This window comes from Arachis hypogaea, chromosome 16, assembly GCF_003086295.3.
Source record: "Arachis hypogaea cultivar Tifrunner chromosome 16, arahy.Tifrunner.gnm2.J5K5, whole genome shotgun sequence".
Classification (NCBI taxonomy): Eukaryota; Viridiplantae; Streptophyta; class Magnoliopsida; order Fabales; family Fabaceae; genus Arachis; species Arachis hypogaea.
Window position 1 is genome coordinate 138,877,543 of NC_092051.1, and position 144,179 is coordinate 139,021,721.

Consider the following 144,179-nt stretch of genomic DNA (forward strand, 5'->3'; position numbering starts at 1 on the left):
CTAAAGGCACACTTTTCAAGGTTGAGTCGCATATTGTATTTTCTTAATTGATCAAAGACTTCTTTGAGGTCAGATAAGTGGTTTTCCTCGGTACTTGACTTGATGACCATATCATCCACGTATACTTCCATATTCTTGCCGATCTGTTTCTAAAAAATCTTATCCATCAGTCGTTGATAGGTTGCGCCAGCGTTTTTAAGGCCAAAAGGCATGACTTTGTAGCAAAAGTTCCCATGGTCGGTTATGAAAGCCGTTTTTTCTCATCCGAAGGGTGCATTAGTATCTGGTTGTAGCCTGAATATGCGTCCATGAAGCTTAATATCTGATAACCAGAAGTGTTGTCGACGAGCTTATCAATGCATGGCAAGGGGTATGAGTCCTTTGGGCAAGCCCGATTAAGATCTGTGAAGTCTACACACATTCTCCATTTTCCCGAATTCTTTTTTACCATTATGACATTTGCTAACAACTACGTGAAACGTATTTCTCAGATGAAACCTGCACTTAGTAATTTTTGTGTTTCCTTGATTGCTGCTTCGGTTCTTTCCTTGCCTAGTTGTCTTTTATTTTGCTTGACCAGCCGAGCTTTAGGGTCCAAGGCTAATCTGTGACATATGACTTCTGGATGTATCCCTGGCATATCGGTCGGGGTCCAAGCAAATAGATCGGCATTTTTCTGGAGCAAATTTGTTATCTGCTTCACATATGCTGCAGGTAAAGCAGAACCGATGTTAGTGTATTGACTTTTATCATTTGATAGGCTTACCTTGTTTAGGTCATCTACCGTGGTAGGTCGTTGTTCATGATTGATCCAAGGATCGAGTTCGGCAAGCTCTGGTATGTCATTGGTATTGTATACCGAGTTTATTCTCGCTGTTGATGCTTGTTTCGTTTTTAGTCCTGCATTGTAACATTGCCTTGCTTCTTTCCTATCCGAATGTACTGTTGTTATGGCCCCTTCTTGTGAACAAAACTTGATGCACAAGTGAATAGTGGAGACTATGGCTCTAAAGGCATTTAAAAATGGTCTCCCTAAGATAATATTATAAGGACTAAAATAGTCGACTATTAAATATTGGATGTCCAATGTTTTTGAGTGAGGATATTCCCCTAAGGTAGTCCTCACCCAATATAACCTGTTACGGGGACTCTTTCCCCAGAGAATCCGACTAAATCGTTGGAAGATGGTTGTAGCACCTTTTTGTTTAGTTGCATCTTTTTAAAGGTAGATAAGAACATCACGTCGACACTGTTCTCCGGGTCCAACAGGACCTTCTGGATTAGGAGGTCTCCTGTTGCTACCGAAATGACCATAGGATCATCAAGGTTTGGAGTTTTGGTCTCGAAATCCCTGCTTGTGAATGTGATATTAGGAACTCAGGGTGTATGTACTTCAGATGGTGTCTCGCCTTGTAGTTTTAACATAGTTCAGTAGCTTCTTTTTCTGGCTGAGCTTGTTTCTCCGCCGCATGCAAACCCTCCTGAGATGTAATTGATCATTTTCTTTGGTGGTTGATTATTCTGCCTCTGATCTTTTTCGTCATTTGCCTTCTGATGTTCTGCCTCTTCCGAGGTTGATCGGTCTTTTGGCATCCGGCTACTGACGTATTTGTCCAATAGTCCTTGTCGTGCCAGCCTTTCTAGCAGGTTTTTAGCTACCACACATTCATCTGTGGTATGGCCAAACTTCTGATGGAATGCGCGGTGCTTTGTTTTGTCTACATACCTTTGGTCTTGGTATGTACCTGCCTTGCTTGGCGGCTTTATGAGTTTGTTATGAAGGATCTCTTTGATTATGTCTTCCCTTTTGGTGTTGAACTTGGTGTAAGAGTCAAACTTTGGAGCAAGTTTGAAGGGTTTCTTAGGCTCCTTGCTGGTGTGAGACCTAGATTATCTTTCTTCGTCTTGGTAGAAATGTGGCTTCTCCATTCGTCGAGCCTCTCGGAGTTCTTCGATCTCCATCTAACCTGCTGCCTTTTCTCGAAATTCATCTAGCGTTTTTGGCTTGGTCACAGCAATGGTCTCTTGGAACTTCCCCAGGAAGAGGCCGCTTTTTAATGCGTGTAGATGTACTTTCGGATCGAGGTATGGGATTTCCATGGTTGCTTTGGCGAACCTCGTTATGTAGTCCTTCAGACTCTCCTGCGGACCTTGTTTGATAGTGCTGAGATAATCGGATCCGTGCACGTATATTCTCGAAGCCGCAAAATAGTCTATGAAAGACCTTGCTAAGTCTTCAAAGTAAGAGATCGAACCTGCAGGAATTTTAGAAAACCAAATTAAAGCAGAACCATCTAAATAAGTTAGAAAAGAAAGGTAGAGTATAGGATCAGAGGCACTGTTAAAGAACATCATAGATTCGAACTTCTTGATGTGTACACGGGGATCTCTGAACCCTTCGTATAGTTTAATCCTTGTGGGCAAAACGAAATTTTTTGGCATTTGGAAGCCGACAATCTTCTCCGAGAAGGGGTTGTCCATCATCAGCTTTTCTTTAGGTGGGGTGACCTCCTGGGAGCTTGAATCCAGAGGTCGTGCTCTGTTTGAGGTCGCGCTTTTAGGGTCCTCTGTGTTGGACTTTCCGTTGTTAGCTGCTTCTAGGAGGTCGGCCATTCTTCTGACCTCTGCCAAGAGGGTAGCATTCATAGCTACTAACTCATCGTTAGTAGGAGGAGGAGTTGCATATATGACTTCTTCGGCCATAATCCTGCAGAGAGAATGTAGAGCGAAATATATGTGGGGTTAAAATCGAAATAACTCGGGCCCACGATGGGCACCAAATGTTCCTGTCCCAGACTTGGCTCCGAGGTATAGGTCGGCGACAGTGGGAGGAGCACTGTTGACGTCCTTCTCCAAGTGTCTACGCTGTGAATTCCTTCCTCGTCCGAGCAATGTGGAGCACCTGCAAAAAAGACTCCAATACTTAAGTCAGTTCGTGATCAAGAAAATAATAATGCTGATTACTAGTATAGTGTTTTGTGTGTTCTCCTTAGGCTATCCGTGTAGTGCTATTTATGTTGAAGAGGTATATTAGTTGGTCCGAGATTCTTGGCCTTATATCCGAGCTAAAGCTCGGATATTTCTACTAGGACTAAGTGGCCTGATTTTGACCTAGTATAACGTGTTCTATTTGTTGGACGTGGTCATTACGAGGTATAACGTCAGGTCGGTTCTATAGGTTCGGATAAAAAAGATCATCAACTATTTAGATTTGTGAGTAGTACAATATGTTAGCGAAAATTCAAAAGCTTTTTTAAAGTTCCTTTAAAACAGTTTATGCGTAGTTATTAGTTTTTTATAAATCAGCCTCTCAGATCTTAACAAAATTTGGATCAATTGCAAAAAGGTTTTTAAAATGAGTAAATAGTCATTTTGGCATTCGAAAAATTCTGCTTCTATCAAAATGGACCCCAATATTTATTTTTAATAAAATAAACTCCAAAAAATATGTATCATTTGACAAAATGGCCTCAATATTAATTTTTCACTTTGAACATTAATGGAGATGTTTAGGTGACACGTTAAGTGCTTATCTAAAAGGTTAGAGTAATATATGTGGAGTTGATCTACATTTTAACCTGAAGAAAATCATAAATCCCAAATTCAGTAGGTGGTGGAGCAAAAATAAATAAAAAATCTTTATTGATAGAGAACAACGTTTCTATCTGCGAGAACAACTATGAGGTCTACACCAAAAGAAGGAAAAAACTATTTGATGGAACCTGCTTATGCCGTTAGAAGGCGGGGATGCTAAAATTGAATACTCGGACCAACCCTGGACGTTGGTTTTTTCACTATCCTTCTTGGCAAGTACGTCATTTTGAATGAAACCCATTCAAATAGAGCTTGTGATTCTTCTTATTTGTTGAATCTTTCTCTTTTTCCTTCCTATTTTGGTAGAAATTGAGAATGGGATGTCAGTATTTTGTTTGGGTTGATGAAGTGGAAGAAGAGGTTAAGAAAATTAAACTGAATATTGGAAGGAGCAAAAAGATGAAAAGTTTGGACAATGAGAGATTATAAGGTACATAGCTATGAGGTCATCTGTGATTGAAGAGCACATGAGGAGGATAGAGACTTTGTTGTTGGTGCTTGTAATTGGAGTAGCTTTAGTTATATTTATGAACATGTTCTCATTATTTAAGTAGTGGTAGTGTTGTTGCTGTATGATAGTAAAAATTAGTAGTAGAGAATGCTATTTTTGGGTGTGCTGAATGCTAAAATTGTATCTAAAATGAATATGTATTTTCTGAATATGTGCTAAATACAATAATAATGATTCCTTGTCAGATGAATGGAGGTCAACTGGAATGTAAAGGAGTGAAATAGGAATTTTAAGCTTAATAATCTCCCATCTAAAAAAGAACAATATTGTAATTTCACATTTAACCCTCTAGGTAAGTACTTAACATGTTACATATCTCCGTTAACATCCAGAGTGAAGAGTTAACGTCAAAGTCATTTTGTCAAACAGTACCTATTTTTTGGGGGTTTATTTTATCAAAAACAAATGTTAGGGTCCATTTTGATAAAAAAAAAATTTCGAGTGTCAAAATGGCTATTTACTCTTCTAAAATATATAGAAGATTTTAGAAAAGTGTGATGAAATAGTTTTTAAACAAAACGCTAAATAATTACTTGAAAATAAAGAAAGATATAGTTTAGAAGATTAACAGTTTAACATAAAATAAATATACTAATTTAGTTAAAATGGCTACATCTAATTCTCAAGAAATCTTAAAAGTTACTGAAGGTTATAAAAGGCTTAGAGAATGGGGATTGAATCTATGGCCTTCTTTTACTTTAATTGATTTAGCCTTTGTTACCCAACTTGAAACTTGATTTCTATTTGAATTATGAAGCAAAAAATTTAAGAGATAATTTCGTTTTGTCTGATAAATATTAGAAAATAGAACAGTAAGAGAAAGGAAGAAGTTGACACAGTCAAGGACGGATGTACGTGTGTGATTGTGCGGGCAAGCGCCCCACTACAATTTGAAATTTTTTTTAGTAGTATATGATAATAATATTTATTTGCCCCAACTAAATTATTAAATTTGACCCACAATAATTTTTTATTCAATTTTTGGTACTTCATAATCAAGTTAAAAATTTCATATTAGAAGTTATTAGAATGATCAATTCTCAATTTAAATGAAATTTATGCTTTTTTTTTTTTTAGAAATCGACTCAGAAGAGTATTATTTATCTTTTTTATATTAGTTTTAATTTTTTTCGTAACAACTGCATTAATTGAAAGAAAATTTTCAACTATGAATCTCAATAAGAGTTGACTTCTAATTGTGTGAGAAGTTAATTTCTAAGTGTGTGTGTGTTCAAGTCTTTTTATAAATTAAGTCTAACCAATTTAAACAATAAGACGTAGAATAATGCTAGTCATAATTGATTTTTGTTATCTTAAATTAATTTGGTTGGGTTTGTTTAACAAAAAAAATTTGAATGTGTAATATTATTCTATATAAAAAGAGATATTTCGATTGTATTGTTAAGAAAAAGATTACTCAATTTTTTAAAATATAAAACCTAAATAATAAAATTCTAAATTATGTGTTATTATTTAAATTATTATTTTAGTGTTTTAATTTGTAAATTAGATATTTTAAAGAATAATCATGTTATATGTACATTTTAAAGACTAATCATGAAATAAAAAATACACATTAAAAATAAATTAAACAATACATATATTTATATACAAATATATAATAATTAATGAATATTTTGATAGCTGATTTTTATGTACACATAATATTTTTATTATAAAAATTATTATTATATTATATATATTGCCCCACTATCAAAATTTTCTAGATCCGTCACTGGACATAGTCATGTATCCTGGTTCAGTTGTCTTGTACAATACAACCTACATCCAGTCTTCACCACAACAGTGGTGAAATTTTCACTATAGTCAAATTATTACATACACCAATTTTTTAGGATTCACACAATCCTATTTGGACACACAAGTTTCTTCCTAAACTTGACTTAGTTATGCTAATACCTAACTCTTTACACTAAGTGCTTACCCAACTTAACAAGGGGTACCTTACTAGTACAAGACACAAGATAGAAAATTACTACCAAAGAAAATCAGGATTTACTCTTGGCTTTTCTCTCAAGTGTTTTACTCAACCTTTTTTACTCTTGGGCTTTTTCTCAATGTCTCTCTCTCAGCCTTTTACCTCTCAAATACAATACAGAAAGATATACATTGAAACTGAGATACAAGATTGAAAAATATAACGGAGATCAATGCATAACAGCCTTTGTTGCTATAAGTTGAACCGGATTTAGCTATCTCTGATAAAGCTCTTCATCTTGGCAGAATATTCCTTTAGCTTAGAAACACTGTCCAAAACATTGAAACTCTTCACAAGGAAGCTCTCAAACAAACTCATATTCTAATTCTCTCTCCTTTTTCAAATCAGAAAAAAAAATTTCTTTTGTACCACTTTTTGGAGTCACCATTTAGATTTTTCCTAAGTCAACTCTTTGAACTCTGAGCTCCCTTTGTTTTTCATCTCACTTTCTTCATTTAACCCCTAAATTAAGGATTTCAAAGCTGGTTCTTTTTGCTTGACCGAAGACCTCAGAGCATTAGAAAAAATGTTCAGTGAGAAACCCAAATCCAAACCCTTGAGTTAGTGCTTTGTCCCGAAGAAACAATTTGAGCCTTTGATTCACAGTAGTGATTATCAGAAATCATTTTCTCCATATATCCCAAATTGGCGTGGCAGAAATTTGAAGAAGGAGTGAAGAAAGTAATATTCATGCAAATGGAAATAAATCACCTTTATCCTCAGACTTAGCTTAGCTTACTTTGATTAGGGCGATTAGACATTTGCTTTTGTGATTTACCTTTCTCTTTCTTTCTTCTCTGGTGAATGAACCAGGAAAAAGCTTTCTCTCTTTCTTCATGAGTCTGACTGAGGAAAGCCTTGTGAACGATGGCTTTGGATTGCTTCAACTTGGATGAATAACTTGGGCTTTAATTAGCTACTTTCCTTTCAGCCCAAGCGATTTCTTTGTTTCTTTCCATTTGGGCTTTGTTTGTGGATTTGGTACACTTCAACAGCTTCTGTTTCTTTTGTTCTATTTGATTTGGGCTGCTACTATCATTTGGGCATGCATCACTTAATTCAAACAATTAGAATCCAGTTAGGTGTTTAACCTAATAACATAATGTTTGTCATCATTATTTAAGTTAGTTAAGATCTTAACTCTACAATCCCCCCATTGATGACAAACATAATTTCAAAAGATAGAATTAAATAAGTGGAATTAGATAAAAATAATGCGCCTCCCTTTGAGTGATATCAATTTCTTTTGACTTGCTCCCCTTTCCTTTTTAAATATTGCTCCCCCTAAATTTGTGCTCTTCTTTTGTTTCCTGTTCACATATTCACAAAGCGAACACACTATGTACAACATACAATTGGTTATCAAGGGATGGAGCATACAACAAGAATTCCAAACCATGGTCTAAACCAAAGTAGCGCCTAACACCGAACCAGGGCATTAGAAAAAAATATCACTTCCCAGAAATATCACAAAAAAAAACATAGCATAAAAAAACAGAGCATGTCATCATCACATAAAACAAAGTAGAGAATGTATTTCTCCTCCTTTTGTCATCAAGGGAGAAAACAGGAGTAATTTCAAATCTGCAACAATCTGGTAAGGTAAAGTCCAGATAACTACATAAACCAAAAGAAAAATAAAGCAGTAGTTAATTTGAGTACAGTCATCCAAGACAAGATAAAGTGCAAAACAAACTACAATTGTTCCATGGGACCATTATCCAAAAAGAACAAAACAGAAAAGAGCAATGGAAGAGACATCCTTAAGCATCCGAACCATCCCCCTCAGAATCATCAGGTTCTTCAAGGTCAGAGGCCACATTATCATCCTCAAGGGTGTTTTCAATGAATTTCATGAGAACTGCCACCCTGTCTCTGGACTTTCTGAGGTAGTTTTCATACTTGGCAGCCAGTTTTCTCTGCTCTTTGCTTAAGGTAATCAGATGGTTGGACTGAGAGACAAATTCTTGCACCACATTCTTCACCACTCCATATAGAAGCAATTTGTGTCCAGTGGAAGTTGAAGTCCCCGAGGCAGATGGAAGATTAGATTCCTCTGGCTCATAATCATCATCATCATCATCAAGGACCACCTTTTCAGTTCGAGTTGGTCTTTTTTTCTGCTGTTTCACTGAACCACCTCATTTTAGATATGAGTGTCTATTTTCAGATGTCTCATTTGACAGGTCAACACCAAAATGTTCAAAAATACAGGTTAAAAACATGTCATAAGGAAGAGCTTTATCTTTTTCACTTCTTATGCAATCAAACATATACCTTACCATTAAATATGCAAAAAAAAATTTCAGATTTTGTGAGAATAGCATATAAAATCATAGTGTCACAAAAAGACACCTTCTGATAAAAACCACTTTGAGGAAGAATAATGTGGTTCACTATACGATGTAGCTGAGTCTGAAGATAACCAAGAGCTTTGTGAGTTGGTGTGAGACCATCAATGAGAGAGATATTTTCACATACAACAACCAGAGCATCTCTATAGGAAACACCTAACCCTTCATCCCATTTATCAGAGGTGTAAGCACAAGCCCCAACATCAGTATATTTTAGAGCGTCACTTATGGATTCCTCATTCAAAATAAGGTCACGACCTTTCACATATTAGTAAATGCTGCCCTCATGGTAGATCATATTTGGATAAAACTTTGTAACTAAGACTGGGTAGACAAGTTTTTTTATTTTGAAAAAATGGTTCCAGTCCAAAAATTGAAGATTATCAGCAAAAATAAAACCTTTCTTTTTCAGGGTTGGTAAATCAGCAAGAAAAGTAGGACATATGGTACGATGAATGACAACACCCTCGTAGAAATCATGATTCATGGCAGATCGAAAACGGTGAGAGTTGTAGTTAGAATGAAAGGCTCCTTAAACGATTTGAGAGGGAGATGAGGGTTACCTCTTTGAGAATGTTGAGGGGCTGACCTTGGTTTAGGTCGTGATGGTTTAGGCGCAGGCTCCTCAGCAGCTAGATGCTTCCCCTTCGAAGTGCTTGGTCTAGAGGGAGCACTGGGTGGAGCCGTCAGCTTGGAAGAAGAAGGATACCTTGGAGTATTGGTGCGTGCCATTGGATCGGTGCGAGGAGCAGAGGTTGGAGGAGACGGTGATGGTGTGAAGGTCTGATCTTTTGAGTGAGGAGAAGTTCTATGTTTTTCAGGAAGTTTGAGAATTTTGGCCCTTGGACTCTTTTGAATTACGGTTTTCTTCCTCATTGGTATGAACAAAAGTTTCGAACAAATAATGCACTAATGGTAGTGGGGAGAAAACGAAGAGATAGTGAAAGAAGTTATGAAGAGAGAGGTTTGGTAACTGCAACAAGAAAAGAGATTTCTTGAAAACATGCAACTGCATTACCTATGACTAGACCTTGAAAAGACTTGACATCATAAAAAGTGATTTGATTTTATAAAAAAAAACTAGGTAAAACAAAACTAAATTAAAAAAATGATATCTTTTACATTCACACATAGATAATATAACACTCATTAGGCCCAGAGATGTTAGAGTTTAAGGAAACATATTGGACCACAATAACTCTGAACTGAAAGATTGGCCCAGAAGATTCAGAACTTGCTATTGTGCCAAGCAAATAATATTCAGGATAATGGTTCTTCATTTGCCTAGAATTGTCTTATCCTAAACTGAGAGACAAAAACTTCAACAAACACATCAGCAAGGTGCAAATAATGAATCATAACTTAGAATTTCCAAATTTGTCCTAAGTTTGCAAAATCTGTCTTCAGCTAGAGGTTTGGTAAAAATATCTGTTAATTGATCTTCTGATTTAACAAATTGAATACTAATATTTTTTTTTTGAACATATTATTTTATTGAGTAAAATCTTACCTCAATATGTTTAGTTCTAGAGTGTAAAACTGGATTTTTGAAAATATTTATAGCACTCATATTGTCACACAACAAGGAAATATTTACAACATTTAATTTATAATCAGCAAGTTGAGTTTTCAACCAAATAAGCTGAGAACAACAAGAGGAGGCAGCAATATACTCAGCCTCTGCAGTGGATAATGTCACTGTAGACTGCTTCTTACTCGACCAGACATTTAAGGACTTTCCAAGAAAACAGCATATGCCTGATGTACTTCTTCTATCCACTCTATCTCCGGCAAAGTCTGCATCACAATAACCAACTACAGAAAACTCATTAGTCTTAGGATACTATATGCCAAAATTAGATGTGCCATGAACATATCTAATAATTCTTTTGACTGCAGAAATATGTGATTCTTTCGGTTTTGATTGGAATCTTGAACACATTCCAATACTTTGCACAATATCAGGTCTAGAGGAAGTTAGGTACATAAGAGATCCAATCATTCCTCTGTACCTAGTCTTATCCACATCTTTCTCAGTTTCACCCTTTTCTAACTTTGAGTTAGGGTGCATTGGTATTTCCATGGGTTTGGCATTTTCCATACCAAATTTCTTAACTAATTCCTTGGCATACTTCTCTTGATGAATAAAAATACCATTTTTAGTTTGCTTTATTTGAAGTCCAAGAAAGAAATTAAGTTCACACATCATACTCATGTCAAATTCACTTGTCATGAGTTTTCCAAAATCAGTACAAAGGGTCTCATTAGCTTATCCAAAGATAATGTCATCAACATAAATTTGGACTAAAATAAAAGAATCATCAGAAGTTTTAATAAATAGAGTAGTGTCGGTGGTACCTCTTTGAAATCCATTTTTCAAGAGAAAAGAACTAAGTTCTTTCATACCAAGCCCTAGGTACTTGTCTTAGTCCATATAGAGCTTTTGAAAGTTTGAAAACATGATTAGGAAATTCCTTATTTTCAAAACTAGGTGGTTGTACTACATACACTTCTCTATCTATTACACCATTTAAAAATACACATTTCACATCTATTTGATATCATTTGAAACCACAATGAGCAGCATAAGCAAGAAGAAGTCTTATGGCTTCCATTCGGGCAACAGGGGCAAAGGATTCATCAAAGTCTATTCCTTCCTCTTGATCGTATCCTTGTGCCACTAATCTTACTTTGTTTCTAGCAATGCTTTAATCTTCAACTAACTTGTTCCTAAAAATCCACTTGGTGCCTGTCACTTTCTTTCCAATTGGCTTTGGAACAAGTGTCCAAACTTGATTCTTTTCAAATTCACCAAGCTCTTCCTCCATAGCCTTTATCCAAGAGGGGTCCTCAAGTGCTTCCTTGATGTTTTGTAGCTCCATTTCAGAGAGAAAAGCTAGGTTTGATTCTTTATTAGCTTTTCTAGTGGAGGATCGAGTTTTGACACCTTGAGAGACGTCTCCAATGACAAATTCCTATGGATAATTCTTTAAAAATCTCCACTCACGAGGTCTAGTGGACTTAGGAGCTGATTCGGTCTCTGAAAGATCCAAGAAACTGGTATTCTCAGAAATTTTGCCTGTTTTAGGAGACAAAACAAAATTGTCTCCTACAGAATTTTGTGCAGCAGCAGTTTCAGATTTAGGTGGCCCAGAAAGTTTTTTCTCTTGATTTTGGGCTTCTCCTTCTTTTCCTTGAGCCTGATTTTCTGTATCACAATCTTCCAAAATATTTTGAACCAAGTTAGTATCACAAAAGGTAACATGTATGCACTCCTCAATGATTCTAGCATCTTGATGATAAACTCTATATGCTTTGCTAGTTGTGGAATATCCTACAAATTAGCATTCATATAACTTTGGATCAAATTTATCTAGATTTTCTTTGTTATTTAGGACAAAATATTTGCATCCAAAGATATGTAGATAATTCAAATTTGGTGGGTGACCCTTATGATTGAGTGATAAACCCAAATCCAAATCCTTGAGATAGTGCTTTGTCCCCAAGAAACAATTTGAGCCTTTTATTCACAGTAGTGATTATCAGAAATCACTTTCTCCATATATCCCAAATTGGCGTTACAGAAATTTGAAGAAGGAGTGAAGAAAGTAATTTGCGTGCAAATAGAAATAAATCACCTTTATCCTCTGACTTAGCTTAGCTTGCTTTGATTAGGGCGATTAGACATTTATTTTTATGATTTACATTTCTCTTTCTTTCCTTTCTGGTGAATGAACCAGGAAAAAACTTTCTCTCTTTCTTCATGAGTCTGACCGAGGAAAGCTTTGTGAGCAATGGCTTTAGATTGCTTCAACTTTGATGAATAACTTGGGCTTGGATTAGCTACTTTCCTTTCAGCCCAAATGATTTCTTTGTTTCTTTCCATTTGGGTTTTGTTTGTGGATTTGGTACACTTTATTCTTTTGTTCCATTTGATTTGGGCTGCTACTATCATTTGGGCCTGCATCATTTAATTCAAACAATCAGAATCCAATTGGGTGTTTAACTAATAGCACAATGTTTGTCATCATCATTTAAGTTAGTTAAGATCTTAACTCTACATTTACACTATTCGAACTAGTGTGCAAATAAATATTAGAGAAAATGACAAATAGGTCCCTAACATTTTGTTTCGCGGACATTTTTGTCCCTGACCATTGAAAAATACTTTTAAGTCCCTAACCTTCACAAAAGTTGGACGGATCAATTCCTCCGTCCAAATGTCTCCGTCAGGGACTGATCCGTCCAAGTTTTGTGAAGATCAGGAATTTAAAAGTATTTTTCAATGGTTAGGGACAAAAATGTCCGCGGGACAAAAGGTCAGGGACCTATTTGTTCTTTTCTCTAAATATTAATTCTTTAAATTTTTTCAAATTAAACATAGCTTCTGATTGGATCAAGCACTAACTCTAAAAATTTTAAATATTATTTTCTCAAATCTTTTTAATACTGTCACGTTCAGATTGCTGGGTCACACACCAAGTTAAGAACTTTGATATTATTTTTGCAAACCTTCTCGACTTTAAGAGTGGTTCAAATTGGATCAAACACAAATTTAAAAATTTAGATATTATTTTCTTAAGTTTTTGTAAGACTACAGATTACTACCAGATCAATTATAAAAAAAATTTAAAAGAATGAGTTCGAACATCCCTTTATAATTTCTGAAATCTTGTTAAAAAGTGTTATCTAATATATTTAAACTATCTAAGATTTTACAAAATATAATATGGACAAATATTTGTAGTAAAAATGTCTAGATTACAAATTATTTTGATTCTCTTTTAAGATGATAAGAGTAAAGAAAGAACACAAGAAATAAAAACTTCAGAGAATATGATCACTTTCGATTTTTGTGACATCTTATTCTTATTTTTCTTGGATTTCGGGATCTTATATTTATAGACATGAAAACATTAAAGGCTCATTAGAAATGCAACAAAGACATGTTGAAAATCTTTTTTTTTTTTTTTTTCCATCACTTGTTCCGTGATATGAGTATAAATGACGCTTGCTTTTTGAGTTGAAAATATTTTTCTTGTATATAGCAAACTAAAGTGAACTACATCTTCTCCAAAGCCTAACAAGATCCCTACACTGAGCCAAGAAGACCTTACAAACTTGAGGTCACTCATTAGCACTCTTACTAAACCTTCTAGTTCATGGCTTCATGCTCTCTAAACATACCTGCTGGTAAACACTCACATACTCATTCTGTTAATGCATCAAATACTTACACTTATAGATTTTAGGATAATAGACTCTGGTGCATCTTACTATATGACTTGCCAATATCCATAATTTTCTTCATATAACTCATCTTTGAACAACCATCATATTACTGAGGCATTCAATTCTCATACCATTGTTGCATGATTTGGTACCATTGCTCCTATTAATAATAACCTTCACCTAAAACATGTGCATCATGTTCCTAATGATTTCATAAATTTATCTCCCTTTTCCCTTAATCTTTGTTTATCTACTATATTTATGATTGATTATTAGTTAAAAAATAATAATTCTCTAACAACACCGTTTATTAATTGATAGTTACTGACAAATTGTTGGTTCCCCAATTAGATTCAATTTTCTTATATGGAAGAAAACAAGTTATAAACCCAATGAGAAAAATAGATATCACAAGCGTTATATAAATGAAAAATTGTATCATTTTATAGGAAAATAATATTGTTATTCTTATTTTTTATGAAAATAAATTCTTTTATTTTTTTTTTCAATTAACATAATAAAATATGATCTCTCATTATATACCTCTTTAAATAAAATTAAAAAAATGTGTTAAAAAAATATTAATCGATAAAAAACTACACTTAACAACATCAATTAAAAGTAAAAAACATTGAAAAGTTTTATTATTATTTTTTATAATGTCACTCCACATCATTTTTTACATTATTGTATAAATTTATAAAAAATGACATTATCAAAGTAAGAGTAAGAATATTCATTCCTCATTTTATATAATCATATGCTTCTTTCGACTAATAAGTGTGCGTTTGGATTGAGGTTTGTCAAACTGGAGTTTGAATAAAAGTGATTTTGTAGAATTAATTTTGGGTAGAAATGAGTTTATGCCAACATAATTTATGTTTGGCAATTGTTTGGATAATATTAGTTAAAATCACTTTTAGATAAATAATTAGTTAATTACTTAAAAAATATATTATTAAATTATAATATTATTTTTTAAATATATTTAATTTTTTTATACTTCTTTTAGTATTTTTTTTATATAATGTCTTTTATAATACTCTATTTTAGTATGTTATAATTTTTTACTATTATAATAAAAATTAATATTTATTTATGAAATTAAAAATAATATATAAAAATTGACAAATTTTTAAGTATTTTTTATAATAAAAATTAATATTTATTTATTAAATTAAAAATAACATATAAAATAACATATTTTAATATTTTTTTTAAATATTTTTAATAATTTTATTTTTATTATTGTTTTAGGTTCTAACTTTTTACAAGTTATATTTTTATTATTATTTATAATTAATTTTTTATTTAATTTATCATTTTTAATAGTAACAATAATACATATTATAAAAAATAGAATAATAAATAGTGCACAAGAATTACAATGATAAATTTTACAATATCAAACAAAAAAATTTCAATAATTATTTTAATACTTTCAGTATTCTTTATATTTCGTATTATTTTGAACGATAAAATTTTATTACTTATGACTCTGTTATTATGTATGATCAATTTATTTATTTATTTTGTTCTTTTTAATAAAATCAATAATTCATACTATAACAAAATTACAATAAAAAATTTAATAAAAAATCAAACTATAAAAGAAAGTATTAAAAATGATAAAAAAAATTATGGAAAAAATTATTAAAATCAATAATCACCATAACCACAGCAAAAAACCTAAAAACATGTTAGGTGAACGCAGAAGTTTTTTTTTAAAGAAAGAGCTCAACACTTAGGTGGAGCAACAAGTAAGACAAAACAAAATCATAAAAGTCGAACAACTCCTATGTCATCTCAGGCATAGCTATCAACAACATGAGTTATTTACAACACTATTCTGTGGCACATGAAAAGGATTGATCCACGCAGTCTCTAATCCCTGTTATTTTGTTGTGAAAAATGACATCATTTCTGAGTAACCATATAGTCCATATAACTGAGAAGAACCCAACTAGCCAATACTTGCGTAACTTTTTTCTCATCGGCACATATCTCCAACTCTCAAATTGCTCTTTCAAAGTATCGGGGATAATCCACTCCTGTCCAAACGCCGAGATCCAAGCACACCACACCTACCAAGAGTACTCACATGTAATAGATAGATGTATACTTTCAACATCTTTCTTACACAACATGCATATAATATCATTTAAAAACTACAATTTCTTGTTTCAAGTGAACGACATTTTTACTAAACACACCCTAAGTATTTTAGTTAGTCTACACAATTATCAAGGTCACCTCGTGTTACCCGTTCAAAACTAGAAGATAAATTTGCTTTTCTCGTGTATTATTATAGAGTACGGTTATTTTAAGAGAAATAGAAAAGGACAAATAGATCCCTGATCTTTTGTCCCGCGGACATTTTCGTCTCTGACCATTGAAAAATACTTTTAAATCTCTGACCTTCACAAAACTTGGACGGATCAGTCCCTGACGGAGGCATTTGGACGGATCAGTCCCTGATGGAAACATTTGGACGGAGGGACTGATCCGTCCAAGTTTTGTGAAGGTTAAGGACTTAAAAGTATTTTTCAATGGTCAGGGACGAAAATGTCCGCGGGACAAAAGGTCAGGGACCTATTTGTCCTTTTCTCTAAGAGAAAAGACAGAGGGACAACACTTATGTTGAACAATATAAATAATGGAATAAAAAATTAATTTTAAATTAATTTTACTATTCAGATTTTTAAAAAATTAAAAAAGGCTCTTCGTATAAAAAAAGTTTACTCTCACTATTAGTACATAATCCTTCTCTCTCATATCTTAATCCCTCTCTTCTAAACCGCCAATGCCATGCCGCCCTAGTTCTTAACAACCTGATGTGTCGTTTTTTCGCGTTGAAACCGTGTTGGGCGGCACCAACCAAATTTTCGTTGCCCTTGTCTTCGTTGTAGACCACCCCAGCCACCGCCATTGACGCAGGATCCCGCGTGAAGGACAACAACACGCCGTCACGAAGTCGCGCCATCGTTCGGCGACCACTCGCCCTTCCTCCGTGACAAAATCAAGCGCAGACACTGCTGTTCACGAACGCTCGCGTCGTCTCCGCAGCCACAACGAGGAAGAAGCTCGCGTCGTCCCCGCAGCGACTCCCCCAACCTTGACGCTGGCACCCTGCATCTCGTCACCATCCTCCCCTCCGAATCACTCACACTAACATGGTAACCACGTCGATGCAATGTCATTTTTGTGCTTTTTTCCCTTTTTTTCTTATTTTTCAGTTTTAAGAGGAATGTGATTTGAATGTGTGTTGAGTTTTGGAATGTTGTTTTGGATGTTTCGTAGCCTTGCCAACCACCGCAGCATCCTTTCCGTTGCGATTCGCAGCACCGCTACCACTGCATCGTCCTTCCACTCGCGATTCGCAGATTATCGTCGCAGCCCTCCTCCCCTCGTGATTGCATCTTTGTCTATCACTGCTGCATTCAAACGAAACAAGGTCGTCGTTTCTCCCATTTTTTTCAGAATTTTATGAAATTAGATGTTTGTTTCAATAGCTAAATGGATGTTTCTTTCTGTTTACTTCCATGACAAGAAAAACTAGTAGAATGAGTGAAAGAAGAATGTACTCGTAAAAATGTATCACTCATGGAGTTAGAATTTTCTACTGATAATGGTGGAATTAAACATAATCCAAAACTATTTTGAATTTGATGACTTGCTAGAATCAGTTTTGAAGAAGGTGTTGGTTCATTATTAGTGTTTGTTGTTATTGTTTGTGTTGCTACATATTTCTTCAAGAATTCAATGATGAAAGCTTGCCTTCAATGGCTTGTTCTTGGCTATAATTTAAGTGTTTGGATGTTTCTTTTTGTATGTTCTATACGTTTTTATTTCATAAGTTTCAGATGCTTGTTTTGAATTTTTTTTGTTATTATACATTTAGAGAGGAAAAAGCATACAAGAAGAGGAAGAAGACATTCGAAAAATAGCTTTTGAATGAGTTCTTATGAGTTGTAGTTTGTGCTTATGTTGTACAATTGAGGATTGATGTATTGAGTTTAAATTCTCAATATTTTTTATGATATACAGTTAAGTTTAGGATTAAGTGGCTCTTACTCAATATATTGTTATTTTGGATAGTGATTGCTAACAAAAAAATCATTTCAATTATAGCTTTTATACTCATGTAATTTTTTATAATGCCAATTCATTGTGGAATTTGGCTATGTAGTTTATGTTGAGTGACCTATGTAGTTTATGTTGAGTGAACTGATATCAGAACAAAATTGTGTTTTCAATGTTATCTATTTATAAGGTTCAAAACTTTAAAGTAATTTAAGAAGAAATCATGCAATTATTTTGATAATTGTAATCTTATTTAAATTTATTTTTTATTACTTTGGTTATCTTATTTTCTAAAATATTGCATGTATAGAATCAAACTTGTTATTTCATATTCAAATGGTAGTAATTTATTTCTTTTGTATAATCTGAATACGTTTTAAGTCATTAAGAAACATTGTTCTGATTTATTCACTTCTGATGAATAAACGGGTCACAATTTGGAGTTTGTGACTCTTTGAGTCCTTGTTACACAACAAATCCTGCTCTAACATTGAAAATGACCTTTTTAAAAAAAAGGCTTGTAAAGATTGGAATAAATGAAAATGCTTAAAATAAAAGAGACTTTGACCGTGTCATTGATCTTATTAATTAGTTAGTTATGAATCACACATAAAAACAAGCATTTGTATCTGATATTTATTTGTCTACTGATAATCCATGGAGTTTCAAGTGGCTGCTGTACAAAAATACATCTTGATTCCTAGCAATGACTATTACTAAGTTTAAATTAATTGTTTAATTAACTTTCAAATCACATAGGAAATCAAGCAAAGGACCAATGGTATAATCCAAACAAACATCAATTTTTTAAACGAAAAAACCATCCATATATATAGTAAAATGAACATCCATTTTAGTTCTTCAGTAACAACTAACAAATTGACTAAAATACGACACGTGCACCATGTTTAAATGGCTTAACTCAAACCCAATTTCAATTCAAGTAAATTAAACTAAATCAAATCCAAACCACATAACAAAAGAAACATGGGAAGCATGTGCATATAGAATCCAACAAATCAAGTAACAAATCAATGATATAAACCAAATAAACATCCACTTTTCATATGAAAACATACATGGTAAAATGAATATCCTCGTTAGCTCCTCAATAACAACTAACAAATTGATCAAAATACCACTCGTACACCATGTTTAAATGGCTTAACTCAAATCCAATTTCAATTCAAGCAAAATTAAACTAAATCAAATCCAAACCACATAATAAAAGAAACATGCAAAGTATGTACATGTAGAATCCAGTAAATCAAGTAACAGAACAATGGTATAAACCAAATAAACATCCACTTCTCATATGAAAGAACCATCCGCATAAATAGTAAAATGAACATCTGCCTTAGTTCTTCAGTAACAACTAACAAATTGACCAAAATACCACCCATGCACCATGTTTAAACGGCTTAACTCAAACCCAACTTCAATTCAAGCAAAATTAAACTAAATCAAATTCAAATCACATAACAAAAGAATCCTGCAGAGTATGTGCATACAGAATCAAGCAAATCAAGTAACAGAGCAATGGTATAAACCAAATAAACATCCACTTCTCATATAAAAGAACCATCTGACGGCGGGTTGGAGGCAGGGCCAGAGATGCGACAAGACAAAGACTCCAGCGCGGTTAGGTAGCAACGGCGCGAAAATTCCGGCACGGCGAGGGAGCGACGGCGCTTCGCGAGTTCAACAGAGGTGGAGATGCGACGTGTAGGAGAGAGGTATAGGTGCGTTGTTGGACAACGATGGAATAGCGTCTCCATTCTGGGCGGGGTGACGATGACGGCGTACCGTAGGTTTTTTACTGGCTACGATAGATGGCGTTTGAGAGGAGGAGGCAGTGGGAGGCTACGGTAAAAAAAGGGGTTTAGGGTTTGGTATGGGTAAAAATAAATAATGAAAAAGATAAAAGGTGAAAGTGAAATTAGGTTGGAATGTTTTTACATGGTTATTGGGCCTGAAAAAATAACTTGTTCATGTTGTTCACATCCTCTATTGTTCCTCTAGCGGAATTGTTTAAAAAAACATTTAAAAAATAAAAATATCATGTATAATGTACCTTCTTAAAAATTTAGTTATAACATTTATTTTTTATCAGCTTTATCCTCCACTAAATAAATGAAATCATAAGTTAATTATTTAGAGTTTAATTTAAATATGATATTCTATATTCAAATAAAATATACAAAAAATTTTATTGCATGTGTTATAAAATTAAATTTATTAAGTAATAATATATAAGAAAAAGATTATTTACCTTTTAATTCAGAAAAGATATTGAGTTGTTGCCAAGTTAATAAAATGGAAAACTGTACCAATTTTATTTAATCATGTGATTTGTTCCAGCAACAAGTATTATAATTAGACTACGCAATTATCAAGGTCAACAACTCTTACAAATTGCTAAATTAAATTTTCATTGAGTACATGAATAATCTCAAATTCTCAACAATGATAGTAGTACATCATAAGTTAATTAATCTAAGTTTCAAAAAATTCCAGAACATGGCATCAATTTTGAAGAAAAGATTCCATTTCACTCACCTTGAGATGAACAAAGATGCATCCACACTGCTGCTTTTTTTTTTTCCCCATTTGATTCACACATTACAGATTCACTTTGTTCTCCTTCAGTTCAATCAAAACTACACATCAGCTTCATCATTTTGATTCAAAATGTCAGCAACGGATAATCTTCTTTGATCCAAATTATTAGCACTTTCAACGTTGGGCCATTTTACCTGGACTTGACTACCAAAATCAACCACAACTTGCTGATGCTGTGAACTCTGAACAATTATTGCAACAACATCATCACTCCTCTGCTGATATTCCAAGGAATTGACACTGACAGTTGCCGGTGGCGGATGTGGAATCTGTGTCAATGCCGAGTCAGAGTGACTCGGATTGGAGTTATTATTAGAGAAAACAATATTGGAGCGGCACAAGGGACAACTAGCTTGTGATTTAAGCCAAGTATCAATACAAGGAAGATGAAAAGCGTGGTTACATTTGGGCAACAATCTCAAACTCTCATTCTCTTGAAACTCTGATAAACAAACGGAACAGTCACTTCCCTCAACCAACCCACCGTTCTTGATGTACTTACAGACGGTTATCGATTTGATCTGAGCCTCGTCCATGCCGGAAGTCGCAGCAACCTGAGAAGGTTCATTGTTATTAACAGTATCATCATTGCTATGATTTGCTTGATCGTTAACTCTTCCTCTGTTCCTGCAGAACCTTGAGATGACGGTGTAGTAAGTGACCAAGATGAAAGTACTTGCCAAGATTCCAATCACTGCGACTATAAGGGGAGAGAATTGGAAGCCGGAGGAAGAATCATCGTCATCTGAACCGTCACCGAGAACGATTGACGGTGGTGGAGGCGAGTACATGATGTAGCACCATTGAGGACAATACATGCTGCAAATCCCTTGGGAACAGTCCTTCAAAACCGAATTTGGAGCCACCCATGGATTTGTGTTACTCACAGAACCCATTAAAGCAGTAACTAAAAGCTATGTGGTCAGCCTAGAATCTTCTTTTGTAAGTCTAGTTATGTAAATGATGCGGATGTTTCTGAGCTGTTTGATTTTTCAGCCATAACTCTCAGCTGAGTTCAATGTTTTTCTTGGGATGAAGGGGAAGAGAAAAGAGAAGGAAAAGTGGGAGATTGGGTATCGGAGAGAGAGAAAGAGTAACGAATGGAGCGTAGTTGGAAAGCAAAGCGAAAGTAGGTGGTGGGAAATTGTGTGGTCACCTTATCGCCGTTCTCTTCGCTAACCTTCTCTTCTTGGTCTTATCTCTCTCTACTTTTTAAAGCTATTTTTTTTGGGTAAAGTTTACATAACTAGTCATATTAATCATCATTTGGTCACCGACAATGCCATAATTTCTCAACATGCACGAATTTAATTATGATATAGTATAATTTATTAACATAATATTACGCATAATAATTGCCTGATATTATAATCCAGGTTTTTATGCAAAATGGAAGCTTTCTTATGAGAAATGCAAAATTATATTTAATACTACCCAGCTTATATTTTAACTTTTAAGAACAAAAAATCACCATCTACTATCCAACAAGCGACAAAGCAATCCAGTTATCTCATCAATCTTCCAATCTAACATAAGAATACCACATTAACTTCTCACTTAAATACGCCTCAAAATTTACACTGATCTAAGTTTTAGAATCAACCACCATTTTCCAAAATGCCGAGGGAAAGGCACACAACATAACATTCTAACTCGTTACGTATTTCATGTCAGAATTGATTTTTACACATCTTACCTAAATATGCATGAATATAATAACCTGGAAACAGCAAAGATACAAGACAATTCTAAATTTTTCCATGTAAAACAAGTGAGGAGGATGGCAAAGTAAGGTCCCCACACAATAAACAGATGAATACTATCTTGCACTGAAAATTGGTTCTATTTCAGGTGATGGTTGTGTTCTTCGAGTATATTTCAATAGCAAACCTTCAGAAGTAAGACCTGGCACATTCAGATCCCTGAAAGTATTCCAAAGAAATAGAAATTAATTCAAATGTGAAAAAAGATTATATATTTTAATTTAAACATATAAGAGACCCAAACCTAATATAAGGCTGCAGATCTTTCCATTCCCATTTTGGCCGCTCTTTGAAAAGAATCGAGAATCGTTCAGCCGGAGTGGATGGCAACGAAGAGACACTGAATCCGCGGACCCATGTCTCGACTCCAATTCTCTCTGTCAAAACTTCTCCTTCGGCAAGATCAAAAGTTGGCTGCATTTCATCTGGAGTCCTCTGCCTCCACTCATCCATAAAACTCTCCAGCTTCATCTTGCCCCCTCTCAGGATTTCTCTCGCAAAATGAATGCAGACCCGCTTCTTGTCTAACTTCCATGCACAAGTATCCGTGCCGTCAATTACTTTCTCACCATATACGTGCAAGCAATGCCTTGCAAGTTCTGCAGGAAATCCATCAGAAACCAGCATGCTTACGACTTCATCTTCATTAAGAGCACTCAGTGACCAGTCGTTCAACACTGCATTTCTCAAAACCATTTCCAGAATCGTGTTCATGTATCTCTCGTCTACTAGTCTCCAATAGCTATTAATCTCCACAGCCGATAGTGCCTGCAGTCCGGATCTTAGTTCCTCGTCACTAGCTTGAATATTGTTTTTAAGATCCTTCCAGTTATATAATCCTGCTCTACTTTCTGGATTCACTTCTGAACTGTCAAACTCTTCAAGCCTGCAAGGGTTCTGCGAGAGGAGCAATTTAAGTTTGTCAAGTCTGGGAGCAACCTCAACAAGCTCCATATTACCAGGTACAACTTTAATCACAGGTGCAACAACCTTCTCCTTGTGATTATTTGCACCGTTTTGTGGATTTTGATCAAAAACATATTGATTTGCAGGAGGTATAAGCAAAACAGAATTTGAAGTTCCAACGAACTTCATTGCAAATGTTTTGGATTGAGTACAAAGAACTGCGTCTTCATCGGGCAGTCCTCTTATTACCACCCTATAACAGAATATAAAACATGGAAAATGTAAATCACAAATAGGAGAACCACAAAGAGGGAAAGAGCTACAAAAAGCTGAGAATTCAATACACACCTTTCATGCAGAACATCGGGAAGAAGTTTATCATCAAGCTCTAGAACGATCAGATCATCATGTGGTCCAAACAGAGGGTGGTATGCAACAGAAACCGCTGATCCAGGAGACATATGTAGAAGTGCTTCTGCTCCTACTGAAGATGTCTCTTGTGATTCCATTTCTGTCTCTCTAAAGTACGAAACGTCAGAAATAAAAATATTGAAAATTTCTCCACATAGTAAAGATGCTTGGTTCTATCATTTGATTATGTTCCTATTCATTTGTCAAGGATGCAGCATACTTCAGAACAAGATTACTATTTGATACTCAATATTGTACTACTTCCTAATAACCTCATCAACAAAGCTTTAAATAAACGTAAGTACTACTGCACCACTCATTCTATTCATAATACGTTAATAACCTAAGGTCACTACTTGTGTCTGTATTGGCTGCTACTGCATATAATCTACGAGCTAGGAGCCTAGGATGAAGGCTGCCTTCATTATATGGTGCTAATTAAGTACTTAAGAAGACTAACTTAGGGGCCAAAAGCCCAAAACCAAAATTGTTTCTTCAAATACCAGAGCTTGCCCTTGCTGACTTTTCATTGGTTATTCATTTAAAGTGTACATTAAGATATCAATCCCCATATTATTATTAACTCATCTAAATGTTATATAGTCTACCAACTGAAGAGAAGAAAACAAAACACAATCCAAGGGTGGTTTGCTTTGAAGAAGAACAAACTTGAGTATTTGCAAAGTCATCCATGACACAAGTGATTTGCAAGAGGATTGACTCATTGCTAAGGTTTTCCCTCATAAGATCCACAAGTGACAGTACCACTATCACTTGGTTCACTGCCAGTTGAGACCAATACATGGCTGGTGAGGAGTAGTAGCAAACCATGGTCTACTATAAGATAAATGCATCACTTGTCCAGTATGGGATGAGACCTCTAATCACCCATTCCCCGCCAGTATCAGCAAACTTGGCGTCAAAAAATAACAATCAAACTATTGGAGACTATACAGAACCACTAGAAGTAGAAATTAGACACCTAGATAACTAGTGGTTAGGAGGAAATCCATGCTTCTTGAAGCATGTGTCAACTGTGCGGCCATTCTTGCCACAAAAAGAGCACATCTTTTGCTGGTTCCTACCGAACATGTTCTTGCTCAAGTTCTTGTTGGCACCATAACTCGGATTAGAGTTAGTACTTCCACGACCATAGCTTGCTACCATAATCTTTGGTTCCTCATTAACTTCACTGCATAATTGCCTTTCTTGCTGAACAACCAATCCAAACACTTTATTTATTGGGGGAAGAGGATCCATTAACAAAATCTGGGATCTAACTCCAGAAAAATCTATCATTAAGCCCTTTTAAAAATTGCATGATGAAGTCTTGCTCCCTATATACTTTGCGTGCACACTGCCTTCTACACGCACATGGATGAATTGGCCTAAAATTCTCAATTTCACCCCATATCTTCTTCAATTGTGTAAAGAAATTCGTAATGGACAATGTACCTTGTCGAAGAGAATACAGCTCCTCATTCAGATCAGCAAGACGCATATGATTTCCTTGTGCAAATCTTTGCTTCAGCTCTAGCCTCTATCCATAGAGCCCTTGCTTTCTTGACAAATAGAACGCTTTGTGCAATCTCAATGCTGGTGCATCGAACAATCCAATTTCTAATGAAGGTGCTATTACGTCCCAAATTGCGCTCATTGGGTCTCCAGCTGCTGGTTCCGCCACAGAAATCCTCCAAGAATCCTATCTTGTTCTTGGATTCCAAGCCATTATCATAGCTTGTGACCAGAAATGGTAATTTGTCACATTCAGAGTTGTCGAGATGAGCATCTGCCCCGGGTTCTCGCTGGGATGCAAGAAAAACGGGCTCATCGGATTGCATATCGCTAATGCGGCTGGATCAGACGCATCGTTGCGTCTTTCTTCTTTGACCGGGCTTGGATTGTGAGTAATTGCTTCCATTTTTGCTCAGAATCGGTGACGGTGCACTTTATAATCACGCTTCTTCTTCTCAATCCCGTTGATCGAAGTCGCTACTTTGTTTGGTTGAACAAACTAAGCAGTGCTCTCATCAATCTCTGTCGTATGGGTTCGAAAGAAGTAAAAAAACGTGATTCACGGTGAACGAAGCTGATTTCTGCAGATTCTTGGCAACAAAAATCAAATCTTCATCTTCAATGATGTTATTGGATCAGCGTGACGCAGCAAAAATCAAATCCTCTGATACCATATTGGAGTATGAACTAAGAATGGAACTGAATTGGAAATGTTGGTCTCATTATCTGATAAATTGCAGTACAAGAGTGAGAGGAAGAGGAAATGAGATAGAAGGAGAAGAAGGCGGTTTGAGATCAGGTCCGGGAAGGAGAGAGAGTGAGATGGGTTTTGTTACAACTAATAGTGAGTTAGAAGAAACTAATTAGCATAGTATAATTTCTACTTCTAGTGGTTCTGTATAGTCTCCAATACAAACTAAACCTAAATAACCAAATCTGTGTTCAAACTTCAAAGTATTATTATGCAACAAAAAAAAAAACTTCAGATGAAGTGCCAAACAATCAAACAGAGGTAACGGCAACGGCCTACCTGAAGTCTAGAGATGGATGGCGAGGTAAGAACGCTGAGACTCGTGACGGCGAGGGAAGGAGGCACAGCGAGAAGCAGAGGCAAGAGGCAGAGGAGAGACGGCGCGACGGTGAGAGGCGAGGCTGAGACGGCGGAGTTCTAAGTGAGGGATGCCGCTAGCAGTGGCGGCGAGGAGGGCTGAGCGACGCCGGAGGCCACGCAGAGTTCAGACTTCCAAGCGAGAGGGTGAGAGAGCCAGAGAGGCAAGGAAGACGAAACCCGCGAAAAATTTTAGTAATTTATTTAACAATCCCAATTCACAACCGGGAATAATTTTACCCGAATTATTTTGTCACACCAAAAATGCCTTTGATTTTATTATTTTTATAACTAAATTTTAAAAAAATTAAAGACGAATTTAGTAATAATATATGATAATTATGTCTAGTTTGTTTATGTTAAAGATTATTTTTATGAAATTGTTGCTAAATTAATTATAATTTTTTTAAAAAATTAGCTATCAAAAATATATTTTATGCAAATAAAATTTTTTTTAGATAAAATTAAAATAAAATAAAATTTAAAAATATTTTTAAAATTTTTAACCAACTTTAAAAATAAAAAATATACTTTACTCTATAATATATATATATATCACTTTTAAAGTTTTAAGTTTTAACATTATCAAATAGTATAGTCTCCTTATACTCACCTAGAAATCGCGATCCACGGATTCGAATCTCACTCCTAACTTAGAAAAAACAAAAAAAAAAATTACCATATGGCTTTCCACAACCTTCTACTGTTGTCATTTATCCTAACTCTCAAACTTTAATTTTTAAATTCTAAATTTTCAAAAAAACGAAAGTTAAAATATAATGTTAAAACTAAAGCAGGTTAACTAATGGTAAAGATATGGTAAATTATGAATTATTTTAGTGATGATGAGGGCTTTGATAGTTAGTGTAGCATACTAGCATCCTATAAAAATCTGATTCTAATTGAAAGTTAGAACTTATTTGTTTTAATTAAAAAGAATATGTTTTGTCCTCATAAATAGAATCATTAAATTTAATTTGATATAAATTATGCTTAATTGCAAATTTTACTATTAGGATAAAAATAAGATTTAATTATTCTGTTAGTCTCTATAGTTTCACAAAATTTTTAATTAGGTTTCTATATTTTTTTTAATAGGGTTCCTGCACCAATTTTTTTTCAATTAGATCTCTTTTGATAATAATTGGATTAATTGTTTAGGGACCCAACTAAAAATAAATAAATTAGTGCAAAGATTCAAATAAAAGAAAAAAAAAAGTATAGAGACTCAATCAAAAAAAATTTTGTACAAGAATTCAATTAATAAAAAAATATAAAGATCTAATTAAAAATTTTACGAAACTATAAAGACCAATAGAATAATTAAACCTAAAAATAAATACATTTTGACCCATGACTTTTTAATAAATCATGAATAGGTTTGTTTGTGGTGTCATATCTAATTACTATGTGCCATGTGGAATAATAAAAGTTACTTAGATGAAAATTTAAGTTAATTTCGAGTTTGAATTCAAATTCTAATTACGAGATTGTTCATAAAAATACATGACATGACGCAAAATACACTGCGTTGGAAAAAGTGGCTTGCACACCAAGCATTTTCCAATAAAGAGAGGTTTACGCTTTGATAATTGATGATCATGATTGATTACTCGAAAGTAAGTTGGTATGTGAGTTTTGATAAACCAATTGTGAATAGATTGAGAAATGGATGAGATTGATTCTAAAATTGAGCTAAGAGAATTGTTATTGATAGAATATGATGCTATTTTTAGCTGAGGTATATATGGACTGAAATTGGATTTCGATAGGAATTAAACTTCCTAAAAGCTTTACTTGCTCGTCGATCGAGTTACTGTACGTACGTTTGTTTATCAGAAAACAGTGAACCTATGATAATGACACGAATTCTTAGGGTTAATGATGTAGAATTTTTACCTCTATTGATTGAAGCTTCACAGCTAATAGTACGCTCACAAATTTAAAAAACCGATGGATTAGTGAGTTGTAATTTTTTTTTTCTTTGATAGAAGAAAACGACAATAATTGAACTTATTATTTTATTTGCATGTAATTCTTGGATGTATAGTACTAACCAGTAACTACTATTTCCCAAACGTAACAGCAGTATTCGGTAGCAGTTGTGCAATTAATGGAAAATAGTTTGGAGTTGAACACCTTAGTCATTCAAAACTATATATATATATAAGTAGATCTTCACATACATATAATGCATTGTACATTACTACCAGACATATAGATCTCTTCACATACAAATTAAAATGGCTTCCAAACCAGGCATTCTTACTGATTGGCCTTGGAAGCCTCTTGGAAATTTCAAGGTTTATTTATTTATTATTATTGCATTGCTTCAATATATATTAGCTTAGCTAGGTTTATTTTGGTTTACCTTAATGTTTAATCTTCCTTTTCATTTATACTTTTTTTTTTCTATTGGTTCCTATAATTTTATAAAATTTTTAATTAGGTTTTTGTATTTTTTTTTTTAATTAAGTTCTTACACCAATTTTTTTAAATTTGGTCCCTATACTTTTTTTTTTCTTTTATTTAGGTCTCTGCACGAATTTTTTTTTTTAGTTGGGTCCCTATAAAATTAAGTCAATTACTACTAAGAGGGACCTAATTCAAAAAAATTAGTGCAAAAATTCAATTAAAAAAAAAAAGTATAGAAACCTAATTAAAAATTTTGCAAAACTATAAATATTAACAGAATAATTAAACTTTACATTATTATAACTCTAATGAATATATAACCTAAGTAATTTACCACATTCATGTTTTAATCTCATTAGTCTTCTCTACTGTATGATTAATTTTTTTTATTTTTATAAATTATGCTATCCCTACTTCAAAGTGAATTTATTGAAATAAATTATATATAGTTTCTCATCGAGTATTGCATGATATCTAAAAATATAACATTTTACATCAATATTTTAGCTATCAACCATGTTAGAAAATCAACATACATGGTCGTTGCTGTCAATTTTAGCCAACAACGAACAGACATTGATCTATCAAACAAATCCATTTAAATCAGTGACGGATCCATAAAATTTTAACAGTAGAAGCAAAATATATATAATATAATAATAATTTAGGTTTAGTTAATATGTGTCTTAAAGACACATGACAAGTTTAGTATTAATGAAAAGTTTTAAATTTTTTCATTTAATAACTGTAAAATAATTAAATACATTAAAAACTTAAGTTTTTTGTATTTCCAATAAAAATATTTTTAATTTGTAATCTTAATATGTACTTTTAGTATACAAGATAAATAAACTCTAATAATTTTTATAATAAAAATATTATATTGTATAAAACTTAGCTATAAAATTGTTTATTAACCATTATGTATTTGTGTATAAATATATTTATTATTTAATTCATTTTTAATATGTATTTTATATTTCAATATGTATTTTTAATATGTATTTTATATTTCAATATGTATTCTATATGGGAAGTTACTTTTTATGTACATATAGCATAATTATTGTTATAATTATATTTTGTTATTATAAAATATAATTAATCTTCAAAATATATAATTTACAAATTAAAACACTAAAATAATAATTTAAACAATAATATATAATTTATAATTCTATTTTTTAAGTTTCATATTTTAAAAACAATTGAATAATTTTTTTTAACAATACAACTGAAATGTCTCATATATATATATATATATATATATATATATATATATATATATATATAAACAATTATGTAAAAATTCACTTCTCATACAATCAAAAGTCAATTCTCAATGATATTTATAGTTAAAAAAATTCTTTTAATTAATATAGTTCTTACAGGAAAAACTAAAATTAATTTAAAAAAAAGATAAATAATATCTTTTGAATTCATTTTTAAAAAAGAATACTAATCTTATTTAAATTGAGAATTGATCATTCTAATAAACATCTAATATAAAATTCTTAAACTGACTATTAAGTACTAAAAGTTGAGTAAACAATTATTGTGGAGTCAAATTCAATAATTTAATAGAACGAATAAATATTATTATTATATACTCATTTACAATTTTTTTTTAATTATTCTTTTCCTTCTTCTCTTTTTCTCTTTTTCCTTCCACCACTTACCACTACCGTCAGCCACCGTCTCACAGACTTTGACCACGTACTGCTGTCGACCACCACTGGCCACCTGTCACCAGCAATCACATAAATTATTTATTTTAAATTCTAATTTTTAACTTTTAAACCTTAAATTTTTAAATTTTAAACTCTAAACCTAAATCCTAAATTTTAAATATTAAATTATAAATTCAATATTCTAAATTAATTTTAGGGTTAAGTACGATTTTGGTCCCTAACGTAAAGACTGAAAATTTATTTAGTCATTGCCCTTTTTTTCGCTACAAAATGGTCCCGAAGATTTCAGTTTGTTTTAAAATCGTTATTTTTACCAAATTTTTTATTTTTATTACCAAATTACTCCTAACTAAAAAATATATATAAAAAAAGAAAACGGAAAAAGGGAGAAGGGAAGGTCGCGCTTTTGGGGGATCGTTTCCAGGGAACAAGAGGGGGAAGGGGAAAGAGAAGGTAGAGAATCTCCTCGCTGCCGCCGCTGCTTCCTCGCTGCTACTCTTCACCGCCAGATCTCGCCGTTTCCTTTCTTTCTCAGTACACACTCACACTAACGGCAAGAGAGGAGAGAGCAGAGGGAGAAAGACACAGAGAAGTGGAGAGAAAGAGAAGAGAAGAACGAAAGCACTGAGGGAGACCGCATTTTTGTTTTTGTTTCTGTTTTCTGCTTTCTGCTTGCTTCTGTTTTTATTTTTGTTTCTGGTTCTGTTTTTGTTATTCTACTACTTTTGTTTTCTGCTTCAGCCTGCTTCTGTTTTTGTTTTTTCTTATGGTTCTGTTTTTATTGTTATTCTGATTTCATTATCCATTGTTATTGTTGTTGTTCTTTTAGTTGTTGTTGTTTGATCGTCGTTAATTCCGCTTTTGTTTCTGTTTTTGCTTGTGCCTCTGCACCTCTGTTTCTAGTTGATTTTGGGGAAGAAGGGGGAAGAGTATTTTCGTCTGAAGGACGATTTTAAAATTACGTTAAACTTTCGAGACTATTTTGTAGCGAAAAAAAAGTCGGAGACGAAAAAAATTTTTGATCTGTGATTTTGAATATCTTTTTAATAATCAATTGTTGACTATTCTATTGATCGAAAAAGATTTATTGTCATTGCTTTTTCCGTGTTAACCTTAAACAGAATTCATGTTGTCAATTCCACAATACAGAATGTACAAGTAACAAATTAGTGTTTATATTTTGACCCTAAATGATAAATTATTTAAGTATCATTACAAGTATAACTAATTTCAATTTTGGTGGAAACTCAGGTGCAGTCGACTTCACGTGAAGTTGATACCTGATAGTCGTTAGATGAAAATTTAGTCAAATCAGTCAAATCATTTAACGGCTCTCAAATATCAACTTCAGGTGAAGTCGACTTAACTTGAGATAAAAAAGAAAGAAAAAAAAAGATGAAAATATGGAATTTGAATCTTTATCTTTAGAAAAATTTAGAAAAAATCTACATACTGAGAGTAGGTTTAAAGATGTATCTAGGGATTTTTACCTTCAATTTTTAAGATTAACAAAAAAAAAAAAAAAAACAATAGTACATCAACACCACTATAATAGGCATCAATATATAAAGGTTAGCCCACAATCCTTATGACAGTACATTTTTGTTATATTCATAATCTAATGTTTCATTATTTATGATAACACATATAATAAGCATTCATGAGGTTTTGATGTTGACACCGTACCTATGTATCTGTTTTGAAGTTCGTGATTATAACACCATGGGTGGTGCATAGCATGTATACTCTGACAACAAAAGAAGGAGGGGACCCAGTGAACTATCTCGTATTACCATTTATAGTCATGAGAATGCTTCACAACCAGATCTGGATATCTGTCTCTCGCTACCGAACTGCCAAGGGAAACAACAGGATTGTTGATAGAGGCCTTGAGTTCGATCAAGTTGACAGAGAAACCAATTGGTTCAATCATTTACTTTTTATCTTTCTCTTCCTTTCTCCTACTATAAATACTTGTATACTTTCTCCTTATCAATTAATAAGTCTCTGCTACATTTTCCATAGGGTATATTAAAAAAAAGGAGTAAAGCTCTAAAAATTGTCGTATTAATTTTTCATGAAAAAATTTAGATTCAGCGCTTTTATTAAAATTTAACCAATATTTGATTAAAAAAAATGAATAATTATATATTATTAAATATAATTTTATATTATTAAAGATTTATATATATTGATCTATATATTTTTACTAAATTTTTAATTAAGTATTTATTTTTTAATAGTTTATTATTAAATCTCTATATTAGAGAAAAAGTTTTAATTAACTCCTTACTAATAATGTTATTTTAAAGAAAAAAATAATTCTAAAATATTTATTTTTAAAATATGAAAAATGCTAAAAGATTAGTAAAATTTTTTATTTTTCTCATCATATTTAAATATCATCCAAATTTCTTTAGTCTAACAGTTGAATAATATAGACTACATTTTTAAATATTAATACCTAAATGTTGACAACGTTTAAACATTCCTCTTAAAATATTTTAGAATCATCCTATATATATTAAATATAAAAATAAATATTTCAAAAATATTTCATACTTTGAACAAAAACACAGTTAGTAATTAAGGAGCTAATTGAAATTTATTATTTATTATTATAAAAATACAAATACAAATTTTGAAAATATAAAAGTTAAATATATATCTAGCAAATAATTAAAGGTTATTTATAAAGTAATTAATAAAGTTATACTATAGTATTTAATTATTTTTAGAGTGTGATTGTGTGGGGGATGAAATATATTTTGCAGGGATGACCAAATATTATTCACAGCAATCCTATTCTATATAGGGTACATGATATTTCCATTTGCATCAAACCTGCCATGGTGGAAAACAAAAGGTGTAATAATGACAGCAATATTGCATGCTGGACCAGTGGAGTTCATATACTATGGTTTCACAGAGCACTTCATCACCACTTTCTCTACACTCGATATCACTCTCATCATCATTCTTCCATTGTCACTCAACCCATCACATGTATGCTATTTTCTTTACTTTCCCATGCCATGCATGCATATTACATACCAATTAAAATACTACCTATTGTGTGCAAGCAAAACAATAACGGTCACAGGTATTTTTAATTATTTTCATATAATAACATTTATTATCTTGTAATGATGTCATATGAGCAGAAATTGTCAAGGATATTTTATTTAGAATAAGTAAACAAAATTAATTTTTAATTAATTAATATTAGTATTTTTAGAAAATTTAAGTTTAAGGTTTAAAATTTAAAATTCAAAATTTAAGATTAAAATTTGACTGATATTATTTGAAAAAGAAATTTAATTGAATTTGCCCACCAAAATATAATTGTTTTGATTTTTTTTTCAAATTATATACTTTATACGCCAAGCTTAAATAACGTTTTAGTCATTTAAAATAGGTGAATTTTGTTTTAGTTTCTATAATAAATTTTCTTTAGATTTTAATCTTAGAAAATAAAAAAATTTGGTTTAGCAGATGCTATTAATTTACTTTGATAATTATTACTTAGCTTCTGTATTAATTAATTGCTAAATTCCTTTATATATTCATTTAAGAATATTAACAAAGTTGGATCCACTAATGCTCTTTCTCCTTGAAGATACACACATATTGTTAAAGTTTGAACGTACGAGAGTAAGTGTGTAAATTTATATTAAAAGGGTGCCTATACGAAAGAATTTCTTCACATAAAGGTCAGGTAATAGAGAAATAATAATAATATTGAAGAATTAATAATATATTAAGAGTAGTTAGTTGGTGATTTTTAATGGTTTTGGCAGCGGTTACGCATCCATTTGCTGAGCACTTAGCATATTTCACGCTATTCGCAATACCAATGATGACAACGTTGATCACAAGAACATCCTCCATTGCTGCGCTTTATGGCTACATCGTATACATCGATTTCATGAACAATCTTGGTCATTGCAACTTTGAGTTCTTTCCCAAGATACTCTTCTCCCTCTTTCCTCTCTTAAAGTATTTCTCTTACACGCCAGCGTAAGTTTCTATATCTTCTAGTAACAATATATTATATGTGCACCAAAATGATAACATGGAAGTTTTTGTGAAGATATTTGATAGTGTTTTTTATGGTTAAGTAATGGAACAAAATACAAAAATGGCTAGTTTTCTAGATTTTTCTTAAAATATATATTAAAATATAAATATATATTAAAAATAAATTAAATCACGTATATTTATATATAAATATATTGGTGACTTATTTTATTAATTAATTTTGACGTACGAATAATTTTTTTGTTTTTTGTTTTTTTCAATATCACAATTTCATTTACTATTATTAGTCACTAGTTACTATTATCTATCCATCGCTTATTATGTATTCTAATTTTTGAATTTGAAATCCAAATTTTAAACTCTAAATTATAATAATTTTAAATTTTAAATCCTTAATTTTAAATTATAAATTTTAAATGTTATATTGTAAATTAACTTTTTTTTGTGTGTTATTTTCAAATGTACTTGTTATTTTGTTGGTTGATTTAATTTGTTGGTTTTATTTCCCAAGACTCTTTCTAGTCAATAAATAATGACAGTTATTATTAGTTACTTTACTAATGGAATGTTGAAGCTGAATAACCTTACATCCCTACAAATTGTTAATGAATATGGTTATGTTACCAAAAATACAATATGCTAGAAAAATCAAACCAATTAGTTTAAAGTTTTAGTATATTCTAAGAGTTTAATTTTGATACGTAGACAGTGTAAAGTATTTTACACAGTTGTATAATCACATCTGTTTTTTTTATAATTATTCACACGGTTAACATAAAAAGTAATTATTTTTACTGATGTAACGTTACGTAATTGATGAATGTATGTACGTAGTCCATCAAAATTAAATTCATATTCTAAACTGTGTGAAGTTGAATAGGATTAGGTCAAGTAACGACTAATGATTCTATCATGTAGCCACATTTTGAATGTTAAAAAAATAGTTTAATTTATATATAATTTATATTATGACCTAACTCAATCTATCAATTGTTTAAATGACATTGGAGCTCTACATGTGCTAGGTATACCACAAATTCATCATAATTATTTTAATTTGATTTCTTCTTATTAAATCTAACTAACTAAGAAGAGATGGATTCATTATTCAATAATGGTGGTTCCACAGGTTTCACTCGCTGCATCACACCAAATTCAGAACAAATTACTCACTTTTCATGCCAATATATGACTACATTTATGGTACTGTGGATACATCGACGGAAACAATATACGAAACATGTCTAAAGAAACCAATGGAGGTTGCGGATGTGGTGCACTTAACACACTTAACAACACTTGATTCCATTTATCAGCTGCGGTTAGGGGTTGCTTCCTTAGCCTCCAACCCTCAAGCATCAAAATGGTACCTCCATTTGATGTGGCCCTTCACATTCTGTTCTATGCTAATCACTACTTGCCTCCATGGTCGTGCCTTTCTCTTAGAAACCAACAACTTTCAAAATCTCAAGTTGCAATCCTGGGTTATACCCAGATTTAAAATACAAGTAAGATTGTTTCTCGCTTTTGGGATATTCAATTTACTACCAAAAAAAATTGTTGGATGACAATTTATTTAGAAGAAAACTTAGGGACTAATAATTTTATTTATATTATATTAGCCAACAATCTTAGTTAGCATATACATTTTACTAGTATATTTGAACTTTTTTCTTAACATCAACAATATGATGACTAAGTGCTGAACAAAAAGAATAAATTGTATTACCTTATAGCACTACTGATTTATTTAGCTTCAAATCTGTCACTAATAAGATAAGTGACCAATTTATAGTTCAATTGGTTCGTTTTTAGATTTTTAATAATTGCTAAAATAAGTTGGCAATCGATAAATTTTTGGATTTTTTCTTAATGCAACAAGTGAATAAACTTTTTTGTTCAAACAATTAAAAACATATATAATTTTCTTTGTAGTCAACAAAAATAAAGAGAGAAGGGCAAAATTTGCATAATATTGGTTTTTTTTTAAATTAAATAACTTTCTAAACTTTTTCTTTTGCAATTATCCAAGTGATTGCATGTGACACATGACCTGTGTTGTAGTATTTCCTAAGATGGCAAAGTGGAACATTGAACAACTTAATTGAAGAGGCAATAATGGAAGCTGAGTTAGGTGGTGCGAAGGTAATAAGTCTAGGACTTCTAAATCAGGTTAGTTCATTTCCTCCTTTTATTTTAAAAATTAGTTCTATTTATATAGCCTAAATATGCTTTTATTTCTGAAACAAATGTTAATTTTAATTTTGTCTCTGCCAAAGATTATTTTGTTTTAACTTTTTTGTTGTTAGAACTTTCTGAAAAGAGATAGAAAATAATAGTAAAAATAATAAAATTCTATTTTTTATTTTTATTTCTTATTTTTTATTTTTTCTATGAAATTTTAAAAATAAAAAAGAAAAAAAATACAAATCAAATAAGCTTTTACTTTTTAGGTTTGGATCCAATCTCTTAATTTTTAAACTATTTTATTGATTTTACCAATACTTGTTGTTTTTTCGTCCCTGTACCGAACTAATATTTTTTTTCTTTAAATCTCTAAATCTTATGATAATTTGGTTTTTAAAACCCATTAAAATGATAGTTTATGGTCCTTTAAAATTAAATATTAATAAGAAATAATTAGAAGTATACTAAAATAAACTTTTATAGGAATGAAAATCAAATACTTTTAAAACTAAATATTGAACTAACCAATCAAAAATATTGGTAAATAAGTACATTGAAACAACATGCTTTTAATTTAAGCATTCGGCTATTTCAATATGATTTCAATAGAAATTCCGTACATTAGTGTATTTATAAAATACATAATTTTATTTTAGATCATGAAAAACAAATAAACAATATTATCTGGATTGCAATTTTATTTTGATGCATGCAGAGAGAAGAACTTAATGCACATGGTGAACTTTATATAAGAAAATTCCCAAAGTTGAAGATAAAGATTGTTGATGGTAGTAGCTTAGCTGCTGCAATTGTTCTCAACAGCATTCCCAAAGGGACAAATCAAGTTTTACTTCGTGGCAACTTTAACAAGGTTTCATTTGCCATTGCCAATGCTCTATGCCGAAGAAATATTCAGGTATATTATTCAAACTAAAGTTTTATTATATATTCTCATGAAATATGAAAATTATTTCGGATACTTTAATTAACCGTTCTTAAATTCACTTGAAATGTTCCTATAATTTCATCACTAATGATGGACCGAATTGCAAGCAGGTAGCTTTATTGCATAAGGAAGAGCTGAAGATGCTTCAACAGAGAGTCACAAAATCCAAAGGACGCTTTACTCTTTCACCAATCAATACTCCAAAGGTTTATTTATCCATATATATTTCATAATAATAAAATCATAAAAGCTTTTGCTAACTAATTTCAATTATTTTCCGTAAAATAATACTCCATGCACCAAGTAGTAGTTAGTTAATAGTCTTGTACTCTTGTTGATAAAATTCGTATATTAAAGGATAATCACCTAAATAAATTGTTTAGGATAAAATTTTACATGAATATTTTGATTTTAATTGGGCTATATTTTGGTTTTTTTTTTCTTTTTTTTTTTTAACATATAAATCGTTGTTGGATAATACCATTTACAATTTTCATGTAAATCGTTGTACCCTACATAGGGGGTATCATTTTAGAGTAAATTGAATCGTCACAACTTTTTGTGATTTAGCAGAGAAATATGTTAAATGGCTTTCTCATATTAAATTATTGTAATTCACAAATTTTTTTGTTTGGGTATTATTAAGTTGTCGAAAACATTTTTTTTAAATAAAAAAATCCTTTTCATCTTTTAGTGTATTTGTCAAATTTTTAATAATAAAAATAAAATATTAAAAAAATAAAAAATTTTTATTAGAAGTTATAATTAATTTTTAAAAAAAAATTTACTTAAAAAAATATTTTTGACACAATAAATAAAAAAAAATATTTTTATGTTGTTGTACATAAACATAATTGATAAATAAAAAAATATTTTTATATGAGATATTCAAATATAAAATTATTTTACTTTGTTAAAAGATATTATAAAAAAATCAAAATTAAAAAAAATCACCCAAACGAACTCTTAATATGACAAAGCACACAAGTGATAATTTGTTAGAGGTTTCAACGATTTATCATGTGATATAATCGTTATATACCGTGTTGGACTCTCACTTTAGTTAAAAAAAAATAGGAGCATATAAGTAATACGCTGCATTTTTATAAAATTTAAAATTTTATTTTATAAATTATGGACAAGTAAATAACCTTAATAAAAATGGTTACAATAGTTATAAAAAATTTTAGTTGAAATTTTTAATCTTTACATGCTTTGTGTATTTTTCACACACAAATTTTTAATAATTACTTTCAACAATATTTTTAGAACAAGTCAAATTCGTATATTTTCACCTTAAAATAAATGGTTAGTTCTCATATATTAGATATACTATAACTAATAATAACGTTATGAATGAATAATATTAAAATAATATTTTGAACCAAACAAGCGACTTATATTTTGGACAAATTAAAATTGTAGACTGAAAAAATAACTTACTTCATATATAGGAAAGAAAGAATATAATAATAATATATCCCATTAAATAATTAATTTGAATGAAGTGATATGATGATGAAATTTCATTATTGTGTAGATATGGATCGTTGGAGATGGATGGGATGAAGATGAGCAAATGAGTGCATCAAAAGGATCATTATTCATTCCTTTTTCTCATTTCCCTCCAAAGAAATTCCGAAAAGATTGCTACTTCCATTTTACACCAGCAATGACTGTTCCTCCTAAATTCATGAATTTGCACTCTTGCGAGGTTGGTACAATAATACTCCATTATTCACATTTTTTTGGCGTGCGTGTGTATAAAATAGTTAATTAGATCATTATTTTGTGCGTGTATAATAGATAAAGAGGAGTGTTAGGGGCCAGTAGATTTTGGGAGTTGTAGCCATCAATTAGTTATCAATAGTATATTTAATGGTGTGAGATTTTATCTAATGGTGGAGAATCACTCATTTTCCTTTTGTTGGCTAAGTGCGGGCCAAATTTTAATAAATCTGTCATTTTTCCATAGATAAATTCAAAAGTTATATTTATTGACTTATTTTATTTTTTCCCATATTTATGCACAATTTTAACAATTTTGGAGAAAAGCAATTAGTTAGACTACATATAAAATTTTCTTTATTTGATGAACAAATTAATTATTAATGTTTTAAGTCACATTAATATATTCTAAAAATAGATTAATGTGTTACGTTGCAGAATTGGCTTCCAAGAAGAGTACTAAGTGCTTGGCGTATAGGTGGAATAGTTCATGCCTTAGAAGGATGGGATGTTGACGAATGTGGATACACCATACTTGGTATTAAGAAAGTGTGGCAAGCAAGTTTATTCCATGGTTTTCAACCTCTCAAGATTCCCCACTCACCATGATCAACACTACTAAGTTTATTACGGCTTGAATAATTCATCGAAAACCTGAGAAATTCAGAGAATTGCAAGGAGATCAAGGGAGGAGAATTGAGATGTTTCTGGATTTCATCATGTATTATTGGAATAAGCAAGAATATTATTAGTTGTTTACATACATATATGTATGGTTTGTTGCGTTGTAATTAAATAAGGTAATGCTAGGTAATCTAATATGTTGTCTTTGATTTGCAGCATTAAATAAAAACAAAAAAGGGTGGAAAAAGAGAAATTTAAGATTAGTTCAAGATGGAAAGTAATTTGTGTAAGATATATTTTCTAAAAACAATCTAATAAGAAGAGTTTGAAATTTTTAACTATCACGTGATTGAGACATAAATTATAATCGGTAATGCCTCATAATTTATTTTATTTAATATTTATTAATTATTATAATAATTAATGATAAATATTAAATAAAATAAATTTTGACTATTTTTTATTATTTTTTTTGTTATTAAACATTTTCGAATTATAACATACTAAATGTTAACTTAACATTATTTTATATTAAATTTCGATGATTAATAAATTTATACATAATTAGAAAACAAGAAAGACGTTGAATACCGTTGAACTTAATATTGGACTTTATCAACAGATTTAGCGTCGGTTTTATCGACGGTTTCGAATGAGAAATTCGTCTTTCAAAAATATTACCATCGGATTATAAATTTCCTCCCTAAATCCTACTGTAAGGTGTGACATGAAATTTTATTTTATTTGTACCAATTTTACCGTGGGATTTTTCGACAAAATTTTTCGATGATAACAGGTTTTAGTGAAATGCGTTGTTTAAATAACGACGAATGTCATTGATAAATCTAACGGTAAAATTTGGATAAAATTCAAACGTAAAACCTTTTCCCATCACTTCTACGAAATCTCTCTCTCTCTCTCTCTCTCTCTCTCTCTCTCTTCTTTTTCTCTCTCTTCTATCCGCTGCTCCATTGAAGCTGTTGCCACCGCCACCACCTAGAGTTGCCGCTGTTGCCACCACTGGATGTTGTTGTCATTGCTGCTGAAGTTGTCGCTGCTGCCGTCGCTGTTGGTGTCCCTTTCCGTCGAAGGTTCTCACCATGTCACCGTCACTGCCACCTCCTGTCATCACTACATTTCTACGATCTTGCCACCACCATCTGAAGTAATTTTTTTATAATTGTTTTTATGTTTTCATATTTTTTATTTGTAAGTTTAGGGTTTTGTTAGGTATTTTATTGAATTATTGATTAATTTTATTTAATGAAGCATGTGATTATGATTTGTTATGTTAATTTAGTGTGGTTATAAATTATATAATGTTAATGTAGGTTGTGGTACGGTAAAATTAAGAGTTCTTGATCTGTTGAAAGATTTTATTTGAGTATTAACAGTGCTTGAGCTAATCGAAGATTTTATTATTTGAGCTTAGTGAATGAATTTTTTCCAATTACATTCAATTTATATCTTTTTTGTTATGCGTGTTATTAACTTGGTGAAATTAAAATTATGTTTTAATTAATTGCAAAATAGTTTTTGATGTAGTCTTTACTTTGTAAACCTAATAAGTTGTTCTTTTTATTATTAGGATGGTGCTATTTTACCTGAGATCAATTGGAGTTTACTTTTTTATTAGTCTGTGCAGTCGTATTCCAAGTTAGTTTTCTATCTCTAAATTTATTGAATTGTTGAAGTTTTATGCTAGACTTATTTTTTCTATAATAGAGTTTTAGGATCGAAGTGGGAAAAGGTTGTGTAGTGATTCCTTCTCGAAATCCTTGTTGGCTGAAAAATTATGGAGTTATAAGGGGTTCCACACTAGAATGACTAAGATTTGATATTTTATTAAATGCGTATTTGTTCTAGTATATGCTTGCAGCTGTTTTCTCTGCCGAAGTTTCATTTACATTCTTTAAAATATGCTTGGTGAGAAAATGATAATCGGATTTGGTGAGAGATTCTAATTTTAGAAAAAATTGTACCGAATTTTCTAAAAATTTTAATAAGTTGCGTTGTTGGTTGAATTCTAGAATTTTTATTGCAAAATGATTCTCATCCATCATCTGTGGATGTATGATAAAAAACCCTATATAAGGTTAATTTTTTAAGTCTTCGTAAATATTGCAATTAGTCAGATAATAACTTCTTCATCTAAGCAAAACTTCAGTACATTGAAATTTCATTATTTATCATATTGTATCATAGGTTATTTCAGAAAACAAATCCTGATATATCACTGAACAATTTTTTACATTAATTTTGAGAATATGCCAGTATCTTTATATCTGACATAACAGATTAGAAACTAGTTACACTTAGTTGTTGCCCAATGAATAAGGGCACAAGCTATATCGGTTCCATTCTTTACAACGGTCGATGGAAAAGAAAATAGATAACACCGGACTTTGGATTTGTAGGAATGCAAGTAGTGGTCATTTTGATTGGTATGGTATGTTGCACAATATAATTCAATTAGAGTATTTTTGTCACACTTTGTACAAGGTATGCGTGTTTAAATATGAATGGTATGATCCAAGTTTGTGACAGGAAACACAAAAGCACAATGACTACAATATCACTGAAGTAAATGTAACCAGAAAATATAGGCACTACAATCCTTATATTTACCTCAAAATACATGACATGTATACTATTTGTCTTATCTGGATTGTCATGCAAGTCTAGTTTGGTTGTTGTGGTTAAGACTAAGTCAAGAGATCGCATAGAGTCTGATGGGACAGAGGGTCAGCAACTTTACCAAATTGATGACCCAACTCCTTCGAAAATATAATGGTGGTTGATACAGATGATCCAATCACCTTTAGGTCAGCTGTTATGAATGATGATATCATTGAACTTAGGAAAAATGACAACACACTACCACTAGAGGACGATAATCTTAAAGAAGAAGAAGAAGAAGAGGAGGTCGATAGAGACAAAAGAAGAAGACGAGTTTGATGATCAGGAAATTACCTCAGAAAAGGAGGATGATGAACTAGATAAAGAAGATGGTGATTCTGAATAAGGTTAACCTAAATATAGTTTAACTAGCTTGTTGTATGTTTAAACTTTATTATAGTTAGATCATATAATTACAATGCATGCTAGCCTTAGTTCTATCTTATGGTTTTTTTTTATTTCTTTCGTGTATTTTTATACTGTATGTTTGATCTTTTACATCATATATAAATTACTTTATTCAGATAAATTATTAATTTATACTTTACTTATTGGGAGTTAACTATCGATTATTAATTTTCGGGGTTGATGGTAATCAGTGGCTAAGAGAAGGGGGTTGAATCTTAGCCCCTTTTTTGCTGAGTATTACTTTCTGCCCTTTAAGATAGCTTCAGGAGATATTTCTGTTTTTGTCTCGTAACTAGTCAAGAGACATTTTCTTTTTGTCTCGTAACCGGTTAGGAGATATTTTTCAATTTTATCTCCTACGCAACAGAATCAGAAATGGAGTAGAAGAGAACGAGAGAATCACACCCAGAAGTATCTTGGTTCAGCTGCTAAGTGCAATGCAGCCTACATCCAGTCTCCATCACAACAGTGACGGAATTTCACTATAATCAACAAATTACATACACCAATTCCTCCCTAGGAACTACCAATTCCTATATGGGACAAGTCTAGAGTCTATCCCCAAAATTGAACTTGACTTTATCACCTACCAAGTTTTCAACCGCAAAGTGCTAACCCAACTTGCAAGGGAATCCCCACAGGATCATGAAACACAACACAGATGTACAAAGGAACTCTCAGACATCTATGGCTTTTTCTTTAATTTTGTACTCTCTGTCTTTTTTCTCTCACTGACTTTTTCTTACAAACCTCACTCTGTTTGTCTTTTACCATGAGACTCAGACAGACAAAACTAAAGAAAAGAATACAAAATAAAACCCATTGAAGGAGAAGAACTCTGTAAGCTTAGGGTAGTTATGAGAACTCTGTGTTTTCTCTCATTGCTTCAACCCTTGGCTGTTCACCCTTATTATAGAAGGGGAAGCTTCCAAGGTTGAAACCGGTTCAACCAAGCCACCAACATCTTCTCCATCACAAGGCCGGTTCGGACAGAGAGAAGAGAGAGGAAAAATCGAAAGCAAATCAACATGCAAGTACCTCTCTCTCACCCCTTCTCATCAAGCTTCATCAATCTGAGCCTTCTATCTTGACTTTATCTCCAAGAAAGATTTCTGACCCTTGATGAACTCTTGATCCTTGAAAGCTCCATCTGTTCCATTTTTGCTTCTTCCTCCACGTAGCTACAATAGCTACCTTCTGTGATGGATGAACAAAAATGGAAACGAGTTTCATCTCAGAGATCTTCATCTCTGACCGAGCCGATTGCTTCTACATTTGGTATGAAGAATTTGAAGCTTCTTCTTCACACCTTTCCTTTTATGGCAAAAATCTCAGCCACAGTCATGCTTTAGATCTTCTTTTCTCAAGGCCATCATCATCCTAGCCTCTTCCTTCTTCATAGCTTTACTGTTACTAAACTTCTCTTCTGATAACTTACTCTTCCTTCTTTCCTATTGATATGACCGAATGCAAAGAGAAAGAGGAGAGAGAAGAGAGAAAAAGCTTTGGATGCAATGAATGGAATTAAAACAAATTAAATCCCATTTCTTTTTTCCTATGCATAGTAATGTGTGGACTCATTGAAAGCAATCAAATCACTTTTAATTTTCTCTTTCTTGTTACCAATGCATGTAATTAAATCAATTTAATTTTGAATTCCATTCTACAAAGGAAGTAGGTAACTGAACTCATCATGCTCCAATTCCTTTCTTTCTTTTTTCAATTCGAACCAACCAATTTGTTAGACCAAGAGGGATTTATTTTGGGCTTCATATTAATTTCCTGGCCCAATTATCATTTGCAATACAAGAATAATTCAACCACAATGTTTGAAACATTTTTGTACCAAAGGCCGAATATTTCCTTAACATTTTGGGCTTATGTTACTTGTGCCCAATAACAAAATCTGCACATTAACAAAATTATTAATCAACCAATTGGAATAAAAAATCAAATTAATAATTTTGTAATGAATATTTTTAATAATGTTTGATCATCACAATAATTTCAAGTTTTTCAAACTCATCATACCCAATATACAATGTTAATAGATATCGGTTCCATTCTTTACAACGATCGATGGAAAAGAAAATAGATAACACCGGAGTCTGGGTTTGTAGGAATGGTGGTCATTCTGATTGGTATGGTATGTTGCACAATATAATTCAATTAGAGTATTTTTGTCACACTTCGTACAAGGTATGCGTATTTATATATGAATGGTATGATCCAAGTTTGTAACAGGAAACACGAAAGCACAAGGACTACAATATCACTAAAATAAATGTAACTAGAAAATATATGCACTACGATCCTTATATTCTACCTCAAAATACACGACATGTATACTATTTGTCTTATCCGGAGTCATGCAAGTCTAGTTTGGTTGTTGTGGTTAAGACTAAGTCAAGAGATCGCATAGAGTCTGATGGGACAGAGGGTCAGCAACCTTACCAAATTGATGACCCAACTCCTTCGAAAATATAATGGTGGTTGATACGGATGATCCGATCACCCTTAGGTCAGCTGTTATGAATGATGATATCATTGACCTTAGGAAAAATGACGACACACTACCACTAGAGGACGATAATTTTGAAGAAGAAGAAGAAGAAGAAGAAGAAGAAGAAGAAGAAGAGTTTGATGATTAGGAAATTACCTCAGAAAAGGAGGATGATGAACTAGATAAAAAAGATGGTGATTTTGAATAAGGTTAACCTAAATATAGTTTAACTAGCTTGTTGTATATTTAAACTTTATTATAGTTAGATCATATAATTACAACGTATGCTAGCCTTAGTTCTATCTTATGTATTTTTTTTATTTCTTTCGTGTTTTTTTATACTGTATGTATGATCTTTCACATAATATATAAATTACTCTATTCAGATAAATTATTAATTTATATTTTATTTATTGGGAGTTAACTATAGATTATTAATTTTCGGGGTCTATTATAGATTGAAAATAAAAAATAGAAAAAAAATTGCCATTGTCATCGAATTTACCATTAGAATTTTTCTGATGGGTAATAATTTTTTATTTTTTTAAAAAATAAAAAATTGGAGCTACTGTCAATTTTACCGTCAGAAAAATTCAATGATAATCAGACGCAAAGTTTTCACGTTTGGCGCCACAGTTAACGTCAAAAAAATTTCGACAGTAAATGACATCAAGTTACCGTTATGTAAATTTTGAATTCCGTCAATATTTTTGTTGCAAGTTTTTATTAGACAAAAAAATTCACCAATAAATATTTTTAATGGCAAAGTCTATACTATCAAAAATAACAAAAATCTTAATTTACAAGATTAGCATAAAATAATAAAGAGGCAGATTAAGAAAACTAAATTGATGAATAAAATGTGAAAATATATATATATATATATATATATATATATATATATATATATATATATATGTTTCATTTTGTTTAGAGACAAATTATCTACACAAACTAAAAATTCTAGTTGTCCATCTCTATTTCTAACATTAATTTAATTGTAAATGCTTACCAGCTCATACCTGTATAACTTTAGCAATAATTGAAGTAGTCAATAGCCATGGTAGCTTGACTTAACACTAATTACAAACATTTTAGTATAACAGGAGAGAGTGCTCGCTATGAAGGGACAAAATCGCAAAAGATCAGAGAAACACATTGACCATTCACCAATAACTACGATTTTGGTATCTAAAATATAAAATATAAGTTAAAATTTTTTATTTTTCATCTTTTTTATATACAAAATTATCTTTAAAATTAAATTTAAAATCAAAATTTAAAATTATCTTTTTTATTTAAATATTAAAATTTTAGACTAAATTATTATTCATAACAAAAAAATTATAAAATAAAAAAAAGGAGAAAAAGAATATTTTTGCTCTTCCTACAAAAGGAGAAGAGGAAAAGAAAGAAGAAAAAAGAAGAAAAAAAAGTTATCTACGATCCATTTTTGTCTTTGTTTTTGTCGTAACTTCTGTACGATTTTTATTCCTAAGGCAAGGACGATTTTAAACCAAGTTAAATCTTAGAAACGATTTTACATGCAAAACGGTTCAAAATGAAAAAAATTTTCGACCTATATCTTAGAGATCAAAATCGTACTTAGTCCATAAAATAACTATCAAATAAAATTTAATCAAATCTAGTTGTGTTACTTTGTCATTACCTTCACGTCCAGTGCTGCAACTCTTCTGGCGAACCTAAGCCGAATCTTATTTAAGGCGATTTTCTTTAATACAGCGATAATACAGTGATAATAGCTCTTTAACAATTTCTTTTTTTTCTTATTTTAGTTTTTACTAGACAGATTAATTTTTAATAAAAAAAACAAGTTATTTAATTAAAATATTTGACAACCATAATTAGCAGAATATAACTTTTGAATATTGCAGACATAAATACAACATTTATATTACTATAAAAACCGCGAGAGAGTAAGGTGATTTCTGGATTACACGTAAACTATTACAAAATGTAACGATTTATGTTGGAACGCATGTCAAGAAAAACTGCTACACTCTGTAACGGTTTCTAAAAGAATTTGACAATAAAAAAATCGCGACACCCCTATAGCAGTTTCTTCACAAATGGCCAGCCTAGAAAATTGTGTGGGCCTATAGTGGTTTCTTCATATAAGAAATGCATATAAATACCAAACAGGAGACAATAGTGTAGTAGTAGATTGTCATTTTTACAAATTCACAAATGGATAGTGAAGAGAATTTTTTAGCTCTATTCCATTGTTTTGGAAAAATTTAGAAAAGCAAAAGATACGTCATTAAGTTTATTGATAGAGAACCAATGAGTGTTTTTATTCGTTCATCAAATACGTTGTCAGAACTAAAAACGAGTATATTACAAAAGGCGGGGGGTGTGCGGGACAAAATAGGTGAAGAAGTTGTTTTACAAGATTTCTGTTGCGGTTGTGTCAACTGGTGTGAAGTAAGAAATATTTGTGATAGGGTCGAACAAATATATGCAGGTTTTGTTTCATTGTCGGTAAAATTTTGCGGAAGTAAGAATACACGAGCTGTATGCCAAGTTGGAAGATGGCGTCGACAGTTCTAGGGCATTAGCGCCGAATCCTCAGTCAACTACAATGGGGGGTGCTTTACCTTGATGCCTGTCGTTGCATCTACTTGCCAACAGATCCTCCATCTGTTGCAGTTGAGATAGCTAGGTCACCCCATATGATTTCGGATATTTCAGGGGAGAGTGAACCGAATCGGGTTGAAAATGCAATGCAAGAGGATGATTCAGATGAAGAGCCTGCTCACATCGTGGGGTACAGTGATGAGGATACTCCAAGGAACCCAACTACACATCAGGGGCCATCAAGTTTTGGAACACAGCAATATCCTCCGCATTTTTCAACGCTAAACTTGGAAGCCGTCAGCCAGCAACCAGACATAGATCCTACCTTTGGGGGTCAAGGATTGCATGAGGAAAATCTTGCTATGAAATTTTAGATTGACTAATCTTTTCAAACTAAGAAGGAAGCTATGTTGGGGGTCAAGGGTTGCATGAGAAAAATCTTGCTATGAAATTTTAGATTGACTAAGGATTATAGCGTCCATTGTGGAGTTGAGTACAGAGTGATAGAGTCAGATTATCTCAAGTATCATGGGATATACAAGCAGTTCGATAAAGATTACACGTGGTTGATTCGCATCACACTTCGGCAACGAAAGAGTACTTGGGACGTTAGAAGGTACAACGGATCTCACACTTGCTTGGCTACATCGATTTCGAGCGATCACCGACAGCTTGATTATCATGTCATTTGTGCGAGGATCTTTCCTTTGATTAGAGCCGATGTAGCGGTTACGATAAAAGTGCACGTGCATATATGCATACGATATCCTCACTCGCATTTGCTGGTAACACCCTGAACTTCTCATGGAACCATGTGAAGTGGACTGTGAACTGCTTGAACTTATCCGGTGGCAGCAGCTTGCCGAATAACTCCTGAAACCACTCCCAAGCCGGTTTACCATCCTCCGTAAACTGGTCGAAGTCTGTGAGGCACCCAGATACAGCCTTCCCGTCAACGGACAATCCTAGCTGATATGCCAGATCTTGCAGTGTGATGGTGACTCTTCGAACGGCATATGAAAGGTGTGCATCTCAGGACGCCACCTCTCAATGAATGCACTGACTAGGGGTTCATCCAACCAGAACCAATGCGTGTTCTGCCTAGGCAAGTGGTACAAACTAACCCTCTCCAAACTTTCTACATTTAAAATTTTAAATTCTTAATTTTAAATTTTAAATCTTAAATTTCAAATACTAAACTACAAACCTTAAATTCTGTATTCTAATTCATGCACCCTAAATACTACATATTATGTTATAAAATTTAATACTTAAAAGAAAACAAACTTACCTCTTCATTGATGTCGCCGACAACGTGAGCAACGCCGTTGAGTCGGTATAAGCTGCCTTCGTCTGCCTTGGTTCCGCTTAAAAATGGCGCCTCTAAGAATCTCAAGTGGCCAAATTCTCTCCAAGTCTTTTTCTCCTTCTCTCAATCCACAACTCTCTCTCTCTTTCTTTCTCTCTCTCTAAAAAACCTACTTCTCTCTCTAAAACTTTTGGTTTCAATTTAATGAAGAATTCGCTACTGGATTCGACAGATTTATAGGCACATGTAAACTGCTATACGGGTATCGCGGTTTCTGCAATGCGCCGTTTGTGAAGAAACTGTTATAGGGGTGTCGCGGTTTTTTCATTGTCGAATTCCTTCGGAAACTGCTGCTACAGGGTGTAGCGATTTCTCTTGACACGCGTTCCAACGTAAACCGCTATACCTTGTAGGTTACGTGCAATCCAGAAACCACCATACCCTCTCGCGATTTCAATAGTAATGTAAATATTGTATTTGCGTCTGCAATGTACAAAAATTATATTCTAGTAATTATGGTTGCCAAACAATTTAAATGAGTAACTTATCCTAAAAAAAATTATAAATTTATTTTAAAATATTAGACCATTAGTTTTTGACAAAATAAAAGAATAAATTAATTTCTTATTTTCTACAATATTAGATAATTTAATCTCTCAAGCATATACAATTTATCATTATTATTTAAAAATATTACAAATTAATTTATCATTTTGTTTTATTATTAACTAATTTTATGTAATATTATAAAATATAAAATAACCAAGTTAACAAATTTTATTATTTAAAATAATTTATTAATAAAAATTATTAAAAATAAAAAATCAATTTTCATTCTTGAATAAAAAAATTTAGATATTTTAGTTTGATAATTTTTTGTTGTAAAGAGTAAAATGGAATAAAAACAATAAAATTTTCACAAAATTTGTAAAAGGAATATATTGTACATATTTTATAATCTTTTCTATTTAAAAAGAATCGATAATAGCATAGTGCTAGTGAGATAATAATAATAAAAAAATTAATTTAGCTTAACATTTATAAATTTATGTATATAAGATTTATAATTATATATTTATTATATCTAATATTATTCAATTAATAATTATAAAAAAATAAACAATAATTAAATAATACAAAATAAAATAATTTTAACTTGTTTAAAATTATTTTTTGTTATTTTCAAATATTTTGAAAAAGAATAATCTCTATCATTCGTTAAAAAGGTATAAAGTACATGCTATGATAGTTGACTATAATATCTTAAAAAATTTACTTAAAATTAAGTAATATTTTTTTATTATTTTACAGTATCTTTTAATTAAAAAATAATTAAAATACAAAATATAACTTTAATTTTAGTTGTTATCATTGACTATTGATCAAGATAAAAAAAATTAAGATTTTATATGGAATTAAAAACGTAAATTAACTACATAAAATATAAAATTAATTAATTTATTTAAAATTATAATATTAAAAAATTTTAAGAATTAAAATCGATTATCATGATAAAAGGGACACAAAAATAGAAGACTCTAGCAAAGTATAATGTAACTAATTTTTTTGCATATGATGGAAGGTTTGGTGTAACACTTGTTTATGAAGCTTATAGGTGTTTAACAGGGGTGTGACGGCAGTTAGATGATGGCGAAAAATCGAACAGTCCGATTTTTCGCAGGTGTGAGGGGCACAAATCAGACCGTCCGATTTGTGGGTGGTGATGTTGCGTGCAAAGAAGTCGGACCATGCGATTTGTAGCATGGGAAGGTTTTTTTTTTTTTGCCTAACCAAATCGGACCCAGGTGTGCCAGGCATGCCGATTCCCAACTGAACTGTATGATCCCGGCAAAGTTATGGAGTAACGACAGAAACTTTCAGTGCACCCCTGCTCCAAACTTATCTCCAAACATAACGGTCCCAAACAATAACATTATGTGGCACTTCACATACCTCTGAATCTGGATATCATCAACCAATACTAATCGATCTTTCAATACTCGAAACCACGTCAACTTGATGAAACTTCTCCTACAGTCTGCCTTCCTAGGTGCAACACCAAACTGATCCAAGCATTCAGCCTCTAACGCCTCATAACTACTCAGTGTCGGTCTCGTAACCGGCAAACCATTCGTCGGAAGACCAAGAATTAATGCCACATCCTCCAGTATCACGGCACACTCACCAACCGGAAAATGGAATGTGTGAGTCTCGGGGCGCCATCTCTCGATCAGAGCATTAACCAATGCCGACTGACATTGGACAACTCCAATCTGTGAAACATGATAAAAGCCGGTGTCCCGTAAATACCCCTTCACTATTGGATTGTACCGATCCGACGGCATGTAATGGTCACATTGCAACATTCTAGAACCCTAAACACAAACCATAATATTAATTAATTAACAAATTAAATTTAAAAGAATCAAATTTTCATTATCAAATAATCAGTAACACATATCCAGAATCAATAAAAATAATAATAATAACAATACTTTATACAAATAACTATTATATTATCTACTAATACTCAAATAACTAACGACTCTATTTTATTCTATTCTAACAACAAACATACAATAATAAATCAATCATTAACCCTTTATTAAATATTTATATTAAACTTATAACATAAATAATTAATTCAATAATTTTTAATTCATAATATTTATTTACGAACGACTAATACATTATTACTACAAAAAAATTATTTATTATTAACAATTCAAACTAATTAACTTATTTAATTTCACACGTACAGATCAGAACAGAACAATATTAGTACTACTATATTCTAATGATAATTAAACTATTACCTACTAGCAGTAATAATTATTATTACAATAAATTCATTAATAACAATTAATATTAGTTATTCTATTTATCATATATCCAATTTTTTTAATAACCGGAGTTATTATTATTATTAAGAATATTATTATTGCAATTATTCTATTAATAACAATAATTAATTTATTATTATAATGTAACATAATTCTTTCTTCCGAACAATATTAATACCCTAGATCTTACCATCATAATTTATTATTAATAATCTCTAAAATTATTTTAATTAAACTCAAATATTTAAAAATTATTACTCCACTAATTTTTAACATTATTACTATAATAAACTATTATTAATCTCTAACATTATAATTATTATTTTAACTAAAATAAAATTTTTTGAAATAAAAATTTACATAATTAGGATGATCAAGATAATTAGCAATGTGAAACTCCGGACGATTGACATCTTTTATTCTTCTTCTTCTAGGCATAGTTTTTGTGTGGTCCAATTTTTTTTAACTTAAAGCTTCATCAATAAAGAATGAATGAAGTTGGTGGTGAGGTTTATTGGAGAGGAGAATTGAACAAAAGTGAAAGAAAAAGTGAAAGTGAATGAAGGGAGCTTCGCGACTTAAAAATGTATACTTAGAACTGATCCAACTGCATGCGTGACATGTGGCTGGGGGCACAAATTGGATAGTCCGATTTGTGTACCTGCCCAGTCAGTAATCGAACCATCCGATTACTGTTTCTTAAATTAGTCCGTCCGATTTATTAATCCTGACAGTCACACTCCTGTCAAACACCCTGCACCACCATAATGAAAGTATACACCATCACTCACCCAATATCAAAAATAAAAAAGTGGTATAATGCAGTATGAATGAATGTATGATACTATTCCCTTTTGTTGTGTGCGACGAACAGATGGCAAGTTGACCAATAAACGTCCAAAAAGAGATAAGGAAGGATGACTTGAAGACATTTGAATTTACTTGTCAGTTGAATTGGATTCATTTCAACACTGAGAAAGAGACGCTTCATGTTTCGTTGAAAGCAAGACGTAACCGGGGCAGCCATCTCTCACCTTTCTTAGGTGACGGTCAACTACACCAATCAAACATCAATTAAATAACCTCCTCTTTTCTCTTCTGCTTCTCGTGACACTCATAAACTTCAACGCCTCTGCCAAATACGCGTCCACCTTCTTCTTCTATTCACCAACTCCTCCTTCTATATTATGTTGCTATGCATTTACTTTTCTTTTCTTTCTTTTAAATTCATATTTCATATTTCTCTTCTGCTGGAACGACACTTTTTCGCTCTTATATCTTTGCCTCAGCCCTCAGCAAATTCTTCTTATTTGCAAAGGTTTGTTTTGTTCCATTGTATTGCATGGTTAGTTAGTTGCTTTCTCATCAAATGTTGTGAGTAATTTATTCTGGAGTGTTGAATCTTGACATTGATGGATTGCATTTTTTATTTTATTTTCCCTTTCTGTTTGCTTAGGTGGTGATATTGGTAATCTCTTCATGTTCTGAAAGACTTTGTTGATATTGAATCATATCTATATATGCTATGAGTTGCTTTCTCTACTTCAAAGACAAATCTAGGAAATGGAAGCGTAGATCAGCACCTGAATTGAAAAAACAAGAGAAATCCAAGCTCAATGCTTTTGAAAGAGTCACAAAGTCTTCAGGATCTTCGTCCTCACCTCGTGGTATACCGGAATTGTATGAGGAGAAAGCTCATAATTTGAGGGTTTTCTCCTACGACGAGCTCCGGCACGCCACCAATGATTTCAGTAGTGTTTTTAAGATAGGAGAAGGTGGATTTGGGAGTGTATATAAAGGTTCAATCAAACCTGTCATTGCAAATGCTGATCCTGTTTCAGTTGCCATCAAAAGGCTTAACCAGAATGGTTTGCAGGTAACACATTCAACATGTTCCGGCTTATTGTCATGTAATTTGAGTAAATTGCACTGGAAAATATTTGTTGTTATGTCATTTATTTTCTGGCTATTGTGTTTGCTAGCCTAGGTTAAGGAAATTTAGGGCCTATTTTGTTTGTGATTTCAAAGCGGAGTTTTGGAGCAACAGTTGAGTTGTCTTCATCTGATCTTGAGGTCACGGGTTCAAGCCATGGAAATAGCCACTAATGTGATTATTAGATTAGACTGCATATATTACACTCTTTTGGTGCGGCCCAAGGATAATAAGAAGGGACGCAAATTTTCTTCCATGTCCTATATTTTATATTTGAATCGATATTCTTGCTCCTCAATGGACTTGCAACTCTGTTCTTCACTGCCAATCATTTACATAAAATTCCTTGTTACGTTAGAATTTAGAGTTAGGTCTATAGTTGAGATGGGTTGACTTTCCTTTGTTTGTGTTCTTTTACTTTGGGACGCAGGTTCAGAGAAAAACAATTGTTAAAAGATATTTTGCTGATATATTTGTAGTCTATTTTCTTCGAAAATTTATTATAGGTTGAATTGAGTGTCTCATATGTAAAGTTGTGTTCTTACAAAGTCAGAAACATCTAGAACATTTTCATCTGACCCCATCTTAATGGGTTTCTTGATACAGATATTTCACTTACTATTACTTAAAACTGTGAAGGGATTGTGACCTAGATCTTAATGGGTTTCTTGATACAGATATTTCACTTACTATTACTTTTGTTTTCCTCCCCACTAATCTACCCAACCTGACCTAGAATTTTTTGATACATAAATTGACACTTACTATTTTTTGTTCATAGGATAAGATATGTGTTATGGTTTACATTATTTGATTATGTGATTTTTTCTTTTACCCTTGTGCTTTGTTGTTATTCTTCTGAGAATTCAACTTGGCCTTGTTAGGATACATCTCTGTTTATTAAGCAAGTTTGAATTTTTGCTTCCTTCATGTAGGGCCATAAGCAATGGTTAGCTGAAGTGCAGTTTCTTGGCGTTGTGGAGCACCAAAATCTTGTCAAACTAATAGGGTATTGTTCTGTGGATGGAGAAAGAGGAATTCAAAGACTGCTTGTATACGAATATATGTCGAATAAAAGCTTAGAATCTCATCTTTTCAATAAAGCGTATGATCCTCTTCCTTGGAAAACAAGACTTGAGATAGCACTTGGAGCAGCTCAAGGGTTAGCATATCTGCATGAAGAATCAGAAATTCAGGTTTTAGTTAAAGCATTACCATCTTATATTAGTAGTTTTTAACATACATGAACTTCTAATGATATCTATATTTTTGTTTAGACACATTTCGCATCCAATTTTCCCAACAAACTAATCTTTTTCTTTTAAAATGTTTTTGACCGAAGGTGATATATCGGGATTTTAAATGCTCAAATATACTACTGGATGAAAATTTTAGGCCAAAACTTTCAGATTTTGGACTCGCTAGGGAGGGACCGGAAGCTGGACATACTCATGTTTCAACTGCTGTAAGTGATGAAGACTTTCATGCTCGATTATTCCAAGTATCGAATTGTTGTTTTTAGTAGGGAATCTCTTAGCGTGACTACTACTATTAATGAATCTAATAGAAAGATAGTGAAATTAGAAAGGTGAAAGTTTCAAAAAATTGTTTGGTTAATTTGATCCATTAAATAACATGGCTGGATAAGGTTTTTCATTATAAGTATCCTAACTAGTTAGTTTAGAATGTTTACATTAGTGTTGGTGTTATAGCTTCTAATGCACAGTGCATACATATTTTCTTAACTTTTTCTTGATTGTAAGCTATTAAATACCTGGAAAATGATGCATTCTGAAACATATATCTTTGCAAATACAAGGAGTATTTGAATGATGATAAAGATTATGCAGTCCTCATGTAGAATATTCTATGTCAGGTGATGGGAACAAATGGTTATGCTGCTCCAGATTATATTCAGACAGGCCATCTCACTACCAAGAGCGACGTGTGGAGTTTCGGCGTGGTGCTTTACGAGTTACTTACAGGAAGGCGTTCATTGGAGCGAAGCCGGCCCAAAACTGAGCAGAAACTTTTGGAATGGGTGAAACAATACCCTGCCGAGACCAAAAGGTTTGTCCTAATAATGGATCCAAGACTTGAAGGCCAGTATTCAATTCACGGAGCGCGAAAGCTTGCAAAGCTTGCAGATCATTGTCTGAGTAGAAGCGCAAAAGAACGACCGTTGATGAGTCAAGTGGTAGGGATACTGAAGCAGATAATCCAAACTTCTGATGATGAAAAATCTGCAGAGGAGGGTACTGTAATATCAGATGATGATCTAACCAAGACTGAAGAGAAGTCGACACAATCGGCTCCCTCGGAATTATGGAGAAAGAGGATGGACCATCTTGCAAAACTTGGTGAGCATGTGGAGAGTGCTAGTAGAAGAAGATTTATGATCCTACAGAGAGGAAAAGTTCCTTAAATAGCTTCACTCTCTCAAATCCATTCAGGGTAAAATGGTCCACGAAATTGGAGACAAGAGCATGGTAATTGAATATCTCATACATAGAATTGTAAGCAGAAATACAATGTAAACAAGCTTATTGTCATTGATGAGCACTTATTTTCAATCCATGCATGGAAGGCACAAACAGAGAAGTAATTCACACATCAGGTTATGTAATTTCATATCTTTTGAAAAATAATATCTAATCGAGAAAATTTTGAGTGGATTGCTTCAATTATTTGCATTGAGAATCCTTTCTCCTCCAATTGCAATTGTATTCTATTAACCTGTATCTTCATCTTATCTATTTTCATTGGACTTTGAAAAAAGGAACTCAAAAAGTGGAGTTTATTACACACTAAAGTACTCAACGCGTTAGTATCTAGTTCCATCTCGATCCTTGTTCTAAATGTATGAACCTACATAAATCTATTATTGTTGACACGAGGAAAGATGAGTTTATCATTTCACAACAACAACAACCAATAGTTCAATACTTTTATAGCAGTAAGAACAGAATTCCCAACAAGAATTTCAGGAGAAATAAATAACTAGAAGCAAACAATAGACTGTTACATACATAAACACTTTAAGCATTTAAAAGAACAAAAAGAAAGCAAGAAAGTTTATTTGAGATGCAAAAGCTTGGAACTAATAAGGGGAAGTCCTTGCAGAGTTGTGTGATCATAGATGGCGATCACTTGCACTTCGTCCTTCCATTGCAGCAGCAGAGGGTGCAGTTTCTGCAGCTGTAAAGTAGCGGTCACTTTTTGTTTCAGCAAGAGCAGGAGGAGCCGGGCAAGGGTCGCTGATTTCTGGTGATCCCAATGTGCCAGCATTAGAGCGGTTGCTGATTCCTCCATCAAATGCTGGTGGAGCACCATCGTCCATACCACTCATGTCCATGGGATTGGACTTGTTAGCTTGGTGCTTTGATATTTCTTTCTCTGCTATCTCGCTTGCCTTCGCCACATGCCTGTCCATTTCTGCTTCGGCTTCTTTCGCAAGCCTCGCCTCGTGAGCTATATCCATTCTGGCTTTTGCAAGTTCTTTCTCTGCCTGCATCACAACAATTTAGTACATATTCAATGTTTCCAATCCTTATAAATCAAAAGTAGAATAACCATCCTATCTTTACACTAAAAATATATGTTTAACAATAGAGGGGGAAAGCCTTTGAAGAAAAAGAGTCTAAAGCATATAAATATAGTTTAGTTTCATTCAGTGAACACCTTGCTTTTAGAACAAAATTTGTTTTGTAATTTATGATAATGATGCAGTTAAAGAATGATTATAAATTACGTAATTAAAACATGTACCTTTTCTTCAGCCTTTAGTTCGGCCTTGGCCTTGCGCGATTCTTTTATATCTTGAATCTTTTCCTTTATAGCCTGCATTTTTGCCAATTGTTTTTTGTTTTACAATCTTACTTTTCTATTTCACAGTAAAAGCGTAACAGAAACTAGTTTTTATGCTCTCTGTATGTGAGGTATATATATATATATATACACAGAGAGAAATAATACTAGCTATATTATTAAAGGTTCTGATTTCTTCCATTTCTTTCTCATTGTTGTGGCTCCTTTCCAAAGCAAGTATCGCCTATAAACACGTTAGGACTATTTTGTGGATAATACCGAATTGAAATTAGAGCTATTTTGGTGGATCACACCACCTTGTGAATAATATAGTAAACGAACTTCAACTCAATGTTCATATTTAGAGAAAATGTTTCAAATCCTTTGATATCGGTAGTTTACCCGACACTTACTATATTATATCTATTATGCGAATTATTTACATGAAAATTAAGATGGTTAGAGTAATTTTTATTTAGAGATGATATTTAAATATCGTTAGATAATTTAACATATTTAATTAAATTATTTGACATATATTATATGCCCATATCTTAACTATTATTTTTATATGATAAAGAAAGATTATTTTAACCATTTTTATATATATTTATAGCAACGCAATGATAGAATATAAGAATACATTTTAAAAAAGTTCTATTAATAAATATATCTATTCTAACTTCTAAGTGCATATTTTTATTTTTGACAAGTAAAAAAAAATCTGTATTCATAAGTAAGTCTAAAGACACGTATTTATTGAAAAGAAACACAGATAAAATTCGATTAAAGATAAAGGCACTATATATTATGGATTAAGTAATAATTTGCAGTTATAAATAATTTTGGATGTATTCTATTTGTGTCCTATCCTTTGTAAAAAGTTTTAAAATGGTCTCTATCAAAAAAAAAAAAAAGTATATTTGATGCATGGTCCATCTAGTGTACAGATGGGCATATACAGATTTTTGTCTTTTGTGGTTGAAAAGCGTGTCACTAAAAGTGTTATTTAAAGAGAAAGTATTACCCTTAATCGTTAACTTGGCTCTCATACCAATTTTTTACATTCGACTTTTCTTTTAATTTCTTTTTCGAAATTAATTCTTCATATTTTACTTCAAATAAGTTTATAATTTGTATAGATTCAATTGGTGGTGCTTTATTTAAATAATTTGCAAATTTATAATCTAAAGTATTGACCATTTCTACTATTTTTCTTGTATGATTATTTATTATTAGTCCTTGATTTATAATTCTGATTTTTATAGTTTTTCAATCTTGTTTTAGTTTATAATATTCTTTTTTGCATCGATTATTGTATATAAAATCTTTTATCTGTTTATCTTTTTCTTTAATATAATTTCTCAAATCCTCAAAAACTTCTTTTATTTCTACACTTTCTGTTGTTTCTAAATATTTTCTTAATTTTTCAACTTCATTCTCCATTTTTTCTTTCAACAGTCTTAATTCTTTTAAGTCATAATATGGTTTTCCAGGCATTTATAAATTTTTTAAGTTTAATTCCAATTTGTTTATATTTATTCTTATTTCTATCCTTTTTATTATAAGGTCATCAATTTCGATCTGAAGATTATTTAATTCCCTTTTATATTCCTTTATTTTACTTTTTAATTTTTCCGCCCTTTTTCTTTTTATTTTATTTTCTGGTTTTTCAATCTTTTTATGTTTCATTATTTATTTTAAAATTTCTGCAAACTCTATCATCGATTCATCACTATTTTCCAGAGATTCTATTAATTTTTCTAGCTCTTCAACTTCTCTTTTCAACTTGTCATAAATTATTTTTAGAGCTTCAAATGCCCTTTGATTTATTCCAGAAAACTGTAAATAATTTAAACGATTTTCTCTTTCAAAGAGCTCTTGTTTCTTGTCTTGATAAGTTACATATATTTCTTCTTTATTTATTGTCATAATTTAGTGTTTAGGGTTTCATTTAACTTTTCGGCCTTTTTTGTTAATTATTTTATTTCAGAATTTTCTTCTTTAATTTTTAACTTAAATAAACTTAAAGGGCTATTAATTTTAGATTCTCTTATTTGAAAATTCGATGAAATTAATTTTCCTGATGGTTCTTTTAATAATAGAACTGGGTTTTCAATAGCCTTATATTTTAGTATTTCTGTTTTTACAATTTTCTGAAATAATTCATCGACATAAATTCTTTCTCTGTTTTTAAATATTATACTATGATGACTATTTGTTAAAGCATAATTTATAGCATATGTAATTGAAAATGGTTCATCATCTTGTTCCATTAGATTCTTTCTGTGAAATTTATAAGCCAAACTTATAGATCTTCCAAGATTTTCAGTTGATAAAGGTATAGCATATCCAAGATGGGCATTAAATTTAACATTTACGTTTGCCAAGTTTCCATGAACAATTCCAATTATTTGATCTATTGGGTCATCAGTAATTCTTTTGTCACAAATTGCTAAGCTTATTGGTGAATTAATTCCTTTCATATATGTAGATTTGATTAAGACTTGTATAATACTAATATGAATCCATCCAATTTTAGATCTTTTTTGTTGATCCTTAATTTTCTCAATCTGTTTACTCAATTCTTCATCATTTATCAAAGCTATTTCAAGTTCTCCATTGGCGGATTTTATCTTTATAGGGGCTTCTAGTTGAATTTTTCCATAGTATATTATATTTTTTCTATTAAAAACTTCTTTTAAGAGATTTTTTGTTTATTAAAGTTTTCATTTGATTTGAGATTTAATTCTATTTTTAGAACAGCCTGTTTTTCATTATCTAATAAAGCAGTTAATCTATAATAATCAGATTCTTCTGTTAATTCTAAACTTTCTAAATAATTCATAATTTAAAGACTAAGATGAAGATGTACCTTTTTGGAGAAAAACTTCCTTTATTTAGTATATTTTACATAAGGTGTTTTTATCTCCAGAGGGGAGATTGTAGATGCTAACTCCAGAGGGGAGTTTAGAATTATTTTTTCCTAAGGGAATTCTTCTTCAAACTATAGAATCGCCTTGGCAGCTTCCTCCTTGCTCTCCTAGCATATGAGTACTCTTAGCCTCCTGCTTTCTATTGTCTGATGCTTCTACAATTGCCTAAGCAACCTATTTATAATAGTTGGGTTTGATGGACAATTCCCATCCTTACCCTTCTTATGACGTCATTGCTTACGTCATTGTTTGTTCTTTTACACCAGCTACATTGTTGGTGCTCTATGACCTAAGTGCTTACGTCACTATGCAATAATGTTGAGAGATGCTTCAGATGCACTGTCCTCCTCTTTTATCATGTGACCCTCAGATGCATTGTCTCCTTCCTTCATCATGTGAGTTGATTCCGTTTCATTATTGCTTTCTTCAGATATCTCTGAGGCACATAGCTGGCACTTGTGGTCTTCTCTGTCTTTTATTAAATAGCAGAGATTCCTCTTTATCCCTTCAGGGAGCTTTTCTAAAAGTCCAGATAAGTTGTAGAATGCTGATTCAAATTCCACCAAGAGTCTCATCTCTCTTTCTTCAATTTCATTTCTTTTACTGGACACAAGCAGAGTATTTCTACTTTTATAATTAATCCTTGTGTGAGATTCCTTCGTTATTTTTTGAGTTCTTTCAAAGACCCTTGCTAATGTGCTAGCTAACCTTCCTTCATGACTGTAAATCGTTAAATCTTGAATCTGATCAATTGGTTGAAAATTTCCTGGGAAGACGGACATGAATATTACTTGGTATGCTGGAACTAAGCATTCTTCTTCTTCATTAAAAATAGGTTGACTGTTTGTAAATTTTAGGGATATATCCCTTGGATTTACATTGTCAATCATATTTTTAAATCTCTTTACTGCATCAACGAATCCTGCAGGAAACTCACTAATAATTTTTAGATCATTAAAAATTAAAATTGTATCAATTAATCCATATTGGAAAAACTGATAGGTGTCAGATGGGGAAGCATCTGGGAATATAACCAGCTTTGTTAGCTGTTTTTTGGCAATAGGATAATATCCCAAAATTGCCCTTTTTTCTTCAGTCCAATTCAGGACTATGTTAAGGGTTTCTCTGAGATTTGATCTACAGACCCTTTTCTTTTCCTTGATTTCAGCCCTTGTAGGAATATTTCTTATTATCCCTGTTCTCTGGGTTTGAATTGGAGCTTTATCTGCTCTTTTTAAGGTTTGCTCTGGATGGAGAGCTTCATATTCCCTGAAGGATTCCTTTGCCTCTTCCAGTGTTAGAAACCCTCCTTTATGAATTATCCTTGATTGATGTGTGAATGGTGCTGCTTTTTCCCAAGCATCATATACTCCTTTCATGGGACCATTATAAATTACATAATATTTTTTTATCTTGGGTGGATTTTTTAATGATTTCAGCAATTGTTTTATTTTCTGAAATTTTTTCTTCACCTGATTTGTCCACCACGCTTAGCTAGCTGAACTCTGATGATTTTGCTTGTTGTGTTGATTTCATTGCTTCGATGGCCTTCTTGAGAGATTGGATTTGTGTCCTTATTTGTTGACAATGCTTGCATTTTTCGAGTTCTTGCTCATATTTTTGAATTTCTTGATCTAATGCGTTGTAGACAAACTCCATTCTCTTGTTAATGTATCTGCAATAACATTTTTGTTACCCTTAATATATTCAATTTTTATTGGATATTGTAACAAAAATAATTGTCATCTTACCAATCGTCCATGATTATAATCAACTTTTAAATTATATCGTATGAAACCTGTTAGGTAACTTGAATCTGTACTTAATGTAAATTCTCTGGGTAGTAAATCATTTTTTCATTTCTTAAGAGATTTAATTGTTGCTAGAGTTTCCTTTTCATGAGTGGTATATCTCTGTTCTATTGGAGTAAAAGTCCCTGAAATATACCTGCAAAATAATTCCTTTGGGAAATCTTTAGAATCTAGTGATTCTTTTTCTTGTTCCAAACTTTTTATAGCTTTCTTAGCTTTTAGACATCCTGACCAGGTTATGTCTGAAGCATCTGTTTCTACTATTAAGTAGTCATTTTCTTCTGGAATATAAAGTTCTGAAAGTTTTTCACATAATTCTTTAATCCTTTGAATTTGCATACTATCTTTTTCATCCCATTTCCATTCTTTTTTAGTACTTATTTTTGGAAATAAGCTTTTAGTGTATTCTGTTATATTCTTTAAAAATCCTTGATCAGAAATATAATTTATACACCCTAAAAATCTTTGTAATTGTTTTCTATCTTCTATTTTATTAGGAAATAAATTTACCTTTTCTAGGATATTTGGCTGAAGTTTTAGCTTTCCTTGAGTGGATAGAATTAATCCAAGAAACTCTATTTCTTGTTTTGCTATTCTTGCTTTCTTTTTGCTAAGAACTAATCCTTTTTCTTTACATCTTTCTAAAACTATTAATAATTTTTGAAGATGATCTTCTCTATCCTGTTTTGTAAAAATTAGTATATCATCAATGTACACTAAAACAAATTCATTTAACTATTTTAGATTTTCTTCCATAAATCTTTGATAAATACCTGGGGCTTGTTTTAATCCGAATGGTAATACATTCCATTCATAGAGCAACACACTTGATGATTCTTTTGTTGGGCAAGTAAAAGCAGTTAATTTCTTTGTTTCTTCGTCTAAACGAAGTTGCCAATATCCTGATTTTGCATCAAGAAATGAAAACCAAGTTGCTCCTTTGATTTTTTCTAAAATAGAATCTTTTCTTGGAAGTTTATGAGCATCACCAATAGTTGCTTCATTCATCTTCTTATAGTTAATAACCATTCTTCGTTTTCCCCTTTTAATCTCATTATTGTTTTCGACATAAAAGGCTGGAGCCGCATGAGGACTTTTACTTAATCTTATAATTCCTTTTTCCAAAAGATCTCTACATTCTAGTGAAAACTCTTCTCTATCTCTTGCGGAATAAGGAATTTTATTTGGAACATTTATCTCTTTTGTAGGATCTTTTAATTTAATACTTACTAATTCGTTATTTGTATTTTTAATATCTAAAGGATTTTCATCACAAATTTCATCCAAAAGTTCTTCTATCTTTATTTCAAGATTATTTTTTGGGATATTTATCTGAAAGTATAAATTTAAATAACATGTCTCTAATATAGAAAATATTTTAAATTTTAAGATCTTATCTATAGTAGTAGTCGGTATTTTTATACGTTTTGATTTTTGATTTATTGAAGAATCGTGTGGAGCTTTTAAAACTATATATGTTAATTCTTGAATGAATGGATGATATAGTTTTAAAAAATTATTTCCTATGATAAAATCCATTCCAGAATCTAACATATATATAGATGGAACAATGAACCTATAATTTTGAATAAAAATTTCAACCATCTCTGCTTTTTGGTCAATTTTATGTATTGATTTGTCAGCTATTCTAACTCTTAATGGTTTCTTTAATTTTTTCCAATCAAGTTTTGTATTTGAACTAGCAAAGCATTGTGTTGCTCCAGAATCTATGAAAGCATTTATAAACTTTTCTGTTATTTTTATAGTAATAAATGTAGCATTATTACTCAGTCTCTGAGTCTGTTTCCGAGACATATTCAAAAATATAGTCTAAGTTATCATCAGATTCCTCTAAAGGTTCCATGAAACAAGACTTAGTAATTTCTATTTGTTTAGTAAGATCCTTTTTATCCTTCTTTTTCGGACATTCATTTGCATATTATCCTTCTTCTTGGCAATACCAACATTTACAATTTTCTTTTTTATTCGGGCAATAGTTATTTCTTTGTCTTTTGTTTTTATTATTATTTTCCTATCTAAAATATCTCTTTTTTCTCCAGTTTGGATAATATTTTCTTTTTCTAAATTGATATTTTCTTTTTCTTTGAAAATTTTTATTAAGACCATATTTTTGAGGTATCTCTTCATTATCTTGACAGCAAATTCTAATTATATTTGCAAATCTTTTTTGAGTTGCTTCTTGCATACAACGTTCTTTTATTTCCTCTCTTATTGCAGAGGTTGCTCCACCAAAGTTATTTTCAATTGTTCCTCTATTTATTTCTCTTATAAATCTTCCCATTATAAATTCATTAACAGGATATGGAAGTTTTGTTATATACATACTAAGATAATGATTTTTATCTTCTTCTTTTAATTTGTAATAATGTATTCTATATTCACATATATAAGACTCCACATTACATAGATCATATATCTGAATATTAGCTAAATGGTTTTTTGCTTCTTGATATTCTTTATTATAAACTTCTTGTCTATGATCTATAATATTTTTTCCAAAAAATTCTTTATATAGAATCATCATTATATATAATATCTTATCATAAGCTGTAGTTTTTGTTGCTAATTCTTCTATTATTTGGTTTTCTATTGATGTCATATAATCTCTTATAGTTCCTTTAGTATGAAACCTATGTAATTCCAAATATCTCTTCCAGACAATTCACTAAGTTTTGGATTAGTAAAGGCTTCTAATAAAAAGGAATTCAACCAATTTTCGAAAATTTCTTTTTCGTTCTTTTTGCAGTCTAAATCGAGCATTCTTTCTCCTTCCATTTCCTGGATTTTAGGAACATATTTTGATGGTATTTTTGTATATTTTGAATCTTTATTTGTAAACCCTTTTTTAAAAGCATAATTATCAAAACCTGTTTCCATTTAAATTGAAATTGATTATCCTTAGATGTTCCAGCTTCATTTTTTACTTGTATTGGAATTGCTGGTTCTTCGTCACTTGAATAATCTAGAATGTGTTCTTCATTTTCTATATTTTCAGAATTTACTAATTCTTCTATTTGAAAACCATGTTCCATAATATTATTTTCTTGAGCCATTTTTAATTGTTTAAAAAGCATTGTAACTTCTTCTAATTTTTCTTCAATATTCATAATTTCAATGGTGGTTTTACTTTTAAGTCTGTTATGTTGATTATATTTTGGAATTTTTCTTCTTTGGGATTCTCTTTTTTCTTATTTCTTTGAAATTTTATGGATATTAATATTTCTTCAAGCATATCTACTATAGAATTTAATTGTGGGTTAAAAGTATGATAAAGATGTGGGGAATTATTTCCATGGTAGCATTTTTTAGAAGTTCCGTGTGAAAAATAAGTTTTTTCAGGTTTTTGAAGTCCTTCAATAAAACTTATAGTAAAATAAAGATTTAGAGAAAAATCGTTTTGTATTGATTTTAAGAATTCGGTGTCATTACAATTAACATTGGTTAAAATCATTAATTTTTGATCTATTAATTTTGATAATTTAATTATTTCTTCTCTTAAATCTTCTAATTTACTTTTTTCCATTAGGTGACGCTTTTCTTTGTAAAGAGTTACGGTTTTAAGTAAAAAGTGTGGCTTTAGAATGTATGGTTTATATTTTGTCACGTAGCATATCTTTAAATTTTGATTTGTACCTTATATTTTACCTTAATGCATTTGTTTAAAATAATTTTGGATATATCTATTCATCATCTGAAATAATAAACAATAACTAAAAAATATGGCAGGCGTACCCACGAACTAAAGATGGCCAACCTCCCCTCTCCAAAGAAACCACAATTACATTGAAACACCAAGAAATAAAAGAGAAGAAAAAAAAAGAGCGCTAGGGTTGACTTTCCTATTAAGTTAGGTTATAAGAGTTGGCAAAGTATTTGATTGAACTCTGGTATGGACTATGGAGTTCCATTCAATGGAGTTGCTAGGAAGAATATTTATATATTTATTCCGTCTTTTTATTTTATATTTACTCATTGTCAATAATTATTTTTTATATTTTTAAAACACACCGAAACTTTAGAAGAGTCAAAATATCATAGAGCCATCGCCCAGTCCCAGTAATTACAAGAAGGTGCCTATGAATTGAGAGAAAAAAAATTATTATTTGTACATTAAAATTAGCCACTAAAATCAGCCATTATATAATTATGTATAAATTTATGTGTTATTTAAATTATTTTTAATATATATTTTATATTTTAATATGTATTTTATATTAATGACTGATTTTAATGTATATGTAGAATATGATTGTTATAATTGATAAATAATAGTCTCAAATTTCATATATAATGGTAACTGGTAAGGGTAAGACACTTACACTCTTTCCGGTGATGCGGCATTGTGCTGCATCCCTACACAGTTCGTTATCAAAGTCAAATCCCCAATCTATGTTTCATGACTGAGAGTTTAAATTGATTAATTGCATTCTTGTTAATAATTACTTCCGGGCGATTTTTCCAACAAGATGATTAAAGTTTGCTTGTGTTAAGGTGCTTGGTCATTCTTCTTTTTTTATTTTCCTCCAATTTCTTCCATTAGAAAGTTACTAATTTCTATCTCCTGGACATGTTCCTGTTGATTCCCAGGTTGAATTTGCCCAACAAAAAATAAAATAAAGCAACCTTATTTTTCTTTCTATTAATTTTTGCGTGCATATAACCTACTGAATTCTATTTTTATTTATGATTTTTTCTTCTTATCCTTTTCTAAGCACGTGATTGCACTTTTGCTGCCAGTAAAATCGTAGTAGTGGCGGCTATAAATAACACAATCTTATTCGGGAGTTAAATCTCAATTTTGCCCCTAAAATTTAGCCCGATACTCAGAATGACCTTCACAATTTCGTTGGCCCCATTTAGAACTTTCAAATTTGTAATTTGTGACTCCAACTTGCCCCTGCGATTATCTCCGTTACCAGAATGCTGATTTGATGCAATTGCATGACACGGTAGACACTACTTAAATGACGGCGCATCAGTTTTTTTTTGTTAAAACTCTCTTTCTTTTCACTACGACGATCATAAGTTGCCGAACATCAAGAAAACCCTTACACTACGTGGTTTCCAAAGGGTTTGCGCGCAAAACCAATGCGCCGTTGTTTAAGTAGTGTCCACCATGTCATGCAATTGCGCTAGATCAGCATTCCGGTGACGGAGATAATCGCAGGGGCAAGCTGAAGCCACAATTATAAAGTTGGGGGTTCTAATTAGGGCCAACGAAATTGTGGGAGTCATTCTGAGCATCAGGCCAAATTTCAAGAGCCAAATTGAGATTTAACTCCCCACTCAGTTCCTCCGGAATATCACTCCAGTAACTGCACAATCAATGTAATTCATGATTTCATTCTTTGTGCCAACAAAATTATACTTAAATATTTAAAACGGTAAAAATTTGAAAATCGATTTAATTGAGTAATTAATTAATTTATTTTATTTAAATAAAAAAAAGTCATCCAAAGTATCTAAATTAGGGCTGACAATGGTTAGGATAGGATAGGGTTTGGACACTACTCTAACCCTACCTGCGAGTTGAAAACTTTTTTAAAACTCTACCCTATCCTATCCGCAAGATAAGAATCTCTTAACTCTAACTCTACCAGCACCCTAAAGTTTTAAACCCTACCCTACCTGATCCTATTTACAGAAAAATAAAAAATTTCCAAACAAATATAAAATTCAATCAATTTAGTCCCTAAACTTTTCAAATTTTAATCACGCTAGCTCCTGCACTGATTTTCTTCATAGAGTCAATTGAAAAGTTTAGGGACTAAATTGAAACAATTGAAACTTTAAAGACTAAATTGATGTTTGAGTATAACGGACTAACTTGAGTATTTTCTCGTTTGACCTATATATTGCAATCGTGTATTTTCATTTTTGATCCAGAGGAACTACATTTGAGCACTTTGGTCTCTAACTATAAACCTAACATGGACTCAAAATGATTGTAAGGATATGAATCCACTTAGATTGAATGTAATTAAATTACTGATATTTGTTGAAAGAAAAGAATACCAGGTTTGTCTCTTTTCTATAAAAATACTCAACATAAAAATGATAAAATATCATTTGTTTCTTTCCAGGATGGCTCAGCAAATGTCAATACGTAACAGAACTCAACATGAATATGAATATGAATATGAATACATGATTTTCGCCATTGAAGCTAAGCTTCCTAGTGACTCTGCAATTTAGGAGACTCCGGATAAGAAGAGTAGGTTGCGAAACATATCAAAGATGCTCCAATTAACCAAGTAGAGTTCCATTTCCGTCTATATATCTCTATATATGCATCTCCAGACCTCACAAGAGTGTCTACTTCCGATGATTCATATATTTTTATTAATAGGTGATTCAAATTTTGAAGCATACAAAATATCTTGGGAGTTACTTTACAATTTGTTCATTACAACAAACAGATATTTCATTCAAGAAGCCCAAGAAGCTAAAGCAAGCAGAAAAATAGTTGACTGTATCATATTATACAAGGATAATAAAAACTACCTGAAAATACGTGTGCCGCAGCTAACCCCTCTCATTTCCGGGTTTACCAAAGATCAATGGAAATTCATCATCATATTCAGAGAAACTGTGATCTTTTGCCATACTCTTCAAGGAATTATAAACCTCGAACATAGACAACCTCTCCTTAGGGTGAGGAACTACACAACTAGACGCTATTTTCATGAACTTGAGTATCTCCTCGTCATGTCCCCTTCCAAATATAGCTTTATCAATGCAATCCTTTGCTCTACCTGAACTAGAAAGCTTGTTCACCCAATCCACCAAATTACCCTTAAATTCTTCCTCTACATTGTTGACATCGAGAGGTTTTCGACCGGTCGCCAACTCCAGAAGCACAATTCCAAAACCATAAACATCCCCTTTTAAAGAAGCAACCATTGTACTCGGATACTCCGGCGCAACGTAGCCAAGTTCTCCCAGATCCCCATTAACAAAACTACTCTCATTAGTATCAGATGTCAACAGCCTGGCAAGCCCAAAGTCCATTATCCGCGCATCAAAATCTTCATCGACAAGAATCACATTGGAGCAGATATTCTGCTGTATAATTGGAGGATGACACCCGTGGTGTAGCCATGCGAGGCCCCTTGCTGCGCCCAATCCAATTCTGAACCTCATCTCCCAATCCAACACACCACGATTCTTATGCAACAAGCTATAGAGAGTCCCATTTGACATGTGCTTATAAACCAAAAGCTTCTCATCTTCCACCACACAGAAACCCAACAGGGGAGCCAAATTCGGGTGCCTAACCTCGCCTAACCTATTCATCTCCATCCGAAACTGCTTCTCCCCAATCTTACACTTACTAAGCCGCTTCACCGCGAGCGTGGACCCATCACGAAGATCCGCCTTATAAGTAGTCCCCGTCCTCGTCGCCATAAGAACATTCTCAGCACTAAAGTTATTAGTTGCAGCCATCAAATCCCCTAACTTAACCTTCACAATAGGCTTCTGAAACAGAGTAACCTGAACAAGCTTGTGACCCCTCAAACTCAAAGCCCAATTATCACCACCATCGGTAGTGCTTCCAATCCCATACCCTCTCTTATCCCTACTCGATCCCAAATGGTACCACCACCACAACCCAAAAGCTAACAACAACGAAACCGCAGCACCAAACACCCCAGCAGCAATAATAATGGCAAGATTCTTCTTGCTCAATCCACCACACTTGGAACACAGCCCACTATTCCCATCAAAGGCTTCCTTCCCAAACCGCAAAAGAGAGCCAGGGATCGCGCCGGTGAGATGATTGTTAGCAACCGAGAACTTATTCAGCCTCACCAAGCTCCCAATTTCAGCGGGAATTGGACCCGAAAGGTCGTTATCGGATATCTCTAACTCGTTCAAGTAAGAACAATTCTCTAACGCAGCCGGAATAGGACCAGAAAGATCGTTGCTAGAAAGGTCCAGTGTGACCAAATACGGCAACCAATCACAGATCTTGGGAGGAATCGAACCTGAGAGCGAGTTGGATCCAAGTACGAGCTTCTGAAGATTCTTACTGCAGTACTTGATGGACTCCGGAATCTTACCGGATAGATTCATCCCACTAAGATCAAGACCAATAATACGATTCTCCTGCGGGTTCCAGCATGACACACCTTCGTAGTTGCAGACGAAACCGGCTGTCTTGTTTTCCAAATTCCACTTGGCGAGTCTCTGTTGAGGGTCACTCAAAGAGTCCTTGAAGCCTTTCAGGCAACTCACGTCGTCTTCAACCTGCGAACAACCACAAACCAAGAAGCTCGTCAACAAGAGTAGCAAGAAGCAGTTCTTCAGATCCATTGAAACCTTAGTTTTTTTTTTTTTTTTGGTGGTGTGAAAACTAAGGGAAGGGAAAGTCAGGGAGACCGAGATGCCATTAGCTTTTTGCGACGCGTTTGGTGGCAAAGGAAAAGTAAGAGGAAATAACAAAAAGAAAGGAGGAGAGAGTGGTTTAGTTTTAGAGCAGAAAGTGCGGATGGGAATGGGATGGGACTGTTTGTTTTCAACGTTTTGCTCTTTTTCTTTTCTGATTTTTTGGATTAGGAATAGTAACTGACAAGGATATCTAACAAACAGCTTATTTTGACTCCAATTGTTTAATTGGAGAGTGTGTTTGACCCGCTTCGTTTATTCTGCTCCGCTCACCATGAATTGGTTAGTATTTATTGGACACTCTCGTTGTTTTGTTCCTCAAGCTAGTTCTGCCCATAACTGGGGTCAGTCTTGTGCATTGGAAAGGAACAAAGAAACAATTTTCTTCATTCCAAGAATAATTAATTAATTACTCATTATATCATTATTATTATATCTTATAGACTAAACCACAAAAAATAATAATGAAAGATTGATTTGTTGACAAAAGTATATTATAAAAGATCATAACATCTCATATGTTCATAATTAATTAGTTCTGTTTGTCAAAAATAGTCAATAGACGATTGCTCCAATAGACTATAGAGAGAGAAATGTTAACATGGCCATGAAGGTTGAGAAGAAGATTAAAGATGAAATCAAAGCTATAAGAGTATGACTTGTGTACATGGTTATTTTTGTCAAACAGATCTAATCATTTGTGGGCATATGAGGAGTTATGATCTTTTATGGTTATTTTTATCAACGAATCAATCTTTTATGGTTACTTTTGGTGGTTTAGTCTATCTTTATGATACATAAGATTCTACTAGACACATGTAGATATAGGTCGAGTCTGGGTAAACAACTTAATTAAGTTACTTTTGAAGAAATAGTTTAAACAATAAATGCTTATATTAAAAATAGTTTATTAACAAGTTATTTTTTTTGGGACTTATTAATAAGTTATTTTGTGTTTGATTTTTTAGTTCTAAAAGTGCTTATTTTAAGAGAAAAGTGATAAAAAGCTTTTTATTACGAGAGAAGTCATTTTTTTTAACTTCTCCTTAAGCACCAAAATAGCTTTTTAGAAAGTTACAATTTTGTTTTGAAAATTGTACCAGATATTAATACTACACATTTTCATAAGCTAAAAGTTAAAAAAAAGTCACTTATGAACCTATCCAAACAGGCCTGTAGTCCATTATGATACAAGTCGTCTTATTTATCTCTAATACGATATGATATTATTAAAAGAAAATATAAATTGTTAAATCTGACATTTTTTATCAAATTAATACTGTCTTTTGCAATTCTTTGTCATTTTATATTATTTTTATTTGAATCTTTTCAATACATTTTTCATAATTTGGTCTGTAATTTAATTCTGAAAACAAAACGAATAACATTTTATACTTAAGAACTTCTATACATAGGAGTCTTAGCTCTAATGCTACAAGTCTAAAACAACTGGCTAACAACAAACGAATACCCGAGTACTGCTATAAAATTGCAGATTCTATATTATAGTTCCCTAGCAAATGCAATCAACAGAGAAACAATATAAAACGGAACCATCAGAATAATGTGTTCTAAAATTTTCTTTCGCATATGTGTACAAGAAACGGAAAAAGAAAATGGGAAAAAGGGGAAAGAAAAAAAGGAAGTACTTCATTTGGCTTAGTCACAACGCAAGGTTCAATTTTACCAAGTGCAACGCAAACAAAGTTCAGCATGATTGCATTTGCAGCGGGATGATAACACTTCCAGGTGTTTGGTCAAGAATTAGAAAACCTAAAAGACATCACTTATCCTCATCTGGCAGAAGAAGTGCACTAATAGCTTCCAAATTGTCCATATGGCAACTAGGACAAATGCATCTTCTTTGAAGTTCCTCGACAAGTGTGTTGTATGTAGCTTCTAAGGTTGAAGTCTGCTTGTGTTCAATTAAGGACACAAGAATTTGTTCTATTGGAATATTATATCACCATGAATAATAATACTGAGATCACAACAACCAGCACATTGTATTGAATAAATTAGGGGCAGATGAGGTAGAAAGAACTGAACATACTACTCTGTTCTAATAAATTTACTAAATTTGATTCTATTTTATTTCTCTTCTTACTTTTCTTTTTTATTTTTTATTTTTGGGAGAAATTTACAAAACGTAAAAGAATCTAGATGGGGAAAATCTCAATTTCTAGCTAATACCCTTCATAGTTTCTCTGGTTCAATTCAACATGACATATTCAAACTATAGCTAATAAGAGTAGAGAAGGCCGATCAGTGAAAGAGAATTTATATGATTAACCATAAACCATAAACCACAAACCATAACCATTAATCTGACAGATGGCGCATACATCTTCAACGGAATTTATATAGTATGTACTGTGTAACCTGCGCAGCAGAGAGTAAAAAAGCAACTATATGACTTGAATATTCATAAGGATATATGGTTAGATCCTGCAATGCTCTTGTTTCTGTGACTATCGTGTTCAATAAAGACACCTTTGTTTCACAATCAAGCAGTTCCTGCTGAACCTGCACGTTGTACTTACCTTAAGAAACCGTGAAATAGCAGTAAATAAAGACATGATATTGATAAGGAAGGAACCTGGATTTTCCAACAGGTGATTCTCAACTTACTTTCTCATGAGTTTCGATTTCTGCTCGGTATTCCTCATCCTCTTTAGTTGTTTGAGATAGTATATCCGAAAGCATACTTTCAAGAGCAACAATTTCATCATCATTCTCATTCTCTTTCATATTCACTTGTGGTGCATCTAAAACGAAGTAAATGCAGCCTCAGTTTCTAGACACACGCATTTGAATTAGACCGTTTGTACATCAATATACTCCATATTGAGTAACCATTCCAAACATATTTCCAATAATCATTTCAGCAAGTTCTGATACACAGATAGTAGATTGATTTGGTAATGAAACTGAGGGAAACTGAAAGTAAAAATAAACGACCTAGTAAGTTAATATGAATAAAAACGCAAGTAGGTAATTATCAGGATGAATAAGCTTGAGCCTCTTGACGAAATTCCCCTCCCTAGACCAAGTACAGATTGTTCATTGCCACATTAGTACCTTTCTGTTCCTTTACATCTAAACAATGACCCTCCCCCCCCCCCCCCCCCAAACCCCCAAAAAAAAAAAAAACAAATTGCGCTCACCATGATTGTTTTTATCTCACTTGCATCCAAAACCCTGCTTGCTACTAATAGGTTGCTTTCTCTCCAGCTTGCTTCCAATGGTTACCTATTCCTCACTCGCAACTATCCCTTCTTTAGGCCTGATATCGTCTCCCAGCGTAATCCTCTACCCCCTCCCAATTCTTACTTTTGTACAGCCAGTCAGCCACATGTGAAGTGTGTGCGTAGAAGAGATGTGTTAATACTAAATTATTAGTAAATGAAATTAGTGGTTGAGGTATTGAAATCAACGACGGAAAAGACTATTTAATCATGGGTAGACAAATTTATTCAGTTTGCCAGAAGGAATGGAAACAGTATAAGTAATCTCTTTTCTTTCATAAAAGTTATCACCTAATTCTTCTCATCTCCTATATAGGCCAACAGTTATCAACTCTAGCAGTTAAAAGAATCATTGAACCTGTATAAGCTTCACAATCTACTGCTTCAATATCACAATTAATGATGCTCTCATGAAATCTCCTGCATTTGATATAAGTGACTGGATGTAAGAGACATAGCTGGGACTTTTCAGATCAAAGATTGACTCATGTCTTATTGAGTTTTTGATCCGGCAAAATTCAATATATTCTTAACCATGCATCTGAAGGTATTATTGTTATTATTTGGAAATGTGGGGGGTGCCTAAGAGGAATTTGATGCCTTTTTGGCATTTAAGGAAAAATATTTGTGTCGCAGATACATGCACCCATTTTGTTATAGATACTAAATGGCCAAAGGATTGGACAACTGTTATAATGTTATGAGCATACAATAATTCACAATATAATCTTATTTCAAAATTTATAAGAGCTAATAACACTTATAACCATATCATATATTTCACAAGCAACGTCACCAAAGATCAGCAGCATTAAGGTCAGAAGGTAGTCAAAAATTCTAGCAAACATTTTGAAGGACACAGAATGGAACAAAATCACTAGGATACATTTTCCCCAACTCCCATAATGATTTTAACTGATGCATAATAGTTTCATCATCCAGACAGACCTTATCTTGGCATTCAGATCAAGCATGCTGTGGATGAATTGCTCACTGCACAATCAGGTAAGAGAACAAGCCTGAAAAACTTGTAAACCTATCAAATCAACCTTTCCATTTCCAAAATGATTGAAATGAGTAGTGAAGCATGACAAATTCCTTACCGTAAAGCTGCTTCTTCCATCTTCCATAACAGAAGGCACAATTTCCAGAAGACATGGATTCAATTCAATTCAATGAGATTAACCTTAGACACAAGAACACGTAACATGAACAATAGATTAAGTTCTAAGTACCTTGAGAGTTTCCACTTCAGATCTCAGAGCAGAGATTTCATATTGAATTCGAGATATCCTTGCCTATCATCACAATTTCGAGTTCAATTTACAAATATAACGACAAATCCCACCAAAAGCGACAATAAAACACGGAGAAGTAACTAACCTCGAGCGTTTGAGCTGAAGCTTCACTCATGGAAAATTGAACTTCAAAACCTATAATCTCCTGCTCAGTGAGTTCTTTGCATCGCTTAGCATCTTCAAGCTCCACGTTAACAACGCTCAAATCAGAAGTGAGCTTCTCGATTTGCTTTCTCAGAGTAACTACCCTTCGTTCTTCACCATTCAATTAACGGAAAGATTCAAATGATAAATGTTGTTCGGCACTCGTTCAGGAGAAGCGTCTCGGGAAACAAACAAGGAAAGTAGAAATGGAAGCGAGATACCTCCTTGAGATTTCTCGGAGGCAAAATTGCGGATGAGGCTCAAGAGTTGCTTCTGTGGATGATCCCTTTCCGTTCCCGCCATGGACATTGCTTTTCTTCGGTAAGTTTTCTAACCCTTATGCTAGATATGAAAATTTCAAACTTCTTATATGCGCTAGCGGATTTTAAATTAATCTTTTTAATTAATTTATTAGGACTAACAATGGGCAGCATCAAAGTAAGTTTTGGACTCTACCAAACTCTTTATTTTTTTTTTTTAAATTTAACCATATTTTATCTTAATTATATCTGTATTTTAAAATTCTAAAATCCTATTCTATCATCTCTACCATGCCCACACAAAAAATAATTTTTTAAACAAATATAAAATTTAGTCACTTTACATTTTATTCAAATTAATAAAATAAAAATTAAAAAATTATGTTCAAATTAAAATTAAAAATAATACTATTTGGTCACATATGATAATATAGGTGACATGCTAACATAGGCGGTTAAGCCACGTATCATAATACTATTAAGTTAAGACTCAAAGTGGTCCCTGAAGTTACACTCGAACCTCATAGTAGTCCCTGAACTTAATAGTTATCCATATTCATCCCTAAAGTTACACTTCAGGACTCAGACTCGGCCTTCCGACACATTCCATCCATCTGACGCTACCGAAAAGCTGAGTTGGACTCTTTCGTGACACGCTGTCAAAGAAACGGCTAGCTGACGTAGCGGAGTAAACTGTTTTGATTCAATTTGGTTCCTAAATTGAAGTTAAAAACCATAATCCCAATTTTGAAGAACCATCGCTACAATGTTCACTCTCTTCTCTTCTCTTCGCTTCTCTTGTCTTGTCTTTTCCATCTTCAAAGCCACATGGTTATGGCTAGCGCGAGCAACGCAACTGGGAGCTCGAACAACCCACGATCATTTGGAAGCATTATGAGGAGAATGAATAGAAACATAGATTCGTGTTTGCCAGAATGGTGTGGGTGCGAGTTGACACCAGTGTTGCGATGGTTAGGGACAGATTCTAATTCAGGGAGACCATTCCTGCGTTACTCAAACTACAATGTAAGTGATTGTTGTTGTTGTTTGCTATATTTCTGGATATAAACTTGGCTTATTCACTTTCTTAGGTGCAGACTGTAGGTAAGAGGTGGTGTGGGTTATTTGTGTGGGTAGATAATATTTTGGAAGAAGATGTTATAGCATGTGATGGTAGAATAAGCCCTTCAATTGACAATGAAAAATGGAAGATGAAGATTGCTTGAAAACTTGGGAGGCTAGAGGCTGAAGTTAGGGTTCTAAAATTTGGGGGGAGGGGGGGAGGGAGGGGGGATTTTGGGGTTTGTATTTATGCTACTACTGATTATAGTAGCTGTTCTTCTCTTAAAATTGGATAGGCAACATGATCAATTGTATCTAGCAAAAAACAAATGACATATTATATGCATATGTTGTTCCCGTATTTGTACCTGTCCTTTTATTTGAAAAAAATACAAATTAAAGTATTTGATATCACTATGCAACAATATTTGAAAATTGGAGAAACAATATGTTATATGCATATATTTGTTCCTGCACTACTAATCCATTCATCCATAATATAATTCTTGTCAAAGTATTCATAATATATGCCTTACATAATCATATGATCCTAATTTCTGGTTTGTAATGAAATGAAAATGGACATGGTTTGAAATTACTCTTAATTGCATATCAGAGGACAAAATAGAACAAAAAATCTGACACAGCTCAATTTAAAAAAGTCATAATTCATATTCATAACATAGAAAATACATCCAAAAAAGGAATTATAGAGCAAGAACAATAGTCACCAAGTATATCAAAGTTGTCAAAATATTGACCTCATAAGTTTATAACACTAAAATCTCCAACACTATGATCCTAATTAAGAAAGCATACAAAATAAATAACTTCATTAAAACAGATAAACAAAGACACTATCTGTCCCTAAACATAATAATCTTAATATTCATTTTTTAAATCTGGGTGGTCTGAATCCAGGGTTGGGCACATACTTCATGAAGTTTGCAAGCCTTGTAGCAGTGTCCTATGTTACACCTTGCATAGGATTAGGTGGATGATTCCTTGCTGATTGACTGCTTGCCGATGGGGTGACAGCAGGTGGGGTGGTTGCTGATAGATTGCTGCTTTCTAAAGTTGATTTTTTTTGTTTGGACAACTTTCTTTTGGGAGGAAATTTTAGTGGCCTAACAGAAGAAGGTGAAACTTATCAGTGGAAACATGTAAAATAGTTACTAAACTAGATAAGAATATGTATTTAATAAAATGAATGTCATCTAATTTTGTGAACCTATTGAGAGTCATCAGTTTTTGACAAGGGTGGTTGACTGAGTTCAAGTTGAATTTCAGTTGGGGGTTGTGGGACAGGGGTGGCTTTACCACCATTTACCGGTCCAACTAGAGCAGAGTTGACCTGACCTTCACCACCATTAGTAGCAGTGGGTTGTGCAGCAGCAGCCTCTTCATCAACAGCTTTCTTTGCACAGTTTCTTTTGGTATGTCCTGCTTCACAACAATAACGACAACAACTTTTTTTATAAATTCTTTTCGTCTTGGTCCTCTGCTTCTTACTCCCACTTGGCTCCTCATCTGTATCCTTTCTTCTTTTTTTCTTAAGTGGTCCTGGCTTCTTTCTAAACTTTGGTGCTTGTGGTCTGTTATATGGTGACTTTTTTTTATAGAGTTTGACCTGGAATTGAATTGATATGGAAGGCATATGTGTTATTATATGCTTCCATGGTCAGCCACTTATGACAAAACTCATCCGATCTTTTACCAGCCCTTGCCAATGTAGCACAAACATGCACACATGGCATCCCTAAACAACATTAATACAACAACAAAGACAATAATAATAAGCCAACTATAATCTCATATAATAATAATAAGATAACAATAAACAAATAAAAAAATATTACCACTCAATTGCCAGAAACCACATGTGCAGGGCCTCTTTTTCAAGTCCACAACCATGTTAGTTGGCCAGCTATGAACTTTGAATTTTTCATAGTTTGTGTCACCAGACCACATCGGGACCCAACTTTTTGATTCCTTCCTTATCTTTTCTAACCTGTTGTGCTGTATATGAGGTAGAATTCCAATGTTTGAATTAATCTTGACTTTGTTCCTAACTATGGACCTCATTGCATACATCCCGACTTCTTCCAAGAGTGGGATAATAGGCTTGGCTCTAGCTTCTTTGATCCTAGAGTCAAAGACTTCACAAGCATTGTTATAGATGTTGTCTATTTTAAGTGTATTACTGAAGAATGTCCGATTCTAAGAGTCTCTAGGCCACTTGTTCAAATACTCCCAAACATTCTTATTAACCCTCTCAATCTTTTTGATAATTTCAAGAAATTCATCTTGGCTAGTACACCTTGCACAATCTCATAGTAGCCTTTTAAACTGGAGATCCTTCCATTGCTTATTGAAGTTCTTCCATAAATGCCAAACACAAAATATATGATGGACATCTAGAAAAACCTCCTTAACTGCATGGATAAGGCCTTGATTGAATAAAAAAAATAGTTGTCAGACACTTGTTATCGAGCATCAGAATAGTCCCTAAAGTTGCATAAGTGACATCTAAGAGGTCTCTAAACTTTCATAAGTGACATCAAATTTTATAAGTGACATCAAATTGGTCCCTTTTTAATCATTGAAGCTTATCGAATTAGTCCTCCTCCATATAAACAGGACATTGTTCAGCATGTATAAACAGCAGTCCAATATATAAACAGAAGTCCAAGAACTATGTAATAAATAGTTTCTCACTTATCAACAGTCAAATAATAGTAAAAAACCAACAGCCAAATAAGAGACTAATTACAGTAGCCAAATAATAGACTAATTATACAGCAAAAATGTTACAATGTCAGTTGCTGCTTCCCCCCCCCCCCACTTTCACACAATAGACTAATCACAAATCAGTTATATAACAATTAATAAAGAAAATCAATGAGTCAGGTACTAGCTATACACAATCAATAAACTTAATTAAATAACTTCTGCATATCTAATATAAAACACAGCTTGTTTTTCTTATAATTTTCCAAGTCTTGATGAAGTAATTCCAAGAACCACCTCCACTTTTCAGTGTTTTCAACAGGGACAATTGCATAGACAATCATATATATATATGGTTGTTTGCATCTTGGCTAATAGCAGACAAGATTTGACCACCGTGCTGGGTCTTCAGAAAAGCTCCATCTAAGCCTATAAGAGGTCTGCAACTAGCCAGAAATTCTTTTTTACACGCATCCAAACAAATGTACATCTTCTCAAAGATTGGATCATCATCAGGGTTGGGCTGAGGTATAACACCAACTGTGACAGTAGAACCTGGATTACTCTTCAGCAGTGTCAGCCCATAATCCCTCACCATCCCATATTGGGCAGCAACATCACCATACATAATAGCTCTAGTATCTCCTAAAACCCTAGTCAGTGAAGACTTGTTTAGATCCAAATCATATTTTGTCTTAAAATATTGTGCAGTCTCAGAGTGTCCTAGATTAGGATATTTTCTTAGCTTCTTCACCAATTTGCAGGCTAGCCACTTCCTATTAGTCAGTTTATTTTTTGTCTCTCTTACACTGGTGTGGTCATCCATGAACGTCTTGATCTGCCAGCAATTGTTTTCAATATTATTAGAAGCATACACAAGCTAGCCACAGCTCTCATCCTTACAAATAACTCTCATCCTTACATTATCATTCTTCTTAAACTAAATCCTCCTACCCTCCTGTATATAATATTCACACACAGCCTCTTTGAACTCCATCTATGTAGTGAATGTCATTTCAATCTCAAGCTTAAGCTCTCCAAACCTTCCTCCTTCTCTGAACACAGGGAAGACCTCATCTGAATCAACCTCCTCCAACTCATCCTCAAAGTTTGGGGGAGTCTTCATTTCTTCCGAGTGCCATGAGTCTCCACCATCAGATTCATGATAAGCTTCATCTTGGGCATTGTAATATGGTGCCATTGATCCGAACTCAGGAATTGGTCCACAAAAAAGTTCATCATCCTCAGACTCTGAGTCTGCACACACAGGACCATCATCCTTAACCATAGCAGCGCTCTTTTGTTTAGTAAGTTTCTTATCTGTCCTAGTTCTTAGTTTCACATTAGTCTTCTTTCCTGCTGATCTCTCCACAACCACGTCTTTCTCACTAAACACCTCATCACAATCAGGCCGATATGGTTCATCCTTTACACTATCATCACTGTCATGGCTATCTGAGGATTCATCTGAGCTAGACAAAGCCACAAAGACTCTTTTGGGGCTGTTTTTCCTTAGCAATTGATCTTGCAATAGTTTCAGTAGCAGCTGCTCTTGTTAGTGGCCTCCTTTCATATGGTGCTATAATTTTTAGATTCTTAGAGCCTCTCTTTGGTACATCAGACTTCTTGGTTTCTTTCAATTTGGACCATATTTAGAAATTGTAGTGGGTTGGGCCATTCTGTTTTGTGAGATGTTGGGCTTAGTTTTACTGGGTTCGGCCATTGTTTTTGGTGGTAGATTGGACTTAGATCTAAGATTTGCAATGGATTGGGGGTGTATTTTTTCTGGTATGTTTGGTTTACCAACAGAAACTGAAGTAGGTGGGATCTTTTGTTTTGGTCCTAGAGACAAGTTATCTGTAGGCTTTGTTGTAGAGACTATTTTTTGGGGAGGAATAGTGGTGTCATTTGGTTCAGAAGTTGGAGTAGATGGTGTTGTGGTGGGAATTGGTTCAATTGTGACATTGGTGGTGGGGTTTGGGGTGGGAATAAAGTTTTGTATCACCATCAACTCCTTGCCTTTAAATGACACTAGTTCTGCTTTCTCACTATACAGATGTTCAGAGACTCCATGTTCATAGTACACATGAATAACCCCCTTGTTCTTTTGAGCAAGGTAATACATCTCCATGAGCTCTTTATCATCTGTTACGGCTCTTAGACTAGTTTGTAAAGGTCTATTAGGCACCAGCCACCAAGATTGAGTCACCTTATCATACCCAATATTCTTGTAGTAGTTTTGAACAAAAAAGACATCCAGTGTGTCTATATCAACTCCCGGCAACTCAAAAATCTCTCCACCGTTGTAAGACATATTTCCATCAACCTCTGTGATGAATTACCCTCTATGGTGAAATGTGATGGTAATCAAAGAATCATCCATCTGCAATTTAAAAAAAAAATTGATTGATCAGACTCATTATCTTCAACCACATTACCAAATTGAAAACTCCACAACTAAAACAAAAAACCCTGTTGTCAACTGTAAATGCAGTAAACCCTAACACATAAAAAATAGGTTTCCATATTAACAAAAAATTCCTAGTCAGTCTATAATTTTATTGCCCTAACCACTAAGAAACCTAGTTTTGATCAAACTCTAGCAAATAGCACAAAACACAAGCATGCATACCCACACGTTACACTCGAAGAAAATGTATTCAACTATTGTAAATATTATATTAACAATATAAAAAAGCAAAGCTTTACCACATATTTTTTTTCTTTTTTTGCTTACTTGTTTCGGAGAAACCAGCCTTTACAACTCTCTGTTTGATGCAGATGATGAAACCGATCCTCCAGAGCCTGGGTTTTCGACGAAAATCGATGCTGTTACTGCAATCGCACATACGCCATTGATGAATGTAGCGGAGAAGAAGAGACATCTGTTTGTGCTGTGTTTGTGTTGTGTTTTGAGAGGGGAAACAATACGTTAGTTTAACATTGAGGGATGGAGGTTTTGAGCATAAAACGACGTCATTTTATGTCATTTTGGCGCCACAACAAATACTACATCATTTTCATTTGCCAGCGTGTCACGAAGGAGTCCAACTCAGCTTTCCGGTAGCGCCAGATGGACAGAATGTGTCGGAAGGACGAGTTTGAGTTCCGGAATGTAACTTCAGAGATGAATATGGGTAACTATTAAGTTCAGAGACTACTATGATACTTGAGTGTAACTTCAGGGACCACTTTGAGGCTTACTGCTAATACTATTTGGTCACGTATCAACTTCTGTCATGTGTTATAATATTAATCATCCATGGGTCATTCTCTATGTTATCATTGCCGATGCATCAAATTGGTCTTTAACTTTGCATGAAGTGATTAATTTTAGTTCCTGAAATTAGATGTCGTGCACTAAATTAATCTCATTATCAGTTTTTTCTTCTGATTTTGTAAATTCAAAATTTTCAATATCTTTGGATGCACTAATTTTAATTATATTTTTTCACATATTTTTAAATACAAGTGTTTTTATAAAATGTTCTTAAGATTTTAATTTTAATCGTATAAATTTTTTCTACAATAATTTAATACAAATAAGTTTTGTAATATATAAGTATGTTATTTTAACAAAAGAATTATATGATTGATTAAATATACATTTTTATTTTTGTCTAAAAATACGTGTTTTTAACAAAAAATTAACAATCAAAATACACATTTTTTGTTCCTATGAAATACACTTTTTTGGATTAAAATAAAAAATATGTTTTTTAGTCAATTCTATAATTTTTTTATTAAATAACATAATTATATATTATAAAATTTAGTAGTATCAAATTATTATTGAAAAGACTTTGTATGATTAAAACTAAATCTTGAAATTTATAAAAGTACTTGTATTTAAAACAGCTTGTTGAAAAAATAGAATTAAAATTGGTGCTTTTACATATATTAAGAATTTTGAGAATATAAAAAATGAGAAAAAACTGATGAATAAACTAATTTGGTGTACGACATTCAATTTCAGAGACTAAAATGAGTTATTTAGTCCAAAGTCAGAACCAATTTAGTGCATCTGCAAGAATGACATAGCAGATAATACGTGGATGAATAATATTTTAACATGTGGCACAATACGACATGTGACAAAATAGTATTGTGACACGTGGCATAACTATCTACGTCAGCTTGTCACGTATCACTGATCGACCCGTCATCATATCGTTACACACAGTAAAATCATAAGATTGACATGTGTCACTAAAGCTGCGTTTGTTTACAGAGACAGGACACTGAGACACAAAATCATGTTTGACAGAGGAGACATGGACAAAGACAATGTGTCCAGAGACACTGAATTAGTGTATTTTGTGTCCATCCTGACAGGAAGGACACGAAGACACTAACAAGGACACAACTTATTTTTTATTTTTTCTTTTATTATTCTTGTTAATTTTTCATAATTATATTTTTTATTGTTATATTTTTCATCTCAAAATTTTTGAATGAAAAAAAAAAGAATAAATTGAATTTTCATAATTTGTTCTAGTTTATTACCAAACAGAATATAAGAACACAAAATTTTGTATCTCTGTCCATCAGTGTCTTGTCCTGTCCTGTTCCCAGTGTCTTGTCCTATCCTGTTCTTAGAAACAAACGCAGCCTAAAGGTCAACGTCATCACGTCAATGTGTTGCCGAAAAGAGGTCAGGGATCAACGTGATGCAGTTTTGCCAATCTCAAGGACGTAGTTGGTATTATTGGAATCTTAGAGAAGGAATGAATCCTCTTAATTTTTTTAATTGAAAGAGTAAAGTATGATCTCTAACCTTTTAATACTTTTTTCTCTTATATTTTTTTTGGTCTCACTTATAAAATTAATGGTGAGAAATCACACTTTATTCTCTTAAGTAAAAAAAAATTAAAAAGATCCATTTCCTCTAAAAATAACACCAATCTCAAGAACTACTTTAAGAATTTACTCCGACCTACTTAAATGATCTGAGTCATATGTTAGAATATATTTAATATATTATATATTAATATATAATCATATTACATATATACAAAAAAATTAAATATTAATATAAAATACATAATAAAAATAAGTTAAACATCATATATATTTATATATAAAAGTATAATAATTAATTTTTTGTATGCATATCACCAATCATCAATAACAATCATTGCTTGATCTATTTTACTGAAAATGTATTTAGTGAACTATGAAGTAGAAATTATGTCGGTCAAGCTTTGTTTGGGCATCCATAAATATATTAATTTTGTATTTACTTATCTATTTTTTGTTATTAAGAATAATACTTACTAAGACAAATATTTCAATATATAAAACATAAATTGACAGAATTAATTTTTGTTATACTACAATCATTATATTATATTATAAATTTTTTTATAACACAATTTCTTTATTTTAAGATTCGTGTATACTATTTTTTAAGGAAATCTCATCAATTATTATTTTAGTTACCTCTAAAAGATTATTTACACATTTTATAGGATAGTTTTAACATAGTGCAAATCCTATGATAGTTTTAACATGGTTCCTGAGCATATTAATATACATTATACAGGTCTGATTCCTAATTGAGATATAAAAGACTCCTGAGCATCTTATACATCACAAAAAGTAAACGTAACATGGAAAAAACTGAAAGGAATGTAACATTATGATGTACTTGTGTGCAATGCTACCAAGGAAGCATAATGGCCACCATGGTTGATCAATGTTTCATGGTTTCCTTTCTCTACAATGACCCCATTCTTAACCACTGCAATTAAATCTGCGTTCTTAATAGTGGATAACCTATGAGCCACTATGATTGTGGTTCGTTCCACCATTACTCTATCTAGTGCATCTTGAACAACCTTTTCAGACTCTGCATCCAGGGCACTGGTGGCTTCATCTAGTAGTAATATTTTTGGATTCTTCACTATTGCTCTTGCAATTGCCACCCGCTGCTTCTGTCCACCAGATAGTTTTGATCCTCTTTCCCCCACAATGGTTTCATAACCCTGCATATATTGAGTAAAGTTGTGTTATTTATAGAAATAACTATTATTAAGGTGTTGTTGAGTACTATATTTTAGAACAATGATGTTTGGGAACAATTAAAAATCAGCATAAAGCAGCCTAAAGTTACTTTATTTTGCATTTCTTAATTATTGTTTATCTTATTTCACATTCATTAATTACTCCTAGAATAATTGAGTAATTCAGATTCAATAAATATGTAATTATAGATGTTACATACATAAAAATAAAATTATGCATTTTTTCAAAAATTGGCATGCAATACTAACAAATTCCTTTAGGATAGACTGAGCACATTATTGTTGTTTGTGTAATATATTACCTGTTGCAAACTACTGATGAACTTGTGGGCATTTGCCATTTCTGCTGCAGCTGTAATCTCTGCCTCTGTTGCATGTGTTCCTTTTCCATATGCAATGTTGCCTCTGATTGTATCATTAAACAAAATAGGCTCTTGGCTTACCAAGCCCATCTGTTGTCTTAACCATGTAACTTGAATTTTCTGGATATCTATTCCATCAAGTGTGATATAACCTGTATCTGGGTCGTAAAATCTTTGTAACAGTGATACTACAGTTGATTTTCCACTTCCACTTTCACCAACCAATGCAACTGTCTGATATTTTCATTTATATAAACAAAATTGTTAGTTAATTCTTTTTTTCTGTATTAAGTCCATCGCATACACAAGGCGGGATTTGAACCCCACGCTTGCTTAAGCGGATGAATGAGCTGACCACTCGACCAACCCAAATTAATTCTTTGCTTTATAGTTTAGATTGACTAAATTATATTCTTTTAGTGCGACCCTTTTCCAAACTGTAAATTTACCTTGCCAGAATAAATAGTCAAGCAAAGATCTCTAAATATTTGAACATCAGGTCTTGTGGGGTACTTGAAAGTGACATGGTTAAACTCTACTTTTCCCATCAAGTTTTCTAGAATCAGACCATTGTCATCATTGGGATCTACTTTTGATTTTCTGTCAATAATGGCCAACACAGAAGCAGCAGCACTTTTAGCTTTAGCTGAGTCAGGGGCCAAGGTGCTAGTTTGAGACATCCCCACAGCAGCCATATTCAGGGCAAAGAAGACCTGAAAATCAGCAAAACCAAAAATCATAGATGTATAGAAAGACTTATCCAATCCGTTTGGTTGGAAAATTGAACATTTACAGAAAGACTTACGCGGAAAACATCAGAGAAAGATGCTTTACCATCCCCTACAAGTTTAGCTCCAGCATAGAAACTACATGCATACACTGAAAACAGAAAAAAGAATGATAACCCAAAACCAACTCCACTTATTATCCCTTGCTTTATGCCTGCCTTAATCGGTGCCTCACATTTCTTCTTGTACAACTCCATCACCTTCTCTTCAGCGCAGAAAGATGCCACAGTCCTACTGCTGCTTACAGCATCACTTGCTACTTGACTTGCTTCCTCGTATAATTTCTGTACAGGCATACTTTTGCATCTATCATGTTTGATACGCATTTTTGGACTTGAAGTGCAGGTGATAATACACAGTTTTATGTAAAGTTGATAGTTGAGAATCCTTAAATGACAATTTAGTCAAATACGTTAAATCGTCTAATAGTTCTCAACTATCAACTTCATATAAAAAAATACTGCTTGAGTTTTCACCACAAAATATTCAGCTTATTTAGCAGAGTGACAAGGATAAAATTTTAGACGTTTTGATTTTATGTCAAAAACTTGGAGCTAAGAAGAAAAGTACTAGTTGACTGAGACAGTTATTCTCTTGTGCTTTTATCATTCTAAAGGTTATATCTATTATATATCATTGTTAGATAATATAACCATGATATACCTCTACTTAATAGCTTAAATTTTTGTGAATAGTAGTTTCATAATATAGTATCAGATTTTTATAACAAAGAAATCTAGAATTCCAGCATGAGGCAAAAAGATAGACTTACACATAATCACGCTTCAAATCCCAAAAGAGACTATCTAGAAGGAGTTAGGAACAAACCTTTCCATCTGCAGTGAATCCTTGTAAGAACTTCATCTGAAGAATTCCGTTAAGTGCTAATATAGGCAGCAATACAAGAATTATAAGAGAGAGCTGCCAGTTTGCTTGGAATGCAATCACCAGGCCTGCAACTGCAGCAGCTATGTTCTGAACCATTAATCCGAGCGCGTCGCCAACCAAAGCTCGAATAGACGCTGCATCAGTGGACAGTCTTGATCCAAGTGCAGCACTTGAATGCTCAGCTTCATCAAACCAACTAACTTCCATATTAATCATTTTCTCAAAACAGATTAGTCTCATTCTTTTTACCAGCTTTTCACCAGCAACAGAAAAGAAGTAGGACCTCAAGGGATTGATAAAGAACGCTGATACGCCAAGCGCCACGAAAACATACGCCCAAGATCTTGAATCTTTGCGGAGTTCATCCGCAGGCTCATAGAAAATATTGACCATCTTTGATACCATGAACCCGAAAAAGGGTAATATGATGCCATTGGCCACTGCAGCTATAGTCCCTAATATTAAGACTGGGATCTCAGGTTTGTTTAGTTTAGCTAAGCGACGGATCGGTATTTTTGGAGGTTGTTTTGAGTTTGTGTCTTCTGAAAGAGCAACTTTATCGTCTTTGCTGTTTCCAACGCCGGATACATGAGTTGTGGAATTTCTAAAAGAAAACCGTTGACTTGAATGCCTTGAAGAATTTATAGTAGATTCAAGGTTTTCTGTTTCAACAAAAAAATTCTGTTCTGCCTCACTGTTAGTCTCTTGCAATCTGTTGAGTTGGCTGTAGGCTCCTTCAAGATCTTTAGTTAGCTCAGAATGTGAACCTGATTATTATTCAAGAAAGTATAAGAATTCTGTAGAAATGAGAATATTTGAAATTCAAGTGCATGGATTCTTTATGAGAATTCTCTTTTAGCTAGAATATCCAATTAAGCCGCTAACCATTTCCAAATTGGTATTTACTTTTTAATTTTTAATTTTTTTTTACCTTTTTCTACTATTTTTCCTTGATGAATTACAGCTATAGTGGCAGCATTTCTAACAGTGCTTAAGCGGTGAGCTACAATAACAGTGGTTCGATTTATCATGATTTTGTCTAGAGCCTCCTGCACTGTTTTCTCGGATTCAGCATCAAGTGCACTTGTAGCTTCATCAAGAAGTAGAATTCTTGGATCTTTCAAAATGGCTCTTGCTATTGCAACTCTCTGCTTTTGACCTCCAGAGAGCTGAGTTCCGTGTTCACCAATCATCGTGTCCAGTCCCTACATTTGTTTTCCATAATAACTGATTTAGTGGCTGATTTTTGACATGGACATGGTATTTTTTATTATGGAACTATGCATATATTGCTTTCATTTTTTATATACTAAATTGCCAAAAACTTAATATTTTAGAAGCTGCTTAGTAGTTCACCTGTGGAAGCGTGTCTATGAACTTAGAAGCATTTGCAAGATCTGCTGCTACTTTGATTTCTTCATCAGTCGCACCATCCTTACCATAAGCAATATTTTCTTTGATGCTGCAAGTAAACAGAACAGGTTCTTGGCTAACTAGGCCAATCTTTTGTCTTATCCATTTCAGATTAAACTCTTTGAGATTGATGTTGTCGATGAGAACTTCACCAGCTTGCGGATCATAAAACCTCTCTATCAAGTTAATAACGGTTGATTTTCCACTCCCACTTTGCCCTACCAAAGCTACAGTTGTGCCACTTGGTATGAACAAAGAGAATCCATTGAATATGGTCTCATCCGGCCTTGACGGATAACTGAAGCCAACTTCTCTCAGTTCTATGTCGCCTCGAATATCATCGAGCTGCCGGCCAGTTGTGTCGTAAGCATCGATATCAGGTCGCCTATTAATCGTTTCAAACATCTTATAAGCCGCGGCTTGTCCTGCTGCAAACGAACTCATGCTAGGAGAGGTCTGTCCAAGAGAACTAAAAAGTCATGTCAAAGAGCAAAATGTTATGTTTACATCATTGAAATCGAGCTAAAAAGAGTGACAGTTTAGTATTCTAGAGCATAAGAGAGAAACTTACTGAGATCCTGTCAAAATTGCGAAAATTATGGTGATAATTTTCCCTGCTGTATAATCTTTGTCTAAAATCAATTTGCCACCATACCATATGGCCAAAGCATAAGTGCAGAAAACAATGAGAAGAATGGAACCAAATCCCAATCCAGAAGCCACTCCTTCTTGAACTCCAGTCTTATAAGCTTTCAACAATGATTGATTATACTTAGCCACGGCTTGCTTCTCGCCCGTGAATGATGCAACCTGCATTCAATTTTCATGACTTATTTATACAATATAAAGAAGAATAAGAAACAATTTCAGGTTGGTAGTTATATGATACAGTTCTGATAGAAGCAATTGTCTCTTCTACTACAGATGCAGCTGCAGAATATGCTACTTGTCTTCGCGATGTCACTTTGGCAATAACGATACTCATGACGGCGCTAGCAAGAACAAGAGGTGGAATACTGGACAGCAAAACAAGGGTAAGAAGCCATCCCTTGATGAACGCTATGACAAAACTTCCAACGAACGATGCCACTAACTGTACAAACTGTCCTACCTATAATAACAAGTGGCAAGACAATGATGAATGACAAACTTTTAGGAGATTCAGTATTGTGTTTGATAGCCAGAGACTCCTTCATACCTTCTCACCCATGGCTTCTCGAATTAGCATAGTGTCACTTGACATCCTTCCAACAACCTCGCCGGTGTTGGTTTCCGTATCGAAGAAGCCGGCATCCTGCCTCAGAATTGTTTTCAGGTATAAGCTTCTTATTCTTGCACATTGTCGCTCCCCGGAGACAATCCAGCAAGAAACCTCTGTCATAAACCATATAGTTATGAAAGAATGTCAGTTATGGATATTAATCCCTAAATAAACGTATTATAATTAATGTAAGAATTATCAAAATGGATATTAATCCGTAAGATTAACGTATTATAACAGGAATTGAGTACAGAGTTTGAATTCTTTTATGAACAATATTTTATTTTCTTAGTTTGTAATAATATTCCACTCTTGTGTTAAGCTCCTTCCTTCAAAAAAAAAAAATATGAAGCACGAATCCAAAGTAGTACTTACGAAGAAAGGATCCTGCAAAGGAACCCAGAGCCAGGTATACAAACTTGAGAGCCAGCTGAGCACAAAATTATATCAGTAAGAGATTGATTTCCAGAAACTTGAATAAGTTGAAAAACAAAACAAAACTTTGCTATATATACCTTGGAAACATCATGAACAACTTTTTGGGAGTTTGAGGTCCCTCCAAATGCATCAATTAAGTTCCCAAAAACAACGGTCATCAAAGGGTTTGCCATTCCATTTCCAACAGCACCGATTGTCCCCACAATCATCAATGCATAATCCAAAGCGTCTGCAAAAGAGAAGAGCTTGTAGAAGGGGATTGTGTTTTTCGCTTCATCTTTGGCCTTTCTCTTCTCTGAATCATTTTGAATGGTTCCTCCAACAGCGTCGGCCGGTGGATCACTTACTGATCCTGCTTTGATCTCAGATGCAATAACATCACTGTCTAAACTACTCTCCCCTTCCGCTTTCTTCATGGAAGAATTCTGTTATTCGTAAACAGAAAAAAAAGCTACAAGAAGAAGCATGAAAGCAACATCAATGCCGGAGAATCAAAAGCAGAGAAAGAGACAGCAGCGCTGTAGTTTGTGCTGCTCAACTTCTAGAGCAAGCAATGAAAACTAGCTTACGAAACCAACCTTTTAGAACATTTCTGGTAACGGAAGATATTTCCTCATGAATAGAATAGAACAGAAAAGAACTAGAATAAAAAAGAGGCTGCATGAAATAAACGATCACCAATGACTTAAATGCATCAATGATTAGAAGTTGAGCAACGCTTTTGGAGTAAAGTGGTCACAGGATGACAGACAGTGAAACAAACATAGTTTAAGGTAAGTTGATTTATTCATATATTGAATAAAAAAATGTAATCCCAAACAAACAAAGACTTTGGAGATTCCCATGATAGGGTATTTTTTCATCTTTAGAATTTTAACTTAAATTAGTAAGTATCAGTTTCAACATAAATAAATATAAAAAAATATTGACAATCTAACATTTCTCGTATTTTATATTTGTATAATATATCTATATATTTATGCATCCAAACAATATAATAGGATTGGTTCTCTTTTTTTATGTCTAATTCTGTATTTTCAAAAATATCCTTCTTACATTTATAATCACTCAGTTAAAAAATATTATTTGTACACTAAAATCATTTACTAAAATTAGTCATCAATATATTTGTGTATAAATACATATGTAATTTAATTTATTTTCAATGTGTATTTATATTCTAACATATATTTTAGGATTATTCTCTACATACAAGTTATTTACACATACAAGTCCATACAAGTTATTTATATTGTATTGTTTAAGAATTTTTTATGTATGTGTATTGATAAGTTCTATGTAATTCAAAACTCTTCCTCTCCTTCCTTGCATTATAAAAGTGGATTTTATTCAATTATGATTAACTTGTATAAACTTGTATGTCAAAAAGACTTGTATGTGTAGTAGGTCTCTATATTTTATACTGGTGACTAACTTTGGTGACTGATTTTAATATATACATAACATAACTCAAAAATAATTACCTCATTTTTTTAAGGAAAAAAAAGACACTACTAAGTACTAACTCTTATAAAAGAGTAACTATATATATACCTAAGCACTTACACTTGGAAAACAAAAATCCTACCATTTTCTTCAAAAACAACTACGTACTTATGAGAAAACATATAAGCTAACATTTTTTTATGTTAGATTCTTTTGTTATTTTCAACTGAAAAATTATATACTTATTTATAAAATATTGAAAAAAAAAAAGACAAATGCATGTTAATTTGTTAGGAACCATATTTCAAAACTATGTTGAATGACTTAAATGTAAAAAGTGATGATTTGCCGACTCATAAATTTAAACTATGGTTATATGCTTTCTTTAATTCGTACGTTGTCTTATATATGCTTTGATTATTTTCTGTTTAAAATATTGAGTTTATGACTAACGACCATCTGCTCATTGATTTGCCAACTAATCCATATATGATATAGCATATAACTTTTTAATTCAGTTAACTTAAATGCCTAAGTATAAGTATATTCTATTATTCTCCACACACACAATTATAATATATATAATATATATATATATACAGAATTATTTATAAACGTTCCATGTGGAGTGTATTTAATTATTTATGTAGAAGCGCGTGTGTGTATATAGATTATTTTTAAATAAAGTAATGTCAATTTAAAATTGTTTGTTATACATTTTATATACTTAAAAGTTAATACAATATATATGTTCAGAATACATATACAAACTAGTTCTTTAATTACATGTTTGTTAATATTTATTTCAATAAAATTTGGTATAGATGATTTTTTTTATATTTTGCTGTGATTTAATAATTAAAATATATTGTTATAAAACATTTTGAGTAGTATAACTTTGTTTAAATGGGTGTTAGTTGATACAAACTTTTCTTTTAGCAGAAGAATTCAACACATGCATCAAGATAGAACGAAACAACAGTACAAACAAAAAATCAGAAAAATAATAAACTTATTCCATTTTTGATATTATTATTACTAATAACAAAAGGGATTAACACTACTAGTTGATACTAACGATATGTATATATAGATGCATGTATCGGTTTTTGTAAGATTGGGGATCTTATACAAAAACGGTGTTTTATTAGGTTTATACTATATAAATTTTTTTTACGATATTTTTTAATTCGACAAAATAAAAATAACTTTATTGTAAATTTAAATTTTATTTAAAAAATTGTTACTAGTAGTCAATAAATTACTATATATAAAATAAAATTCGAACTCTTAATATTTACTTACAAAAAATTATTAAGATGAAAAATTAAAAACTCAATTTTAAAAAAATATCAATGTATTAATTAAAATAAAATAAAATCAAATTATAAATTTATAAAAACCAAACAGAACTTCTAACTTTAATTAATAGAAAAAAAATTAGTCTGACTACTTAACTAACACAAGTTCATTTATCTTCGTATTATTTGAGAATGCACATAATATAATGTCTTCTCTAACATTAGGATGGCGTAGTAGCATGATAATATTCTCTCCATCAATGTGTTGCTTCATGTGCTTTCCTTGATGCGTATGCAATGACTATGAGTCTCTTTAATTATTAATTTATCTAATTAATTCATTGCCGGCCGGTCTCTGCACAAACTCGTTTAATTTGTTTATGCGAAAATATGATGATTGACTTAATTAATTAAATACTTCCATCTAACTAATGATGTGACCATTCATAAGTTTAATGCTTTATTTAATCCCTTTAGTTATTTTCTGTTAGTATATGCATCTATCTACTTATAAGAAGACTAAGACAATGGACAAATGACGTTTGTAATTATTGGAGTATTATTTTTCGAAAGGCAACTCAAAACATTATAAAATATGAACACAGTTTGATTCCTGCATATATTCCTACACATATGCAAATTGTCGTGATGGATGCCTCTTCCTGATGAAACATATTATATCAATCACATGAAATTATGAACTATTCGTTACTAATTTCAAAAGATACATGTGGCAAAGCATATTCTAAACGGACAAGTATGTACTTTCAAGAATTATAAATAGATAGATAGCTTGGTATCTGTCTGACTATCTATTTATCTTAAGATAAATATATAATAATAAGTTACTTAGGGTTAATATTTTTGTCACTTTTAATTTATGTATTTTAAAGATTTACTTTAAATTATATTTATATTTGTGTGTATTATTGTATTTTAGTTATTGTGGTTAAATCACGATTGAACTAATTTGTTAAGTTTGATTTCGGGTTGAAAAAGTATAGGTAGACAATGAAAATACTAAACAATGTGAACAATGGATATATTGGATGTTCATTTTACTAGGTGTGCGGATGATTATTCTAATATTAAGATTTAGGTGGATTATTTGGAAGTAGGGGTGTGCATGGCCCAGGTGAAACCGGGTTTGATGTGACTCAGACCCGACCCGAAATATATACCGGGCTTATTTATTAGACCCGAACCCGGCCATAGACCCGATGAAACCTATACACTTTCGAGCCACGATTATATCGGGTAAAAACTGGGTGAAAATCGGGCCGTTAACATTACATTACCTTGATACCTTCTTATAAGCTAACATGTGAAAATATCCAAATTTCCAAGACTCCAATCATTATTTGACATGGTAAAATTCACTTAGAAAAATATAACAAGAACCAACTCTTCTCTAAAATTAAAGCATAACCATAATCAATACTAATATTGTCTAATAATACCAAATATTTAAATCAATATAAATAACACAATATTATGTATTAGTCTAAAATCTTATGCATTTTAAAAATAAAACATTAACTTATAGTCTTATAATAACTAATAACACAAAATATTAAGGTTTACAATACTTAAATTCCACATAAGAATAGCCATCATCCATCACTAATAACACAAAATATTAATTGTGTATGATGACCGGGCCACTGGGCCGACTTTCGGTCACCCGAGCCATGGCCCGAACTCGACCTGAAATAATGACCGGGTCTATTTTTGAGACCCTTACCCGGCCCTAAATCCGGTGAAATCACACCAAAATAGCCCCTAAAGTGTTCGGGGCCGGGCCGGGTCGGGCCATGCACACCCCTATTTGAAAGTGTAGTGTGTTTTGATTTGATTGGTGGTTGTTCATATTGTTCAAAAAAGTTATTGATTACCTAGCATAACCCTTTCGGGTTTTATATAAATGATGACAAACGTTCTTTAGATTAAAAGCTCAAATTTGTTTAATGTGTGTGCTAAGTGACACTTCTCAGCCCAAGTTCATGTTACTTTAGCAACTTCAAATGTCATAACTCCAAAACTTCAGCCCAATGCTTTTAATAAACACCGTTCAGGATATACAAGTCAAGAAAGATGGTTCCTAAATATTCATGGTTTGAACAAAAGAAAAAAACAATAAAGGGACATTTGACACTATAATGGAACATATGTGGTTCTAGAAAAGCAACAAAAATATAAAGACAATACCACTACATAAAGGATATCAGTAAAGCAATATTCACAAAGTTGAATAGAGCAATACAAAAATGCAGAGCTATGGATAGAAATTGGAATGGCTCAAATATGAAAATGTTATGCATGTTAAGGAAGACAGCAGATCTAAGGACAAAAGGGTTGGTGGAGCAGCTCTTCAAGCAAGCAGAGTTAGTGGAGCAGAATGGAAAAAGTATTGCATGCCGATGGAGACAACTTCAACGGGCAGAATCAAGAAAGGAATTGAAAGAGGCAGTGTTGAGATTGGAAGAGCAAGCTACATCTATAAAGCTAGCCTCACTTCAACATTAAAAGACAAGGAAAAGAGAGAGATACAATAGTATCATCTCAAAACACTTGAACTAAATTCATTTTACTTCAATTTGTGCTTCATTTCAGATTTTCTTTGTTATGGCTATCTAATGTCATCTTTTTGTATTTGAGAAAAAGGCTTATGAATGTGAGTTGAAATAGTAATAAGAGAAGAGGCAAGAGAGATGTATGAAAAAGCCAAAAAAAATATTTCTGTGTATTTGATTTTGTTGAACTAGGATTAGTTTTCTTTGCCATGTTGGGATAACACTTGGTATTTCTGAATCTGGTTAGGTTTTTCTTCCAAGTTGGGATAGTACTTTGATAGCTAGGCTTTGGGGTAGAAAACTTAGTGGAAGATACTAGATGAATTAGATTGTAATTCATTAGTATTGGTGTTTGTAATCTGTTTGATTATAGTGAAAATTGAAGGATTACCATGTGTTCATAACACGCAGCGGAAGAAAAGAAAGTAATACTTAAAGATCTATTTTGTGCTTAAACTTTATTCCAATAATATATAGATCAGATCTAAATACCTTTAGACGCTTTAGTAAAAACTTTATTCTTCGATTGTACGAAGACTCTATGCGTATCCACACCGAGACTAACCTTTGCTGTCAACTCCTTAACCAATATAATGGATATCTGATCTAAATTGAGAAAACTCTTGCAACTCTTTGCACACCATAAAATTCTTCTCCAAGAATCAGGCTCACATACGTTTATGTGTGTAGAGGTAAATGAATAAAACCCTTGTGTTTTATTCTCATCTGTAATTTCTTTACTCTTGACATACATATATATAGTATGAGATTTGTTACTGATTTTAAATTTGAATCTCAATTTAAATTTAAATCATATCTTGTTATTTTAAATCTGAATCTTTCAAATTTATGAATTATACATAACTCAATTTAAAACAGAATTAGTTAAGATCTCATTCAAATTTAGAAATAGAATAATTAATTATTCTCAAATCTCATTTAATATTCTCAATGATCATACTATTATTATATTCTTAGTGATAGCAAAGAATATAATAATATTCCATTTGAATTAATATAATTATTTATTTGATCAAATCAAAATAATAATTAAATAATTCTACATCAAAGATTAGAACACTCGTTAGTGTGTGACCCCATAGGTTCAATACTAAGCGGGTAGTAAATTAGTCATACTAAATTTACTAATCAAGGTTGGCGTCTAGCAACACTCCTCAACGACCCGATAGTATGAAGTAATATATTTTTACTAAGAACCTCAGAAGAACAAAGTATAATTCCTTCCATCTTTCCAGCTCTTGGTTAACCCTTACAGTATGGTTTAATTGTCAAACTCTAACTTGTTACCGTTATTATAATGAACTGTGAATGACCTAAGAAACTCATTTCTTCATTCATTCAATTCCCTTTGCCAAGGTTTTATTCATCTCAGTCATTATAGTCATAGAGCTCAAACTCTTTACCGAGAGTTGACGGATTCCTTATTGGCTAATCATTAATTCTACAAGTATTTAAATTATACCCAATATCCATTCATCTAACACCTTAGAGTATTAGGTGTCTGGAATTAAAGTATAATAAATACATTGTTAATTACTATGACAGTCGCATGTCAAAGGAAACTCTATTACTATGTTCATCTTGAGAATATTCTATTGACAAATATACGGTAATTATAACCATTAGGAATTCTCAAAGTGAGTCAGTTCAATGGTTATATCTCTATATGCACCATTTATATATATAATTTAATAAATGAGATCTATTAATCTTCATCCAATGAAGACCATTATATATATATTGATCTTTCCGGATTATTAATGTCCTTTTTAAAAATCCTATGATCAAGAAAAATTTAGATTAAATTATAAAAGATTTATCTCTCAATATTATGATCACTATCACAATGATAAATCTCTAAATTTAATCAAGGACCTTATTATATTAACATTTTAATATAATAACAATAACAAATTGTTTGACACATGATTGATTGGATTGTGGTCATACTCCTTATTCCCAACAATCTCCTACTTACACGAGAGCCAATCATGATAAATTGGATCTTGGGCATACTATTATCTCAATAAAAATTCCACCATGGGTGTGGTGGAAACTGGATGTAGGTTTCATGACACTAGAAAATCGAACCAGGATACATGCTGGGCTCATTTTCTTCTTCCCTTCTCTGTTTCTATCTAGTTTTAGAGACAAAATGAAAAAAATCTCCTACATAATTAGCTTCTGCGAAAACAGAGCATAAGAACTTCATTTCTGAGTTAACTTGATTTAACTCCCTCTTCTCAAGTTTTAGTAGTTCCATCAATTGGTATCAAGAGCAAAGTCTCAAGAAGTCAAACTTCACAACTTGGAGTAAAGATCCATGACCAATAATATGAGTGCTAACATCATGACATGCACACTCACCGATAGGCAGTCCAACAATAGACCTCCTTACTTCAACGGCAGCAACTACTCATACTGGAAAGAGAGAAGCAAGGGGTACATCACTCAATGTTTGGTCAAGCAAGAAGCAAGCGACAGTAGCATTGTCCACTGCCGAAGCTGAGTATATTGCAGCCTCTTCATGTTGCTCTCAATTATTGTGGTTAAAAATACAATTGGCTGATTACAAACTGATTCATCTAATATTCCTCTATTTTGTGACAATATGAGTGCCATAAATATTTCAAAAAAATCTGTTTTACACTCAAAAACAAAGCACATTGAAGTTAGATTTCATTCCATAAGAGAACATGTGCAAAATAGAAATTTAGATATTCAGTTTGTTAAATCAGAAGATCAACTAGATGATATTTTCTCTAAACCACTGATTGAAGAGAGGTTCTGCAAGTTACGAACTGCATTAGACATCATTGATTCATCTAATATTTCTCGATTTTTTTGATAATCTGGTTTAGCGTTTTGTCTCGCAGGTCGAGATGAGATTATTCTGGGCAGATGATGAGTGGGCTTCATTTATTAAATTGTCACTACTTGAAATCGTTGGAGGCTTATCAGATTTGGTAGGTCTAGGATGTTTGCTTGTCTACTCTCAGATGGACCACTTGTGTCCAAGTGTTGGACCTACTTTGGATTGGAATTTAAAATAATTATTTTTTATTTTAACTTGGACTTAATTTTTAAATTGTTTTCAACAATTAACTTTTTTATCTTCTGAAAACTTGGTTTAATTGGGTAAAGCTGTGAAATTTAATTATTTTCAAAAAATTTTCAAACACTTTTAAGGTGAGACCTTTACACTTCTCTAGGTCTATATTAGTGCTCCTTTTGATGCACCGTTTCACACATAAGTCTTTAAATGTGTCTTACTTTGAAGTCTTAGAGACAATCTGTGTCAACATTTCTCTCCTTGAAAGTACCACTCCTAATCATAAGTCTATTGGTTCAGTCCATGTCCAGTTGCACAGGATTGTGAATCACATCATTCTGCCTCAAAGTGGCTCTTTTCAACGAGTCTCATTCTGTGACACACTGGTTATGTTTGCTCTTCTTTTCAAAATTTTCATTTCATTTGCTTGTTTATTGTTGAGGCACATGCATGCATGTGTTAGTTCGAAAAATACTTTACCTTATGCCATGCTCTTCATAAAAAATTTTCAATATTATAATGTTGATTTTGGGGTTGAGATTTCTAGAGAAGTTAATTTTTACATTAAAAGGGGTGGTGCAGTAAAAAGAACAACGACCAAGCGTAGAAGCACTGATGAGGACACCGAAACTCCATCTCAAGGTCATGATCCATTGATTCCTAAGTCCAAATCAACCAAAATTCAAATCATGACCGGTATCATGAAGGATGTACTCCAAGAATTTGTAAATCTGATAGATCTTCTCATCAACTTTGGGGCTGAAAGGAAGAGAGCGGAAGGCATGGAGAAAATTGTGTCCAAGAAGACTAAAGGCCGCATTTGCATTCTCAGAAACTATGTTGAGAAAATTGAAGCTGGGTGTACCATCACTGACAATGAGGATGAGGATGAAGGTTTCGATGACTCCAATTCTAATGCCTAGTTTATCTCATCTCTGATCTAAACAATTTCAAAAAATCTCTATTTTTGTTTTGAGACTTTTTGGTTTTATTTTGTTTATCTATGACTGTAGTCTGTAGACACTTTTACACTTTGCATTGACTGCTACTTCAGACTGACTGTGTTAAGTTGCTAACGAATTTTTTGTAGGGTCTTTCATCTCCTTTCTTGATGACAAAAGGAGAAAAAAAGAAAAAAAAAAGTTAGACTTAGGTTAGGATATTGATGAAGTCTAATGACTTAATGATATATATTGTCTTATGTGTTACTTTGTTTGCTTAATTTTATTTGCCATGTATTACTGTTGCTGTGTTATATTGCTGTGGAATTGGTTTTTGATTGCTTTGAGTTATCTCCATTTCAAGAGTAAGCCTTGATTAAGGGGGACAAATTCTGACATTAAGGAGGAGCACTACACATTTTGGATTATCATAAAAAAAATATTTTCAACTCATTTAAATTAACATTTTAAATTCAATTATCATTTTTTATCATGTTTGTCCTCAAGAGAGAGATTGTTGAGTTAAGTTTGATTTTAGGTTTTATATAAATGATGACAAACATTTTTTGAGATAAAAGCCCAAGTTTGTTTAATATGTGTGCTATGTGATGCAGGCCCATTTGATCACTTCTCAACCCAAGCTCATGTTGCTTCAGCAACTTCAAATGTCACAACTCCTAAACATCAGCCCAATGCTCCTAATAAGCATCATTCAGGATATACAAGTCAAGAAAGAGGGTTCCTAAACATTCATGGTTTGAACAAAAGAAGAAAAAGGTAAAGAGACATTTGGCACTATTATGGGACAGTTGTAACTCTAGGAAAGCAACAAAAATACAAGGACAATACTACTCCACAAAGGACATCAGTAAAACAATATTCACAAAGTTGGGTAGAGAAAAATAAAAATGCAAAGCTATGAACAGCAGTTAGAATGACTCAAATATGAAAATGCTATGCATGTCAAGGAAAATAGCAAATCCAAGGACAGCAGAGTTGGTAGAGCAGCTCCTTAAGCAAACAGAGTTAGTGGAGCGGAATGAAAAAAATATTGCATGCCGACGAAGACAGCTTCAACGGACAGAATCAAGAAAGGAATTGAAAGAGGCAGTGTATAAATTGGAAGAACAAGCTACATCTATAAAGCTGGCCTCACTTTAACATTGGAAGATAAGGAAAAGAGAGAGATATATTAGGTTGTAGTTCATTAGTATTGGTGTTTGTAATCTGTTTGATTATAGTGAAAATTTCACCATGGTTGTGGTGGAGACTAGATGTAAGTTTCAGCCACTATGAAACCGAACTAGGATACATGCTGGGCTCATTCTCTTCTTCCCTTCTCTGTTTCTATCTAGTTTTAGAGACAAAACGAAAAAAATCTCTTGCATAATTAGCTTTCGCGAAAATAGAGAATAAGAACTTCATTTCTGAGTTAACTTGATTTAACCCCCTTCTCAAATTCTAGCAGTTCCATCAAAATTAAATTTTTAAACTAATAAACTAATAATTAGAACAGTTCAATGACCAATTTAATTTTAAAAACTTTGGTCATTACAACTAAAAAAGGACAAAGAAATAGAAAAGATGAACTCAATTCTCTTCTAAACTTTAAATACCTTTATTGAATATATATTAATTTGAGTATCGATATATCTTTTATAAATATCTATACTATCTTATTGAAAAAGGCTGAAGTGTTGCTCTGCGACAAAAAAAAAAAAAAGACGAGTTATATATGAGTCAATCTCAGATGTATTATAATAAATTTCTCACTTTATCACATTATTAATTTTAGAGTATTTTTAATGGAGAGTTTTTAGAGTATCACTTTTAATATTTTCAAAAATAAATTAATTTAAAATTAAAATCTGTATTAAAATTTATTAATGAAATGAAACCGATATCACTTTTGAGATACAATATCACCTTGATAGAGAATTAATAAAATTATATCACTTGTATAATTATATTGATAAAATAATTAAAAATGATATAAAATTTTAATTGAATTAAGAGTAAACATTAAAAAGATAAATTTTATTTTTAATTTTAAATTACTATTTATAATAAATAGATTCACAACTATTTATATGTTATCTTATAAAATTTAAAATAAAATTAAAATTAAAATTAGGATTGGAGATGGCTCTTATTTTCTAGAAGGCGGACGCTCCCATAAAGTGGGTCTAAAACACTTTTTGTAAAGATGCTATAAGTGTTACAATATGATTGGATATATTGATTAAACCGGTTTAACAACTTAAATTTTAAGAAATAAAAAAAAATCGATTTATTTTAATAGAACCTGCAAAGTGTAAACCATTTTTTATGAACCACACTGAGTCACTCCCCCACTGCAATGAAAACCCATACCTAACCCTAAGACGGCCACCTTCTTCCCTCTTTTTCTTGGTTGAACGCCGGCGTCGCTATCACCAGTCTTATTGGTGTCGGCATCACTGCTTCGTTCTCACTTCTCCTCATGCGTTGTTGCTGCTACTCCTTTCTTCTCCTGCGCCATCAACGAAATCTCTCCAAGGTGCCTCTCCGCCGTCTGTGCTTGCATCCTCTCTTTCGTCCGCTTCTCTTGTTCTGATAAATCCGTTTCTCTACTTTGTATACTCCTTTTCTCATGTTTTCCTTTTTTTCAATCAATCACATTAAATTATTTTTTTTTTTGCTACAATAGTCACCAATATCTTATCTTTTATCGTTTAATTTAGTAAAGTGAATGCCTCTGTCTTTCATATTGTAAAAAATTTTGATTTTGTGAGAGAATGTTTATGTAAATAAAAATTTTGATTCTGAGATTACCGTCCTGCACTTTAATTTTATGAGTAATCTAAAACTTGTGAGTAACCTTATTTATTTTTAAATAGGTTGTTTATGTCGAAATGTCTGGATGCTTTGACCTTTTTTATTCTTAATTTGCTTGGTCTCTTGATTGTTGTAATGGGGTGTTTAGTTTTTATTTTACTTGTAGTTGGATTTAATTTGATATGGTATGTGGAGTTGTTGGAGTTGATGGTTTGTTTGGAGTTTTTCTCAACTTATATTTATTATTGTTCTTATACAATGCAGCTGTCAGCTCCACCTCTCATCCTTTTTTATTTGATTTGTCTACCACTTTACCATGAATTTGTATTTTTCTTTAGTTTGCACAGTAGAGTTAAGGTTTCTTTGGTTAGTTTTTTTTGTTATCATCACTAAACATTGAATTTGTTGCTATTTGCTGAAAACGATGGCGCTGAGAAGGGAGAGCAACGCGGGTGCACTCTGGCATTGGCAAAGAGAACAACGCACAGAGAGGGGAGAAGAACGGTGTTGAGAGAATGAGCAGTGAACACGACGCGGAGAGAAAGACTGAAAACGATGCCGGTTGCTGGGCTGGACGGCGACGACGGAGACTATTGAAGAGTAGAGGTGGTGATTTTGTTACAAGAGAAGGAGAGGAAATGATGGTGGCGGATGGCAATGAGAGAAGAGGGAGAGAGAATATGAGAATTTTCAAAATAAATTTATAATGAGAGCATTATAGTAATTTTTTATTTAAAAAAAATAATTCACTTGTTCTAATATCATTAATTGGTTCAAATAAAAAAATCATTAAAATAAACCGAATTTAATTAATGCCACATGTCAAGTATTAATTGGTGGAAATTTTATGTCTTTAAAAAAAGACGTTTCTTATATCTTTATAGTAGTGGCTTCCTTTCTAGAATTATTCTTCAAATTACTAATAGATAATAACTCCAAATTCTTATGCTGCCAGCAGAAAACAAAATACCGAGCAACTCTACGATTGTCCTTCTAATAGTTTTCTTTCACGAAGTTATTAACCCATCAAATGTCTGATGACCTCTTTTAAGGTTCTCCAACCGAGTTCCGAATTGGAAAAGATCCCTTGTAGATGACCCATCTTCCTTCAATGCATCTGCCGCAGCATCTTTGAGCTCACGAATTCTTTGTCGAATCCCATTTGTTTCTTCACCAACCATTAAACCCTTTACCACCATAGCAATCTCATCTCTTTCTACAATGCCATCGCTATTAAACTTGGGCCTCAGACCCACTTTGAGGCCTTCAGTTAACAAAACAGCATTCATTCTTTGCTCGGCAAACAATGGCCAAGTTATCATTGGCACTCCCATCACAATGCTCTCGAGTGTAGAATTCCAACCACAGTGTGTAAGGAATCCACCAGTTGAACTGTGACTAAGGATCTGTGTCTGTGGGGCCCAATTAACAAGAACCAACCCTTGTCCTTTGGTTCTCTCCAGAAAGCCACGTGGCAAGAAACTCAAAGGGTCAACGTTTTCAGCACCGAGATAAGCCGCATTAGCCGAATCACTCGGCGCTCTCAAAACCCATAAAAACTTTTGACCGCTTAGCTCCAAACCCAAAGCCATCTCATTGACCTGTTCTTGACACAGAGTGCCTCCGCTTCCAAACGAAACATACAAAACAGAATTGGGCCTTTGGTTATCAAGCCACCGCACACACTCAGGCCCATTTGGGTCACTATTGGGCCCAGTTTGTATTATTGGCCCAACAAGATAAACAGGAGTGTTCTTCTTTCCGTGTTCTTCTTCTATGGCTATGGCGGTTACTCGCTCGATCTCTGAGAAGCTGTTAACCAAGAAACCATCAGCAAGAGACAACAACCTCTTGGACAATCTAAGAATGAGATCGTAAGAGATGCTGGATCTATCACGAAAATGCTCAGGGAGATCGTGACCGTAGATCGGGATGCAACCTGGAATACGAATGAGTTCTTTGTGATCTCTGTATTCACACGAAACTTGGTTGTGCAAAGTTTTCAGATGCAAGAACAATGAAAGCGTCATGGCGGAAGGAGGGAAGTAAATGTAAGCTGAGAGGTTGAGGCTGATATCTTTTGCTACTTGGAGAGCTTCGCTTGCGAAAGTATCTGCCACCAAAGCAACAAAGGGAGTGGTTGAATGCAGTTGGTGCAGCGTGGCACGGAAAGAAGGCATGGATTGGGACACTGCGAGTTGGATTTGAACGGCGGGGGGAACATCTTGGGGTAAGTCTTGCTTGTTGATTGGAGGGAGGAAAATGTGGTCAACGGTGGTGGAAGAAGGAAGAGATTGGAGGAGGGAGATGGTGGCGGGAGGAGGTGAATCAATGGTGGGGAAGATGCAGGTAACATGGATGTTGTGATGGAGATGAACGAGTCTCTTGCAAAACTCGAGAATGGAAGCTTGATGGCTAAACGCTGGAATTGAGATTGCTGCTATATGAGTTATTTTTGCCATGGATATGATCTGTTTTATTTAATTGCTTAGTTTAGGTTTTGGGGAAGTTCATGTATACATACATATATATGAGTGCGACTTCAGGTGGTCATTACATAGTGGCAGGCCAAAGTTGACTTCATTACTATTTAACAAGACAGGTCAAATTGAACAGCCATATATCATGTTATTCAAATTAGGGGTGTGCATGGCCCGGTCCGGTCCGAAGACCTGGCCCGGTCTCGAACACTTTAGGGGCTAACTTGGTATGATTTCATCGGGTTTAGGGCCGGGTATAGGTCTCAAAAATAGACCCGGTCATAATTTCGGGCCGGGTCCGTGCCATAGTTCAGGTCACCCGAAATTGGCCCGGTCATCATACATAATTAATATTTTGTGTTATTAGTGATGGATGATGGCTATTATTATGTGAAATTTAAGTGTTGTAAACCTTAATATTTTGTGTTATTAGTCATTATATATAAGACTATAAGTTAATATTTTATGTTTAAAATGCATAAGACTTTAGACTAATGCATAATCTTGTTTTATTTGTATTGATTTAAATATTTGGTGTTATTAGGCAATATTAGTATTGATTATGGTTATGCTTTAATTTTAAAGAAGAGTTGGTTCTTAGTATATTTTTCTAAGTAAATTTTACCATGTCAAATAATGATTGGAGTCTTGGAAATTTGGATATTTTTACATGCTAACTTACAAGAAGGTATCAAGGTAATATAATGTTAACAGCCCGGTTTTCACCCGGTATAATCGTGGCCCGAAAGTGTATAGGTTTCATCGGGTCTAGGGTCGGGTTCGGGTCTAAAAAATAGGCCCGTTATATATTTCGGGTCGGGTCTGGGTCACACCAAACCCGGTTTCACCCGGCCCATGCACACCCCTAATTCAAATGAGGTAGTTCATTTTCATCTCCACTTTCTTCGCCCACATGGCTAAAATCGACAAGATGTCGATCACAAATTAAGAAATTCAACTTGCCTCGACAAAATCAGTATTTGTGTAGTAGAAAAAATTACCAAAAGTACCCATAAGAGTTTTTGAACATTGACAAAAGTACATATAAATTAAGGAAATTAACGCTATACTCATGAAAGATGGGTTCAGTATAACAAAAGTATCCAAATCATAATTTTTTGTTGATTTTTTAATAAAATTTTTAAACTACCCTACACTCAACCTCAACTCACTTTTTCAACCTTTCATAACTCAATTTGCACCAACTTTTGCCATAGAGTCCAAAACTACTCCTATAACAAACCAGACCAAAATCAATGGTAGTGGTGGTGGTAGAAGATCGGACCTCAACCGATTCACTCATAAGTTTATAATCCATACACAAACCAAATTAATCAAACACAAAAAAATACTCAAAACATAAAAATTTTCAAATCCATTCATGCAATTTCAATTCACTTTAGCAAAACTAGAAATAGAAAAAGCCATCAACCATAAAAAATTAACAAATCCATTCATCAAATTTGAAATTTATTTCAGCAAAAATCAGAAGTAGAAGTAGCCATCAACTGGATCTTCTGTAAATCAATCTCAGCCTTCATAAAAAATAGAAGCAGATTTAAAAAAAAAAATAGAACAGTATCATTTTAGTAGTAACTAAATCAATTTCTGAAAAGAAGAAAAATAAAATAAAAATATTTTAAAAAAATACATTTTTCTTCACCGGCCGACTGTAACATCGTCAATGGCAGAACCTCCATCCACAGTGCCGCCTGATAAACCCCATTTATAGGGTTTATCTTGTGTTTAATTTAGGAGATTTTACAACCTTTTACCCACATTTATTCAATAAAATAGCATGGTTTCCTGATTATCTTCTAATTTGTGCTTAAGTGTGAAAACATGCTTTCTAGGCCTTTAATTAGCTAAATTTAATTCACCTTTGATTCCACTAGATGCCTTGATTTGTTTCTTAAGTGATTTTAGGTTGAAAATGCTAGGAATGGATCAAAGGAATGGAGAGGAAAGCATGCAAAGTGGAGAAATCATGGAAAAGCAATGATTTGGGATAAGATCAACGACGCGCATGCGTAGCAGATGCGACCGCGTGAAATGGTGACGTCGCATGGCGACGCGTACGCGAACATGACGCGTACGCGTGGATGGAAAATTGTCAATCGACGCGCACGCGCACTGTACGCGTACGCGCCGATGTCCGCACGTGACTCACTTAAAGGCAAAACGCTGGGGGCGAATTTTAGGCTTCCCAGGCCCAAATCCAACTCACTTTTGATGCTATTTAACCCAAGGAATGAAGAGGAATCAACACACTTTAGACACTAGGTAGTTTTATATTAGTTTTGGAGGGAAAGTTAGTTTTAGAGAGAGAAGCTATCACTTCTCTTTAGAATTAGGATTAGGTTTAGATCTAAATTTACTTCTTCTTCTTCTCTCAATTATCCTCTTTCATCCTTGATTGTTCTCTTGTACTTGTAGCATTCTACTTCTCTTGTAATTCCTTTGTATTGTTAGTTGTATCTTATGAACTTTCTTTTGTAGGTCTACATTTCTTCTTCAATGCAATTGGTAAGTTCTTTGTTGTTTCATAATTGTTTTGCATTTCTATTGTTAATCTCTTACTTTTGTAGTTGTAGATTCCTTTAATTCTTGCAATTAATAATGTTTGCCTTTATTGCCTTCCATGTGTTTGTTAAAATGCTCCTTTTAGTTATGAGTTAGATTTTTGTTCCTCTTGGCTTAGGAAGGTAACTTAGGAACTCTTGAGTTACTAATGTCCAAGTAATTGACGATTAGGAGCCATTAACTCTAGATCTCACTAATTGATTTGGTGGAGAACTAGGAGTTATGGACTTGGATTGATATAGCTCACTTGACTTTCCTCTACTATTAGTTAGGGGATGACTTAGTGGGATTGATCCTTGCCAATTCTCATGTTGTGGTTAGGGATAAGGATAGAGATCCTTGACCCCCAAACCTTGCCAAGACCCTCATAGTTATTAGTTTACTTCATTGCCATTTACATTTCATGTCCCTTATCAAAACCCCAAAAATAACTTGATATGGTCGTCATTAATACGAGTTATAACTCGGCCTCATAACCGTTATCAATATATACTATAACTCATTATTATCCCTTACTGCTCGGACTTTATGAGCCACAGCTCAGTGACATCAATACTCCTATCATAACCGACATCCCAAACGGCACAATAAAGTCGGTTACAATATCAATCATCGCAGAAACCGACGATTTATTGCCGAGAATGCAACGGATGAAGAATTCATCATATAAAGCAAGGTAAAGTGTTCTTTTCATATGGATTCAAACAAGATAATATACTGACTTAAGCTTCAGAGTGCCTTTGCAAGTACACTCCTCCTCCTCTTCATTGCTCATACTTTCACACCACGACACGACAGAAAAGCTCGGATCCAAGAGTTGGACGTTCAACCTTTGAGGACATTGCTCGGTTGACACCTCTATTTCGCAAGCAAGATCAATTGGCGCCCACCGTGGGGCCGAAGATATAGAATTCTTTCTTTTGGTCCCATTGTTTTCTCTCGTACCTATGGCTGGCGTACCACCTCCTTCACTATCCGAACTTATGCGGATGGTAGCCGAGCTACAACAAGCCAATCAAATAATGGCTGCTCAAATAGCTGAACTGAATCATGTTCGGATAGAACATAACGGCGCTCACCACCAGCAGCCAGAGGATAATGAACATCATTCCCAACCCTCTCACGTCTCGGAGACTGTCCAAGCTAACGAAGTTCAGCCCGAAGATGAAAAGGAAGAGTCCGATGAACTTGTAGGACCCTTCACAGAAGAAGTGATGAACTTTGAATTGCCAGAGAGATTCACCCTGCCACTAACTTTCACACCTTATGATAGGCTCGGAGACCCGAAGAAATTCCTCAAAAAGTTCCGATCCATAATGATCGTCAACGGTGCATCAGATACTGTTTTATGCCGTTGTTTTCCAAATTATTTAGACGGTCCTGCACTTGATTGGTTGTGTGCTTTGCCTGCAGGTTCTGTTTCGCAATTTCAGCAACTGGCCAAGCTGTTTGAAGAACACTTCGCCGGATCCGCAATATACCTGCATGACTTTGACTATCTGAATACTATCAAACATGGGCAGAACGAAAGTCTGAAGGACTACATGACTCGCTTCACAAAGTCGCCATCGGTATACCCGACCTCCATCCTGAAGTCCATTTGCACGCAATCAAAAGCGGCCTCTGACCTGGAAAGTTCCAAGAAACAATTGCGGTAGCCAAGCCCAAAACCCTTGCCGAGTTCCGGGAGAAAGCCAAAGGACAAATCGATATCGAGGAGCTCAGACAAGTTCGGAAGTCTGACAAAATAAGCTACAGAGACGACGATAAAACTTCAAATAGTAAGAAAAGTTTTAAACTAACCCCTCGTTTTGACTCTTATACGCAGTTTAACGCTAAGCGGGAGGATATCATCAAAGAGATTCTAAACTCAAAACTCATCAAGCCACCAAGAAAGGTCGGCACCTACCAAGACACTAAGAACGTAGACAAATCTAAGTATTGTGCCTTCCATCAGAAGCACGGCCACACCACTGATGACTGTGTAATAGCAAAGGACCACTTAGAACGCTTAGCTCGGCAAGGTCATCTGGATAAGTACATCGGAAGTCACATCCAAAAACGTTCCACACCTTCCAGGAACGAGGAATTATCAGAACAACAGCACAGAGGAAAAGAAAAGGCAACTGCGAATAGTTATGAAAAGCCCCGAGGAGTCATTAATTATATTTCAGGAGGATACGCAAGTTGAGGCTCCTCAAACTCGGCAAGAAAAAGGTCATTTCGAGCAATATGCTCATTAGAAGGACCACTGAACGAAACAGAAACTCCAACACAACTACCGCAGCTCACATTTACACAAGCAGACTACAACTCTAATATATAGAACTTGGATGACCCCGTAGTTATGACTCTTCAGTTGGGAGACCTACTGGTCAAGAAAGTACTGCTAGATCCTGGAAGCAGTGCCGACGTTCTATTCTACTCGACATTTCAAAAAATGAAGCTCAGTAACAACATTCTCCAGTCAACAGGGGGAGATCTGGTCGGATTCTCAGGCGAACGAGTCCTAATAATAGGGTCAGTGTGGTTACAAACCACACTGGGTGAGCATCCTCTTTCAAAAACTTGTGATATTCAGTATTTAGTAGTAGACTGCTTCAGTCCATATAATATTATCCTTGGCCGCCCTTTCTTAAACAAGTTTGGCGCCATTGTATCTACAGTTCACCTGTGTGTTAAGTTCCCCTTGCAGGACGATCATGTTGTCACAATCCATGGAGATCATAAGGAAGCTCGGCAATGTTACAACATTGGCATGAAGTTCCAAAATTATTTGAAACAGCAAGTTAACAATGTCGACCTCACAAACAATAGCTCGACATTAGCCGACCTAGATCCGAGAACCGACTTCCGAGAAAGACCAACTTCGTCCGACGACTTACAAAAAGTATATTTCAACAATGACCCTAACAAATTCACTTTTGTAGGTAAATCAATGAGCAAAGAGGAGCTAAACGCCATCACCACCTTCCTACATGAGCAAGCCTACTTATTTGCATGGAAGCCTTCAGATATGCCCAGCATAGACCCACATATCATCAGCCATAAACTAGTTATAAACCCATCTGCGAGACCTGTACAGCAAAAGAAAAGAAAACTCGGCGAAGAAAAATGAAAGCATCGTTGGAAGAAACACAAAAACTGATAACCGCCAACTTCATCAAAGAGATCAGATTTACCATCTTGTTAGCCAATGTGGTTATGGTAAGGAAACAAAACGGTAAGTGGCACATGTGCGTCGACTTTACAGACTTAAACAAAGCATGCCCAAAGGACTCGTATCCTTTACCATCCATAGACTCTTTGGTAGATAACGCTTCCGGTTACGCTACCTTAAGTTTCATGGATGCCTATTTAGGGTACAACCAAATACTTATGCATCCCTCTGATCAATGTAAAACAACTTTTATTGCTGACTTTGGAAACTACTGTTATAAGGTTATGCCTTTTGGACTAAAGAATACAGGAGCAACTTACCAACGTCTTATGGATAAAGTTTTCACCAAACAAATTGGCAGGAACATCGAAGTTTATGTTGATGATATGGTCGCCAAAACAAAGGTCGGCGATAACCATATTCACGACTTAATAGAAATATTCAGCCAGATACGCCACTACAACATGCGCCTGAATCCGGAAAAATGTGCTTTTGGAGTACAAGGTGGTAAGTTCTTGGGATTTTTATTAACGAACAGGGGCATTGAGGCAAACCCGGACAAATGCCGAGCAGTTGTGGATATGACAAGCCCAAAGACTATAAAAGAAGCGCAATGCCTCACAGGAAGGCTTGCTGCATTATCAAGATTTGTACCTTGTTTAGCTTCAAAGTCTAACCCTTTTTTCCAAACAATTAAAAAGAAAAACAAATTCCAGTGGACCGACGATTGTGAAAGAGCTTTTAACACATTAAAAACAACTCTCTCACAACCACCAATTCTACAAAAACTCCTTCAAGGGGAAGATTTATTTCTGTACTTATCAGTTACTGATTGGGCAATAAGCTCTGCTCTTGTCACAGAAAGAAGTAAAATTCAGCACCCAGTTTACTTCGTCAGCAAAACACTCCACCATGCCGAGCTTAATTATCCGAGAATAGAGAAGCTAGCCTTAGCATTAGTCTTCTCAGCACGAAGACTCCGACCTTATTTTCAAAGTCATGTCATCAATGTCAGAACAGATCACCCACTACGACAAGTGCTACACAAGCCCGACATTGCAGGGAGACTTATAAAGTGGTCAATCAAACTATCCGAGTTCGACATCAAATATCAGTCTAGAGGGGCAATTAAATCACAATTTTTAGCCGACTTTATTGCAGAGCTTACAATACCATCAGAGGATGACCACACAAAACAATGGACTTTGTACATAGATGGCTCATCCAACAAAGAAGGATGTGGCGCTGGGATACGACTGGAAGCCGATGATGGTTACGTCCTCGAGCATTCCTTACACCTATCTTTTAAAGCCAGCAATAATCAATCCGAGTATGAAGTTCTAGTCGCAGGACTCCGGCTTTGCCTGGATCTCCAAATATACACAATCAAGGTATACTGTGACTCTCTGTTGGTTGTTCAACAGGTAAACGACCTGTTTCAAGTAAGAGATCCTCTTCTATCTAAATATTTACTATTAGTCAAAGATTTACTTTCACAATTTAAAAAGTTTGAAATAGAACACATACCAAGATATCAAAACCAAATAGCCGATATTTTATCAAAGCTCGGAAGTACTCAGTCCGAGATCTCTACATTACATCAATTTACTATAAAATGCCCAAGTGTTGACCTGACAGAAGTGCTAAGTGTTACTCAGGAAAGTGATTGGCGGACAGATTTCATAAATTATCTACAAACATCACACATTCCAGAAAACATTGAGAATGTTAAAAAGTTCCGAAGACAAGCCACCTTCTTCACATTACTAAACGGAGCCTTATATAGACGAGGATATACTCGCCCTTTACTCAAATGCCTCAGCAGATCTGAAGCCGAAATAGCACTGTCGGAAGCACATGAGGGGATCTGCGGAACACACACAGGAGCTCGGAGCCTAACATCCAAAGTCCTCCGTGCCGGCTTCTTTTGGCCATCACTAAAACAAGACAGTGAAAACAAAGTTAGGACCTGTACAAATTGCCAGAAGCACACACCAACCATCCACATTCCAGCAGAGGATATGCATCATAGCGATGTCACATGGCCTTTCAACCAATGGGGATTAGACATTCTCGGCCCGTTCCCTACGGCGCCGAGCCAAGTAAAATTTCTAATAGTTGCAATTGACTACTTCTCAAAATGGGTCGAAGCCCAACCTTTAGCTAAAATAACGTCACACCAAATGATATCTTTTGTTTGGAAGAACATAATTTGCCATTTTGGCATTCCTCATCATATCATAACTGACAATGGTTGCCAGTTTGTCAATCAGAAATTTTAATCTTTTTTGCAGCACCTCAAAATCAAACAACATTTCGCCTCTGTTGAACATCCTCAGACAAACGGGTTAGCAGAGGCAGCAAATAAAGTAATCTTGCACGCACTCAAGAAGAAGCTTGACGACGTAAAAGGGCTATAGGCCGACCTCATACCAGAAGTCCTATGGGGATACAATACAACACCACAATCATCAACAAAAGAGACGCCATTCCGACTTGTCTATGGCTCTGAAGCAATGATACCACTAGAGATCTCCCAAAGCTCAGTTAGGACACAACTCGGCAACCATAATGAAGCCCAGCGAGCCGAGTTAGATGTCATTGAAGAAATCCGAGATATAGCCACATTGAGACAACGCGCCGCCCAGCAAACATTATCTTGGTGCTACAATAAATCGGTTAGAAGTCGAACATTCGACAAAGGAGACTTGGTCATTCGAAAGACAGAAGTCGCCCGACGTCCACCATCACACGGTAAGCTAGCCGCAAATTGGGAGTGCCCGTATCGAGTTACACAGGTCCTCGGCAACAGAGCATATAAACTAGAAACACTAAACGGTACAATCCTACCCAACACTTGGAATGTATCTTCCTTAAAGAAATTCTATAGTTAAAACTCAGGGACAGGCTTGTACTCTTTTTCCTACTACCAAGATTTTATCCCTAAAGGGTTTTCCTTGGAGAGGTTTTAACGAGGCTAGCCTACCTGAACATTTGTATCCAAACAATTACCAACATTACTATATGAATAGAATCTATTTCATTCTTTTTATATAACAACTTTCTCACTATATCATTCCAATGTTTGCTTTTACAATAAATATCATAGATACAGATTCATCTATGGTTTCAAAAAGACGAGTATCCTCGCCTATTTTCAATCCGAGCATTATCGGCAAACCCTATAAAGGAATATTTCTAACAGAAAATTTCCATCAATTACGCTAAGGCCCATCAAACGCTTAAAATCCAATTTGGCCCCAAATAAACAACAAGTCAAACAACTCTATTCGTAAGCTACAAAATAGCGAATACTTGTTTAGCAAATATCAATAAGTCTTCACCAAATAGCCCATCAAAATACAAACAAACATAAACAGTACTAAAGATAAATTACAACAAGATCTTAAACATTCTCTGCCTCATCCTTGGCAACGCCATCATCATCAACCATTTTGTCATCTCGAACGATCTTCCCAGGATCCATCTCAAAAAGATCGGCATCAGGCACAAGGAACTTCGCCTGTAAAGACACCCTCTCAAAACCCTCAACAAACGAATCTAAGATCTCATCACTCGTTGTCTTCTCTATTTCTTTAAGCTTAGCAGTTACCTCAATAAGTCGAGCTTCCATGCTCGCCAAGTTAGCTTCTTTCTTTTTCAAATCCTCAACATCATTGGCATAGTTCTCCTTGGTCTCCTTCAATTGTTTTTCAGTTTCAGCCAGCTTATTCTGGGGCTCGGAAACATCACCTTTAGACTTATTCAACTCTTCTTTCAACAACAAAACCTCATTCTTCTCCACCAGCACCTTTTTATGCTTCAGCTCCTGACTACGACCTAAACTAGCTAACCTCAAACCAACCACCTACAAACCACAATGAATAACAAGAAAATATATAACAAAATTCCCAACAAACACAACAACCATAACACAATTAAAAGACCTTACCTGCATATACTGACTAACAGCCATTTCGCCAACCTCATTCGCCAATGATACATCAGCTTCAGACTGACAATGCTCATCCGCAACAGCCATATAGGGATACTCCTTCCCCCATACAGATAAACCTTCACTATGTTCGGCCATTTCATGTAACTTTTTCTGATTCACAACAAAAGCTTGAATCTCCTCTAAAGAAACCCTTTGTTCCTTCTCGCTAGTATCCTCGGACACATCGACCACATTCGATTTCCTCTTCTTTGCAATCACCTTCCTCCGGCCCTGCTGAGGTTGGCTAACTTCTCCAACTCCACCCCCTTTTCGCGATTGGACGACGACACCTCTTTCTCCAAGTTCTTACTTTTAAAACAGGACCGAAGTGAAGCAGCCGACACCCCAGGATACTTACCACCTGCAGATTCAAAAAACAAAATAGCAACTCAGTAAGGCTCAAATACACAAGTAAATCAATAACACATATACACAACTCACCCATATAATCTACCACAGCAGCCCTATTTTCCTCCCACTTTAACAGTTCAAACATCGAGATCAAATTTTTTCGATCAATTTGTTCCACCAAAAACACAATCAAGCAAACATTCCTCGAAGATATAATCTCCGGTCCGAGTATATTTTGGGGTTCCGAGCACCAAAATAACGGAAACTTCTCGGCCAGATTTTCATCTATGAAAAAAGGAAAATCTTTTTCCAAACCTCTAACTTTGAAATACATCTCCTTAAAATATTTAAAAGAGGATTTATACAACCTGAAAATGCCAAAACCTGGGGTGCTATTGAAGTTTATCCAACCACCCTTCCACACCCCCTTGGCTTGAAATAACGAAAAGAACAAGTCAACAGATGGCACCTCTTCCAGAAATTCCATCAGAATTTCAAAAGAACAAAGGAACGCCCACCCATTTGGATGAAGCTGTGATGGAGCACAGTTTAACTGCTTCAAAACCTGACATTCGAAGTCTGTAAATGGCAACCTCACTCTCAGCTCTTCAAGGACACAGCTGTACATGTAGAAAAACTCAAATCCCCTCCCCCGGTGGTAGACCCTATCATCAACACTACATGGCAACAACTCAATTTGAACTCCAGAGCCAGCCCTTACTACCTTAGTTACATCCACCTCTTTCACAGCAGCTTCATCACAAAACAACGACACCCGAGACTTCACATCCTTCCCAACCCAGTCATAGGACCAGTCTATCTTATCCTTTTTCTCCTTTTCAAACCCCATCAAACAACAAAAACCAGCATGCAACCAGAAAACATAAAAGAGAAGAATGAAGAAAAAAATCAAAAGAAGAGAGACAAAACCATACCTCTCTTACTCATTCTTCACAAAGAAGTAGAAAATCAAACGCCAAAAATACCCAGGTAAAACTCCAAGCAGCAGAATTAATAATCCCAAAAGCAAAAAATGTTCCAAGTGATAAACTGCCTCAGTCACATCAAACGACGAAAGCCACATTGGAAACCAACAACACTTTAATGCAACCACTATTTCTCTCTCCTCTGGACACGACTCCCCACGTCAACAAAAATAAACCTCTTTTAATGAAGTACATTGAACTGGAGGCTCACTCAGTAAACCACTCAACCGAGTTATAACTCATCACAAAGCTCAACCTGTTTCATTAAAAAACTCTCCTCAGGCTAAGCTTGGAGGCTGTGATATGGTCGTCATTAATACGAGTTATAACTCGTCCTCATAACCGTTATCAATATATGCTATAACTCATTATTATCCGTTACTGCTCGGACTTTATGAGCCACAGCTCGGTGACATCAATACTCCTATCATAACCGACATCCCAAATGGCACAATAAAGTCGGTTACAATATCAATCATCGCAGAAACTGACAATTTATTGCCGAGAATGCAACGGATGAAGAATTCATCATATAAAGCAAGGTAAAGTGTTCTTTTCATATGGATTCAAACAAGATAATATACTGACTTAAGCTTCGGAGTGCCTTTGCAGGTACACTCCTCCTCCTCTTCATTGCTCATACTTTCACACCACGACACGAAAGAAAAGCTCGGATCCAAGAGTTGGACGTTCAGCCTTTGAGGACATTGCTCGGTTGACACCTCTATTTCGCAAGCAAGATCATAACTCATAACCAATAACAAGACACTTCATTGTAATTCCTAGGGAGAACGACCCGAGGTTCAATACTTCGGTTTATAAATTTAGGGGTTTGTACTTTTGACAAACAATCTTTTGTATGAAAGGATTATTGATTGGTTTAGAAACTATACTTTACAACGAGATCTCAATTGTGAAATTCTAAACCGTCACAAAGTCCGTTCATCACCGCCTCCCTTTCTTCTCTGATTTTTCTTTACCGAACCCACTCTTTGCATGCAAGAGTACCACGACCCCTCTCTCTTCTCAGGTGTGCGACGACGATGTTTTCCTCGGTTGGGTCAGACACGCCACGACGACGTTCTCCTTGGTTGCAACAGGCGCGCCACGACAGCATTTTCCTCAGATTGGGTCACAGGTGTGCGATAAAGGTGTTGTAGTCACCTTAATAGTGAGAGGGAGAAGCAGTGAGAGGGGAAGAGATTGGCGGTAATGGAGTAGGTGGGTGGCGGACGGCAATGAGAAGGTAGGAGGAGAGTTTTCTGTGACTCTGTGAGGGTTTTTGAGGGATAAGTGAGGAGAGAGGAAGAAGAGAAGAGAGGGAGTGACGGTAGAATGGGGTTAGGGTGGGGTAGTTTAGGAATTTTATTAAAAAATTTGGATTTGGATACTTTTGTCATACGGAACCCATCTTTCATGGGTACAACGTTAATTTCCTTAGTTTATGGGTACTTTTGTTAGCGTTCGTAAATTTCATGGGTACTTTTGGTAGTTTTTCCTAGTGTAGTATATATATGAAAATATAAAATATATATTAAAAGTTTAAATGATATATATGTAAAAAATATATAATAATAAATTTTAATGTATAAATATATTTTTTTAAAGATTTAGCTTAAGTAAAGAATCACTATTTTACGCTTAGTAGAGTGGTGAACTGTATTAAAATGGTACAATTTTATAATGAAAAAATATAGGTAAATAATTTTTAACAATTAATTTTAAATAATTTTAATTAATAATTATTTATTTAAATTTTAAAAAAATAAATAATAAATAATCAGCATTAGTTACCATTTTAAATTATAAGAATTATCATATCAACCATAAAAAGAAAAAATAATGATTCTAATGTGTGAAAGGATATCTGTTTTTTTTTTTTTTTTTGAAAGATATTTAGGCTAACACTATTTGATGTGTGGGTGATAGTGTAAAAAATAATTTTTGGAAAGATAATTGAATTCCAAAATTTAAAAGCTTAAATTAATAAACTCATCAGGTAAGTAGGATTTTAGAAATAGGATTGTTTTTCACAGATTTTTTAACTGTTTCAGATGGTTAGGACATGGCTAAACTCCAAGAATGACTTCCTGAAAGAGATGACCTAGAAAATTATAGCTCTATCCCCTCTTTCCCCATAAAAGCAAAGTGATCAGATTGCTTGGGCCCCCACTTTAGATGGGCTTTTTTCACTGAAAACTGCCTACTAATATCTCCAAGCAGATTCAGGAATGTAAAGCAGAAGTTTCAACCTCATTTGGCACTGGAGGGGTCCTGAACATATTAGGTCATTCATGTGGCTCCTAGTTCACGATGCAATTCTCACAAATGTGAAAAGAAAGAGAAGACACTTGGCAAATTGTTCAGCTTGCCCTCGGTGCAACCATAGTGATGAGACATCAATTCATGTGCTCCGAGATTGTCCCTTTGCTAAAGCAATTTGGTGTATCCTGCAGCCTCAATGCCCTGCTAATGACTTCTACTCCCTTGAAAGAGTTGAATGGATCATTAGAAACTTGTCTCTCCGTAACGTCTGGTCGTGCACCTTTGGTGTGGCGGTCTCATCCCTTTGGTTCTTCTGCAATAAGCTGGTTTTTGAAGGATCTACCTCCAACCCCATGCTTATGGTAGAATCTATAAAAGTTAGGAGTTCGGTCATTAATAAAGTGATGAAATGCAACCTTATCCCAAGGAAGTCACACATCAACAATAATCATCTTATTAGGTGGTATCTTCTGTCAGAAGGTGTTATCAAGATCAATGTTGATGGGTCCTTTTTCTCACATATAAATAATGCCTCGTGTGGCGGTGTCATTCGTCATCATTTAGGTAAGTTCATAAAGGCCTTCTCATGTAACTTAGGAAGCTGCTCCATAATGCATGCTAAATTATGGGCCATTATCAAAGCGTTGCAAATTGTTATATCAGAGAACTTTAGGGATATCGTCATTGAATCAAACTCCTTGATGGCCATAAATTTCATCAAAGATGGCTCACCTCCCCACCATCCGTGTGCTGCTCTCCTTGAAGACGTTCACAATATGGTAAACCGTATCCATCTGGTGCATTGGAACCATACTCTCCGAGAAGCTAAGTCTGTTGTTGACATCCTAACAAAGAAAGGTCATACTTTACCTTTTGGCCTCCATACTTTCGAGTTGGCCCCCTCAGGCATCATTCAAGCTTTGTCCTTTGATAGTTTTGGCTCCCTTAGATTAAGATGATGTAATTAGTATTACTGTTTTTTGTTTGTTTTGTTTATTTCTTTGGGGTCCTTGACCCCCTATTCTCCAAAAAATAGTAAAACAACCCTCCAATTCATAATCTCGTATTCTCCTCCTTTAATTAGATATGTGCCTATTTAAATTTTGTATCTATGAGGTATTTTCTTGTTTTGCAATAGCAGATAAATATTAATTTTATCTGTGATTATGAGTTGTGACTTATATATATTAATCACTATGCTGTTGTGACTTATAGTACATACATATTACATATAATTTTTTGGATGTTTCTTTCTAATTAAACAGATATTTCTTTTCTTTAAATGAATGTTTTTTATATAGCACAGCAAAAGTTTGACCTTCACAACCATCTTTATTAGATGGGCTTAAATCCTTCTCCTCTGAATTGGATGTAATGCGCACAACAATTTTACAAAACTTTAAATTTGTCTTAGTTGTTTTGGTTTAATTGCTTCAATTTAGATTTTGGAAACGTTGAGTGATGCCTTTACTCTAGAATTGAAAGTTCTTCCTTTTAGTTATTTTTAGAGCTACTAGCTTGGATTAGATATGATTCAAATAATGTAAAATTTCTTAGTTTTATCTTTTGGCTTTCATTTTCCTTTAAAATAAGGTATTACTATTATGAAACAATTATAATTGCTTACAAGTTTTTTGACAAAGCATCCGTTGATAATGGTTGGTTAATGATTATGCAGTTTTCAATATAGTCAAGAGAGAAATTTTGCAATAATATTTGATATAGTCGCAGAGAAAAGGTTAATTACTAATTATTTAGATTTTAACAAGGAGATTTATCTTTAATGGCCTAAATTCAACCATGCTAAATTTAAAGTCTCCACTCTAATTAACATTCTATTCTTCTAAGACACTAAATTAGCATATGATAACCAAATTTTAAATCCAAAATTAACATATAACTAAATCCTAAATTTTCTTAATCCTAAATCCTAAATTAGCATATAATAACCAAATCTTAAATCCTAAATTAACATATAATAAAATCTTAAATCCTAAATTAATTTAATTCTAAATCTTAAATTAGCATATGATAACCAAATTTATATGAAAGTAGTGCTAAATTTTAACTAGATTGTAGAAACAAAGTTATCAACAATAATAAGAACAAAGTAAGTACTAATTATACAAAACCATTTCAATCATCAACACAATGAATGAAAGTTAGGGTACAAGAAAGCTAATAAAGTAACAAAATCCAAATCCTAAACCCAATTTCATAGTAATCAATTTCAAACCCTAAACCCAATTTCACAATAACATAATTTAAACTCTAAATTTCAATTTCAGAGAGAAATTTCATCGATTTGAAATTAAAACATATATTAAAATCAATTTCACACTACAAGAAAAATGTTGAGAACCGTCGGATTTACCATAAAAAATATCAGCCGGTATAAACTTTGCTGGTAAATATTTACCGTCGGATTTATTGCGTTCGATGGTAATTACCGTCGAAATTTCCGATGGAGTATAATAAAAGGAAAACGGATCTTTCGTCGATGTTACCGTTGGAATAATCTGATGGTAACATTTGGCACCACTTCGTACGATTTTTTTGCCATATTACCGGCGGATTTATCCAATGCTTATACCGACGGAAATGTTATTTAAACTATTTTTAAAAAATAATGGTACCGTCAGAATATTCTAACGGTAGTATTTTTTTAAATTTAAACTTTTTCCGTCCATTTATAGTGTACCCTAATAATTAACAATTGAAATCGTGCTTCAAACTTGATGCGAAGTACAAAAAATTTAAATTATAAATACCGAATGATGGTAACTGAAATATCTGAAACAATGCTAACTATATTACATTCACATAACTATGTTTACATTCACTGAAATATATATTACAAATACGCAAAGTTTCTTGAAGAAATACATATCACAAAACTATGTTTACATTAAACCTAATCAGATTCATCATCTTCTTCCTCTGGTTCACCATCCTCTTCTTCTGATGTAGTTTTCTGATTATCATCGAACTTGTCTTCCTCTTCTTCGTCGCCATCGACCCTGTCTTCTTCTTGAAGATCGCCGTCCTCTGCTGGAAGTGCGTCGGCATCTAGTCCAAGGTTAATAATGTCATCATCCATAACAGCAGACCGAAGGGAGATCGGCTTACTGGTATCAATCACCATTTTCGAAGGAGTTGGGTCGTCAAACCAAACACATTTTAAACAATTTAAACGATGATTTGGCAAAACTTCTGCTTAATTCAGCGACATCCATGAAATAAATACATTTTTCATATAGAAAACAGTTGCAGGCATAAATCATTAACATACAAGTATTCAATAAAACATCAAATCCTAACCCTTTTAAAGCGCAACCCCTTATAACTCCACAATTTTCAGCAAACAAGGGTTTCAAAAAGGCGCCATTACGCGACCTTCTCCCACTTCCGTCCTAAAATTCTATCCTAAGAAAAGTAAAAAAAAAAAATTTAACAATTCATTATATTCAGATATAGAAAACCAACCTGGAATATTACTACACAGACAACAAAAAAAGGAAACTCTAATTGAGCTCAAAAAAATAGCACCCTCCTAATAAAAAAGATTACTTATTAAATTCACAAGCTGAAACTAATCCAAAAACTAACTTAAAAGAATAGGTAAAACTCATTACTCTAATTAATTAAAACCTAATTCTTAATTCAACGAAACTAACAAGAGGCATCACAAATTTAGTTTTTTACTTACATTAAAGTAACACAACAACTCCTAATAACATACTTCATTAAGCAAATTTAATCACCGATTTAGCAACAACTCTAACAAAATATTAAACTCACAAGGAAAACTAATTTAAAAGAATAGGTAAAACTCATTAATCTAATTAATTAAAACCTAACTCTCAATTTAACCAAACTAACAAGATTTAACAACTCTAACAAAATGTTAAACTCACAAAATAATATGAAAAAATATAATAACTATACCAACAAACCAATCAAATGATAGAAGTGGTGGCTCGTAGTGACAGAGGCGGCGGTAACGACGATTTAAACAGCAACCATGGTGGAAGATGCAATGGGGACAGTAGCAGATTCGACGAGCACGTGCTGCAGTGGTAATAGTGGGTACTCCAGGCACAGTGGAGACGTCGGTGGGAAGTTTCGGAAGCGGTTACAGTGACTGTTACCGTCGGAGGAGTAACCAAACGAGGAGAGAGAGGGAGAGAGCAGCGAGGAGAGAGAGAAGAGAGAGAATGGCATCGAACATGTGAAGGAGAACGTCTTCGCGTTTGAATTTAGCCCCAATTTTATCGTCGGATCTATCCGACGGTAATGTCTTTGCGTGTCCAAAACACAGCGCTTCACTAAACAACAGTAAACCGTCAGATTATTCCGACCCTAAATCTGACGGTACTAAGCGCGCTAAAAATTATTTTTTTTTCCTCCAAATATTACCGTCGAAATTTGTGTTTCGACGGTAATATTTTAAAGTTACAAATTTATTACCTAATCTGATGGTAAATCCGACAAAAATCTCGCCGCTATCTAACGATGGTAACTCTAACGGTACTCAACGTTTTTTCTTATAATGTCACAGTAAAATACAAACATTAATTTCAAAAAGTCTAATGGTAGAAACGGCCAACTTACTTGCAATGGAGGAGGTGGCCGGCAGCGTAGCAGATTCCTCGTTGCAGAGCAGAAGCGGTGCAGATTCTTCACGAAGCAGAGGCGCGACTTGAGCAAATTTGTCGTTGCGGAGAAGGGATAATGCAAGGAGAGGAGGCGGCGACAGGAGGCGCCAGCGGCAACGGGGCTGACGTACGGAGCGGCAGGGAGAGAAGAGGGTTAGAGAGGGAGTGGGAGAAGGGAGGTTAGAGAGAGAGAGAGAGGAGATTTCGAAATGAAATTAGAGAGAGTTCGCGCTTCGAATTTTAGGGCTCGTTTCCGTCAAATTTATCAGCGGATAAATCCGACAGTAACGCATTGTGGGTCACCAAAATGCAGCATTCCACTAAAGGAGTTTACCGGTGGACAAATCTGCCAATAAATCTCACGCTACATTTCGCGCTTATTTTTCTCGTTTTTCCTCCAATTATTACAAGCAACTTATCGTCAAAAACGGAAATTTGCCAGTAATAATTTGACTTGACGAATTCCACATAAAAACCGTTAATAAATCGACGCTAATGTATGTGACGCTAAAACTGACGGTATTCAAGACATCTCTTATAGTGTCGGCCCAATAAAAATTGACAAAAATTGATTAGTCCCCTTTTAATTACGTAATGGAATTGTTTCATAATTCATTGATGCTCTGACAATTCGTAAGAGAGAAAATTTGTTTCGGTCTGAACTTTGATACACTGATTGGTGATTCAATGCGTGAATTTTTGGAATTTCTAGATATGTAAGTTATGTCTTACTCAAATAATATTTTTTATTACTGTAGTTGACACTTTTTTTTTTTTATATTGTTGTGTTATAGTGTAGTATACGGTGTTTTAATTTATATAAATAAATGTTTAATTATTGTTAGTAACAAGTAATATTAATTTTAATAAATGTTAGTCCATCTTTTAATTTGTTATAAAATTATTTTAATGTTTGTACTTTTTTGAAAATGTAAAATTTAAAATCTAAAATTAAAATTTAAAATAATTTTTTAAAAAAAATTAACTCATATTAGCTAAAATGAATAAAAGATTAACTTCTCAAGTTCTCATAAACCCTTTTAAAGGATCAAACTGCATAAGCTTAAAAAATATAGAAACTTCAAAAAGTAGTAGCCAATGCAACAACACCAATGTGCATATATCAAATTCTCAAGATAGAAATACATTGCATCAAACAGCGTTTTCATATGATAAATATTATTAGCATTTGATCTTGATAAGAAAACTACCACCTTTTGCACGTGGCTGGAATTCCTATCAGCAAACGAACTTTTGAAAATGACGGAACAAATTAATGACTCCTAATGAAGTCAACAACCCTTTCAATTAGCCTTTCAGTCTCCGCAGCCACTCTCGCATCCAACTCCATGCCAATCTTATCCACATAGAAGCAATGCGGCATCGAATCAAACACCACAACCTCCACCTCTTTCCCCGCATCTTTCATGGCCTCACAATACTCCAACTGCGTGTCACGCATCAAATCCTTCTCGCCAACGGCAACAAACATCGCCGGCAGCCTCAGCCCCGCCAGCAGCGGTGCTTGGGGACCCATCGGGCTTATAATCGGGTGATCCTTGGTGGTTGCACTTGGCTCCGGCACCGCCAAATCCATCAGCTTGTCGACCATATCTCTAGTCAACATCGTTGACTCTTCGCTTTCCATGTAAGACTTAATAGGCCCTGAGCGTAGAAAGCCAGGGCACAAGATCAACCCACCGACCAACCTCACTGGCTCGATGTCCGTACACCCTGCTCGAGCTGCCACGTCATGAACAATGTTTCCACCGGCACTGTCGCCAATAAGAAAAACTCGCTTGAAATCAAGAATATCCGTCGTGAGCCATGGCTCACACGACTCGGCTAGAGCCAAAGAACGGATCCACATGAGTGACGCAAGTGCTGCGTCGCTTGCCGCCGGAAGCTTGTGCTCTGGAGCTAAGGGCAAGTACACTGACACGCACGGAGCACGTGCCTTGCGCACGAGGTTGGTATAGAAGTGATAGTACATGAACCAGTCGGGTTGGGTTATACAGTATCCCCCGCCATGAAAATGGAGAAGGAGGGGAAGCTTATTTGTCGGTTGTTCTGTTGTTGTTTCAGGAAGGTATATGCGCGCCTTTAAGCCAGTTTCTGGGTTTATGATGAGGTCTTTGGTGGCAACGCCGTTGATGAATTCTTGATGTGGTGGGACTGGATTCATAAGAATCTGGGCCTGTGGCGGCCCAGTCCATGTACGGTCTACTGTGCCGTCGTCGTACACCCGTAAGAAGCCGGAAACCTCTTCCACAACTTTCTTGCCGGTGTTAGAAGCCATTGCTTGGGTGGGACTTTAGTTTGATTGGGTCACAAAGAAGAGGGAAATATGTAAAATGGAGCATTCAATAAAGATCCTATATCAATAATTTTAGAAAAAGTATAGATAACCAACAATATTTTTGAATAAGGTGTGAACAATGTGAATTAATAAAATTAAAAAAATAAATTAATCTTAAATTTAATTAATAATATTAAATTAAAATATAGTATATTCTTATCTAATTGGTAGTTATTTATGTTGTTTAAAATAATTATTGTTTATCTAACCTTCTCCATAATGTTATTCATTGATTTAAAGCTAAATAAAATAATAAATCACTTCTTCTGGAATGTACGTAGGAGAGAGGTTGTACCGTTGTAGCCTTGTCTTTTGTAGACGATAATTGAAGTGAGAAAGAGCGACATAACGTGTGGTAGGGACGTGTGGTAGGGATGGAATGGAGTCCAGCTGAGTTTGAACTAGACGGTTTACAAAATTGACTTTGGCTCACTCGTGAACTTATTAATAATCCAGCTTATTAAGCTCAATCTTAATTCATCTAAAATTTACGAGTAGATTCAAATTTGCAAACTGATTTAAATAACAAAAATATAATTTATAATTTTATATTAATAAATTATAATTTATATATATATATATAAAATATTTAAAAAATTAATTTTATATATTATTTATTTATCAAATATAAATTTTTTATTTAAGTTTTATATCAAAATTATATATAAAAATAACTATAAAATTTTAAAAATTAAGAACATTAATATTTATGTAAAATTATATATTACTATTTTATAGGACAATTCACATTAATAAATCAAATAGATCTCAAATTTACGTATATCTTCCAAAACAAAAAACGTAATGTAAATGCACAAATATATATAAATTGAATTAGTGTAATTCGATTTATCATGAATAGTAAATCGAACGAGACTGAGTCGATTTACTATGAGTTTTGGTGGTTCGAATTGGTCCAATTCGATTTAGTTAGGGAGTGCACGTCGAATGAAGTAAATTGAAGCACTGATTCGATTTACCAAGATACAATATGTTGTATGTAAATCGAATTAGACATGAAATTGAGGGATTAAATATTGAATGCTCATAGTAAATCGAATAAGCATAATTCGATTTATTCAAAACGGTGGCTATGGTCAATCGAATCAATGTATACCGATTTACAATGGATTGAGTTATATATATAAATCAAATTTGAGTAATTCGATTTAGTGTGAAACCATCTTATATAAATATTACTTGAAGGTGAATTTCTTATGATAGTAGAACACAATGTTTAGTGAGGATAGGTTAATTCGATTTACCAATGCACGTAATGTAAGCAATAAATTGACACAATCCAATTCGATTTACCATGTATTTACCAAGATATATAAATAGATGTAAGTTAATTCGATTTACTATGGTGCAAACGTATATAAAGAGTACAATAAAGATTACATTTAATAATGAGATATTCTCCACATCCAAGTTCATCCAAACAATTTTAGGTCACGCGCTTTTCCCGCTTTCTTCTTTCCTCACACTTCTTCTCTTCTTCTTCTCTTCTCCCTGCGCTTCTTCTTCTTCTTCTCGCGCTTGTTTACGCACAGAGCGTCTTCTTCTTCTTCTTCTTCGCATTTCTCCTCCTCATTCTCCTTCTTCTTTTTCGCGTTCATTCTTCTTCACATGTTTTCTCTTTGTCGTCATTCTTTTGTTGTAGTTACTGCTGTATTTTTTTGTCTTTTCTTCCTTCTCTCCCTGGTGAAGAAGCACTAGAAGGTGAGGAGGAAGAGTGTTAAATTGTGCAGAACAGAAATGAACTGAATATGTTATTATAGTAAAACAATTGTATAGTACTAAATGAATGGAACATTATCCATTATATAAATTCAAATTCGAACAGCTTTTTGCATAATGAACCGAACACGTACTCATGGTGAAATAATTGTATAGTATTGAATGAACGAAACATAATCCATTATATAAAATCAAATTCAAATAGCTTTCTACATAATGAACCGAACACATACTCATAGTGAAACAATTGTATAGTACTGAATGAACGAAACATAATCCATTATATAAAATCAAATTCAAATAGCTTTATGCATAATGAACCGAACACGTACTCATGGTGAAACAATTGTATAGTACTGAATAAACGAAACATAATCCATTATATAAAATCAAATTCGAAATACCTCTGTCTACAATTTAGAGATTATCAATTCAATTCAATTCAGATTCAGAACACATGCGTCCATTCAATTCAATTTAGCAAAATATTGGTGTTGTTGGTGATGACAATAACGAAGAAGAAGAAGGAGGAGGAGGATGAGGAAGAGGAGGGGGAGAAGCAAGAGAAGAATCTGAGGAGGAGGAGGAGGAGAAGGAGGTATACGTGAATTTGAAAGAAGAAGATGATGACATATGCGTGTATTTGAAAGAAGAAGAAGAAGAAGAAGCGCATGGGAGAAGAAGAAGAAGAAGAAGCGCGGAGAGGAGAAGATAAAGCGCGTGTAATGACGCTCTTTTAATGAGAGTGGTTTTTGTTAGTGTTAGACCTACTTGGATAAAACTTGGATAAAAAAAATACTTGGATATGTAGCATAGCCCTTTAATAATACCCATAATGAATACAATAAAGAGTACATTCAATAATAAATTAAAAAAAATAATTATAAATATTTTCTATAAATTATTAAAAAATCTCATTATAAATGTCATGTTACGTTGAACTTAAAAAGAGTACTAAAATATGTTATTTTATATGTTAATTTTAATTTAATAAAAAATATAAATTTTTATTATAAAAAGAGTATTTAAAAAGTTGTTCAATTTTTATATGTTATTAAAATTTAATAAATATGAGTAAATTTTTATATATTATTTTTAATTCAATTTACTAATAGGAGTTGAAATTAATTTATGTTTGATAATTATATACTAAAATTAATTTTAATAAATGAATATTGTTTGAATAATATTAGTTAATATCACTTTATAGATAATTACTAAAAAATATGATATTAAATTATAATATTATCCTTTTAAATTTGTTATAATCTTTTTTTATACTTTTTTTAGTATATTTTTTATATTATATAATATTTTTTTCTAATTTCCTATTTTAGTATGTTATAATTTTTTACTATTCACAACTAGAAATTAATACTTTTTTTATAATAAAAATTAATATTTATTTATTTATTAACTTAAAAATAACATATAAAAATTGATAAGTTAAGTACTCTTTTTTTATAATAAAAATTAATATTTATATAGGTCGATTTCACATTAAATTTAATAGTCCGAATTCGATTTATACTTAGAACTCAGTTTGCTAATAAATCGAATTGGACTGAATCGATTTACCATGGACAACCAAATTCTATAATTCAAAGCAACCTAATTCGAATTACTAGTTGTCACAAACCATGAATAAATCGAATTATACTCATTCGATTTACTACTATGGACATCATGCATGCATAAATCGAATCAGGCCAATTCGATTTATGCAAAAGACATTTCCATGTAATTCAAAACTTATTACCAATTCGATTTACTACTATATTGCATAAATCAAATTTAACCAACTCAATTTATATAGAAATATGGTTTGGATTTATTTGGGTGAATCACGTAATATTGGGCTAGCTTTGGTTTATTTATGTATTTTGCCTATTTTATATGTATATATATATTATTAAAAGTATAGATTAAATACATATCTTATATATATATATATATAATCGAGCCCGCTCACGAGCTAATGAACAGAGCTTATCTAAGTTCAACCTCGACTTATTTAATTTATGAACTCAATTTTAAGTTCAAACTCAACTCATTAGCTCACGAGTTCAGCTTATCAAACTATTAACAAATCGAGTTCGAGCTGACTTGACACACTTCCAACCTTAAACATGAGTAATAATAAGATGGATTTTCAGTAGACTAAACAAATTTATTAGGCATGAAATTTCAAAAAAGAAAGTTTAGGGAATCAACTAGGATACCAATTAATTCTTTCAATTACAATGTGAATTGCAATAATACAAAAAAACCATCTTATAATATTATCCAAACTTAAACCTAATTTAATTTCTCACTATTACTTAAAAAAAAATAACCTCACCTCACGTTCCTCTCCCATCCCAATAGCGTTGTACTTCATCTTCTCCAATTAGTTTTGTTGTTGAGAGACATCACCTGCACCTCCAATCGTGGTAATCAATCTTCCGTCGTACGAAAGAGCTGCTACGCCTAATATCGAAATTGACATCCACAACACGCACGACGGAAGTTTCTTGGCGGCGTCATTACGCTGCGTGACTTGACACCAACCTCGAATGGACGTCTGCCAGTGTCCACCCCGCGCCTGGTGATAAGAATGAGTGATGCTATAATTGCTGTTTGCCGCCAATTATAAGGTAACGCTGTTTGTGTCTGTTATTATTTCGTCTTTTTTTTTTTTTTTTGAAAATCAGACAATCCAATTTTGTGGAGGGAAGAAATTGGATGGTGTGATTATTTTCTCTTCCCACAAAGTGTCTATATAGCTGTTCAATGTAATCACCTCCTTATATCACAAGTGAGAGATTTACTTAAACTCCTCCCCAATACAAAATAAGGATTAATAATGAAATTAGTCTTTAAAAATAGTTAGTTTTTTAAATTCGTCTAAAAAAATTTATTAATTAAATTAATTTTTTAAAGATTACAAATGAATCATTTTGTTATTTTATTAACAGCTTTTGTCAACGATTGATGATATGAAATATTAATTGATAATAATATAATATACATGACATCTAACATGTCTAATTGAACATCGAATAAATATGTTTATGAAAATCTATCAATTTAGTCAGTAAATTATATTGGAATTAGAATTTATGTAATTGGAAGTAAAAGGTTATATTGGTCTGTATTTCAATAGTAAATACTTTATCATATTTTTCATTTTAATAAAAATATTAAAAATTCTAAATTGTTTATTAATTAGATTCTAATTATGTATAAAATAACTGGATTTATTTAATTTTTCCTATTTTTAAAAATTATATATATTTGAATTTTTATTTATTTAATAATTAAAAATAAAATAATTAAAAAGAGAGGTAAGTATCCCATATGAGAATTGTTGTAGATAATAATAATAAAGAGAGAGCACTCAAATTAAATCATGTGGGGTGCGCATGGCAAACTGGACTGTCTTTCCTTCATATATAATATCTTATGCATAAGTCATAAAAAACTTAATAAACAGTGTAACATGCATGACCTAACAATAACATTCATAACCCACTACAACAATTTCAGATTTAGATAATAAAAACCATTGTCTAAATATATGAAAAAGGAAATTGCCTCTAACTTGCCTAACACAACAGCACACTTCGAATTTAGACATTAAAAACCATTGTCTAAATATATAAAAAAGAAAATTGCCTCTAATCCGCCTAACACAACAGGACACTTTTGAAGGAGTTATCCATAACATTATTTCTTTTAATCTAGAACAACACTTTTTTAACATACTACCAGAAATACGGGAGTTACCAACAGGTTGGTATTCACGAACAAATGGTGGCAAAACTTAATGATCGCAGTAACTAATTGCAACGTATTATATCTCTGTGACCAAATTTTGCGAAGTTTTTCTGACGTTCTTTTTTGTCCGTGGCTAACTTGAGATGGATTTTCTTATTTGCCACAGACCTAATGATCACCGTGACGAAATGGAACAATGTCCACTTCCAATTCTGTGCTTAGTTTGGTATTTCCCTCAAACCCTTTCAAAATATTTCTATGCAGTTCATATTTTTCTCAAATTTAAACCTTAACCTCAGGTAAATATCAGGGTGCAGGTTTTTTTTTTCAATTTTTTGATAGTTGGTTTCTTCTCCCTCCCAGTGCTGCCACTGAAAATTAATAAGGTATGTTAATTATCTAATTTTAGATGCGGTTTATGATTTACATTTTTCACACTTTCTGCTAAAGTTGTTAATTTTTGCTTCTTGATTAAATAGTAATTTCTTAGTGTGGTTATGTTGTTCATTAGCGGTATAAAAATTAGATGCGGACCATGATTTGTAATTTCACTCTTTCTTTCATTTTTACCCTGCACATTTTTTCTGTCGATGTTCTTTCTGGCCGAATGCAATTTTTTTTATTCTTTCCTATTTATTTATGGTGGTTATGTTTGTATTTATTACCCTTTTATTCTTTACTATTTATTCATGGGGGAGTTAAATTTTGATTCTGTTTGGGATGCATACTTAAGAGTACAGATACAAGAGTCACTACCATCATCATCAAATTATTAGAAGAGAATTCAATGCTACAATAATAATGATCCATGTTATATATGTTAAAATTATAAGAAGAGTACAAAAAGAAACTAAGTTTATAAACTACTTATAGACTAAAATCACTTTTTATATCAGTTATATTTTTTTCATATATATGATGGATCATTATTGTATTCTTAAGTATGCATCTCAAACAGAATCAAAATTTAACTCCACCATAAATAAATAGTAAAGAATAAAAAGGTAAGAAATACAAATAATAAAGAACATGCAAAATTTATTTTATTCCAATGACCCACTGTTCAAAAATAAATACATGTTTATAATTAACTTACAGATGGAGTATAAATTGATTTGAAATTAAATTGAGGAGGAGGGAAGTAAGTGAATTTAATAATAATATACATTAAAATTATTATTTGACAGAATGAAATTAAAGTTATGATGCATAATAATGTTAATAAGGTGAAGATTTTTTAGATAGGGGAGATAAAAAGGGGTATAGTATCTTTTGAAATTCTCATGTTTATGTTTAACGGAGTAGCTCTAACTAATTTTAGAAACCACTAACTCTGATTAATTGGAATAATAACTAAGTTAATTACTAAGTATTAATTAAATTCATCTCGACGTTCAAGAAAGAAAAAACTATACATTGTACGTATTTAAATTACGTTTCATAAGCCTTGAGAAACCAATTTATAAACTAATTCGTTGAGTAGCAAAAGTTCAGGGTCAGGTTTTAATTCTGTTTTGAATTTCATCTTTAACTCTTAGTTTTGATGGCTACTTCTATATACAATGATAGTATGTTAGCATAGTTTAACTCCTTCTGATAGGGAGCATGATTTGAATTGGGGTGTGAAGTGAATGAGAACTAATTTTTGTTAGTATATTCTAGTGATTTTTCAATCTTTTATTTATTTATATGAATCTGATTAATTGTCTTAATTATAAAAATATGACTAATTATGCTTTTTAATCTTGATGTATTTGTTACTATTTAGGTCACACAAAATGACAATCGCACGACCTTGCTGAAAAGATTCAACATGGATTACTATGGAAGAGCGTGACTTGCTTAAATGTTGTGGAAGCATCAAGTTTGCTACGCTCTTCTGCTTCTCCATTCTCCTCGTTGCAACATGCACTCGACGTGGTCTCTGACATTTGGTGTTGTAACAAGATTAATATGCATTCTTGGCTGATAGTACACAATGCTCACACCAATATCTGTGAAAAGCCCTTCTCATATGCATTCTACACTTTTGCCCCATCTTCTGCTATGGATTCTAGTATAGAGGTTTGTTGTCTTTAATATTCTGTTTGCGCTTTGTTATCGAATTTAACATGATGTTACCATTTAATAATTCTCTATAGTTCTTTGGTTTTGGTGGGAAACTTGTAGGAGATATATGCACTTAGCGTGCAGTATCTGCAAAGGCATGGGTTTCCATATTTTATTATTTCTTCTGACTGGGATGCGGATGTTAAATTAATGGATCTGAAGGTAACTTTTAAAAATAAATTGTTTTCTAGAACCTGTATATAACACTGTAAATTGAATATAAATCATTGCATTTTTTTATCTATGTAGACAAGCGTTACAACCAAGCCAACATGTGAGTTTGAGTGGGCACGTCGAAAACAATTCATCATTATAGAGCAACACATTGCAAATTTTTTTCAAAAGAGAGGATCTGTTCGCTCTACAACTGAATCACCAGAAATTCAGGCTGCGATAAATTAAAAGATATTGATCTCAACAAGAAGCCATTTTGGAAGGAGGAACATTATCCAACCGAACCAAATATATATTTACCTGTTTCTAAGCAGGAAATCATTGATTTAGTATGGTTGAAAATGAGTGATTTCTTTCAATTATTAATGATGAAACTTTGGATATTTTCTAAATCTGAATTTAAGTTTGACTTGTTAAATATGCTTTATGATTGATTTACTGAATATGCTGTATTGGTATTATGCTTAGTAATATTTAATTTAGTTAAATGTAGAGACATTTATGAAACTCTTTTTATGTGGTTTGACTTCTTGTATTTCAATTATATGAAATATTTTATCTGTATTATTTTATTTGACTTTTTTTCTGAATTCTTTTTACGCTGTCTATGACTTTGTGTTGCAGGCATTTGGTATACTATGAAGCATCAACGTAATATTTCCGGACAATCAATCTTTGAAGAGCTACGAAGATAAAGTGAAGACATAAACTTGAGTTCGGAAGATGGTTTGGAACAAATAAGTCTCAATGATGGTGGGAATGAATTTTCAGAGACAGAGATGTTAAATCAAAGTGGTGTTGATCTACCAGAACCTGCTGCACCTAAGAATAAAAGATATGAAAATGAGCCACTGCTTGTGAAGGTCAAAGGTAGGTTTATTCAAACTCTAACTTCTCTTTTCGAGCAACTAGGAAATAGTATTGGTGTCAAATTTTGTTATCCGAATGCTCCTATAAAATAAAATACATTTGTTACAATGTAGCTTTTTTAATATCTTTTTAAGCAAATTAAGAGGCGTTGTCGTCTTGGAGTTCGGAACTGATTTCAGCTGAAATAATTACCCAATCCCTAATGTTGCTGTTTATGTCTTGATCTATATCTTGAGCAGCAGTGTCTTTTAACATTAAATGATAGATTGTTCTTTTCAATTTTTATTTTCATTTTTTGGTTTAGCTTTACCGAAATAATAGTATGTGACTAAATCTAGTTACTTTATTTTTGTCCATTGTTCTGAAATTATGTGCTCCTTTAATTTGCTCCAATTAGTTCACCATAAGTTAAGAGTATTTAGTTTTTTATTAGGTGGCCAGTTTGCCAAATCAGATCCATTTATTTTGCCGATTTATGTGTTCTTCTAGTAGATGTTTTTTAATTTTACCAATCTCTAGTGAGTTTATATTTAAAGCCCGGAGGTGGTTGATTTTATTTTCTACAAGTTATTCTTGTGCTGGCTAGTTTTTTTTCTCATCCTGTTTTTAAATTTGCATAACTCAACTTTTGTTCCCTTTAGTTTTGGTTTCTTCTCTATTTGCTCTACACAAAGTATATTTGTGTTTTTCCTGTCTTATCCTGGATTTGTGTTACTATAAATATATTTTAAAATTATTGGATACTGTGATATAGTATTTTTGCTTGTAGTATGTATACATGTTATACATGATCAGGAAAAAGTCATATGTGGGATAAAAATGTAACTGGTTGTGGTCGGAATTATTGGCCTCGAATTGGTTCTTGTTGTTATACACTTTGCTTTAATAATGTTATTTTTTTCTTGATTAATCATGCATGGACAGACTAGCAATATGCATGTTTACTTTGTTGGTAACCTCTTTTAGTGTGACAAAACCTTGAACCATATAATCTAATTTTTCGTTTCATTAAAGCCACACTTGTTTAATTGGTAAGTTCAGGATTCTAGAGACAATTTCTTACCAACCCACCGTGCTTTTATTGTTGAATACTATATTTAGTTTGATACCGATATGTGTATGGAATTTAGATTAGATTCGTATGTAATTTAGATTAATTAGTGATATATGTGTGTGTGTAATTAATTTGATAAATTTAAGTTTGTCATCTATGCCGTTTTGTTTTGCTTTTTTTAACTTTGGTTTAGTTTGACTTGACGTTCTTCCATTAATTCAGACACCTTTACTGGAGAAATCATCACTCGCAAGATGACAGCGATTCAAGTTTGGGCCTTGAAAAAATGTGAAAAAGTTATGATGGAGTTGGATGCAGATGGACAAGGTTGAGATAACGGCTCGAACCTGTTTGTGAGATTTCTTGGTCAAGTAGCTCGTGGAATTATATTTTGTCCCATATCAATCAAAAGATGGGATAAGATGCCAGAAGATAACACAAAAAGACAGTGGGAACTTATTAAAGTAAGTTTATTTCACTTTGATGTGCATTTTTATTGATTTATTGTCTTTTAATAATTAATCTCCTCTATGAAATATTTCAAGAAAAATTTTAAGTTTGATTATGCTGTTGGCGTCAAATGGGCTCTAAGGACCTTAGGTGATAGATGGAAGGCCCATAAGTATAATTTACAAGGAGAATACTTCTTTTCTAACAAAAGAAAGGCAGAAATTCTGGCTGCGAATCCCTCAGGCATACCGCCTGTTGAATGGACTGCTTTTGTGGATCATTATATAGACCCTAAAACAAAGGTAAATACTTAATCTATGCTTTTTTATTTTTTTTATTGAATATTTATTATAGATATCTGGTAACATTTATTTACTAGTGTCTTGTTCTTGAAAATCATAGAAACAATGTTTGCGAAACGCTAGAAATCGTGAGAAGCTTATAGTTTCACATGCCGGTGGAAGTAAAAGCAATGCTAGAAGAGCAACTCAGATGGTATTATTTTTTTTATTGTTGAGCCTAGTACTGTTATGCTATTTCTATAAAATTAGCGGTTTTAATTAAATTTGTGATTACCTTTAATATTCTATTTATTGTATTAGGAGAAAAAATTGGGAAGGCCTGTATTTTGAAGTGAGGTTATTGTATCAACTTTGCTAAAGAAAGATGGGAGTTATGTAAGCGGGAAAGGACAACGATTAGCTGTGAGTGTCTGAATTTTTTTTATTTGGCTGTATTTTTTTTAGGTTTAATTACTCTGTTGGTCCCTATAGTTTCATCAAATTTTTAATTAGGTCCCTTTACTTTTTTTCCTTTCAATTGGGTTCTTATACTGCTTTTAATTTTGTAATTATGTCCTTTTCATGTTAAAAATGTTAAAATTAATATAATATTTTTACCAAAATGCATGCAGTCAAAGATTTAATTAAGTTTTTAATTATAAATACCTTCAATTTGCGAAGAAATATTCAGCCAACTCTAATATTTTTTACACTAAGAAGGACTTAATTACAAAATTAAAGTAGTGTAGGGACCCAATTGAAAGGAAAAAAAGCATAGGTACCTAATTAAAAATTTGGTGAAATTATAGGGACCAATAGAGTAATTAAACCTTTTTTTATATGCCTTAATTATGTCAATACTCTACTCCAATGCGATGTGCATTTGTTTGTAGGGAAAAATGGCAGATCATTTTCCTGAAGAAGCTCCACTGAAGGTATTCATTCAAAAGTCTTGGCTCATCCAGATGATGTAATTAAAAAAGTTTGTGGTCCTGAGAATGGTAAGCGAGTACGTGGTTTTAGCAATGGTGCATGTCCCAGTGGTTTTGGTAAGTCAAAGCGCATCTTTGGAGGGGCTATATACAGAGGTTCTAACAGTGCATCGCAACAGCATGTTGCAGATTTAGAGAGGCAACTTCAAGAAGTCAAAGATCAAGTGACAACTCTTCATAGATTTCTACAATAGAAGTACATTGATGAAGTACCTACTTTCTCTGATTCTGTGCCACACATTCAGTCGGATTGATGCACCTCATGTCATGTTTATTTTAATTTTAATTTATATCTAGTTTACACTGTTATTAGAGATACTTTTAATTTTTTGTCATACAGAATTTGAAAACTTGATTTTTGTTATTTCTTTACTATACATATGAACAATGCATATGCTTTACCATTATTACTTAGTTTGCTATTTTTTTTTTTGTTTTGATAGTTATTATCGTTGCTTTGATAGTTTTTATTATTAGAAAATATTTTTAACATGTTCATATATATATATATGGAAATAAATATATGCAATAACAATAATTAAAAAAAATTCAATTAATAATTATGGCTGAGAGTTTTTTTTTAATTAAAAAAAATTTAGCTACAGATTTATGTGTTGGTAAATAGCCCATTAATATATTGGCCACGAAAAAAAGCATGAAAAAAAACCCGGCCTACCAAATATTTCTTGTACATGTTTTTTTTTTTTTGCCACAGAAAAAACCATAGCTAAATAACCCATCAATGTTTAGCCATAGAAAAATGTGGCAAAAAATCCCAGCCTGCCAATATTAGCCACGGAAAAAATTGTGACAAAATTATACTTGTTGGTTACATTGTTATCATTTAGCCACGATTTAGAGTGTGGGCAATAATATAAAAACTGTGACTATTCAAATGTCTCCACGGGTCACATAATTGTGGCTAACAGGCCGAAAACCATGGCTAACTGAAAAGGCATCGCTCTTGTTAGCCACGGATATGTATTCGTTGTTAACGTTTAATCGCCACGGATTTTCTTGATTTTTGCCACATTTCTGATAGTGCATCCAAAAGAATTCTTGACTTTGTATCCTTTAAGAAGCATTGTATTTTCTTTAGATATAGCCCACGCTTGTTGTGAAATCCTAAAACAACAATTTTTAAGTGATCCTTCTATGACAACATACTATAGTGTTGCCTATTTTAGTTAAGATAACACTGTTAAAATGTTATCTTTTCTTTCAACATAGGCAACACATAATAAGGTTGACTTTTCACTTATTACAGTAAAAAATTACATACTTTGCCCAAGTTTTAAAAGTCTTAAAGAAGGCCACACATGAAGTACATAATAACTTATCAATATACCATGAAGGCTATATAATATGCACAGGTTCCTTAGTTAAAAAAGGTGAGACTTTCTATTTGATCCAATAGAGACTATATCTTCAATTCAATAAAATAATAATATCCTTCATTTCAATCCTGCCGATGCCTATCTTCACTTCACTAAATCATACTTATATAGAATTAACATAATTCAACAAATGATTCAGCCATATAAATAAAAATTATAAGAAAAATACAAAAGAGATGGGTGAGAGAAAGAGAGAGAGAGAGAGCAAGAGAGAGCGAGTATGTGGGTGGGAAACACATTGAGAGGTAGGTCTAAGGAACAGGACAAGGATCCTAGGGTTTGGAACAGGGAAGAGTATCGACGGCTGGAATTTGAGTCTTTCTCCATTTTTGTGGACAATCTCCCAGAATATCGAGAAGAGAATTATTCCACTTGTTCAACTGGACTGGGCGCATCAATGATATATACCTTTCCAGAAAAATGGAAAAATGAAGAAATTTACATGTTTGCCTTCATCCGATACATGACGAAAGGAGGGACATCAAAAGCTATAGCGAAAATGAATCACCTGAGGCTGAGAAGCAAGATCCTCTTTGTAGGAGAGGCTAAGTACAGAAGAACCTCGGGACCAACGAAAGTAGAGAAAGGACGACAGGAAGATCACGCACCAGGCCCATCAGCAAAGTGGCCACAAGGGGTAAGATACGATGATGAATCCTTGCTCATTGGGACGGAGGGACGGACGAAGGAAACTTTAAAAACCGGGCATGGGATTGATGAGACTAAGGTACTGGAAGCTACAGTGGTGCAAGATAAATGGAATGGTTACAGCGAAGACTTGTAGGGATTACAATGAAGCCAATTGATTTTAATTCCTTGAGGAATATAATAGCGAGGAAACTACCTTCTGTCGTCCAAGTTCAGGAAATGGGAGCTTATAAAGCTCTTTTGACCTTTGATAGTGTCCTGAATGCCGATGAAACTTACACGTTTAAGTTGAATGACCTCTTGCAAACTTTTCATAAGGTGAGGAGGTGGAATGAATCGGAGCGTAGTGATACCAGAAGGGTGTGGCTAGAATGCTACAGAGTTCCGTTGCATGCATGGTCAGTTGACATTTTTAACTTGATAGGAGGTCATTGGGGAGCAGTAGTCGGGTGTGCGAAAGAGACAGAGTTATGCAGTGATTTCACTGTAGGCCGTGTCCTAGTTGATACGGGCGACATGAAAGTGATCCAGGAGCGGATTCGTGTCGCTGTTGGAGCTGGAAGATACGATGTTCTGGTAAAGGAGAGTGGGCATGGAATGGGTGGGCTACAGGGCAAGGATTGTTTTATGGACAGTGGATCCACAATGGGTGTGATATTGAATCGGAACAGAGCAAGTACGAGTACAGAGGGAGTTAAGTGGCAGGAGAAGCGTCTGTATTCATCAAAGGGAACCGCCCAAGATGAAGATGCGCTGATGGTGGTGAGCCGAGGAGGGAAAGATGACGAGGGTAGGTTGGTAATTTCTGATTATTTTTTAAATAAATGGAATAACGACAGTACAAATCGAATTTGCGCAAAAATAGTAACGAATAAAATCATTGATGGCGTCAATCAAGGCCTTCCGGTTCTGGATTTTGAGCGCAAAGATGCTTCCAGTTATGATGGAGAATCAGATCGCACAGTTACTTGTGAACCTCCTTCTTTGCATAATGGGCTGAAACGGGTAACTACGTATGGAAAACAAAAACCGGAAAAATGGGGCTGCACTAAGGTTTGGCCCAGGAACAATGAAAGGGGGCTGGAAGGGCACACTATTGGGCTGGGCCTCACCCCATCAGAAGCTGGATTGGATCCGAGTCGGGAGAAGCGCGCACCACAACCCACCAAGGCGCTGGCGATCCTGTATGCGCAGCAGGGATCCTTCGAAACTAGTGGGCGCTGCCATGAGGGGGAGGGCGGCACCTACCATGGGGTTGAGAACGGAGAGAGACGGGCGAGCACCGATCTGGGTAGCCGGCTGGTCCGCGACGATGCTACCTGATCCCGAACCGGCAGACGATCTAGTGCGAGGCGCACTGGGGGGGCAGGTTTCGATGAGGTGGAAGACAGACCTCCAGGCGCAGTGGCGGATAACCAGGAGCCTGCTGTAGCTGCGTCAGAAATGGTGAGAGGCAAAGATGGTGGGGATGTCGGAAATGGTCAGGTTGCTGTGGAAGAGGGAGAGGTGAGCATGGCTGATGGGGATGTTGGGTTAGGGGGTGCACACAGTGATCAGTCTGAACAGGGGGTATGCGTGACCAATGCTTGGAGGAGCAAATTTTGGTAAATAAAAAAACTTTGGAGCTGGCTTTGGAATCAGGGGCCATACTGTGCAACGAGGAAGATGACATAATGGTTATCCTTCAGGCTCAAAATGAAGAAATAGAACAAAAGAGGAAATTGGTGAAACAAAAGGCGAAGCTGCGGTGATGCAGACCAAAAACTAAAAACCAGGTGTGTAAATATAGCTCAAAATGACTTTCTGTTCTTGGAATGTTAGGGGGTTGCGGGGTGATGATAAGATGAGAATGGTGAAGGACTTAAAATATAAATTTAACTTGAGCATGATAGGCTTGATTGAGACTAAGAGACAGGTTGTGACAAGAATCAACGTTAATAGGTTCTGTGGATGTACTGGGACAGGGTGGGAATATGTAGGGTCGGACGGTGCATCCGGGGGATTGTTGATGATTTGGGATGACACGTTTTTGAATATGAATAACTGCTATAAGGGGGAACGATGGCTATGTGTTGAAGGTGTTTTGCTGAAGAATAGCTTCAACTGTGCTTTTTTCTTGATTTATGGTGCACATAGTAGAGAAGAGAAGAGCCAAGTATGGGAGGAGTTGAGTTACATTGCTGGTCTGTGCTAGGTCCCCTGCTGCTTTATGGGGGATTTTAATGAGATAGTGCATGCAGAGGAATGAAAAGGTACTATTAATTTGCCAGGATATGCACTTAGTGGACTTGCCACTTACAGATCGCAAGTTCACTTGGTTTCGAGGTTGTTCATGCAGTTGCCTTGATAGAGCTTTGGTAAGTGTGGAATGGTTAGAAGAGTTCCCTGAGACTCGATTACAAGGAGGGTCAAGAGGCTTGTCAGACCACTGCCTTATTATTGTGGAGGAGCAGAGGATGAAGGGAGATCCTAGACCCTTTAGGAGTCTTGACGCGTGGTTCATACATGACGGCTTCCTTCGAATGGTTAAGGAGGAATGGAGAGGTTTAGGGGAGTTGCAATTCATAGATAAGTTGAAGGAACTAACGGATCCGTTGAGAAGCTGGCACAAGCACAATTTTGGTGAGATGAAGAATAAGATCTTGAAGTTTGAGGAAGAGATCAAAAAGGTCGATGATATGGTAAGTTCTGGTGAAACGATGCTACTATGGAGGCTAGAAGGAAGGCACTAGTTACCTGCTGCGAGTGATGGTATGTGAGAAAAGAAATCCACTGGAAGTAAATGTCTCGATCTCAGCATGCTAAGGACATGGACAGAAACACAAGGAACTTCCATAATTTAGCGTCGTCAAGAAGAAGGAATAATAGGATTGATAATCTGGTAGTCAATGGCAGACTGATAAGGAACTAAGCTAGAATTAAAGTAGCTATTAGAGAGTTTTATAAAGATCTGTATCGTCAGGAGAGCTCTCCTTTGCTGGGGTTCAGAGATGGTCTGGTGGGAAGGATAGATGAGGAAGAATCAGTGTCTTTGGAGGTGATGCCATCAGCTGAGGAAATTAGACAGGCAGTGTGGGATTGTGAGTCCTCGAAGACGCCGGGATGTGATGGGTTCAACATGAACTTCATTAAGCGATGCTGGGATGAGATTGGCACGGAGTTCACGGGAGCTGTTATGGGGTTTTTTCAGACAGTCAGGCTACCCGCAGATTCCAATATTATGTGGGTGGCGCTGGCCCCGAAGTTCACTGGTGCGAAGGAGATGAAAGATCTCAAGCCTATTAGTATGGTTGGGTGTGTGTATAAGGTCATTTCAAAGGTACTTGTTAGGAGGATGAGAGCAGTGATGCCTGGGCTAGTAGGGGAGACACAGAGTACTTTTGTGCAAGGTAGAAGAATCCATGATGGGGCTCTCATAGCATGTGAAACGATGCATTGCCTCAAAAGGATAAAGGGGAAGGCAGCCATAATCAAGTTAGATTTCCAAAAGGCTTATGATAGAGTCAAGATGGGTTTTGTGGATATTGTGCTGGAGAAGATGGGTTTTGGGCGCAGGTGGAGGACATGGGTTATGGAGTGTGTGACCACAGCTTCGATGTCAGTTTTGATTAATGGGTCACCATCTAAATCGTTTAAAATAGAAAGGAGCTTGAGACAAGGGGACCTGCTCTCTCCATTCTTGTTTGTGCTGGTTGTGGATGTACTGCATAGAATGATTGGTGAGGCAGTCAGGAATGGTCGTATCTCTCCTTTGGTGGTTGGTCGAGACAGGGTGAAACTCTCACACCTCCAATTTCCTGACGACACTATCCTGTTTTATCCACCAGATGATGAGACTATGCAGAATTACAAGCGGCTGCTGCGCTGGTTTGAGTTAATGTCAGGGCTCAGTATCAACTTCGACAAGTCCAGCTTGATTTCACTCAATTGTGAAGAGCAGTGGGTACAACGTATGTGTAGGTTATGGGGTTGTAAGGAAGGTACCCTCCCTGTTAAATACCTTGGAGTCCCCTTAGGAGCTAATCCAAGGTTGGTTAAGACCTGGAAGCCTATCATTGATAAGGTGGAGGAGAAACTAAGCCTCTGGAAAGCTAAGGTGCTAAACAAAGCGGAGAAGCTGGTGCTTATAAAATCTGTCTTGAATAGTCTGCCAGTATATTACTTGAGCCTATACAAGATGCCAAAGGCGATTGCAGAGAAGCTGATTTCCCTACAAAGAAGATTTCTGTGGAGCAAGGAAGATGGGAGACAGGGCATGGTGTTGGTGAAATGGGAGTTGGTGCAGGCCCCTAAAAAATTCGGAGGGCTGGAAGTTGGAGATGCTATGGTTCGGATCACCGTACTGTTGTTTAAGTGGTGGTGGCGCTTTGCGAAGGAAGAGTGCCCATTGTGGAAGAAGGTGGTCTGTTAATGTAATAACTTGAGGCTGAATGAGTTACTATCCTCAAATCTTGCCTATTAGAGTGGGACCTTGGAAGGATATATGCCATATAGAATTCAAGGAGCAGCATCTGAGGGATAAGGTGATTACAGGTCTGGCGATGGAGGTTGGTGACGGATGAAGGATTCGGTTTTGGGAGGATGTTTGGTTGTATTGTGGTTCCTTGAAAGACCGGTTCCCCAGGCTCTTCTCTATTTCAAACCAATGTGGGTTGGCTATTGGGGACTGTGGGTTTTGGGATGGGCTAGACTGGGTATGAAACTTCCAATGAAGGCGTGAGCTTTTCCAGTGGGAGTTAGAACTCCTAAGTCAGTTACATGAGGTGTTGAGACCTGTGAGGTTAGCGAATAATAGGGAGGATAGAGTCGTGTGAAAATATGATAGACTTGG

The 144,179-nt window shown here is 33.6% G+C and overlaps 12 protein-coding genes and 1 pseudogene across 16 annotated transcripts; 5 read left to right on the forward strand and 8 right to left on the reverse strand.

Moving 5' to 3' along the window:
• Nucleotides 1-15,392: 15,392 nt before the first annotated feature.
• Nucleotides 15,393-21,822, reverse strand: LOC112755273 (RING-H2 finger protein ATL52). Of its 4 annotated transcripts, none has more exons than XR_011874593.1 (3): nt 20,530-21,822; nt 20,333-20,416; nt 15,393-15,774 (listed from the first exon to the last, which is right to left on the reverse strand). XR_011874593.1 is itself a non-coding variant. In XM_025803256.3 (2 exons), exons 1-2 carry the CDS (start codon nt 21,289-21,291, stop codon nt 20,396-20,398), a joined length of 783 nt encoding a protein of 260 aa, XP_025659041.1. In that variant the 5' UTR covers nt 21,292-21,822; the 3' UTR covers nt 20,189-20,395. The 4 variants fall into 4 exon arrangements, 1 of the variants encoding a protein (XP_025659041.1); XR_003178965.3 differs by lacking the exon at nt 15,393-15,774 and adding an exon at nt 19,062-19,636; XR_011874592.1 differs by lacking the exon at nt 15,393-15,774 and adding an exon at nt 19,062-19,636 and having other exon boundaries at nt 20,333-21,822.
• A 48-nt stretch (nt 21,823-21,870) lies between these two features.
• LOC112755272 (uncharacterized) lies at nt 21,871-26,355 on the reverse strand. Of its 2 annotated transcripts, XM_072221310.1 has the most exons (5): nt 26,021-26,355; nt 23,413-23,583; nt 23,149-23,317; nt 22,403-23,055; nt 21,871-22,317 (listed from the first exon to the last, which is right to left on the reverse strand). In XM_072221310.1, the coding sequence occupies exons 2-5, from the start codon at nt 23,571-23,573 to the stop codon at nt 22,215-22,217; spliced, it is 1,086 nt and encodes a 361-aa protein (XP_072077411.1). In that variant the 5' UTR covers nt 23,574-23,583; nt 26,021-26,355; the 3' UTR covers nt 21,871-22,214. The 2 variants fall into 2 exon arrangements, with proteins under 2 accessions (XP_072077411.1, XP_025659037.1); XM_025803252.2 differs by having other exon boundaries at nt 22,403-23,317.
• Nucleotides 26,356-28,294: 1,939 nt separating this feature from the next.
• Nucleotides 28,295-40,007, forward strand: LOC112754081 (very-long-chain aldehyde decarbonylase CER1-like; annotated as a pseudogene).
• A 12,947-nt stretch (nt 40,008-52,954) lies between these two features.
• LOC112755274 (probable serine/threonine-protein kinase PBL19) lies at nt 52,955-56,687 on the forward strand. Its single transcript, XM_025803257.3, has 5 exons — nt 52,955-53,388; nt 53,527-53,946; nt 54,939-55,199; nt 55,346-55,468; nt 55,880-56,687. Exons 2-5 carry the CDS (start codon nt 53,596-53,598, stop codon nt 56,426-56,428), a joined length of 1,284 nt encoding a protein of 427 aa, XP_025659042.1. The 5' UTR covers nt 52,955-53,388; nt 53,527-53,595; the 3' UTR covers nt 56,429-56,687.
• A 284-nt stretch (nt 56,688-56,971) lies between these two features.
• Nucleotides 56,972-57,924, reverse strand: LOC112755275 (uncharacterized). The gene is made up of 2 exons (XM_025803258.3): nt 57,772-57,924; nt 56,972-57,511 (listed from the first exon to the last, which is right to left on the reverse strand). Exons 1-2 carry the CDS (start codon nt 57,847-57,849, stop codon nt 57,137-57,139), a joined length of 453 nt encoding a protein of 150 aa, XP_025659043.1. The 5' UTR covers nt 57,850-57,924; the 3' UTR covers nt 56,972-57,136.
• A 9,263-nt stretch (nt 57,925-67,187) lies between these two features.
• LOC112755276 (inactive LRR receptor-like serine/threonine-protein kinase BIR2) lies at nt 67,188-71,081 on the reverse strand. Its single transcript, XM_025803259.3, has 2 exons — nt 69,083-71,081; nt 67,188-67,893 (listed from the first exon to the last, which is right to left on the reverse strand). The coding sequence occupies exon 1, from the start codon at nt 70,892-70,894 to the stop codon at nt 69,104-69,106; it is 1,791 nt and encodes a 596-aa protein (XP_025659044.1). The 5' UTR covers nt 70,895-71,081; the 3' UTR covers nt 67,188-67,893; nt 69,083-69,103.
• Nucleotides 71,082-72,325: 1,244 nt separating this feature from the next.
• LOC112755277 (uncharacterized) lies at nt 72,326-76,015 on the reverse strand. Its single transcript, XM_025803260.2, has 8 exons — nt 75,878-76,015; nt 75,598-75,767; nt 75,450-75,512; nt 75,318-75,337; nt 75,163-75,207; nt 74,573-74,634; nt 73,598-73,734; nt 72,326-73,492 (listed from the first exon to the last, which is right to left on the reverse strand). The coding sequence occupies exons 1-8, from the start codon at nt 75,963-75,965 to the stop codon at nt 73,316-73,318; spliced, it is 762 nt and encodes a 253-aa protein (XP_025659045.1). The 5' UTR covers nt 75,966-76,015; the 3' UTR covers nt 72,326-73,315.
• Nucleotides 76,016-85,209: 9,194 nt separating this feature from the next.
• Nucleotides 85,210-91,623, reverse strand: LOC112755278 (ABC transporter B family member 11). Its single transcript, XM_029293556.2, has 13 exons — nt 91,463-91,623; nt 90,962-91,335; nt 90,822-90,876; nt 90,384-90,559; nt 90,075-90,296; nt 89,757-89,995; nt 89,129-89,654; nt 88,704-88,977; nt 87,713-88,539; nt 86,902-87,168; nt 86,546-86,809; nt 86,037-86,330; nt 85,210-85,695 (listed from the first exon to the last, which is right to left on the reverse strand). Exons 2-13 carry the CDS (start codon nt 91,298-91,300, stop codon nt 85,348-85,350), a joined length of 3,831 nt encoding a protein of 1,276 aa, XP_029149389.1. The 5' UTR covers nt 91,301-91,335; nt 91,463-91,623; the 3' UTR covers nt 85,210-85,347.
• A 12,245-nt stretch (nt 91,624-103,868) lies between these two features.
• LOC112755279 (hydroquinone glucosyltransferase-like) lies at nt 103,869-105,879 on the reverse strand. The gene has a single exon (XM_025803262.3). It carries the CDS (start codon nt 105,495-105,497, stop codon nt 104,043-104,045), a length of 1,455 nt encoding a protein of 484 aa, XP_025659047.1. The 5' UTR covers nt 105,498-105,879; the 3' UTR covers nt 103,869-104,042.
• A 3,166-nt stretch (nt 105,880-109,045) lies between these two features.
• Nucleotides 109,046-110,289, forward strand: LOC140180279 (uncharacterized). The gene is made up of 2 exons (XM_072220737.1): nt 109,046-109,669; nt 109,927-110,289. Exons 1-2 carry the CDS (start codon nt 109,046-109,048, stop codon nt 110,287-110,289), a joined length of 987 nt encoding a protein of 328 aa, XP_072076838.1.
• A 156-nt stretch (nt 110,290-110,445) lies between these two features.
• On the forward strand, nt 110,446-111,216 carry LOC140180280 (uncharacterized). The gene has a single exon (XM_072220738.1). The coding sequence runs from the start codon at nt 110,446-110,448 to the stop codon at nt 111,214-111,216; it is 771 nt and encodes a 256-aa protein (XP_072076839.1).
• An 8,045-nt stretch (nt 111,217-119,261) lies between these two features.
• LOC140180281 (uncharacterized) lies at nt 119,262-119,816 on the forward strand. Its single transcript, XM_072220739.1, has one exon. It carries the CDS (start codon nt 119,262-119,264, stop codon nt 119,814-119,816), a length of 555 nt encoding a protein of 184 aa, XP_072076840.1.
• A 4,972-nt stretch (nt 119,817-124,788) lies between these two features.
• Nucleotides 124,789-125,814, reverse strand: LOC112755281 (strigolactones hydrolase CXE15). Its single transcript, XM_025803263.2, has one exon. It carries the CDS (start codon nt 125,812-125,814, stop codon nt 124,789-124,791), a length of 1,026 nt encoding a protein of 341 aa, XP_025659048.1.
• Between the last annotated feature and the right edge of the window lie 18,365 nt (nt 125,815-144,179).

Excerpts from the sequence above, each read along its gene's own strand:
- LOC112755274 (XM_025803257.3), top strand. The coding sequence starts at position 53,596 with ATGAGTTGCTTTCTCTACTTCAAAGACAAATCTAGGAAATGGAAGCGT. Across the intron at positions 55,200-55,345 it reads ATGAAGAATCAGAAATTCAG|GTGATATATCGGGATTTTAA; the intron begins GTTTTAGTTAAA and ends TTTTGACCGAAG. Across the intron at positions 55,469-55,879 it reads ATACTCATGTTTCAACTGCT|GTGATGGGAACAAATGGTTA; the intron begins GTAAGTGATGAA and ends ATTCTATGTCAG.
- LOC112755277 (XM_025803260.2), bottom strand. The coding sequence starts at position 75,965 with ATGTCCATGGCGGGAACGGAAAGGGATCATCCACAGAAGCAACTCTTG. Across the intron at positions 75,338-75,449 it reads CTGAAGTGGAAACTCTCAAG|ATGGAAGAAGCAGCTTTACG; the intron begins GTACTTAGAACT and ends CTGTTATGGAAG. Across the intron at positions 73,493-73,597 it reads AAATCGAAACTCATGAGAAA|GTTCAGCAGGAACTGCTTGA; the intron begins GTAAGTTGAGAA and ends TACAACGTGCAG.
- LOC140180279 (XM_072220737.1), top strand. The coding sequence starts at position 109,046 with ATGGCTGGCGTACCACCTCCTTCACTATCCGAACTTATGCGGATGGTA. Across the intron at positions 109,670-109,926 it reads GCTTCACAAAGTCGCCATCG|TTTAACGCTAAGCGGGAGGA; the intron begins GTATACCCGACC and ends TCTTATACGCAG.
- LOC112755275 (XM_025803258.3), bottom strand. The coding sequence starts at position 57,849 with ATGCAGGCTATAAAGGAAAAGATTCAAGATATAAAAGAATCGCGCAAG. Across the intron at positions 57,512-57,771 it reads AACTAAAGGCTGAAGAAAAG|GCAGAGAAAGAACTTGCAAA; the intron begins GTACATGTTTTA and ends GTTGTGATGCAG.
- LOC140180281 (XM_072220739.1), top strand. The coding sequence starts at position 119,262 with ATGAAATGCAACCTTATCCCAAGGAAGTCACACATCAACAATAATCAT.
- LOC112755273 (XM_025803256.3), bottom strand. The coding sequence starts at position 21,291 with ATGGGTTCTGTGAGTAACACAAATCCATGGGTGGCTCCAAATTCGGTT. Across the intron at positions 20,417-20,529 it reads ATTTTGGTAGTCAAGTCCAG|GAGAACAAAGTGAATCTGTA; the intron begins GTAAAATGGCCC and ends ATTGAACTGAAG.
- LOC112755272 (XM_025803252.2), bottom strand. The coding sequence starts at position 23,573 with ATGGAATCACAAGAGACATCTTCAGTAGGAGCAGAAGCACTTCTACAT. Across the intron at positions 23,318-23,412 it reads CCCGATGTTCTGCATGAAAG|GGTGGTAATAAGAGGACTGC; the intron begins GTGTGTATTGAA and ends ATTCTGTTATAG. Across the intron at positions 22,318-22,402 it reads GATCTGCAGCCTTATATTAG|GGATCTGAATGTGCCAGGTC; the intron begins GTTTGGGTCTCT and ends GAATACTTTCAG.
- LOC112755278 (XM_029293556.2), bottom strand. The coding sequence starts at position 91,300 with ATGAAGAAAGCGGAAGGGGAGAGTAGTTTAGACAGTGATGTTATTGCA. Across the intron at positions 90,297-90,383 it reads GAGAAGCCATGGGTGAGAAG|GTAGGACAGTTTGTACAGTT; the intron begins GTATGAAGGAGT and ends TTGTTATTATAG. Across the intron at positions 88,978-89,128 it reads TCATAGACACGCTTCCACAG|GGACTGGACACGATGATTGG; the intron begins GTGAACTACTAA and ends AAACAAATGTAG.
- LOC112755279 (XM_025803262.3), bottom strand. The coding sequence starts at position 105,497 with ATGGCAAAAATAACTCATATAGCAGCAATCTCAATTCCAGCGTTTAGC.
- LOC140180280 (XM_072220738.1), top strand. The coding sequence starts at position 110,446 with ATGACTCTTCAGTTGGGAGACCTACTGGTCAAGAAAGTACTGCTAGAT.
- LOC112755276 (XM_025803259.3), bottom strand. The coding sequence starts at position 70,894 with ATGGATCTGAAGAACTGCTTCTTGCTACTCTTGTTGACGAGCTTCTTG.
- LOC112755281 (XM_025803263.2), bottom strand. The coding sequence starts at position 125,814 with ATGGCTTCTAACACCGGCAAGAAAGTTGTGGAAGAGGTTTCCGGCTTC.